This window comes from Sturnus vulgaris, chromosome 15 (genome assembly GCF_052056855.1).
Source record: "Sturnus vulgaris isolate bStuVul1 chromosome 15, bStuVul1.hap1, whole genome shotgun sequence".
Lineage (NCBI taxonomy): Eukaryota > Metazoa > Chordata > Aves > Passeriformes > Sturnidae > Sturnus > Sturnus vulgaris.
The window spans coordinates 12,958,609-13,080,504 of record NC_142257.1 but is presented as its reverse complement, the minus strand read 5'-3'; the positions used below and the strand labels follow the sequence as shown (position 1 = coordinate 13,080,504).

The window sequence follows — 121,896 nt, the reverse complement described above, 5'->3', positions numbered from 1 at the left end:
TTGTGCTTTCTGCTTAGCTCTAATTGCAGTTTGCTGTCTCTGAGGCCTGCTTTTTTGCAGCTTTCCCAAAACCCTCTGATTTTAAGGATTCCCACAAACTTATCACTGATAGACGTAGAAATTCAAATGTATGTTTCTTCTGTGGCAGTTTTATTGAGGAAAACATTTAACTTCTGATAGAATTTTTTTGAATGCTTGGCTTTAAGGACTATCTAATCAAACAGCATATCTGAAAGGCATTTTTGTGCATCTTACACATTTTAAATGTCTCCTATTCTCTTAGCTAGCTCACTTAAAGAAGTGACTAATGTGTACCCTAACATGTTCTGCAGTTTTGCTCTCCAGATGAACAAGGTGAAAAGTATAACATTTTAGATTTAAAAGTTTTAAAGAAGAAAATGTCCCGTGGGAGTTATTTTCCAGCCTGCAGATTTTAGTAACAGGCAAACCAAAGGAAACGTCAAGTTCTTTTAGAGAATATTGTTTCCTTGCATATCAAAATATTGAATATGACAGAGACCAGCATAATACAATGAAACAATCAGCTGGAGGCACAAGGTGATGCGGCCACCTGCTCCACAACCTGGCCCTCCGGCCCACCCAGCTAGCTCATGCAGGTGGGAACCGTGGCCAAGAGTGGGCTGCTTCCCGGATACAAATGTCCCAGTGTCCTAGGGTGATGTTATGGTGTTTGCATCTCCAATCGTGTGTTCTGATTATGTTTGGTATTATGTCCTGTGCTTTCAGGACTGACTCTGAAAGTGAAGCTTTGTTTTGTCTTGTTATCAGCGGGCTCACCTCCCCCACGGTCTGTGTTTAGGAGAGGTTTTAGCTCTGCTTGCTTGCTTGCTTGCTTGCCTGCTTGCTCGCTTGCTTGCTTGCCTGCTTGCTTGCTTCTGCCTCTTTTTCTTTCCTTTGCTTTGCCCTTGCTTTTGCTTATTAGTTAGTTCAGCTAGGCAGTCCAGCTTTTTCCCTGGACTGTTTTTTTTTCCACCCCCTCCCCTCCCTCTCCTGGATACCATCCGAACTTGTTCTGGATGGGGACCTGGGAAACACCAAGAAACACCGGGAGTCTACATTCTGTCACCCACACAGTCATTCCCAGCACCGGAGACAGATAACTCGGCGACCACTCGCCAGAGAGACTCTCTGAGTTTGTCATCCCTTCAGAACGGTGAAAGAGTTTTTTTGTCAGCTGGTGTTGTTTTTTTTCCTGTGCTGGTGAGTGTTTTGCTTGTTAAATAAACACTTTTTTTTCCCCACTCTTCTCTGAGGAAATTCTTCCGGAACCTCCTTCCGGAGGTTTTCCCTCAAATTTGCCCTAAACCAGGACACCCAGGAATGCAGCTAGGGCTGTGAGGCCCTTCTGGTAATGTCCACATCTGGGAGAGGCAAAGGACGAGAGGGAGTCCTTATATTGGTCCAAGGAAAAGGTTTATTGCAGGGTCCAAGAGGAGGATGCAACCACAGGGGAGGATCCAACAAAAGGCGAAAATCACTGCTGTGCAGCAACTTAAGTATGGGGGAGGTCCCAAGGGAGGTTACAATGCATGGACCAATGAGGGTATTTTGGGGGAGGTGCATAAGGCAAGGAAGAATACTTAATTAACCAATAAGGGAAAACCTGGGCGGGGAACAACTTGTATCAACAAATTAGGTTCCGACAAAGGGGTAACTGACATAGAAGTCTCTGAAAGGTTGGGAGGAGATAAGGAGGATTGATGTGGTTACTGTGCTAAAAAGAGAGAGAAAGGACAACAACACACACGGACGCCTTTAGGGATAAAAGGCCAACTTTATTGTACGGACAGGCTGTATTTAAAGTATGTTACATGCTGCTAGGACAGGACAGTAGCTTATTGGACAATTGGGAATAACATCCTTGGGACAGTACCTCAGGATGTATCCCACGGGAAAGACACCAGGTGTTAATCTTTATTATGAATTCCACTCTGTTTTTCACCATATTATCACCTTGGGAGACTTCCTCCCTAACCGAAGCTGTAGTCAGCTTGTCAGCCTGGGAATGGAGCTGAGAGTCAGGAGAAATCCAGGCCTGGAAAAGAATTTCCAAGCTTTAATTCCCTAGCTCTCTAAATGTGTGTGTCCACAGATTGACAATGACATGGGAGGATTTTGGGGAGACTGATGGGGAACAATCTGGAAAAATGGCATGGGACAAGGGTAGATTGACAGGGGGAAGGCAGGAACTTGGACAGCTAATATTACAAGAAACAGGGGGGAACAACATTGGAACAAACCATTATACAGGGGAAAACAGCAATAAAATAATACACCACAACAAAAAGGAGAACTGATCTTTGGGTAAAAAGATGAAAAATTAAGGTTGAATTCATTATTCTGTAATTCCTGATTGCTTAACACCACTTTGGATGGACTAGAACTCCCGTTGTCCATTAGCTACATGAAATGCCTTGCTATACTCTTGAAAGTTCTGAAATGTTAACAGTGGAGCATGAGCAAAAGTCATATTCCCTAAGAAAAATCCTAAGCTACTAAACATTCATGTTTTTCCCTTTTCATTTTATAACTTAATAAAATTTATGGGAGATTTTTTTTCAGAATTTTTTTGAAGTTATTTACCTCTGCTTATACTGTTCTAATTACCTTTTGTGATTATATATCTGATTACATATTTGAGCTGGCTGCCTGACTTAAAACTCATCCTATAAGCACACACTCTTTAAAGTATATAGGTTATTTCAATTGATTCTGCTTGTTCGAATTAATAAGTTTACCAAACACACATGTATGAATGTATTTATGCATTGAGAGACAGAGGATTGATAAGCACTGATTCATCTCTAAGAATGGTATTTTGGTTTTCTCAAAATATATCAAAAGCTGCCATGCTCAATATGAAATAATTTCCTCAGTATTTACCTATTATATAAGTAGTTCTTAAACATGCAGTACATTACTGCCTGCCTTATTTGTATTTATCATGTTCCAGGGCTAGTCCCTTATCAACATAAACCCTTTGCAGTTGTACTGCTTGCAGTAAATTACTTCTCGTTTTTCTTTTGTTCTCAAGGTTGTCCTAATCTCTCAAGAACACTTAAGGACAGAAAGGCTATGAAGAAGCAGAGAATGATAACTGAAGTTCCATTACAACCTAGTAAGTTTGAGATTTTAACATTGAAGAGTGTAGAAAAGATACAGAGATATTGCACTATCATTTGAGAAACTTGCTGTCATTGCACTCTCAGCTGTGAGCAAAACACTGCATAATGATGACGCAGAAAATGTTAGTAATTTTAAGGCAATCACATGTCTCCTTTTCAAGAATAATTCCTTTATTTGAACACTGTTGGTCTGGGGGAGAGAGAAAGATAGATATGCAATTTCTCTGATCAAATGACAAACATTTAAAGATGCCTATTCGTCACTTAGGGAAGGGATTGGTTGTGACTGGTTCAGATTTATTAATCTGACATTTAGATGTCTGAGTTAAACCAGATCAGTCCCTCACTGTGTGCCTAACTAATAATTTCTGAGTTCAAAACTTAATCTCCTAGCCAAGTGTAAGGGTCGGTCCGAAGTTTTTCTCGTTTTTTTGTCTCCCGACCGTCGCAAGAAGACCTCGAGGACCCCCACCCAGGCTGACTCCGGACAATGGTTTCCTGGCCTGGCCAAGATGGATGCTTGTCAAGTGACTGTGTGCAGGTGTGTTGTGTTCACTGGACTGTGCTGCTGTGGCACCAACCAGAGATTGTGCTGCACCAACCAGAAATTATGTTGTACCAACTGGAGACTGCATGTACTGTACAACCACACCTGTCTCCCGCAGCAACACACAATGGTCCATAAATCTTCCCACTTTTTGGCCAGAAGCCACTCGCTTTGGAGAAGGACTATAAAAGAGCGACCCTCTGGAGAAGATCCTTGAGTACTCCCCACGGATGAAGACTCTTCTGTCGGCTGGCCTGTGAGGACGTCCATCTCGTCTGTTGGTAGCTATTTTCCCATCTCCTTCTTTCTCTCTCTATATTTTGTTTCCTATATCTCTCCCCTCTATTGCAACTGAGTTGTTGGCATTTAATGAAAATACATTGCTGTTGTTGAATAAACTGATTTTGTCCCCTGCATTTTGCTTGTTTGCACCTCTGAGATTAAATGAACCATCACAACCCCCACTCTGTATTAATAGCGGGTCATGATACCCAGTAAACAGAGAAATGTAGCTCAAGCAGGCTACAGAGAATTCAGTCTTTTCTCATAGTCTATGCAGAGGCAATATATTCAATACTACTCGAAAATGTCTTCTTTGAATAGGTATAAATAATTTTAAGCCCACAAAATATTTATAATTGATTCAGTATAGAACAGAACTAAGCTAAGAAGACTTTGGATATGATGGCAACAGATCAGACTAAATATATTTATCCTTAAAAATACAGGAAATCACATAAGGAAGTCACAACAGACAATTATGTAATATTTTATATTATCAGTATTTAAATTTTTCTAAATAATTTCCGACTTTTGACCTATTCCTGCATAAACTGGAGTTTACAATGTCACAGATAAATTTCAGATCAGTCATGACATTTCTGTGAGAATTTTCTGAATGTTACTGATTTTAAAATGTCATTATTTCAGAGGTTTTGCCAAGTATATTCATCAGCAATTTAATCCCATTGTTTCATTTCTTTGGCTCTCAGAATGCTAAGCATTCATTTCAAACAGATTCATAAAACTTTTGACACTTTATTGAATTACATTGCTGGCACAACTTATTTATTCCTTCTCATCTCAAAACTGAAATAATATCAAGGGCTGCTTTAGATGTTGTCACTGATATAAGCAGTGTTTTTTAGGTGCTTTTTAACCAAAAAGAGTATTTTTTTGTAAGCACGGTATTGCAAAATAAATATTCTCCACTTGCCTGAGAAACACCTCAAAGTATGGTTTGTTCAGCGTCACACTTTAATAGAGTATTGCTTAACAATCTTTGTGAGGAAGTCAATCTGCATCTTGAAGGAAATATTACTACTTCCTCTGTTTTAAGTCCAACTAAACATTTAGACAATTTTTAATTGAGACAAGGATGAACAATGTAGCATGAATTGGGAATTCGGAGTAAAAGCGAAATTAGTTGCTCTGGCACAAGCTCTTGGCTTGTAATATTAAGTAAGATGATTACTATAATTAGTGGCAGAGAAGATGTACAATTGTCTTTATGAAATGGCTGTGGATGATCTCCAAAAAATTATTATGCTGTCTGTCTAGCCAAAAAAATATCACAAGAGGACACCTGTGTTCCAGATAGGAACAGTTGTAGATCTGTTGTCACAAAAGTAGTCACTGCACTGTCACATATTGTATTTGTTGCTGGAATCAGCATAAGATAAGGATTGGGTTCCATTTGAACAAAAAGTAAAGGAAGAGAGATGGATAACATTTAAACAAGGATCTCTTTTCCTTCAATTATCTTCCTTCACGTTTTGAATTACATTTGCCTTTTTATTCTGTAGGTCAGCCTAGAAATCCATCTCCCCAGTAGCCCGCTGTTATTCCTAGGTCAGGGAATACTACTCGACCTTTCTCCTTCCTCTAAATACCCAACAAGTAGTGCCTGATTCTTATATGGAAAATGCCACAGCCTCCATAGGAAGCCTGAAAGCACCTCTGTCTTTACCTCTGTGCATTTTCTTATCTGGTTATTACATAGGTTTGAACACCATTTTAAAGGCAGAAAGAATGAACCTTGGGTCACTGTTCCAAAGAGTGAACTTTAGTCTAAAAGCAAGGGAAAGGAAAATCTCACTCTTTTTCTGGTCATTTTGAAAAAGAAAACAATTTTTGGGTTGTTTTGTTTGTTTTTGGTTTTTTTTTAAGAGGAAATGAGTCTGCAGTGTGCTTTAAAATGTTCTGACACAAGCTGTTTAGAAGGGGAGGGAGAGAAATGCAGGTTGGTCATCTGCAGTGACATACGTGACACTTAACTCTTCTAGGAATTAGTTATTTGTCATCATTTAGAGAAGTTAGAGATTTTATCTAACGAACTTTTATATTGAACTCTGTCTTCAGTTTATGCTATCTAGAGTCTGTGTAATCCAAAGGCATAGTTTCAAGGTTGTGTCTTTGCATCTGGGAGTATAAACTCCATGAAATTTATCTATTATACATTTAAATCCTTTTTCTAGCTGGAATATCTGGTTTGGGATGATTAAAACATTTTATATATACTGTATTTATTTGCTCAGTCAATAAGACAACTGTGAAGAGACCTGATCTGGTATTTAAGTGCAATTTTAATCAAAATATCTGTTATCTTGCTACTCTGACATACATTAATAGTCCTATATATGATGTATCTTCTATCTGTAACTTCCAGCTATTACTCATCCCATATAGATTGTTTTTCTCACTCTTACAGTTCTGATACCTATAGTGTGGAAATAATGAGGAAAAGCTTCTAACAGTAATGCTACACAAATAATACTTTGAGACTAGGGAGAGAAATACAGTGGATCCAAATGAATATTAAAGAGAGTTTGTAGAGAAAGAACTACCTGATTTGGAATTCAGGAACTCCATGGCTAATGAGCTCATCCTTGGGAAAAAAAAACACCATAAGGTAAATGATGAACTCAGCCCCAAAAGTACAGGCCATCAAAAGTAGAAAATTAATTAAATTTATTTAATTAAATACATATATATATATAAATATTATTCAACAGGATCTGACATGGTGACTTCAATGATGATAGCATAACTTTTAAATCTAAAATAAATTTTGATGAGAAATTGTCCTGTCCTTCTGATAATAAATTCTGTTTCAATAGATGACAGCAGGGTCCTTTTGCTTTTTTTCTTTAATCAATTTCAAAGGCTAACAGATATTTCATAAGGGTGTCTTTCTCTTGGAGTGTGTAAAACAGAAGCCTCTCTGAGTCCCTCAGAGAGAGATCAGAATGCAGGGATTGAATTAAAAGCTTTAGAGAAATTAAAGTATATTAAGCCAAACAGGCCTGAAGTAGAAGCGTAAGCTTTAGTTTTAAGTGAGTAGAAATATTATTAAGTTACATAGATATGTATAAGTTTTAAGTAAGTAAGAATATGCTTTAAGTGTCTTAAGAGAGTAAAAAACCCTAGAAAGTAATGTAAAGTTTAGACCTCTGTAAGAGTTCAAATATTTAGCCTCAGACATCATGAAAACATAGTAAGAATATTGCCTTAGATAAAACAGATAAAACCATTTGTGTGACTAGATAGAGCTATATGCATAAGAATTAACTATATTTTCATACTTTAGAATTAAGCTCTGATAGGTTTAGAAGGAATGTTTTAGGTTCGTGATTTTAGCTCATTGGGTAATTAACAAATAAAAATCCATGCATTGGAGTGAGAACTCTCTCCTTCACCACCATCAGCAGCACCTGGAAGAAGAAGGGAGCTGCTGCAGCTGCTGCTCAGGACTTTATACCAGGGAACTGCTTCTACTTGGGACTTTATACAGGAGAGCTGCTGCTGCTGCTTCTACTTGGGACTGCATGCCAAATAGCCCTCACATGGATTTGATAATCTGGACTCTTTGCCTATGAGACTGATGTGCTCCTACAATAAACAACTTTACAGCAACCAACAACTGCTCTTGTCTCTTTGAAGACCTAAACTCACGAAAATCTTGACACCTTTCTTTCCTAAAGCAGGTATCTGCTAAGACCTTATATTTCCCAAGCTAAAATCCCCCGACTCAACATTGTTCAAGGGGAGCTTAAATAGGGCAAGACACACGCTGTTCTTACAGCTGAATTTGTTCAGGTGAACAGTTACCCACTCCAGGTACTGAATGCCAAAAGACAGAAAAAAGGGAAATGGGTAAGGAAGAGGATTTTATTTAAAGGTCCTGCTATTGTTAGAACAGTTACAGTATCCAAAAGCATTATAATTAATAGCACCAAACATACAATTTTCTCTTCCTTGGTGTAAAAAACTGCAAATTATATCATTGGCTGCTCATGATTTGGTTGGATGCACTATTCAGTGAGTAAAAAACAAGCTGGATGACCAGACCCAGAGAGTGGTGGTGAAATTCAGTAGGTGACAGATGACAAATTATGTCCCCCATTGGGGCCAGTCCTATTTAACATCTTTATCAGTGATCCAGAAGAGGAGTTGGAGTGCAGCCTCAGGCAGTTTGCAGAGGACAGCAAGCTGGGTGTGACTGTTGATGTCCTGAAGGGCAGGAGGGCTCTGCAGAAGGCCAGATTTATGGGCTCAGACCAGTGGTATGAGGTTCAACAAGCCCAAGTGACAGGTCCTGCTCTTGGGTTATAACAATCCCCTGCAGTGCTCCAGGCTGGGCTCCACCCTTGTGATGCCTTAGGTTTTAAGTTTTTCTGTTCTGCTTGGATGTGCTTTTCTGTTGTGCTTGGGTGGTGAAGACAAAACAGTCCTATTCCAGCTAAGGACTCAAGGACAATTTCTTCAAGCTTCAGGCCCTAAATATAAACAATGTTAAAAGAGGAGGGCGAGCAAGCAAGCAAGCAAGGAAGATGAAACTTCATGATATGAGACTATTGATTGAACAGTTGACTCCTGCATGCAAATGGACTAATGTTGCGGCGAGTCCTAGGGCAATGGTGGAGTGCCACAACCTTCCAGAGAAGTGCCCTTAGAGGATGAGCCCGAGGCACAGACTCGTCCTCCAGTTCACTCCTGGGCAGGGAGTGATTTCATCTCTTTTGATGAATCCCGCTTAGGCCAGGGCGAGGAAGGAAGAGACAGAAGCCGCGTGTGGGGTTCCAAGGCAATGGGTTAATTCTTCTCCCTTGAAGGCTCCAGGGACAAGCTGGCACCCAGGGTATGAGTGAGCAGGGTAGATATAGGATAGCCAGAGGGGTGGGGTAGAGCAACAGCAAATGGTCTGAGGGCTCAGGGGCAGTACAAGGGGAAAGGGCCAATGGGGTACTGCAAATTAACATGTAACAGAAAGGCATGCTGAGAGCAAAGTAACGCTTCACATAACAAGGAGGGAGGGCCTTAAGGGCTTTCCCTCCAGGGGAGAGAGATGGGCTCTTTTGTTGTGGGCCTCTATGCCTCCACAACTCCCCTTTCTTTATTTATTAAAAAGGCCTCACAGACAGCTTTTTTACAATAACTTAAATGAGAGGAAAACATAAGTAACACAACACAAACTATAACAAAAATCCAAAGAACCCTTCTAACCAAAGAAAATCCCTATCCCTTCAGTCCTAAGCTTGATAGGAAGTTGTTAAAACCATCCGTGATCCTTTTCTTGATCTGGATGTCTTGGACTTGTTGTTTTAGCACTTGGATGCTTTTTGAGATGGAGTCCGTGTATGATGATAGGTTGAAGCAGCAAAGCCCTTCAAAGTCTTGGCAGTTGTGTCCATGGGCTAAAAGAAGAAAGTCTATAGCTGCCCGATTTTGGAGGGTAGTGTGCCCAGTAGTCTCCTCATCTCTGAGGAGGTCACTGAGCATCTTAGATGTTGTGTTGGCCTGCTTACTAAGCCAGCATTCCAGGTGAGTAAGGTAATCAAGAGATTTTGCAGCTGCCACCCACGGGAGAAACAACGAGACTGCAAATCTCTTGCCTCTAGACCAATTCACAACATTTGAGTCAATTTTCATTGAATTGTGTGGGCGCTCTTTTTTGGCGGGTCGATTTCTGCTTGGTTTTCCAATCATGTAGGAGTGTGGTATTTGGAGTGAGGGTAGTAAGCCAGCCAAGGGTTCACGGGCCACCCCAAAGGCAGGAGGGGATCCCTGCCTAAGCCCGATCTCTGCATATAAAGAAGACTCCCTGGGCAAGTTTTCTGGGAAAGGAGGCCAAAGTATCCAATGGTTTTTCAATTGTTGCACCAATTAGCCGAATTATAAATCTTTTGGTTGGGGTTGACATCCTGAGGCCAGGAAGATGGATTCCAGAAACAGAAAGTTACACAAAAACTGGCCTGGACAGACCCCAGTAAGTCCAATTCTTGTGGGTCTCTCTGAGTGGGCGGGAGAGCCTCTGGTCACTTTTGTCCCTTGTCGGTGGGATGAATCCACTGCCTGATATTTTAGGCGACTTCTCCAAGGAGAGGCCATTGCTGGGCATAAAAGGAATCCCTACCAGGCACGTGGATAATGGGTTATCCACTGAGCCCATAGACAGGCAAATATTTTCTTGCTGGAGGGACTTTGCCAACGTGACCTACACATTTTGCTTTGGCTGCTGGACAATCCATCCAGTCACACGCAGTGTCATGAAGAGCATCCAAACAGCAATGGTGATGAGGTAGGTGTTCTTCACTTTCATTATTGGATTAGGATGGAGCTTCTGTTAGGGTGTAGAAGTACAATTATTAGTTTATGGGAAGGGGTTATACTTTCTTTCATTCTTTGTTTTCCTTATCCGCCTTTTATTTATTTATTAAAAAAACGGAAAAGAGGTAAGTAGGGCTGGGGGGAGGGTATTAGGGGACTTGAACAGGGAGAAGAAACAGAAGGGTAAGTATTAAGGTAAGTGGGGGTGGGTAGGTTAACTGGGGTTTATTGGGGGTTTACGGAGATGATGTAGATGTGGCTAGGTTGCGCCTAGCCTTTGGCTGTGTGGACGAGTTTGATTCTGGATCCTTCATTTGAGATCTTGTGACTGGCTGATTTAGTGGCTGTTGGTCTATGGTCTTGTAGCATCTTCGCCTCCAAGCTATCTGTCTCTGATTCTGCTGTCCTGCTTTGTGTGACTTAGAAGAGGTCTTGTTATTATTTGTGGTGGCAGTGTCTGCTGGCCCTAAGTATGGTTTTATACATTTCCCTGGGAGCCATTTTGGGCCTGATGGTATGGACACATAGGCATATCCCCTCCCCCAGGTAATCAATGGGAAAGGCCCTGATATTTGTTGTGTCTCTGGATCCTTGATCAACACCAGTGGCTTCCCATCAAGCTTAGCTTGAGCCGAATTCAAGAAGTGCCGGAGTACGGGGGGTCGGCTCACAAATGGAACAATTTAGAAAATTTATTACGTACAGAGCTTTACAGAGTCTCTCAACCAGAGACATGGTCTCCGTCCCTCCTCGCTGTTGATCGAGGACCCACTTGATGGTACCACGGGTCCTTTCTACAGCTGATTGTCCTGTAGGATTATGGGGAATGCCTGTGGTATGCTTAACTCCCCATTTGTTAAAAAAGTCCTTCAACTTTCGGGAGGTATAAGCAGGGCCATTATCGGTCTTAATTTCTTCAGGGACTCCCAGGGTGGCAAACGTGAGGAGAAGATGCTTGATGGTATGAGCAGCATCTTCTCCTGCGTGGGCCGAAGCAAACACTGCACCTGAAAATGTGTCGACTGACACGTGAACATATTTGAACCTTCCAAAAGCTGGAACATGTGTCACATCCGTCTGCCATATTTGGCAGCTGTTTAAACCTCTGGGGTTAACCCCAGATCCTAGAGATGGTAACTGATATGACTGACAATTCGAGTAGGTAGCCACAATGGCTCAAGTCTGTTCTCTTGTTAATTTAAACATCTTTATTAAGGCTGGGACATTTTGAGGGTAAAATGAATGGGACATTTTTGCCTGCACAAAAATGTTTGATATGTTGGGAACCTCAATGGACATGGGCAAAGTGTCCACTCTCCTGTTTCCTTCTGCGATTGTTCCTGGGAGATCAGTGTGTGATCTCACATGCATAATATGATAAGGTTGCTTTCTGTGGGAGAAAATATGGATTAGTTTAGAAAGCAACTTGTACAAATTTGGATTAGAGACCTCTCTTAAAAGCGAATGTTCTGCCCTCATAGGTACTCTGGTGACGTAGGCCCAATCAGTGACCACATTAATAGGCTCTTGGAATCTCTCAGAAGCTCTGATGATGGCCACTAATTCTGCAATTTATGGTGATCCTTCGACCACTTGGACACCAGCCTCCCACTTCTGTGTACGGGGATCCTTCCATGTCACCACTGACTTGTGGGAGGATCCTGAGCTTTCAGTAAAAATTGTCAGCACTTTGAGAGGAAATTTGTTTTGGATAAATTTAGGAACCAAATTAAACCCCAATTTGAACAATTTGTGGCCTGGTAAGTGAATTGAAATTTGGCCTGGGTAGCTATCCAAGGCAAACTGGAGGGTCTCGTTGGATTGGAGCAAATGCTCCAAATCTCCCATGGTTGCCAATGGAAGTATGCTACACGTGAACTCATACCCCGCAAGAGAGTGGAAGTGAGCCCTAGCCCTTTTTATTTAGTCTGCCATTAATTCCTGAGGCATTGTGATGGTCTTAGTGGGCTGGTGGTGTAAAAACATCCACTCTAAGATAATTAATGGGTCCCTTAATTGGTAGTCCCATTGAAAGATCAGCCCATAAAATCGAGGGACCTTACCCGAAATCACCAGCTGGAAAGGTAGGGTCAGCTGAAGCTCCCAGTTGGATAGCCACTTGAAGCTGGTGATGATGGTAATGTCCGCTCCAGTGTCCATCATGCCTGGGCGGAGAATCTTCTCCCCTTTACAAAAAAGGTTGCACTCTATAATAGGTTTGCTCGATCCCACAATTTGCACCCACATTATAGTTGGGTTGATGGGAACCTGTTCTGAGTAACTTGGTGGTAAAAGAAAAGCTTGGGCAATGGGGTTCCCTTGATAAAGTTTGAATGGTGGTTCAAGACAAGTTATAGAAATGAGGATTTCATCCTCGGGACCCACAGTCTGGACTTCTGGGAGGCCATGGATGTTACTAAATCATTTAAAAAAAATGGTATAATTACGGACAAAGACCCTCTAATTAATTAAAGTTAGAAAATGGTATGTTTATTCACCGGCGGGCGGCATGGGAGTTAACTCAGAAAGGCGTGACTGCCCTGAACAAGGTTCTTTGACATCTATTTATTCCCCAAGATCTTACATACAATACATATGCATAACCCCAGCACCTCCCATCCCCATCCCATATTAAAATGAACCCATTAGTCCTTCACACATGCGCAGTTCTTCTCTTGAATTGGGTCAGTGGTCTCGAAATGGGTCAGTGGTCTCAAAGGATGAAGTCAGGAGAGTCTTCATCAGGTCTCAGTGACCCTCTGGCATGATCCAAGGCTTCATGCTTCGTGATTAATGGTTTACTTATTCTGCGTTCTTCTGTATGTAAATATATAATAGCAGATAATTATACCAATCTAGCTCTAGCCTAAGCATCTAGTAATTATTAACCTACCATTTACCTACCTAACTTATATCTTGGTCATGGAAACTACTTCTACCCTTAGCAAAAATCTTAACTTTTTAAAACCACGATTCATTATTTGGTCCATTTATGGAGTTTGCGATAACTAAAATGTCTCCGGGGCCATCTGGTGGCCCATATTTCCCTGTAGGGATTCTAAAAACACATTAATCTAAATGTATAGTCAGCACATTCACCACTAATGCTGGGTTCCCACCTGAATCTCTCCATATGGACAGTCGTCTGGATGTGTGCTGGAATCTTCTGACCAGATGACTGATCCTCCCAGTGTTTGGGGGCAGTGGGGAGAGCAGGGCGGAACGGCTTCTGATTTGATGTCATCACGCAGGGCCATTCCTTGCTTCTCTGGGAGTTTCCCTGACGCTGTTGGTGAGGCGACTGTCTATTTGGCCATGGACACCTGTCTGTTATCATTGCCCTTTCGGGGCAGTCCATTAAAAAGTGTCCCTTTTCTCCACAATAAAAGCATTTTTTATCGTCTCTTGCAGCAACTACTGCAAAGGCTCCCACCACCCTGTTTGCAATTCCCTTTGCCATGGCCTGTGCTGTGGTGTTGTCAGTTGGAACATGTTTGGCACAGGTTTCAACCATCTGTTCGATGGTGGGGTCAGAATCAAAAGATAGGGATCTCAAGATTGCTTTACAGTCTGGGTTTGCATTAGCCATAGTAATTTTGTTTAGGACTTCTTTTCGTCCTTCAGAACTTTCAATTTGTTTTTCAAGCGCAATCTTTAGTCTATCCATGAATTCTATGAAAGATTCCTTGGACCCTTGTTAAATAGTGGCAAAGTTTTGAGTGGAAATGGAATTGTCTGGGGTGAGGAGCAAGGCTGTTTTGGCTGCTGTAGTGATATCTTGCAGTACTGTTTCTGGTAGTAGTTGTGCTTGGTCATTGGGCTTCTGGAAGTTACTTTCTCCAGCTAACTGTTCTACAGTAAAATTTTGTTTGTTTGGATCTTTGGTGTATGTGTCTGACAGTGAGATAAGATGTTTTTTCCATCATCTGTCTCACAACATGCATTCAACAGGGGTTAACAGACAATGCGCAATATATTTAATATCATGAGGAACCAGTGTATGTGCTGAAAAGGTTGCTTCCAGAAGGTTTTTGAAATAGTAGGAACTCCGTTCATGCTCCTTTGCTGCCTTACATAGGTCTTCTAACTCTCCGTAAGGGAGAGGCTCCCACAGGGCGTATGGTGTTGCCCTTCTCCCCTTCTAATGAATGACTGGGAAGGCAGTGATTTTGTCTGTCAATTCCCAGTCTCCCTCCCATGTGGATTCCCTCTGGGTCCTCGCCCAGTGATCCTCAGCTTCAGATGGTGAATCCGAGTCAGAGGAATTGCTGCTCTCATCATCTGAAGAGGATGGAGGACATTTGATGGTGTGGTGAGACCCTTTCATCTGGACCGGAGATGCCAGATCATGGGTGGCAGTGGAAGGCAAGATGGCCTCCTTCTGGTCTCTGTCAGAGCCACTTCCAGTCCCGGTGTCACGGGTCTGGAAGTGGGCTGGGCCGTGGAAGAGGGGTCAACCAAGGGAGTGTGGATGGGGCCTGCGTCAGGGAGGGGTTTCCCAGTGGAGGGGGAGGGTCCCGACACAGTTACACTCAGCGACAATGCAGGGAAGGGGGAGGAGTAGGGCATGATGGAGGGCGTGGGAGGTGGCAGGGCATTGGTGGGAAAGCAGCCATTTTGGGGTTGAGGATCAGAAAAACTTGGATATGAAGGGGGCAAAGTGGCAGGGCTGGCCACGTTGCCGGCGCCATCTTGTGGGGCATGAACAGAGGGAGGAACTGGGTATGTGGGCATAAGTAAAAGGTTTAGGGGTCGGTCCAGACTGGCATGGCCAGTGCCACTCAGACAGGGGAAGAGAGGGGATCGGGAGGTGTCAGGGAGATGGACGCAGCCCTGCATATCAAAGTGACCAATTCCCCCCCGATTGCCCCTTGGACAGAGAAGAGGGTTTAGGAGCACGGGGAGAGGAGAGAGGGGAAGGGATTTGCAACTGGGGGCCCAAAACTCTCCTCGAACTTTTCCCTATCAACTCAAAGGCCTTAACAATAATATGAAATAAAGGCAAAAACTTTGCAACAGAAAGATCCCTGTTTGCCTGAACTTGATATAACTTTCTCCCAACATCATCCCAAAAGGAACTCAAATGGACAGAATCCTGGTTAGTATTAGGAACTGTTTGAAAACCCAATGAATAAACCTCTTTAAATTTCCCTTAGAAAACTTAAATTCTCCCACTAACAGGGTACCAACAACATGGTGATAAACATCTCTCTGAGGAGGGCTGAGCTTAGGACGACTCAATGGGTTGCCTAGCCTCAAAAAACTCCAATCCCCTGCCCAGCAGTAAAAGGAGAAATAGAAAAGAAAAGGTTCCAAAGTTTAAAACTCACAGTCTTTTTTCGGGCTAAGCGATGCCCGCTGGACTAGCAGAAGCACTGCTGGGGGGTTGTCCAACCATCGACCGATCTTCTGTGGTGTCTGATGAAGGTCTTGGTCTTTGCCCCACGGATGGCACTCACATAAAATGTGAGATGCCCTCCCTGGGGAGCCAGCCTCAGCTGCAGGAGACACTTCGCCAGGAACCACTCTGAAGAGGGTCTCTATTTGGGTGCCAGCTGTCACAGCAGGCCTTAGGGCGATGGTGGAGTGCCACGATCTTCCAGAGAAGCACCCTTAGAGGATGTTCCCTAGGCACAGGCTGTCACGATCCACTATTAATACAGAGTGGGGGTCGTGATGGTTCGTTTGATGTCAAAGGTGCAAACAGGCAAAATGCAGGGGACAAAATCAGTTTATTCAACAACAGCAATGCATTTTCATTAAATGCCAACAACTCAGTTGCAATAGAGGGGAGAGATATAGGAAAAAAAGTATAGAGAGAGAAAAAGAAAAAGAAGGGGATGGGAAAATAGCTACCAACAGACGAGATGGATGTCCTCACGGGCCAGCCGACAGAAGAGTTTTCATCCGTGGGGAGTACTCAAGGGTCTTCTCCAGAGGGTCGCTCTTTTATAGTCCTTCTCCAAAGCGAGTGGCTTCTGGCCAAAAAGTGGGAAGATTTATGGACCATTGTGTGTTGCTGCGGGAGATGTAGTACATGCAGTCTCCAGTTGGTACAACATAATTTCTGGTTGGTGCAGCACAATCTCTGGTTGGTGCCACAGCAGCACAGTCCAGTGAACACAACACACCTGCACACAGTCACCTGACAGGCATCCATCTTGGCCAGGCCAGGAAACCATTGTCCAGAGTCAGCCTGGGTGGGGGTCCTCAGGGTCTCCTTGTGACAGTTGGGAGGCAAAAACGAGGGAAACTTCGGACAGACCCTTACATAGGCTCATCCTCCAGTTCGCTCCTGGGCGGGGAGTGATTTCAGCTCTTTTGTTGAATCCCGCTTCAGCCGGCACAAGGAGGGAAGAGATGGGAGCGGCAAGCGGGGTTCCAAGGCAAAGGAAGGTTCTCTCTTGAAGGCTCCAGGGATGAACTGGCTCCCAGGGTATGAGTGAGCAGGGTAGATATAGGATAGCCAGAGGGGTGGGATAGAGCAACAGCAAATGGTCTGAGGGCTCAGGGGTGGTACAAGGGGGGAAGGGCAAATGGGGTACAGTAAATTAACATGTAACAGAAAGGCATGCCGGGAGTAAAGTAATGCTTCACATAACAAGGAGGGAGGGCCTTAAGGGCTTTCCCTCCAGGGGAGAGATGGGCTCTTTTGTTGTGGGGTTCTATGCCTCCACAGACTAAAACCTATAAAAATGTGAGTTCTCATGACCAAACCCTCTTTTGCTTCCATCTTGGAGCCATCGGGGCAGGGGCCACAACTGGTACTGTCAGGGTGTGGTCTTGTGGCTCTCAATAAATATCCATTTATTCCCCTTAACTCTATCTAGCCTCTGTTCCAGCTCCTCTAGGTATCACTTGCACAAGTAATAGTGTGGCAGCAGGACCAAGGCAGGTTTTGTCCCTCTGTACTGGGTACTGGTGAGGGACCTTGAGTGCTATGTCCAGTTCTGGGCCACTCAATTTAGGAATGAGATTAACCTGCTGGAGCAAGTCCAGAGAAGGGCAGCAGATCTGGGGAAGGGAAGGCCTAGAGAGTAAATCCAACAAGGAACGGCTGAGGGGGCTGAGGGTATTTAGCATGGGGAAAAAGGAATATCAGAGGAGGTTTTATTGTTCTCTACAGTTCCCTGAAAGATGGTGGGAAAAAGATGGTGGGAAAAAGATGATTGTTGGTCTCTTCTCCCAAGTAACAAGTGAAAGTACAAGAGGTAAAGAGGAAATGGTTTTAAGTGGTGCCAGAGGGAATTTTCTGATTAGATATTATAGGTTCTTCACTGGAAACTGGAACAGGCTCCCGAGGGCAGTGGTCACAGCACCAGTCTGCAAGAGGTCACAGAGCCTTTGGAGAACCCTCTTAAACACATGGTGGGATTCTTGGGATGTCCCATGCGGGATCAGGAGATGGACTTGATGATCCATGTGCATCCCTTTCAACTCAGGATGTTCTCTGATTCTGTGCTACTAGGAATTTTTTTTCACTCACAAGGCTGTCCAGCACTGGAACAAGATGCCCAGAGAAGTCATTGAGTCTCCATCCCTGGAGGTGTTTAAAAGACATGTAAATGTGAAGCTTAGGGACATGGTTTAGTGCTGGACTTGGCAGTGCTGCATTAAATGTTGGGCTTGATGACCTTTAAGGTCTTTTCCAACTTAAAACACTCTATGGCTCTTTCATAGTGAGAGTGTTCAGATTTATCTGTGTTTAAGAAACAGAGAAGTGCCCTCTTCTTTCTTTTTAAGGAGCTCTACCTTTTCCTCTTTTATTTTTCTAAAATTCTCCCAGAGTCTTTATTAAAGAAAATAAATGTAAATGCAGGGCCTCTAGCAGGATAATTAAAACTTTAAAGCTTGATTAAAATATGCAGACTGTCAACTGCTACACCATAAGAGATTCTGCTGCTCACATTTTATAATATGCAATGCATTCACAGGAAAATATTCCAAAGGGAGGTTTCTTTCTCCTAAATAAGCATAATTCATGGCAAAATTTAAAAATGAAAACAATGAAGATGAATAAAATAAACAAAATGCTTCTAAGTATGAGTGAATCTTAGTAATGTTCAACCAAATATTGATGCTGTGTTCTCAGGATAAGGCATACATTATATATAAATAATGAGATATTTGAGCACATTTGTATGTGCTACAGACAGCACTGGTATCTGGACATCTGTCTTGCTTACTAATGAGTCTAGGACACTTGAATGAGTCATGTTGCCAGGGAATATGTTCTTGCATACATTTCTGAGAGAGATTTTAAGATCTGGGTGTTTAATTCAAAAGAAGAGGTTTGTGAGGAAGTACCAGTATGAGTAAGTGTGTGAAACATGAGGTAAGAGGTGGGGAGCCTTAGTGCTGTGCAAAATGATTGTATGCTTTAATACAAATTATCCTTTCAACAGAGAGTAACATCAATTCCCTAGACAGGACAAGGGAGAGTAAAAATGGTTCATTTATAAAAACTTGCAAAGGCTGAAAGTTGTTCACTTAAAACTACAAGAGAATATGATATCCTTTCACTTAATTCTCAGTAACAGTCCTACTCTTTTTTTTCCTATTCTTCTTTTTGCTTTTTTTAAGTGACCATGGAATTTGTCCATTTTTTTTAGAAACAAAATACACCTTGATTTACTTCAGTTAGTTGTTTTCACTGTACACAGATTGAAGCTTGAAATATGCTGGTTTGTATTTCATAAGAAATTAGAAGTTACCCTGTAACATTTCACCTTTTTCTTTCTGGATTTCATTTATGCAGCTCAGGTCTGCAGCTTGCTTAGAACTATAATCCACAGAGCATGAGATGGCTCTAACAGAGGTGAAGGTGTGATACCATCCTAAGTGAATATTCTCACTGTCAACCAATTCTTTTGTTATAGCTTTGCACATACCAGTCTGCTACTGGATCTTCTGAATGCTGGCTTTTGCATTTTTTCTGTATTATGCAACACTTGCCCCTGGATCTCTACACAAGTTTTAAAGACTTGTCAGGCAAATCAAAAAACCAAAAAAAATTTTCACTAAGACACTTTGCAATAATATGAAAAATCCTTCCTGCTAACAGATCCTTCATACATAGGGCTCAATTTCCTTTTTTGTTGGCATAGTAACAGAAATATACAGGTGCACCAGGGTCAGCCACTCAGAGACTTCCTTCAGCAGGATGGTGGCCTAATTAATCTGGCTTTGTGCTAGGCCTTATAAATTTAAAAATGAGCTGTTTTCCAGCATGAATCATACAAAGCAGAAATAGCCCTTTGGAATACTTAATCTTTCTTTCACTAATTTTATTTAAAGATCTCTCTGGTGATTCAAATTCAACTGTGGTTCAACTTTGAAACTTTTGCTGTATGGATTTCCCTGAGTTGTTATGTAATTTCTTGTAGGCCAAAGAACCTAAGTTATTTGCATTTTTCACGTGAAGCATTTTTTTTTTTAATGAAGTGGGAAAGATAAAAAACTGAAGGAGATTTAGTGCTGTTTATTTTATATTCTTTGAGAGACACAGGATTATGTGCTGCCTTGTAAATGGGCTGTGAGTTTATTTTCCTCAAGAACAAAAATGTCGCTGGAACATTACAAGGAAAATTGATTTAAAGTCCCCGATCTAAATTTAGAACCGTCATTAATTGTCAGCTTCTGTGAGAATCAGTGTTTTATAATGATAGCTCGTCATGAACTGCTTTCTAACCTATATTTCCATTTTGATGATGTGTTTCTCTTTTAAGCTTTTGGAGACATCATGATCTTGGAAAATCTGGAACGTTGTCTTTGCCATGTTCTTGGACAAGGATGATATCAAAAAGTGTTGCTAATATAATCTGTAACTAAACAAAGCACTGTAAAAGAAAGAAAGAACAAGTTTCAAATTTTAATAGACATCACAAATGTGTTCAAGCTTAAACACCTTTGTGTGCTTAATGGAATTTGTGACAGATGGAATTTTAAATGTAAACTACCCCTGTGTAGATGAAGGATAAAAGAAAGTTGTCAGTACTTGAGCTTGAAATAAATTTGCAGATAGTATCTGTTATAAATTTCTGATTATCCATGCCAGTTTATTTCATTCACCATGATCTAACAAGGGAGAAAAGTAGAAGTACAAGAAATAGATTCAAAAATACAAATATTTTTTAAAATAGTAAATTTTATAGAAAAAACCTGAAACCACTTCTTCCTTTTTAGTCACAGAGGTGATCAAATTAATGAAAATATTTTGAGTCCTTTAAAGTAGCTCAGAGATTGAAAGCAATTGTATATAAAAACTTCCAGTATTTCAACTAGCTGAATTAATACATTTTAATTAACTTAAGATAATGCCTGAATAATTTCCTTGTATTGTACAGAAAGGATTGCTAGATAATTTTAAACTGGTACACATCCATTCTGAAGAAAGAAGTAAGAATTTGTTGCCTCTAGTTCATGATCTTTGCAAAATGTTACATAGGAGATAAGTTATGAAATTTTTGTATTGTCATCTTTATATTTCTCCTCAGTTGCTTTTTTTTTTCCAAGTTCAAACACTATGGTCTTTTTACTCTTATGTTTGGTAAATATTTAAAGTCCTCATTGTCTCTGAAAAGTGTAATCACAGTATCCTTCCATTCATTTAATCTATGTCCCCATGCTGCTTTTTCACTTGTTCTGTCACAAGTGCTTGTATGACCATATGGTGCATCTGATGGTGGAACTGATCTAATGAATTGCCATTGTTTTTAACCGGATTTGGTCCAAACCACAGCAGTTTCCAATTAATTTACTGTTCAGGTGTATAATCTGTAGAGTTACTTGTTACACTGGTCCTCACACTTCTGGTTTTTCTGTATAATTTTTTTCATTTGAGTGACTAGAAGTTATAAACTTATCTTGGAATTACTAAACATGCATATTGTTTTGCCATCAGCTCTTTTATTTATTTTTCTAATGTTCAAAAATTTTCTTTTTTTTTAATGAAAAAATGGACTTTTTATTGACTGAAACCCTGCTCTGTACTACATACCTTTGCTGAGTTGACAGAAGGGATAAGTCTTTTAAAGAATATCAGTCTTTATTCTGACTTGTAGTGATACTAGGTATGCAGAGAGGTGTCTTTCATTGTTCTAAAATATAAATCCCTCCAGTATTTCTTCACAAAGAAATAGAGAGCAGAGCTACTACTGTGGGTTAGTGCAGTAAATGGAATCCCAAAAGAAGGTGCTATAAAGAATGCTGGTAACAGTCGTTCAGGTTCTCAAAACAAACTATAGCTTTGAGATTCAGGCAAGAAATCAGGAAATAAGGTCTAGTAGGGACCATATACATTTAGAAAGATAGTGTGAGTCATATTGTCTCCAGTATCTTCTCCAGTGTTTAAATACTACTTCTTTATTTTTATCTGGCATGTTAGGGGGATGAGTGGGTGGGAGTGTATGTGCACTCTTTAACATATCCAAGTTAAGCTTGGTAGATTCAAAGATTCCCTGTGACAAAAAGAGAAGCATGTTGAAAGAAGAAATGGAGGGGAACATCCTTTTAGACAGTGAAGAAACAGAAATAGTTTCCTTCTATGTTCTTACACCACACTGTAAGAATGGGCTTGATTAATAGAGTAAGAAAAAGTGTTTCCAGGTGTTTAAAATTTTCTTCATTCAATTTTAGATGATGGTAGTTTACCTGAGAGTTCAGGCTGGTTTTTAGTCACTCTATGAACCCTTTTTTTCTTCCAAAACAAACGAAGAACATTTGAAGAAGGAGAGAAAGAGTGGGTAAAGAGAAATTAAACACAGATTAATCAAGAGGAAAGACTAAGAGGCAAGAGAACCTCACTGAAAGTGACTTAAGTTTGAGTGGCTGTAGATGATTTTTGTTTAAATGCAGTATTTTAAGACACAAGGAACAGAGATTAAAAAAAAAAGTAAATGCAGAAAGGAAATTGAGTTGAAGATACGGATTTTAAAAAAAGGGTACATCAAGAACGAGGGTTAATCAACCACTACAATTTAGAGATTAGCTAAATTTTCTGATATCCTTTGACTACCCAGTCCTGGAGAACTTTACTATGAAAACCTTATATTATGTTTTTATTTATAGCTTTAACATAGACTCAATGTCATTCTTAATACTATTATGCAAGACTTATATCACAGCATTTTTGTTTGTTTATTGAAACGGTAATATTAAGACGTAATTATTTGGGATTAAATATCAAATGCATGTGCTGGAGGCTAGGATTTTTCCTTTCTTTTCTTTCAGGGAATTTTCTCCAATTTGTTGCCTAAGCCCCGATAACAACTGATACTTTTGAGAATAAAAGATGTGGATGGCAGGTGGAGGGGAAGGGTGGAGCTGGCTACTCTCTTAGCTGAGGGGTTGTGTCTTGGGAGGGGCTGAGATACTGCCAGGGTGTCTGTCTCTCTTTGTCTCTCTCTCTGCCCACAGATTTTGCTGCCCGTGCAGAGCCTTTGTCTCTACTGTGGGTAAGCCTTTGCTCGTAAGAGCAGCTGTTGAACTGGGGCCTTATCAACAGCTGACTTCACTGGAAAAGGTCCCTCACCACCTACTGGTGTGCCCTAGGAGAAAACCCAGGGCTCTGAGCCCCTCCCTCCGAGGGAGCTTCTCCCGGCTGCTTTGGGACCTACCCAGCCCCTCTGTTTTCTGCCACTACTTGAGGTTTTTGCTACACTTTAATATGGCACCCTGTGTCTGCCAGAGCCCCAGCAGTTCCTCCTACCGCTGCGGAGTTTCTGCTACACTTTGTTTGCCCCTGCCGTTCCAGCCGCCGCTCGGAGGTTCCTGCTGCTGCCCCTGGGGGGTTGCACAGGAAACCCCTTTTCCCTCTCTCCCGCCCGCCATTATCCCCGTGCAGAGAGGCGGCCGAGCTCGCTCCACAGCGCCCCCTGTAGCCGCCGGGGAATCCTCGCACCTGCCCTGCCTGGCTGGGAGCCACCAGCGCCCCTGCCGGCTGTGACCAGAACTACACCAAAGGGGAAAGGCTTGACAGCTGAGACAAGGCTGTTGTTGGGTTTCTGCTTTGTTTGTTGTTACTGCCATTGTTGTAGTTTGTTTGCCTTGTTATACACATACATACTAGTAAAGCATTGTTATTCCTTTTCCCATATCTTTGCCTGAAAGCCCCTTAATGTCAAAGTTATACTAATTCAGAAGGAAGGAGTCATATTTTCCATTCCAAGAGAGGTTCCCACCTTCCTTGGCAGACACCTGTCTTCCAAACCAAGACAGCCTGCTCTGTCTTAGAGAATTTACTCTCATAGGATTGCTTATGTGAAAGCCCACAGTTGAAATAAGCCTCCCTATTTACCGTGATCCAAATATAGACAACATGGTTTATTTTCTCTTTAGAAAAGAGGATCTAGTTTCTTTTTCAGTTTGCTTGGATAGCTGTTCTCAGGACCTTAGCTTTTAACTGCTGAGATATGTACAGATTAGATCCAGTAGCTACAGCAGAGAGAGATTATAAACTATCATGATTACTGACACACTCAGTGATTTAGAATCTCTTGACCTTCAAGTGTATTGGGGAGCTTGGACAGGCTTTTGCCTGATAGGGGGCTTTCTCTGCCTAACTTCAGTGTCATCCCCTGTCTTGGGGTGACTGTATGATGCCTATATCCCCAAATCGTCTGTTCTGTTGGTGTTGAATATTAAATTCTGCAACTTTTAGACTGGTTCCAGGAGTGAAAGGGCAGAGGGGGGGAAGAAGAAGTGCAGAGTTTGTTATCAGAGACTGCACTGGCTCCCCCGCATTCCTGCTCTCAGACTGTGTAGTCTGCGGTGGACAGGGAGAGAGAGAGCTCTCCTTTGCTCTTGGTTAATTTTTTGGCTAGCTGAGGCAGAGAAGCCCCCTGGATTTTTTTTTTTTTTTTTTTGTTGTTGTTGTTTTTTGGGGTTTTTTTTTTCTTTTTTTTTTTCCCTCCTATTTTCCTGGAACTGTCTGAACCTGCTTTGGACTGAAAACCCAGAAGAGCACCGGGAGCTCACACCTGTGGCCCACTGGGCCCGACCTGGGCCGCGGCATCCCCAGCACAGGAGGGACTGAAAGCAGACTGAGTGAGCCGGGCAACCACGGAAAAAACTCGTCTAAATCTGCCGTCTCTTCGGAACAGCGAGAAGTTTTGCTGTTTGATATTATTCATTGTTGTGTTGGGAGGTGTGTTGCTTGTTGAATAAACAGTTCTTTTTCTTTCCACTTCTCTCCAATTTTTTTTCCCTCCTTTTTTCCCGAGAGACCTCATTCAGAAGTTTCCTCCCAAATTTGCCCTAAACCAGGACAAATACATTTTGGCGCCCAAACGCGGGGCTCGAGAAAGTGGAAAAAAACCCCTGTTCTGATTGCATTTTGATTATATTTACTCTGTATTGGGGTCAGTAACCATGTTGTTTGAAGTCACGATGTCTGCTGTGTCTGTCGGGGTAAAGGCCTTTATGAGTCTCAGGTCCCTAGGCTTTTTTGAGGTTTTAATACCTTTCTGGTCTCTAGGCTTATTTTCTTATCCAGAGATAGCTCCAGTAGTGTCCCTAACGTGCAGTTTTTTCAGTAGAGGAGCACGAATTAGAATAGCTATTGTGCTGGGCTCAGTGATAATGATTTATAGAAAGTTCATAAAGCTACTGGAGTTTGTTCTAGGTATCTATGGTTTATGGTTTCTTTGTCCTACCCTGCATCCCAGTTCTAATAGCATGTTTTGGGGGTTCATTAGTAATTGCACCCAGTTTGTTAGAAGAGGAGCAGGGGATGAGGCTTTTCAGCCTTTGCTTTCTTTTTTCTCCCTCGAATCAGTTAAGTCAATTTTTGAGGATGTTCAGTCTCCCCTGAATGTCAAGGAAACTGCATTCCTGGTATTTAATCTAGTAAGCTTCCTCTACATAGCCTGCAGCCTCTCTAGAGTGAGGGCTGAGGTGTCCAGAGGAGCTGATGGGACCCCTGACCCAGGAGTAGGCCCAGGTGTGGAAAATTCTGAGTGGTGTGGGGAATGGGAGAGAATGGGCAGAGCCCTGAAGAAATTTTCTGATCCCCCAGCCTGGGAATTTTCACATGAACAAATTCAAAACCCAGACGAGGTGGGGAAATACCTGGAAGAGAAGTGTCATGATGATTCTAATGAGAAAAGGATCATTGCAATAAGCTGGGCCCTAGCATATGCTTATCGCACACTGCTAGATACTGTAGGGCAGCAGAGAGAGGCAGGGCGGCAGGGAGATAAACCAGCCAATACCCCAGTCACTCCGGTTGTAACTAAACCAGGTAGTGAACCTAAGCCACTGGCAGTTGCTGCAGGAAGAAAACACACCAGCAAAACTGATCGGCCAGTGGACGATGATGATGAGGGGGAAGGACCCTCAAGGCAGGCTTCCGATACAAAATCAAAAGTCAGGGCAACTGGCACAGGATCAGAAGCCAATATTGAGTCCCTATCTCTGAAAGACCTTCGTGGCCTAAGAAAGGATTACACCCGACGACCTGATAAATCTATAATTAATTGGCTGGTCCGTCTCTGGGATGCTGCAGGCGAGGCTACAATTCTGGATGGCACTGAAGCCAGGCATTTGGGATCCCTGTCACATGATCCAGCTATTGACCAAGGAATGATGAGGGGGGCTAATCCTCAGAGTCTCTGGGCACGGGTCCTGGAAAGTGTGGCACAAAGATACCTGTGTGCAGACGATCTCTATATGCAGCAAACCCAATGGAAGACCATAGAACAAGGGATTCAATGCTTAAGAGAAATGGCAGTGGCAGAGATTGTCTTTTCAGATAACCTAACAACTAGGAATCCAGACTTGGTACCATGTACACCTGTGATGTGGCGAAAACTTGTACAACTTGGGCCACAAGAATACTCTTCTACTTTAGCAATAATGAAGGGGGATGACAGGGAGGAGACCGTGCTTGATATGGCGAAGAAGCTCCAAGCATATGCAGATGCAGTGCATGGCCCAACACATGCCAGAATTGCAGCTGTGGAAACACGTCTGCAGAAATTAGAAGATAAGATGGAAGAGAATCATAAAAGACTCAGAGAGAAGATTAAAGAGGACATTCTCCAAATCTCGGCTATACGAATCAAAGGTTCTGGCCCCAAATGTAAACGCTCCCCAGATGGGGAGAGAAGACTCTTCCCACGAGCTGAATTGTGGTCTTTCCTGCGTGATTCTGGAGAAAACATGAAGAAGTGGGATGGAAAATCTACTACTGCTCTGGTAAAACGGGTACTTGAATTACAGGACAGCGAGATGCAGAGAAGGAGTTCCACTAAAAGGGAAGCAGCTCCAGTTGCCCGTAGCCAAACTGCCAAATACGATGATGATGATGATGATATGTCTGATCCCCTTGAAGGAACCTCCAAGACATATGCTCAAGGAAAGAAGAATAACCAGGCTTAGAGGGGCCCTGCCTCTAGCCAGGTAGAGGCTAAGGAAAACCATGTTTTTTGGACTGTGTGGATTCGTTGGCCTGGCACATCTGAACCACAAAAATATAAGGCCTTGGTTGACACTGGTTCGCAGTGCACACTAATCCCATCGAGACATGTGGGGACAGAATCTGTTTGTATTGCTGGTATAACAGGGGAATCACAGGATTTTACTTTGGTGAAAGCAGAGGTGAGCCTGACTAGAAATGAATGGAAGAAACACCCTATTGTGACTGGCCCAGGGGCCCCACGCATTTTGGGCATAGACTTCCTCCAAAATGGGTATTTCAAAGATCCAAAGAGACTCAGGTGGGCTTTTGGAATAGCTGCTGTAGAGGCAGAGGGCATTAAACGATTGAACACCTTGCCAGGACTATCCAAAAACCCATCTGCAGTAGGACTCCTGAAGGTGAAGGAGCAACAAGTGCCAATTGCCACCTCAACAGTACACCGCCGGCAGTACCGGACGAATCAAGATGCCATAGTCCCCGTCCACAAAATAATCCGTGAGCTGGAGAGCCAAGGGGTGGTCAGCAAAACCCACTCACCCTTCAACAGCCCCATCTGGCCTGTGCGTAAATCTAAAGGAGAATGGAGATTGACCGTAGACTATCGTGCATTGAATGAGGTGACTCCACCGCTGAGCGCTGCTGTGCCAGACATGCTGGAACTGCAGTACAAGCTGGAGTCCAAGGCAGCAAAGTGGTACGCCACTATCGATATCGCCAATGCATTTTTCTCCATTCCTCTGGCAGTAAAGTGCAGGCCTCAGTTCGCTTTCACCTGGAAGAGTGTGCAATACACGTGGAACCGGCTGCCCCAGGGGTGGAAACACAGCCCCACCATTTGCCATGGGCTAATCCAGGCTGCATTAGAAAAAGGTAATGCTCCAGAACATCTGCAGTACATCGATGATATCATCGTGTAGAGGAACACAGCAGCAAAAGTATTTGAGAAAGGAAAGAAAATCATCCAGATTCTCCTGAAAGCTGGTTTTGCCATCAAGAAAAGCAAAGTCAAAGGACCTGCCCGAAAGATCCAGTTCCTGGGAGTGAAGTGGCAAGATGGACGGCGCCAGATTCCCACTGAGATCATCAATAAGATCACTGCAATGTCTCCACCAACCAGCAAGAAGGAAACACAAGCTTTCCTAGGTGCCATAGGTTTTTGAAGAATGCACATTCCTGAGTACAGCCAGATTGTGAGCCCTCTTTACCTGGTCACCCGCAAGAAGAACGATTTCCACTGGGGCCCTGAGCAGCAACAAGCCTTTGCCCAGATCAAGCAGGAAATCGCTCATGCGGTAGCCCTTGGCCCAGTCAGGACGGGGCCAGATGTGAAGAACATGCTCTACTCTGCAGCCAGGAACCATGGTCTGTCCTGGAGCCTGTGGCAGAAGGTGCCTGGTGAGACGCGAGGCCAACCACTGGGATTCTGGAGCAAAAGCTACAGAGGGTCCAAGGCCAACTACACTCCAACAGAAAAGGAAATCTTGGCCTCCTATGAAGGGGTCCAAGCTGCCTCAGAGGTAGTTGGCACAGAAACACAACTCTTCCTGTCACCCCGACTACCAGTGCTGGGGTGGATGTTCAAAGCAAAGGTTCCTCCTACCCACCATGCCACTGACGCCACATAGAGTAAATGGATTGCCCTCATCACACAACGCGCCCATATTGGAAACCTGAATCGCCCTGGGATTTTGGAGATAATTACCAACTAGCCGGAAGGTGAAAACTTCGGTTTTACCAACGAAAAAGAACAGGAACAAGTGACCCGGGCTGAAAAAGCCCCACCGTATAACCAACTGCCAGCAAATGAAACACACTATGCTCTTTTCACTGATGGTTCCTGCTGCATCGTAGGAATGAACCGGAAGTGAAAAGCAGCCGTATGGAGCCCCACAAGACAGGTCACACAAGCTACCGAAGGAGAAGGTGGATCGAGTCAACTTGCTGAACTCAAAGCTGTTCAGCTGGCCCTGGACATTGCTGAAAGAGAGAAGTGGCCAAAGCTCTACCTTTACACTGATTCATGAATGGTAGCCAATACTTTGTGAGGTTGGCTGGAAAGGTGGAAAAAGGCTAACTGGCAACGTAGGGGAAAACCAATTTGAGCTGCTGACGAGTGGAAAGACATTGCCACTCGGGTAGAAAGGCTACCTGTGAAAGTCCGTCATGTAGATGCCCATGTCCCCAGAAGTAAAACTAATAAAAAGCAGCAAAACAACAAACAAGTAAATCAGGCGGCACAGATAGAAGTGTCGAAAATAGATTTAGACTGGCAGCACAAGGAAAAGTTGTTCCTGGCTCAATAGGCCCATGATGCCTCAGGCCACCAGGGTAGAAATACCACCTATAAGTGGGCACGAGACCGAGGGGTGAATCTAACCATGGACAGTATTTCTCAAGTTATCCATAACTGTGAGACGTGTACTGCCATCAAGCAAGCCAAGCGAGTAAAGCCCCTCTGGTATGGGGGGCGATGGTCCAAATATAAGTATGGAAAAGCCTGGCAGATTGACTACATCACACTGCCCCAGACACGCCAAAGTAAACTCTATGTACTGACCATGGTGGAAGCCACCACTGGATGGTTGAAGACCTACCCTGTGCCTCATGCCACTGCTCGGAACACCATCTTAAGCCTTGAAAAACAAGTTTTGTGGAGACATGGTACCCCTGAGCGAATTAAGTCAGACAATGGGACTCATTTCAAGAATAACCTTATCAACACCTGGGCCAAAGAACACGGCATTAAGTAGGTGTACCATATCCCCTACCATGCACCAGCTGCAGGAAAGGTAGAGAAGTACAATGGACTGTTAAAAACCACTTTGAAAACATTGGGTAGGGGATCTTTTAAGAATTGGGAGCAGCATTTAGCAAAAGCCACTTGGTTAGTTAACACCCAAGGTTCCACGAATCGAGCAGGCCCTGCCCAGTCTGAGTCCTTGCATACAGTAAATGAAGATAAAGTCCCAGTGGTGCATGCCAGGGGTTTGTTAGGGAAGAAAGTTTGGATCAATTCTGCCTCAAATACAGACAAACCCATTCATGGGATTGTTTTTGCTCAAGGACCAAGTTGCACATGGTAAATAATGCAGAAGGATGGGACAACACGATGTGTACCTCAGGAAAATCTAATTGTTAAGTAAGAACCATATGTGAATATTACTATTGAATATCACTGTCATTGTTTGTCTATAGCTGTATCTTGTATATGTATGTGTGTATGATAATGATGTATGCATTTATAGAATTAGTGTGTGTATCAGATATGGTAGTAAGCTGACGATTTGGGGATAAGGGGTGGAATGTCTTGGGGTGACTGTATGATGCCTATATCCCCAAATCGTCTGTTCTGTTGGTGTTGAATATTAAATTCTGCAACTTTAAGACTGGTTCCAGGAGTGAAAGGGCAGAGGGGGGAAGAAGAAGAAGAAGTGCAGAGTTTGTTATCAGAGACTGCACTGGCTCCCCCGCATTCCTGCTCTCAGACTGTGTAGTCTGCGGTGGACAGGGAGAGAGAGAGCTCTCCTTTGCTCTTGGTTAGTTTTTTGGCTAGCTGAGGCAGAGAAGCCCCCTGGATTTTTTTTTTTTTTTTTTTTGTTGTTGTTGTTTTTTTGTTTTTGTTTTTTTTTTTCTTTTTTTTTTTTTTTTCCCCTCCTATTTTCCTGGAACTGTCTGAACCTGCTTTGGACTGAAAACCCAGAAGAGCACCGGGAGCTCACACCTGTGGCCCACTGGGCCCGACCTGGGCCGCGGCATCCCCAGCACAGGAGGGACTGAAAGCAGACTGAGTGAGCCGGGCAACCACGGAAAAAACTCGTCTAAATCTGCCGTCTCTTCGGAACAGCGAGAAATTTTGCTGTTTGATATTATTCATTGTTGTGTTGGGAGGTGTGTTGCTTGTTGAATAAACAGTTCTTTTTTTTCCACTTCTCTCCAATTTTTTTTTTTCCTCCTTTTTTCCCGAGGGACCTCATTCAGAAGTTTCCTCCCAAATTTGCCCTAAACCAGGACATCCCCTTTATCATGTTAACTAAAATAAATTTCATATATATGCATATAGTGCTGTTCAGTGGGTAACACTGTTTTTTCTCAAATCCTGTCCCCTAAAATCTCATGTGACTTTGAATGTAACATATGCCTCTCTGCTATTGCCTGGAGACTCATGTAGCTAAAACGAACTTCCTAAATGCAGGCTAAGGGAGAAATTTTTACAATTACACTGTGATTTCACTCTTGGCTGTCCCAATGCATTAATTTAGAATGGAGCTAAACTGAATTAGTCATATCTATAAAGGCTCTTCAGGGTATCACTTGTTGTACTAAACTGAAGGATTTCCAGCTAGTATGGCACTTTTGAGGCCTTTTTGGCAGAAATATAATGTAATTTACCGATGGGTACAAAATAACACTTATTTCTAATTTGTTTTACAGGTTTTTCTGCATCAGTGGTAAGTGCAGTTGCTCAAGGAGGTTGGAAAAGATGCTGCTAATACAGTTCATACAAAAACACCATGTTCAGTACCTTGCTGTACGCATTTGACATGGAAAATTGAATGCTCTTCAAACAGCCTTTTATGTAATGTTTTTTCCTCATAAATTTTGGTAAACATTTAAAGATAATAAACCTCTAGTGATGTGAGTGATTCCTTAAAAAAAAGTTTTAATTCTTGGAGTTGCATATATAAAACAGTGACTCCAAGAATCCACGTCTGTAATCTTGGAAGGGGAATGAGTTACTAGTCTGAGCCATCACCCTTTAAACTCAATGCATAGACTGTGAGTCTTTTCATTCAGCCTGGCCAATGAATGAATTCTGCAGTGATGAAGGCAATAAAGAGTGATCTTGGAAGTTGTATGATCTCAGGCCAGGCTTTACTCTTAAAATTAAAATCCTTGAATTCTTTTTGTTCAAATACACTGTGTGGCCCAATGTTGTGTTAAGCACATCAAAAGTCACTGTCCTTTGATAAAATATTCTTTGATAAAGGACAAAGCTTTGCACAGACTCAGACTAGAAGCTTTTCATTGCTCACATTATATGAAGAAGATTTAAAATTCAGTGATTATTTTCCTCAGCTAAATTTTTCCCTTATTCAAAACTGGAAAAAATAAGTTGTTGCCTCCAAAATGTTTCTGACAGTCAACTAAAATATAGCAGAATTGACTACTTTAAAAGAAATCTCCTTTAAAATTTGCTCAAAAACTTTAATTATTTTGCCAGTCTACTAAAAACCTGAATTTAGCTATCTTCACTTAATAAAAAAAAATAGTTAAAGACAATAGAGCCTAGGGTCTGAGATGTAACATGACTTAACGGGAAGCACAATAAGAAATTTGGTGTAAGTTTGCTCTAGAGATCTAGTGAACTATCTTCACTACAAAATATAATCTCTCTGCCTTTGGATTCTTAGCAAGAATTTTTCCCCCTCTCTTTCCTTTATGTATGGTAAAACCTTGGTTATTTTACTGACTGGATTAGATGTTTTATAGTATCAAATTATCAAATAGAAGTTGAAATATATCAAAGAGATGTATTGTTTTATAGTCTAGTAAAAAGTCTTTAAGTAGTTGCAAAGAAGTCTGGATTTCCTAGATTTCCAGGTATTTAAATAATTATTCATATTTTGCTATAAATATTTTATACACCATATATTTATCTTTAATTTATTATCTTTAATAATTGTAGCACAGAAAGTAGCCCACAGATTGTAAATTTGTTCAGTTCTTGGCCTTGGCTTTAGATTTTTCTAAGGAATTTTGGCATTGTATAGGGTAATTTATAAAAAACCTCCCCTTTTCTCTTTTCCAGAGTTTTGAATATTTTAAACATTCAATGAGAGATGAGAACATGAGATGCTACTTGCATTTCTGGCTTACATGAAATGAAAATTTTGCAATTGAAATAGAGCTCATAAGAGAACTGCCAAGATTATTCCTATTCTTCCTTAGAATCTGATGAAATTGTCCATTTCAGATCTTTTTTCCCTGAATTTACTTCAAGGAAGCCGTCAAGTGTTAGAGTTCCATTATCACTTCCTACACACCATCTCCACTGTTTTCTCTTTTATTTCCGTAAGTTTTATCCTTTTACCTTGCTATATGTTGTTAAATCTAAGAATATTATTTCCTTTTCTACCTTCCTACCAGCAAATGCTTTTTTTCTTCTAAAATGTATTCATAGCCTAAATTTAACATAGCTGCATTTTACAAGGCACTGAGGAGATATTAATGAACTTTGATTCAGCATTTCAACAGGCCTAAATATTTTAAATATTTTTAGGAGGTTAATTTTGAAAATGTAAAGACAGAGATCAAATTCCGGCCTCATTAAATTACATGGAAGCATGATTTAATTCTGCAGTTTCAACTCATATGGAAACCCTTTTCTTTCCCATTCGTATACAAATCAAGTTGCCCTCATGAAATCAGACCTACATGAAGAAAGTGCATTATGACCAGACAGTATTATTACATAATAGTTATAATATAGTTTCACCTCTTTCTTAGTTTCACCAAAAGCTCATTTTCTGCCAGTTGATCTGAGGTCAAAATGGGTCAGTTGGCATATTAAAGGTATGATAAGGCACTGTTAAAAATATCTGAAAATTTCAGTTCTGAACAGAACTTTCACAATATAAATAATTTATGTTATCTCGGTCTGATGAATATTAAATTATCTATGAAGGAAATCATATCAATAGACTTCACTGAAAGGTATGTAGGGTAAAATAATAAAATATGGAGATTGGATAATATTTCAATCAGGTTTGAAAGTAACAAACATACAGGAGCTAAAAAGCTAGCACTTTGACTGCTGGAGCCTTGAGTTTCCCACTCCTTATTTCTTGTTATTTCTTGCTTCTGCTGGACACATTAAATTGCAAACATAATGTCATTCTATGGAAACATATCTATACATTGAGAAAGATATCTACTTTATTTTTTACCTTTAACATTCCCCTTGAATTGTAAAAGGATGCCAGAATATCCTCAGATTAATGTGACAAAAATCTTATCCAAGCCAGTTATGTCCTTAAATATAACTCAGTCAGTGTTGTTTTGACTTGACTGCTACTAAGAAGATTTACTTTCCAAGGAAAGATAGTCTGATGTCTAGTACATAGAAGGTAACATTTATGTGTTTTTTCTCCTTGTCGTGACAAATTCCTAGAGCAGAATGAAATACAGTTTTCGGAGCATGCTTAATCCTCTGACTCAATTATTTTGATGTGTATTATATAAATATTGTATAATATGTCACTGAAATGAAAGTGTGATTTGGTACTGTAGGGGCAAACTTAAAATCTGCTCTGATCCTTGTCTCTGAAAATACTGGCCATGTAAAAGTGGTTAGCAAGAACTTAAATCTGCTTTGCAACTACTTAAAAATCTATCCCACAAAAAGTTTACTAGGCTTAATTACTGCTATCAAAGACTAGATGTACTTAAAATATACCTAATTTCATATTTTTGCTTGATTGCAACCTCTGTTTTGTGCTCTTTTGTTTAATAGTTTCTCTATCCTCCTTTGCACAAATAATTTTATTTTCTTTTAAAAATTTTTTTTCACAACCTGAAGAAAACTCAAAGTAAAATGGGAAATATTATTAGACTTTGTTGTAACTCACTAGATGTATTGAAAATGGTAGGTTCCGTGACCCCTGTAGTGTCCTGTGGTCTGGTCCCTCTCCCCTCTGGCCGTGCCTAGTTGGCCAAGATCTAATTTCCCCCTGCCCCTTTACAGACCCTAGAAAAGACCTATGCCCCCTGACCTCGCCCTCTTTTCGCTCCTGGAAGCCCACAAGAAATAAACCTCTGATTGTCCCCAGGGGGCAAAGAGATTCTTTTGTTATTTTTTACTCTCATCCATGTAGTGGATCCCAGAGGCTTCTTCCTAACATCTGAGCAAATCGGGAACGAGTGATGTCTCAGGGAACGCTACAAGACTTAACACTTTGAATTAAGGTTTCCATTTCCTGAAAGCATTTTTAATGTGAAATTAATTTTTGTTTCTTTTACTGAGCTCATTTTATCCAGATAACAGAGGAAAAAAGTTTGGTGTCTTCTCCTTCAGTTCAGAGTAGCAATACCACAGATGAAGCCAAAGTGAAGTTCCAAAGTATTTTGTCCTAACTGGACCTGTGCTGGTGGCAGATCAAGAATGACAAAGCCCATCACATCAGTGACATTGAACAAATAAGTCTTTACCCATCATTAGAAAGTGCTTAAGGATGTCATATGTTAGAAGAAAATGTTAATTGCCTAAAAATCATCAGCGAGCTGGAAAAAAAAAATTCAAGGGTGGGGGGAGGTGTGTTTGGTTTCTTTTCTGAGAAATAACAACACTGACTAGAAGCATGTTCTTTATGTGTTTTCTTTAAAAGTTGACTTGCCCTCTCTCCAGTTAGGAGGTCTAATCTTCTGTGCTGAGCAAATGTCTGGGAATGGAGGGGGCTGTATTTTCTACTCTTACTCCAACCTGCATTACAGGTCTACAAAGAACATCTCTGTTTAATTTTTTTCCTGTCTGAGAAGCAGATTATTAGAGGCTGTTCAACATTTCATCTGATGCTGGCAAACAAGTTTCCTACTGGTGTAAGTATGTGAAATAGAAAACATTATATCCTTACCCTTTTTGTGTCCTATCCCTTTGTAGATTGGACCTGAGAATAGCCCACTTTTTTTCCTCTGCCTTCATTTCTATGTCTGTGGCTTTATTTCCTACCTTATATTAGGGCAGCAGTTGGACTTATAAAGCAGAAATAAAGTATCTATTGAATGGAAAGGGCCTAAAATGTCTGGCAAACAAGGCCTAGGAGAATGTATGAGCCTATTCTGAGGATGTCCATCAACACCCTTGTATTACCTAAGGCCTCTAACAGTTGCGCCTTTGGCATGAAAATAGAGACTATCCTTCCTGAATAATTAGGGTGAGAGTTGCACAAGGAAATTCACTCTTGCAGAAAGGTGTTTGACTTCTCCAGTCATGTAGATCATGAATGCATCATTAAGGTATCATTGCAGAATTAATCTTTAAAAACTGAAGTTGTTCAGGTATTTGTTTTGAAGTGCTAAAAAAACATGGGTTAAGTGCTATCTGGGTTTTTTTTGTTTTTCAGTTAGGGTTTTATTTTATGTTCCCTAGCTGTATCATAACACAGAAACTATTAATAATAATAAAAAAGGAGGAATTACATCAAATTGTCTTGAATAACACCACACAGGATTAAAGCAATAAAAAAGATAGCAAATAGAAAACCACATAAGTATAATAATATAGTCATTGCAGTCCAGCTTCCCTCTTCTGTTAATATTTATCCATTTACAATACATGACAAAAAAAATCATCTGTATTTTGCTTTCTGGTCACAAATTTATGTGATCTTTTCAGAGTTACCAGGATGGAGATTACATTGCTCCAGAGTCACAATGGAAAACTTGTGCAGTTGCTTTCCTCTATTTCTGAGTGTTACAACACCTTCACACACACTGCCATCATGTCCTACTGTCAGAACATACTAAAACAGTGTCATTTTTAGGGTTATTTTTGTTTCTCTTAATACCAAAAGCTGTCCTTTTGTTCATAAGTTTTATTTTAAAAACCCAAACAGGCTACTGGGGGATAATTTCATAGCCCATGTGGGCCATCTGTTTCAGTGCTTAGCAATCCCTGCTGTCTTTCCTATCCAGCTAAACGTCTTTGGGGGTTTTTCAAGCTTATCTCTCTTGACAGGAAGAACAAAATATTTTCTTCTTCTTTTAAGGCACTTGCTGTGTATATGAAGTTTTATACTTCACCTCTTCTCCCTACATTAAAAAAATTCCATTTCTTCAAACCATACTTATATCTTATGTTTCCAGGTTGCTTATTATTCTTGCATTCCCTGGACTTTTCTCCGATTGTTCTACCTATTGCTTAAATTAGACATAGTCTGCAGCTGAGATACTACAAGTACCACATGCAGTGAATGGATTACTTTGGTTTTCCTATGTCCCACAATGTTTGCTTTGCTTCCAGAAGTGCAATATTCTTGATTTTTCTCTAGTTAAGATCAAACACCTGTTTTGAAGAAATTGCCTATTGGCAAACAGAGAACCTGCATTTATAAAGAACAGATTGCTTCAATAATCCTGTCTTCTGATGTTTTTCATACTTCAAAGAGTGGTGTTGTTTTGGAACTTAATAAATATATGCATTCATCACTCAGGTTTGCATCGTATTTTAAGATGGCATGAGGAAAACATCTCTGGCTCAAAGTAAGTATTTGCAAGTAAGTAGTCCAATTTTGAAAATGCCTAAGTGCAACAAACATTAAAATCATTAATGGAATTCAATAACAATGCTTCATCTGTAGGATAAGATTCATAAGGGGTAATGATAGAATAGCAATCATAACTTTTTTAATAATGATACAGTCTTTGCATACTTAAAAACTTTACCACTTGCGCATGTTTGCAAGAGTCATATGAAACACACCCAAAAGAGAAGTTAATAGTTCAGCAATAACAACACTGACTTAGGCTTGTGCATCATCACAGGCAATATTCAGGTTCTGTTCACAGTGGGAGAACAGTCAGTACTGCAGCAAGTCATTGATCTGTAACAATCTCATACTTAGGAGCATAATATCAAAGATGTCTTAAAACTATCTCCTTAATTCATAAACAGAAATGTTTTAAATGAATAGATGATAAATTGCTTACTGGTTTTACTAGTATCCCTTAAGTACAAGTAATATAAGTTGAACAAGGTGTCACTTAATGTCTGATCTCCCTAGATAGAGACTCCATTTGTTCTTCTGGATAGCCCATTTTGCCTTAAGATAATACACTATTAATTCACGTGATGGTAGGCACACGTCTTCAGTCAAAACCAGCACTGGGAGTAGAAATACAGAGTGGTTGGCTGTAGGTCACTCTTCAAGTAAGCAGCTGGTAAGAGGGGCTGAAGCCAGCAAAATGAAAAGAAAATGTTAGAATGGAGGAAACAGGGAACACAGAATATGATAAATTATACAAATCAGCTGAAGTAATAAAGCAAAGGAGGTTGTAGTAAAAGCTAAGATTATAGCTAGCAGTACTGAATAATGCCGCAACTAAAGAGATAAAAAATTCTCAGCTCTAGAATGCAGGAGGTATCATGCAGGGAAACAAAATAAGAGAAAACCTTGGATAGCTCACCTCAATCAACTCAACTCTTCACAAATAATGGCAAAAGATATCCCAAAGGAAAATCTTATCCAGTGGGACCAGCATGGTCTCCCTATTTTTTAATTAGCATTGAATTCAATACCCAGAAGCATTTCTAGAGTACCAGAAGATAAAAGGAAAAATATGCTTTAAAGTTCATGTGTGATTTTCACTAGTAGGAATTGCTATTTCATAAATTGTTAATGTCAATTTCAGGGGGCAGACTCCAACAGTTTACAGCTCACAACTAAAACATTCACAGGAAAATCCTAAAACATGTGTTTGTGCTTCCTGACTTTCTGCAGTTGGCTAAAGCCAGACAATCTCTGTCCACCTGTCTGTCTCTCTCCATTCTCTTCCTCTCTCACACACCATCATACAGAGATACTATTTTCAGGCTGAGTTCTTCCTTCACTTTAAGGAACATGATTAATTATGATCCTGTGAATTCTGAATCACAGACACTCATAACTTGTCTTTTTTTGCCTTAAAACTCAAGTACAGGTACTGTTAGCTATTTTAAAGTATCAACTTTCCAAAATTAAATAAAAATGAAAAATAAGTAAGGTTATAGACATCTCAGTGCTACTGAACCTTTGAAAATGTGACCTGTAGATCTGTGATTCAGGGTTTAAAAGAAAATTTAAGACTAAGGAACTGTAGTCTTAGTAAATACTCAGAAATCTTTCATTTACACCTCATGTTTATTCAGTGGGACTATTGGTGATACGAATATATCAATTCATTAGCATTTATTTTATTTTAGTTCCCAGAAACTAATCATGTCCCAGGGCACCTCAAGCTGGGCACTCGAATGTCCATGGTGAAACAAATGCAGTGTAATGAGGAAGTCAGCGGTCCTCTGGACTGGCCTAGCAGCCACTCTTAACATGAACCATATAAATTATAGTTCTTTTCATTATATTGGCCCACGCTGAAATGCTCAGACTATGATTCTCATTCATCCTCTGATACTGAAAAGTAGAACACATCCCTTTAAATTGCTCCAAGTAAAGGCAATGCAGAAATAAATCTGAAATCCTTTTGTTCCTGTCCTGAATTTGTTTATAATCACAGTTGGCCAAAATTGCCTATCAGCAAGATAGGACTTCATGCCTGGTGCTGGCAGTTTGATCTACACATACCTCAGATCTGGGCAGACTTGAGACGGATGGTTCAAGCCATGGGAGGATCACCAACATCGAATGGCAGATTGCGCTGATGACCCATGAGTCAGTGAAGGATAAACTCAAGGTCAGATTTCATTAGTAATGTAGACAGTATAACTGTTGGTTGTGTCGGCTGCTTCCTGACAGGCAATTTTTTCCCCGTGTGCTGGTTTTGCATTGATTGGCACCTGGAGGAGGGCATACATGGGGGTTTTCTCCTTGAGAACTTCCTCTGTGAGTTGATGGGACCAATTGGAGGCTGGTTTGGTTGTTGACAGCCTGAGAAACCAATTGGAAAATTTGGGCCACCTCTGTGAATTCAAATTTTGAAATGAGCAAACCTGGGAAGGGTTGCTTTTCTCTTCTAGCAAGAGTGCAGGTAACAGGGCCTGCAGGCCTGCAGGCCTGGCAGGGGGCAGGGCCGGGCACCCCTGTCTGGGAAGCTGGCATGTCCCAGCAAGGAGGGGGATGGCCATAGGCAGTGGGTGCTGCAGCTGAGCCCCAGGGAGGCTGATTGGGATCCTAGCATTCCCCTCCCATCCTTTCCAGAGCAGCCATTGCCATTTCTGGCTTGGGCCACCCCCTCACCCCCCCTCTCCCAGTGCAGCCTGAGTGTCCTGAGGTCCTGGCACAGCTCCAGCATGGCCTGGCCACAGCTTCTGCATCCTCCATGTGAGATTTTAACCCTGCCAATGCTCAGATAAGACTTGCAGATCTTCAATCCTCCCTTGAGTGAGAAGAAGAACAGAGAGGATACACCAAAGTCAGAGAAGCAAGAGTCAGGTTCCAGATGGAAGGAGAATGAAGAGATGCTGTGAATTTGGGCTGAAAATCCTTTTGTAAGCTATAGGCATGGACTGTACCACACTAAAAATGCCTATAAACCGTGGGAAAAGACATGAGGGGGTTGTTCAACTTGATAGATCATTGAGCAAAAGCACATGTGTTGAAGATCCTTTGCCCTGAGGGAAGAAGGGGTTCCTAGGGATGAAGTATGAGCGGAGAAAAAGAGAGATGAAGAGAACTTTTGTTTTTTGAACAGTTCATTCTTGAAAATAAATACCCCATGTGTTAAACGTGGCCCATAAGCCACAGCTTTGTGAAAGCTGTGAAGATGGGAGGAGTTTGTGGAAAGTGAAGCCATGAGAGAACTGTTTTTTTTTCTTCTTGTGGAAAAGTTCCTATAGCCAGACAAGGGGAGACTCTTCTCCCTAGAGCAAACTGAAAAAGATTATTTAAGTTGCTAACTGAATGAAGTGTTTCTGTGTGTTGTTGTTAAGAAGGAGAAGAAGGTGTGGGAGAGGGGAGGAGGAGTGGTCTGAAAGTTTTATTCTGAATTTATTATGTCTTTGTATTATTAATAAAGTGTTTCTTTACACCCTTTACATTTTAGAACTGCCTTTCTTCTACTCCTAATGCTATCTCGCAGCAGAAAATGAATATATTGAAATTGGCAAATCTAAACGGCTACACCCTGGGGAAGAGAGCATGGAACTGCATAAAGTACTTATTCTTATATAGTTAGTTAACATATTCTTGCCTTTTTAACAAACAGACAAACTGTTCTGATAGTTTTGTAAATATTGCATTGCAGGCACAAAAACAGATTTTAAGGTTTGGGTATGCATCTCTAATCTCTGTCCCTGCAGAGTAATGATGATTTGCTGTTTGAAGTTTAATTAAGAACAAGTTAAGCTCCACTTATTTGTGCTCTTACAATTAAATGCAAATAGGTTTAAAAGAACCTGCTTGGCTATGCAAAGCTGAGTAACACTGACAATCCAATTTAAAAAATATTAAAAAGCAGCTTAACTCCTAAATAAATCAGAGGCAACAAGCCGTGCAACAGGCTGTTTTGTATTGATTTGCAGAGGCTGAAATGGTGGATAATCAACTTTAAACCTCATTCAAAATAATAGATACTAAAAAGTTTTCTTTCCTAATCAACTATCCTCCTGGTCAAATGAATGGATATTGACACAGGTCTCTTTCTTAGTGCTTTCTCTGACTCTGTTTGTACATTGCCTTTAGTTCATTTTCTCTTAAGCAATTCTTGGTTTGTTTTCCACTCTTTGTTGAACCTGCTCATACATTTAGACCACCACATTTGACCTGACCCCAAACGAGTACAGCATGAATACACATTCTACCATTTTATCTGTTCTTAAGTCATGATGTGTAGCACATTATGCTACACACAAATGCATATGCATGCAAATATCTTATTATGAACGTAATGAGAACTAGATGAAAATAAACCACGGTTTTAATAACCATTAAGTTAATAATGTGAAAGCCGTGCATTAGCAATTCCATCACATGGAGAATTATTATCTTGTTTCTCTAAGGGAATGTCAAGGTTTGCAGTACAATTTTATATCCCTTTTCAGCTTGGTGCCCTTAGCATGTGGGTATTCTCATCAAGATACATCAGACTGACTAGGGCTGGGGACCTAGTAAATCAGGGTTTTTTAAATGGAATTTTCAAAAGTATCAAAGGAATTTTGAAAATCCATTAAAAGGCACTATTTCCATCACATCTGTTTCCTGGCTGAATGTGCATGACAAAAAAGGCCTATAAGCCTGATGAGGGGCTTTTATGAATATTAGGAGACCATTTTGGTGCAGTGAGTCTGTTTGAATGTCACAGGAAAAATATCCACTACAAGAGTAATTTTCTAGATGAATTATAGTCAAATTAGTTCAGAGACATGTAGTTTTCTCTATTTCCCTGCTGCATGCTCATAAATTTCTGATAAATTTAGGGGACCAGTGACTTTAAATGATGGTGAAAAGATATCATTGGTGTAAATGGGAAATTCCATGGTTTTGCTTCAGTGACAGTCTATTACTAATTACTGCTGAATATTCTGCCTCTAGTTTATGACTCAGAAGCTTTAAATGGTACACACAAGACCACAACATCAGAATGTGTTCTATCTATTTAACCATAAATGAGCTAGAGAAACAATAATAAGAAAAGAAATCCTGCAGGTACGTTTTGCTTGGTGTTTTTTGTGATGAGGAATATTCATACCATTTGACTTATTTAGACACTAAATACACTCAGTTTTAGATTGAGCCTGAAAGACTGAAACCTCAATCTTAGATTTACTGTAAAATACAATTCTGAAATATGCCACAGGCATATCTCTGATACGTTATTACAAAACTTCAGGACCAGTTTAATATTAGTACAAACAAATGACTATTCTGAATGCAACTGCTTCACTGTGGGACACTTAATTTTCGTCTGTATAGCTTGGGGACAAAATACTGGCAATATTGGGTTGTCCCATGAGTTTATGACTATGCCAGATGACAGACTTGTTACTAGCCATTGAATCAAGAACAGGCTGTATAATTTTGCAGCCTAAATGGCAGGAGATAACTTACTGAAAAGAGCTGCTCCCAGGAAATTACTCCAGATTGAGTGACCCTGAGTTAAGTCCATTTCAAATTAATAGAAAAATAAACCATTTGTATTACTAATTACAGGGTTTTGATTATTTCAAAAGGGCAAGCTTTGAGAAATTAAGGGAGCTCACCAGAGAATTCAGCTATGCTGAAAAGCTCAAACTCTTCAGTGTAAACGAGGCTTGATGTTTTTGAGGTTGTTCTTGTTAATCAATATTGCACAGTTTCCCAGAATTGTCTTTACAAACTTTTGAATTTCTTGCAGGAAATAGTTTCAAACCTACTGGGTGAATGACTGCTCAACAGAAGAATGTTACGGTTGTGAGAGATTAGATAATATTTTGCTGCAGCCAAGAGGCTATTCAGTAAAAGAATGAAAGTTGCTGGTTTTATGTGTTATTATTTTATAGTTTGGATTTGTTCTAGTTAATTTCTTGGGTGAGCTGGGAGAGGGGCAGGGTTGAAGACCTGACCAAAATGAAGTAGGATGAGAGGGGAGGGGACACAAAAGTAGGTGGTCAGGAGAGAATGTTAAGTTCCTGAGTACCCAGCTGATGTGAAAGGGGACAGGGACTGCCCCAGCTTCGAAAGGGTATAAAAAGCTGCTATTTTGTTGGAGGGTGTGTATGTTCTTCTCTCAGGGGCAAGAGGCACACAGCCGGCTCATCTGAATCAGTACAAATAAACAGCTTTCTTTTGCTTTGAAGACTTTGTCACCACATCATTTTATCTAAAAGTAAGTTTATTTTTGTGGCTGGGGGGAGGAACGACAGCACACACACACACACACACACACACACAGAGATAGTTGATACACATGGAAGACAGAACTCAGAGTAAAAAGCCCAGCAAGGGGTCATCTCTGGTGCGAAAAGGACTCAAGCCACAGCTAAAAATCAACAACTAGTCTGGAGACCAGATGTGGGCAGAGATAAAAGAATATTCTTGACTGAGAGACACCGTTTTACAAACTATAGAAGACACATTAGTTATCAAAGAGGCAGAATCCTCTTTCACACACACCCTGAAGGTGTGGGAGACTTCTCCCCAGGGTATGGACGCAAATTCTGGGGCTTCTCTCCTGGGAACTGAGGGAAAGGATCTCGATATGTGCCCCACCAACAACTGGATGGTAAGATACATTGAATACTAAGTTATATTAATTCTTCACTAGCTATAAAATTAATGGTACCTTTAATCTTGCACTGTATCTACCTACTAGTAGTTTCTTTTTGTCTTTATTCCTGTGTAGTATTAGTTTCTTTTAAGTCTTAGGTCTGTGAGTTTTGTGTCTATTAAATAAAGAATTCATTCTATAATAGACTGAATCAGCCATTATTAAAGAATTTGCAAACAAAGGTGGGTTTTGGGGTGCTAGCCACCCCCATAAAGCTACTGCCTGCTGCTGGAGGGCCTGAGCAAAAGGCAAAGATTAAACCCCCACAACTATTCATTGCAATTTCTAACACAATTATGCAGACAGCCTGTAGGGAATGGAGGGACAGATTGATCAGTGAACAAATGTGATTCAGAAGTCAGAAAGCTTATTTAAAAGGTAAGAACTGGCAAAAAAAATAAGTATTCTGGTAAAATTATAACAATTAAATCTTATAAAATAAAAATAAATAATGAAAGATCCATGCAGTAAAAAATAATTTCTACCTTCAATGGGAAATATGTTGCTTGTTTTTCAATGAAGGCAATGTTGAACTGGAAAAGGAAACAGGTCATTCCATGATAAAAATAATCAGAAGAGCCCTGAAAAATTGCTACACTGGGGCAAAAATTAGAGGGGCTTTTTTAAAGACTAAAAGACTTACTGCATGATGTGGCATATGCTTGGTAGAAATTTGGAACAGATGTTCTGCTTTAGAAGTGAATGTTGAGTTTCCTTTCATATTGTGATCTGTGCAATGGATTTGTACAATGGCCATCTTAATTGAAAAATCAGTGTAATTTATTCCTCATACTGTCTTGAACTACTTAATTTCTTAGTAATCTAATGATCACAGGTTTTTCATAGCCTGCTATTCCCAGTGTTCTTTCATCTTTTCTCATCACTTCTGGGAAACCGGTTTCAAGGGCACTGTAGCATTGCAGCTGTTTTAGTCAGGGAAAGACCAGCAAGGCTCTGAGGTTTTTTGTTTGTGTGCTCCAGTCAAGGGTTCCAATCGACTGGTTTATTACTTTGATTCTTGTTGTTCATAGATGACATTTAACCTTCTATCATACATAACTCACTGTGTGGATGGGTACAGAATGATCTAAATTTAATATAATTTTACAATATTCTTAAATTCTTGAATTTTTATATCTTGTATATAGAAAACCTTGCCATTGTTTTTTTTCTGCCATAAAAATGGGCTGGTAATTGGTTGTGAAACAAAAATCCTATGCCCCTGTCAAAACAGAATATAAGTTTAACAAATACTCTTGGTTGGTATCCTTTCTAAGTGTGGATTTATCTGTGAGTTTTAATGGAAGTTTTATGCTGGAAACATCTTTGAAGACAAGTGGAAATAGTCTATCAGTTGCCATGGACACATCTGTGTGAAAATTATATATTCCTCTTTTACCATGTGACTGCATATGTGCTATATAGAACACATTGAGTGTCTTCAGCTTGGTTCCTACCATGCACTTTTATGCAACTCCCTACACAGCTAATTTACACAGCTTGATTTTGATGCAGTCTGTATCAATTTTGGCAATTTCTTGTGAGAGTCGTGGCACCAAAACCTTGGTGATAGCTCATAATAAGCCAGTATCCGTGCTGTAAAGATAACTGTGAACATCATTAAATGAATGCTATGCCAGCAGGAATGGATATCCTTCCAAAAATATTTTCATTTATCCTGTGGTGTCAAGCAAAACAAACAAACTATAATCAGCCTGAGCTTCTTGGGATTTGTGTGATTGGAAATTTCTTCGACAGTGAAAATTCAGTACATGAGGACAGCAGTGCACCCTTCAACTTCTGGTAGCACCTTAGAAATCCTAAGCTACACCAAGTTTGCTATTTGCTTCAAAAAATCCAGCCAGATGCTCCTTTACTCTTTTATCATTATAATATTTTTAACAATTGAGATGAAGGGAATTGACAGTAAAAATGATAAATGGGAATGATGTAGAGAATGCACTTTATCTCCTTAAATTTTTCTTATAAACAGTATAAAAAGGATGCACATTACATATGGGTTACATATATTATAAATCTAATGTAAATAAGAAATGAAATGGAAATACATTCAGCAATATTTTCTCAGTTTATCTCTAATAAGTTCATTTACTATAAATATGATTTTATGAGGACATAAAAACAATGCTGTACTGAAATGTCCAGCTGACAGATCTGCTACCCCATTAACCAGATAAAGCCTATTTGGCTCAATACGGGAAAAGTCTATGTTTAATTCATAAATATTCTATTTATTCTGGGCTAAAGGCACGTTTCAAGTTTGTAAAAGTGCTCAGAGCTCTTCTGAGGCCCTTGAAGGGACTGGGGGTTTACATTGGGATAGCAGTGGTTCCTTGAGATTGTCTACAAGCCAGGACTAAAAGAGGAGGAAGTAACAAACTTGTGAGCCACATACATGTACAGCAATGTCCCATAATTTAAGTCACTGACTACCCACATACAGCTAATAATCTCTCACTGAAGCACACAAAAGAACAATATTGTTGATTAATTCCACTCTGTGAAAACAGTTTTGGCAATATTCTCTAAAAATCTCTCACTTAATTGTGTTTCAATTCCCAGTAGTGAAATTATTTAGTTAAGAGTAGAAAGGAATAAAGAAACTCTCATCTGAAAAATTGGACACAATATGCCATGCACTAGTTCATCCTACATGAGAACAAGAAGTCTTTATGGCGACAAAGGACAGTCTGCAGAACAAGAGGAATGTTTCTGCACTTTCCTAATCATAGATGACAAGATACTGCAGCGAGCTGGGCTGTTCTATACTGACGTTGCAATGGCCTCATTAGGAAAATGGAATTGCCATAATGTGAGTATACTTATCTCCATCTGCCAGGAAATTCCCTGAACCTTTAGTGAAAGCATGGGGGTGCTTCTCCAGAGTCCATGTGCTGTTTTACTTTGATCTACTTGCTAAAGCACTTTGCTCTGATATGTGTGTCACTGACATAACTGAGACTGACACTAAACAGCTGGGTGTGCAGAAGGTACAGTTGAAAGGTTTGTGCCACAGCTGTGAAAAGCTCACATTCCAGTGATAGCAGCAACATTAGTGACCTTGGAGGTAAAAAGTAGCAGTATCATGAAGGCAGTAAGTCAATATTTATGCAGTACTATGGCAATTTATGGAAAAGTTTCACGACTAGAGGCAGTTCAGTGTTAAAATACCTGCTCCTGGCTGGGCACACTTCTCTGCTTATGACTTTGTACATTTGCAGCTAGAGGCACTTTCCTCCTTTTAGCCATTTGGAGCCATATAAGATAATAAGATGTCTGCTGTAATATATTAAAAAAGGGAATGATCTATAATACTACCAAGACTGTGCTATGTAAGAAGTGTTTTGGATTTGTTGGTGATTTTCTTAACTGCAGTTCAAAAGCAGAAGAGATTTGTGTAGGCATTTGGAGAGTTGTTCAGTCCTGTGGCACAGCTGATGTATGGAGCTTTCCAGTCCATACAGAAACCCTGAAGGACCCCTATGTGATGTTGCCCGTGGGAAGGCTTCGTGAGAACATGGAGCCTTCCCAGGGGCTGGCCTGGGAGCAGAGGTTTTCCCAGGAATAAACAAAGGCACCTGCTACTGTTTACAGAGTGTGTATTTTGAGAACTCTCTTGTCTGTAATGAAAATATCTGTACAAGAGGTGTTGCCCTCTCTAACCAATGAGCTGTATTCTGTTCTTGGAGTAATGAGTGAGTGTACTTAAGCAAGGTAGTGTTACAATAAACTCTCAGTCTCTCTCTTTCCTATCTTGAGAGGTGACCATCTTGCTGTGTGTTCTTACGGCCATTCAAAGGGTTAATCCTTAACAAGCAGAGACACCATTAAAATGGTAATTCCAGTTAATCAAGTTGAGTTTGGAACACAGAATGCCAGGAAGAGCAAAGGTTTTTGTTTTGTCCTGTGTATCAGGAGAAGTAGGAACAGGAAAATGCAGTAGTATGTATGTATCTCTGCTCTGAAGTCAATAAACTGTTAAATAATATAAACAAAAGTAGGAGACAGATCTTCGAGGAACTTCTTTCTCCCTCTGTGTGATCCTGAAAGTTTCCAGCAACTCAGTGGGATTCATGATATCCTTCTTCTGCCAAAGGAAAAGATTCACAAATATTTATGTAATAATATGATAATATTATGACTAAATCTATTACAAATAGATTGCTACCAAAAACAGTGCTTAGAAAGCAGTCTGTAAATGCCAAGCTCTTTACATTACATTATTTAAGAATTTTTGCAAACTGAGATTATATTTTTTAAGCAAATGGTATTTTTTCACATGAAAATTAAACTATGAGTAAAAAAGTCACCCTAGAATTAGCATTTTTTAGTGTAAAACTTTTTTGGAAAAATATATTTTATTTGAGCTTTTTTTGATATACAGATGAAATTTCTTGGTCAATTAATCATCACTGATGGATAGAGAAGGAATTCTTTGAGCAAATTCATGCATAACATGTTGGTGTTTAATTCAGTGCAACCTGAAGGTATATCATAGAGGGGATGGAGACATCTGGAAAAGGGGCAAGGCAGGAGTTCTCTCCTAAGGGAATTCCATGCTCACCAAGTGTCTAGTAAGTAAGAAACTTGTCAGCATCATGTAATTCCACCATTTCAATACATTTTGACTCTGCACTACTTAGAAATAATCATTGGAAGGAAGAGTTAATTACCTACCTATCCTGTGATTAATAGAGACACAGGACCAGCTTTCAAGTCCTTTTGGAATTATAATGCAAAACTGTTGGACGTCTCTGAATCCAGATCATTACTCTTCCTTTCCTTACCCTACTTTAACCATCACTTTGCTCACAGGAGAAAGGATCCAGGCTGTCTAGGCAACAAAACTCCTGTCTCCCTGCCTGGACTGACTCAACTAAAAGTGAGTTCACAATTGAAATTGAGTATCCAGATAAAAAACCACTTCTGAATTAAGTGAGAATGGAAGAATGTAGTAGTTATGAGAAAATTGGTCTGATCAGGCCAAGGTCAAAATGTATGTTTGAAAATAAATTGTGCCTAATTTCTGTATTTCAGGGAAATTAAAAGAAAATTAAGGTTTAGAGAAATTGAAATTCAGTAGCAGAAATGGGATAAATGGAGTCCTCTTAAATTCAAAATGAGATAGCAGCAATCTCAGAAGACAGTGATTAAGGCATTAAAGGGAAGTGTTCTGCCATTAATATTCTGAATTGTCTAAATGCAGCACCTGTCTTCAAAATGAGTAATGGTGCATAAGAAAGGGGAAGAAGCAGAAAAAAAAAAGCTTTTTATAAATAGTGACGTTTATTGAAAGAGTAATCCTTGAGAAAATTGGGAAGTTAAATCAAATATTAATCCCTAAAAGCAAGCAAGAAGTCCTGAGATGAGCTAAGTAGTAAGAATAATGGTTGTCTTTATTTTATAACTGCAAGGAGGGTGAAGGATGGATAAAGATTTCTTTCATAATGGTGATCAGAAACCAACTGCCATCTTGCTTTGCAATGATGCTATTGTTTGGTGACTTCAGCTAGTTATTACTGAACTGGTGTCAATATTAAGTAAGTTCTACACTTGTATTCAGCAGAAGAATATATCCTCAGTGCTTTCACAGGATCCACATATTGAATTTCAGTATGTATATAATGTTGCAAGTGTACAATTTCCATTATTTTACATTCTATTTTCATTGTTTTTTCTGTTCTTAAAAGATGTCTCAATATATTTTTATATTCACTGCTTCTATCACATCAAGTTGCCATGGTAATGCTGCAAAAATATTCAGAATCACAAGACATTAATGAATCATTCCAGCCAGGTTTCTGAAATTAAAGTTGAAACAAGTAACTTAAAATTGACCCTGGAATCTGTGTTTCACATCCCAAGATCAGTTTTCAGGACTAATAATGTTGTCTGTTTGCAGATGTATGGATATACTGTGCACATTAATATAGTAGAGAAACTCATATACTCATTATATATTTATGGGTTTTCTTCCCTTCTCCCACACCAGCCCCTCCTATTAAAAAAAACAAGGTTTAATCACGTTTCTTCAGTCACAACTCCGTTTCAGTACAAAAGACAAGCACTAGAAGGTCATCTTGTCTCCTCTGTTTGCCTGTCTTCGGGCAGGGTCAGCAGTGCTGTACTGTCCTCACAGATTGTTTAAGTCATTGTGGTCTCCATAAGTCGATGGAGATTCAGCTTTACAGAAAGGGTCATGGAGACATTGTCCTTACTGCTTTTTTCCTAATGTCTCACCTGAGTCCTTCCTGAGATTTGTTGCTATTATTTCTTATTCTGTTTTTTACCAAGTCACAAGAGGAGATTGGTCCTTACCACTCCCTAGGACTCTTTATGAAGCGTCTTACAATATTTTCCTCATATCTGTTCAACTCCTGGGACAAGAAATTTAGCGCATATAGGACCTGCTTCTAAATCTTTTGTCATTATCTCTGTTCTCTTCTTGATATTTCAACTGACAGTACCTAAAATCAGACCTAAAGCATTAGCTGGGGTGTTTCCAATGTCAGTACAAGAACAGAAAACCAACTTCATGCCTCAGATCTGTTTCCATATCATAATACAGTGGCAGATTTTATTCATTATCATGACATATACTTAACTAAGGCTGCGTAATAGTCCCTAGAATATCTTTTGCAGAACTGTTGCTTACACTGATGTTAATATGCCCTAAAATTCTTGCTAGGCATTTATTTTATTCTTTCAAATAGATTTTTTTTCCCAGTCCAAATCTCCCTTTTATCCAGATCAATATGAGTTCTCAATATATCTTCCCAAATGCTGGCAATGTCTCTTAATCTGCAAAATTTAATAAACCTAATCTTTATTTTGGCTGCCAGGACAATATGAAATTAGGTACTAAGAAAATGCACTTGTGGAATCTCTTGCCCATGCTTCCTTCTGCTGTGACAATGCTTCTTTCTTCTTTTTTAAAATTAATTGGAGGAAGTGTCAAAATCATGGAGAACTGCCTCCAGTGCTCCACACAGCACTGACTCCTTCTCTCCTCTCTGCAGGTTTCCATCTTCCTTCTGCATAACTGGCTAACCCCAAGCTGTCCCTTACCCGGCTGCCTAACCCTGTCTGTCCCTCAAACAGCACCTGACCTTATCTGTCCCTTGCACTGTGAGGTTTAATCAAACCTCTGGGTGCCTCTTGGGCACCCACACTGTTGGGCTTATTCTCCTTTTGTGTAAAAAGCAAAGCAGCTAATAGTTGCCATAAAGTTATTTCTTGTAGAAGCACATCGGTCTCAAAAACAAAAAAAAAAGCAAAGCAATGGCATAAAGCAATGGCAAAACTGCAGTGGCAAAATGCACATGGCATAAAGCCATGGCATAGAGCACCAGCTCTCCCTGATGCATGTTCTTTTATAGAAACTTTCCAACTAGCTAAGACACAAACTTGGACCACTACTCCTTAATCTATTAGAATTCTAGTTTCTTAGCACGCCAGACTACATATAAACTACGTTCATGACCTATCTTGTTCTAACTGAAAAATGTAAGCAATATTCTTAACTCTATTCTGTCTGAAGCTACATTCTTGGAGCCTCTAAGGAAACACTAGTATGTTTTTCAACCTTCACTAGAACATGTACTACTTCTCAGGCATCTAAGACCTTTTACTCACTAAAAGCACTTAAAACTTATTCCATTTATTTACTTACTTACTTATTCACTCCATCTATTCACTTACTCATTCCATTCAAAGACTTTAATTCAATTCCTGACTTACTGACTCCAACATTGCACGACTGCATGTCCCTTACCGCCTCACAGCACAGACAACAGACTCCATCTGAAACTGCAGCAAACTCTGATTCTCAAGCTCTAGCTACAACTTGTGGCCACCTAGCCCACTCTTTTATAACACCCAACCTCATTGAGCAGGCAAGGCTGTCTCCACTTATCAGTAATCAGTACAGCCGTAATTCATTGGGAAAGATTGCCTTCTGCACTATGCCTAGAACCTATCTTCCCGTACCTGCACTGCTCTGAAATATGTAAGGTAACTGAGGCAAATATCAAGTATCAGAACTGCTTCAGATGTGGTAGTGTGCAGCTCTGAGGGGGAGAGTGTGGATAACCAGACACTTTACATGGTACCTGAATTGCCTTGATTAGGCTGCTCTGGCAATCTGAGCTGTACAGTAAAGTGCAGTGATTCAGGCTGCTAAGAAAATAAGGAGGTTTTGAAATCTTTGCTTCATGACTATATGTTCTACAATGTTCATGATTCAATAAATTTCAACACAGACATTGCCAAACAGTGTCCAGGAGAAAATGTAACACTTCCACTATCTGTCTCGGGTGTCATCTGCAGTACTTGATTGGTTTTGTGACTGAGTCAACTTTTCTTTCCTCTTTTCCTGAGCTGTACAAAAATCATTTACTCCCACGATGGAATGTGCATTCCCTTTCAGTGCAGTATCACATGGCAACATTAATTTTGTCTTAAAATAAGGAGAAACATGAGTTATTCCCACTGAAATTAGGAGTTCCCAAAGTTATTTCTGACAGGCCTATGGGATATGTGTGACAATAGAACGTAGAGAATACAGCCCAACATGCTGCAGGTACCTATGGGGAGTTGGAAAAGTACATTTTCCATTTTATTTTATCATTATAAAATGTAAATGTTTCAAGTGAGCTGCTTAGCTTTATGTTTTCACCAAAAGCCTATGCAAAGCCTCTTACTCAGTTACAATTAAATTGCATTTAGTAATGTATAATTAAGAAAAGTCTTCTTGTTTTTAAGTAGCTCTTACTAATTCTTTCATTTAAAAAATCACTTTTTCAGTCTAAGTTTCACCTAATTTTCCGAGTAAAGTTATCTAGCAGACTGTGCGCATACTTTTCAATATTGAGAAGAAAGATGCTAAAAATGATAGGCAATCAAACTTGCCTGCCTGACTTGGAATCTTTTCAGTGTGGGAGGATCTAACTTTATTCAGAATGTGCTGAGTACCAACCACAGAAATTTGACTTGAAACAAAGGTTGCTTTAAAAAGAAAACCTATCATAAATATAAGTCCTTCTATTTGAATTTACAAGATTTAACAATATAGAAAGTGATCTGCTATTGTTTCAGCCAATAAAAAGGAATCAAAGTCAAAATAATAATATTGCTCAAAAGTTTTGCTAACTCCATTGCAAAACATTAATTATCTGATGAGGTTTTAAGGGTCTGATTCAAGTATATTGAAATTTAAAAAAAGGATACTTTGATGTTCTTATGCAATTCAAAAATCACAGGATCAATTCACAATAAAGATCAAAGATTCTTTGGGCTGTTTCAAGGTGTTCCTCCCTGTCCCCATCCCCCTATTTCTCTCTAAGCTTTGAACTCTCTGCTTTATTTTGCCTTTTTTTCCCTATTTTTTTTAATGCAAGCTGATGATTCATAGTGAGGAACAAGGATATCCTTTATTAATTTTTAAAAGTATAGCACTGGATTCCAAAACATGGCATAGCTGAGAATGGTGTACTCAAATAGAATTTAAAAGCTACTGCAGATCTCTTTACTGTGCAGTGGTAGGGCTTTTTTGGTGTTTTTTTTTAATGAGTTCCACTGCCTGAAATGGTCTAACGTTTTTATTACTACATATGATTAAATTAATTTTCTTATTGTTGTAGAAAATGAGGTTATAGCAGAAATGCATCTGGAGAGCTGTCTATCTTTAATTCTGAATTCAAATGAGATGTGTTTCCAAAAACCGCCTTAGCTTCTGTTAGTTGGTTTTTACCTTTCTAATACTAATGAGGAGCTTTTTTATAGTTACTTTCACTTTCACCACATCATTAGAATGCACACTTTGTGGAATCATTTTAAAATCATTTTTTAAAATGAAAGCCATGGGATTTCCAGGACATTGAAGCATTAATTCATTATACTCTATGACCATGCTTGGAAAATTATCTCATAAGGAGTTCTACAAAGTAAAAAGTCTTTGGTCCAAACATCTGTTATGCTGGTTCACTCAGTCACCTGACTGTCTATTCCTGTTGAGACTGTCTATTTACTTTTATTTTAAAAACATGTGATATAGTGGCACAACCTTTAGGTTCCTGAAAAATACTGTGGCCTGCTGGACTGTGTATCTTGTTTTTCCTCCCTGTTCTGTCATAACAGCTCTGGTATATGGTACCTAGAATTAAAACACCAATGATTGATAGAATTGTTGGGATAAACTAAGTGCTTGGTAGGAAGTAGAGTTCAAGAGGAGACAATCAGATTTTCATAAACAATTCTTTTCCCCTCAGATTAGGGTTATTTTTATTCCCTGCATCTACTGAAGGGTAAATAACAAAATGGCCAGATTGTGCAGTTCCAGAGAGAGATTCTGTAAGTTGCCTTTGTGTATCTTTAGTTCTCTTTCAAATGCCAGTGTGTCTGAATGTCACAGGCAGAATCCTCTTATGAAATGCCACTTAAGCAATTACAGTTTGCAAAGAAGTGCAGAGAAGGCAATGAAAATTGCAAATCAGTTTGGTTTTATGTTGTAATTAAGATTTTGATCAAACATCTAGCTTTCTCTCCTGATCCCTGCTGCTAGAGAGGGGGGAAAAGTCTTGATGTGAATATGGGAAAAGGATCTTCTCCTGTAGGTTATAGAAAGGAACAGGTTTCCTGCTCCTAAAGGACAATATCCCCTGAAATTCCAGGCTGCGGCATCCCAGGTTGTCCCTCTTGCACACCCCCAGCCCCTGGCCTGGAGCCTCTGCTTAGGGTGTCTGTCCCTGGACACAACAGCACGAACCCATCCTGCTGTGCTTTAAGTCCTCCGGCTTTCATTATCCCTCCAGTTCTCTTCTACTGGTACACTGCATTTCTGAGATAAGGGTTAATGAGAGGTTGGTACTAAACCACCTATTCTGTCTCTCATACCTGGAAATCCTGATATGATTAGAGATGTGCAATTTGCACCGTATTTTTAGTTTCTCCACATACCTTGTATATGGTCTTAGAAGATCCAAGATTTACATTTGAATGGTCTTCAGCTGTCTTCAATTCCTTTATGTTCTTCAATCCAGATATTCAGACATACCAACTTTCATATCTCTCCTCGCAACATCCGTTTAGATTCAATAATTATGTTATTTTCAGCTTCTAAAACAAATGTATAAGGAGGTTAAACCCAAAAATTACTTAATTATATGCTTTTAAAACTCCCAGCAGCAGACAGTAATAGGTGCAAGGACTTTTACAGAATTCCAAAGGGCAGAATCTCAGCCTACATATTCAGTCCAAGGTCAGGTGGTAAGTCTGTGATTTACATGCACACTCTGATTTCTGGATGGGCCTTTCCAATTAAGTAATTCCAGCAGGAAACTGTAATTAAGCCACAAACATACTTGGCGAGTAAGGCTAGTTACTTTGGCTGGAATTGTTGCAAAGAACCTCATATATTGAAAGGCAAATGTTCATAGTTAGCAAAAATGAGCAAATTTTCATGTTCTGTTGCTTAAAATTTGTGCAAAAATGTGCAAATGAATGTATAGTTTTATGATCGTTTTTCCTGATATGCGATGTTTATAACATCTTCTGAAAAATGTATTATTACACTGCATCTGTAGTTCCCCACTGATTTGTTTCAGCTATGGTAACATTTATGAGACTAAAATGAAAACACATCTGAATAAGTGTCAGTTTACAAATCATAATGTAGTACATGCTAAAGAAAATCCAGTAGAAGAGATCATCATTGTGGGAAAATTCATTGCACCAAAATGCTATATACTTTTGTTTTTATTACTTAAATTTCTTTTATGTTTTTTGTCCTAAAATAGAAATTCGTATTTTGAAAAGGACATAATTAGAGAGGAAAGTTTCAGGTGAAGAAGAGTCTTTTCCAAAGAAAAATTGAGATGTTGCAAATGCTTGTCTTCGTGGAAGAAAGAAAATAAAATTAGAGAATATTAAACTCAATATAGCAGTTACAGAGTGTGTACTCAGTCAACTTAGATGTGAGAGAAGAAGGTCATGGCCTTTACATCAATTAAAAAGAATTGGAACTATAATTAAGCCGTTGACAACATTCTTTGCAATATAAAAGGTAACCAAACATTTTGTTGTACAACCACATGTTAGCCATTTGTAGGCTCTGAACTAATATTGCCCAATGCTTGTACAGAGTAAAAAATCTGCTGTCTTCTAGTAGGACACACTAACAGGTGATGTAAACGTGAGGGCTCATTTTGTTGTTCTGTGTCACTAAAAAGTTACATCTGTGGCCAGAATATTCTGTCCTGTTAGAGATATATTATGTAGGGCTGAGGTCATCAAATCCCCAAAATCTCTAAACTGAAGTTCTGAGACTTCTTTCTGGTATCAGAGGCAACAGCAACCTCAGGGTGGTGTGCTGTAAATCAAGACCTGAATATGTGCTCAGGTCTGCACATCTGCAGGGATGGAGGAGGAAGGAAGTTCCCTGTCTCTGTAATGAGACCAAAACAAAGATCCCAAGTCTAGTACTCAAGACTCAGCTTCAGAGTCCTGTCTTCAGGCTGTAAGAGGTCAAGGATGCTTGACTGTCATTTTAAAACACAACCATTTTTGCAGATCAGGGCAGGCTCATATTAATGTTGTGTTTTAAGTCCATTTTACAGCAATTCAGAAAAAAAAGTATACAACTTTTGCTCCTGTGTACCCAGAAATGAAAGCAGGAGCTCTATTGATGTTGACAGTTCCATAAATTGATTTAAAAAGGACCACTTCATTTGTCATTTCTTAGAAGACGACAGGACAGATTTGTCTTAGTCACAGACTGGTTGGGTAATGTGATTAAAAGCACAGCACATTAGAATATTCACCCCCTTATAGATTTTATGTTTATCTGGCCATTTTTACTGTTGAGCTATATTTAGGATGTATTTTACTGTGTATTTGTGAGTATCTGTTGATGTATATGAGAGTTTTGCCCATGTACTACATTTGAACTTTTTGGGAAATTATTTTCTGTAATTTTGAAAACTGTGGACAAACAAAATTATAAAAGCTACTTAAAACTTTTTCATATGTCAAATCCAAAGAATTCTAGAGGTAAAACAACAGTAAAAGTGTTGTTTACATGATTTATGTGGTAAGCTATTATTTTGCAAATAAGTGTTTCTCCGTGAGGATTTATTATCTATTAGTGTGGTGTGCAATAAATAGGAGTGATATTAATATAAAAAGATTTTAAGTTAATACAGGCTTGTTGCTTCTTGTAGAGTGCTTGTAGGAAATAACATATCCTTTATTAAAAACTTCAAATAATACTTTTGTACAGTGAAAATTCAAATTATATCTAGTGTTTAAATCACATTGCTGTCAATTAATATAAATTATTAACATTTCAAAACCCATGGGAACAAAGTCACAACACGATAAAAGCAATCACCATATATATAAGTATTTTATTCCATCTTATGCAGGCTGCAAGACATAAATTTGAAGATCTGTTTTCTGTCTTCTAAAGAGGAGATGTTCTTTCAATAATAGATAATTTAAGCAATTCCTTGAAGTAGTCATTCTGCAGCATGAGTCTGACAGCTGAACTTGGCTGAGCTTTTCTAAGCAAGATAATGGTTTAAATTTAATGATATGACAAAGACACTTTGGAATTACATATCTAATTTATAATGGAGTACTAGCATCATGAATGACTGAGCTTTTAGATTCTCTATGTGCAACAAGTTACTCCTGTATATAACAAAGCCAGTTCTTTTTGAACTCTGACTTTCATTTGTCCTATATGTGATTTCGTAAGTGATTAATTGGAAAGCAAAAAAAAGATATAAAAAGAACTGCTGTTTTAAAACATTGGTCTTGAAAAAAACATGAAATATCAGATTTGTTTCTTGCATTCTAGTAAATAATATTCTTACCTAGAAAAGGAATTGCACTGTATTAGACTACAGACACAGGAATTTTATTCTTCCGACTAGTTTCTATCCACATATGGCAGAACTTCATGAATAATAAGCCAGATTTGCTTGAAATTTCAGGCTACTGGGTACACAAAGCAATTATTTCACTCCTTCATTGCATTATAAGCTGCAGTGATAGCAAACCCACCTTAACACAATATGAATATGAAATATGTTTTGGTCAAGAGTTGAAAAGTATTTTACAGGAACTCGGATACCTTATGTAGTTGTTTGGGGTTTTTTGTATATTAAGTGAATATTTTCTCTGGAACTGAAAATTAATGAACTGACAAAAGTATCCAATAACATTTCAGGCATAATATGAAATGCATTCTGTCCTGACTCACTGTAAAGCTTGGTTGTAGTCCCTTTGTCATGCTTGTTTAGATTCTTGGCTTATCTATCAAAAAGTTCGATATGTGTTGCAGTTAATCTCATTAGTGGTGTGGCTATGGAGATGTGAAATTAGAGTGGGATTCTGCCGGCAGCACCTACACTGTCAGTCTGACTCTTTGTTTTGCCCCTAAAATCTACTCACCTACTGTTACAGAGCCAAATTTGCCCCCAGGGCTTCCTTCAGGACAGCTCAATCTGTCTGGGGGTCTGTGCACTGCTGCTCACAGAGGCCCCAGAGTTCTTCCAGCAGAGCCGGACTCACAGAGTGCAGTACTTTGGCGCCCACTGATTTGTTTTTCCTCAGATGCTGTTGCAGCTTCTCACACACCCTCCTGCCTCAAAGCTGGGGTGCTAAACACCCACTCAAAGAGCCACCCTAAACAAATACTTCTACAGGCTAAAATGTGGAACCCTCGCAATTTCAGGCAATTGAACTAAATAAAATTATTTTAAAAGAATTATCTTTTGCTGGGCCACAGGAATGATGTGGGATATATCTGGTCACAGCCAAGTCTTCTCTGGAAACTATTAACTATAGGCAAGAGAGTAGAACACCATCCAAAACAAATAGTCGTGGCACAGTGGACTAAATAAACCAGAGCCCGTTAAAATCTTCCACCTTCTCTCAAATTTTCCTTCTTGGAAGAGAGAAGCAAACTCTCTGACACAGTCACACAGTTGGATGACAGCATAAGCAAACTCCCTGGCAACTGAAGCTGCCACTTGACTCAGTTTCACAGAGAAGCTAAGAGAAAATTAGTAATGTTATTTGGTCAGGTTAGAAGATGTTTGAGATAGGGTTTTAAAGTAGTTAGGAATTAAGAGTTTTGATATCTGATGGAGAAAAGAGTCCAAAGAAGGGCAAATACAGTATCAGAAAAGGATAGAGAATGCCACTAAGAGGGTGCTAAAGTAAGTGAAGAACAGAAGCGAGAAATGGAGCTATTAGGAGGCTAAAGACAGATGACAGTTGCTGAATTTTAAACAGCCCATGAAGATGAAAAGCCTGAAGACTTGTACAAGGGTTAATGATATGGATATAAAACCTGAAATTATGTTGTAGAAATCCTATTGCCAGAGTCTCTAAAACTGACCATGATGTTTCCATGAGAATACTGTTCGAAATGCACAAGAAGACTGAAAGAAAAAATTTGATTTCTTGCTAGATGTAGAGTAATATATGAGAAGTAGCAGCTGACAATTACACTGTGTGACAACTATAAACAACGCCATAGCAGTGATATGAAATCAGTGAAAGTCAGTGGGACAGTGTTGGGTCAGATTCAGGCCCCAAAAATACAGTGTAATTCCAAACCCCATTTCGAAATATTTTAGAAATATAAGAAATTCCAGCTTCATTGGACTGCGACTTACATAAAAAAATTTAATATGGAACATTTCTAAATTATTCCAAAAGTAAATGAAATGCTTTTTAAGTTAAAAACTAATTCAAGATATGATTCTAGTCACATGAGTCTGCAGAGTATGAGACTGGAATAAATTAGGTTGAATTAAAGAGAAATTTTTAAACGATCCAGATTCCTTGACATCCCAGAGATTTGTCTTGTTCCCAGCAGCCATTCCCACAGGCTGAGACTGCAAACCTGCTCTAAGATGTGCCTGGTAACTGCTTCTGAACTAATGAGAGATATACAACCCACTCTGCTTGTCTGCTTGCCAGTTACTGTTATCTAGGTTTGTCTAGCACAGGACAGTATTGCACAGTTAGACACTCTCTTTTCTCTAATAAATTTGGGGTAAAATCCAACTAACATAAAAACTGCTTCGGAATCTAAGCTTTATAGACCAAAAAAAAAAAAAAAAAAAAAAAATGCTGGTAGCATGAGCAATACTGCAGCAGGATGGATTGCTACTTTATATTATACTCACTAGCCAATACATCCTGTTGCACTTGCCAAGTTTTAGAATTAGGACATGTGTAAGAATACTACTTTTAAATTCTTGATCAAAAATCCAGATAGTTATGTGGTTATTCCAGAGTTATAAGCTCATCCAGAGTAAGGTCTGGTTTTTTTCCCCTTTCCTCTCTTTCTGTCTGTGTCTCTCTCTGTCTATCTCTCTCCCCCACTGATTTCTTGTACTGTTTCCTGGGAACCCAGAATTTTCATTCCCAAATTTCTGTATCCCACTTTAATGCTAAGCTCAGAGGCTCAGCAAGTCTTGATTGTTTCTATAGTCATTGGAGTTGGAAAAATGGCTGACTACTAATATCTGTTACCTGAACTGTCCTGTTGCTTCATCACCTCAGTTATTTCCCTGAAATCAGTATTGTGAATGCTGTCCACTGGTCCCTCTTTCAAATCTGCTGTGTTCTGCTTCCATTGTCATTAGCAGAAGTAGCAAGGCTTCCATCAGTTAAACCTGAGGTAGTCTGGAGCAGAACACTTCAGAACACCAGAATGGTGTTCCTTTTGACATATATTGTAGGGCCCATCCTACTCCGGCCCTGGGATGGTGTCAGCGAAGTGGCTAAGTAATAAAGGAATGACTAAAGGGCTAGAAAGTGAAAGCTTTAATATAAGGAGAAGTAAAAGGAGGCACACAACGGCACAACAAAACATAAACCAAAATGCCTGCTAACAGCTACCTCTAAGGAATAAAATCCTTGCTCTCTAGAAGTCCAATGTTCACAGGTCTACATAGCTCCTTTAGAAGACCCCAAAATGGGGTTGAGCGCACACTTATATAGACTATGAGGGAATGTTCTAGAAAGCTTGCAGCCAATCACAGACCTTTGTATAGTCTCTAGTTGCATGGTGACTCCCAGTCGTTCCCATAATCCTTTTCTTCTCCTTTACTTCTCTCTGTAGCTTAACTGGATGTTATCTGTCTAGGTTTCTCAATGTCCGGGGTCCAATGTTGTTACCTGCTGTGTGGCCAATTCACAGCCTGTCCCTTCCAGGTGGACTGGTACATCTCCCCCATTTTGTTTTTTTTTTTCTTTTTTAATGAAAAGATCTCAAGGTCTTCTATACAACAAGGTATTTGGCAAACAACTTAAAATTAGCAAGACTAGCATTGATAACAAAAGCAAAGGTGTGTATAATTATTATTGAGCAAATAAAACCTCTAACAGGGAACTTAACAGACACAACCATTATCATGACCTATATTACCAATTCTATTCTAATCAATAAAAACAGATACTTTAGCAAACTTTTAACCTTTAAACTATTTATCTAACAATGTACAGTATTTGTAAAAATAATAATGAAAATCAAAAACAAGCAAACCAACATCATGATGATGAAGCAATGGTTAGCAACAGAAGAGATTTTTTTCCTTAATTATTTGGAAAATATTAGTGTTATATTCTTTATTCATGGAAACACAGTAAGTGGAAGTAGAAACCAAAATTTTGAATTTTTCGAATTTTACTAAATCTTTTGCAATGGATAGCTTAATTCTCCTCAATTTTCCTTTATTCTCCTTTATTTCGCCTTCCTGTTTTTCTTAAAAAATGTTTGTGGGATTTATGTATTTATAGAATGAAAATGAATAGTGTAATTATTTTAAGCAAAATTATCAATTATAATAATTATGACAATTATGCGGACTCAGGTACGAAACATAGTAGTGTATAAAATAAATTGCTTATTTAATTTTGCTTATATCTTTATGTTAAAGACATGGAAAGCTGCACAGATTTCTATGTTCTCCTTGCACAGGGGCTATGCTAATCTTCTCTGCATCACTCGAATTTCAGCATACTTGCTGTTAAGTGACAATTGCTACATTTAAGTTTTAACTTAAGGTATAAGCAATATTATTTCTAATGCTTAAGATTTAGGACAAAGCAATAATATAATCTCTGTATTTAGTAACACTGAAATTAAAAACAAGGAAATTATGCCAGGATAATAAATATGAAAACACAAAAGACAAACTATTTGTACTTTAAATTTAAAACATGGTAATTATGTTAAATACTATTTTGCATTAAAATAACTTAAGGTCTTGAGCAGAAGATAACAATTTTAACAATTCTTGTTGGATTACTAAAAAAGCAAGTTACTTTATTAAAATAAATTAAGAAGACAAAATTTTTTGTAACTACTGCTGATTTGTAAACCGTTGGTGTTTTGGAGTTAGAATGAAGTGTGGCAATTAGTAAATAGGCTTAAATAATAATAATATGGTTTTGGAAAGTGATTAAAAAAAAAATTTAAGTAGTGTGTATAATTAATTAAAATTGTCTGTCACGGTGGGCAAGGGTGGTATAGTTCCACAACGTTCCTAGGGAAGTGTCTTTGAAGGACACCCCTAGGTGCACAGGCATGTCTGCCTTCACCTGAGTGATTTCAGCTCTCTTGTGAGTGCCACTGTGGGCAATGTGGAAGGAAGGGACAGGAGTCTTCGTATGGGGTTCCACGGAGATCTTTATTCTTCTCTCATGAAGGCGTCCAGGGATGAAGGACTGCCAACTGAGTCTGAGGGAGCTGGGGTTATATAGGAAAGGCAGAGGACAGGGCAGAGCAACAGGGCCAATCATCCGACCATTCAGGGGTGGAACAAAGGGAAAGGGCCAATGGGGTACAAGGCATCTGCATACAACTGAGACACATTGTGAGAGAGATCTTTCTCTCATCATTAAGGAAAGTGGAGATTGCTTAAGGGTTCTATCTCCTGGGGAGAGTTATGAGCTTTTAAAAAGGCTTAAGGTCTTTCCTTCCAGGAGAGTGCCACAGTTTGACTGGGCCTTCTGCCTCCACAACTCCCCTTTCTTTGTTTATTAAAAAGTGTCTTCCTAAAGACTTTTGCAAACAGTGAACTAAACAGGGAAACATAAGTAAAACAATAAAAATTATAAATAAAATTAATAAAATGTCCTTGATGAAAGAAGAAGCCTATCCCTTTAGTCTCCATCCTTCAAAGAGTCCTAACCAATCCTTGGTCTTTTGTACTTTCATGTCCTTTCCTTGATCTTTGAGAAGCTGGATGCTCTTGTGGATGCATTCACTGTTGGAGGTTAAGACAGCACAGTCCCTTAAATTCCTGGCAGCCATGACCGTGGACAAGGAGTAGGAAGTCAATTGCTGCTTCATTCTGGTGTTGCATGCCTGGTGATTTCTTCGTGTTCCAGCAGGACACTGAGGGCTTCAGATGTTGCATTGGCCTGCTTACCAAGCCAGCACCCCAGATGAGTAAGCTCACTGAGGGTCTTTGCAGCAGCTACCTAAAGTAAAAATAGGGAAACCTATACCCTCTTTCCTTTATTCCAGTTTCTAATTTCAGAGTCACCATTTTCATCAAATGCAACGTAAGATCTCTTTTGGTGGGCCAGGGCCAGTTGGGTTTTTCTCTTCCAATCTTGAATTAGTGTAAAGTTTGGGGTGAGGGTGGTAAGCTGGCCAAGGGTGCAAGGATCTCATTAGAGATAGGAAGGGATCCCAGCCCACGCCCTATCTCCACAGGTAACAAACACTCTCCAGGGGAGTACTCTCGGAATTGAAAATGGACAAAGATAGTGTAGAACTGGTGTAATTGCACCAAGTAGTGGAATAGATTTTTTGGGTTGGGCTCATTTTTTTCTGGTGGAGAGACAGAATGTATTCAGATTTTGGAAGAGGATGATGTGGTCGCCTGTAATAGAAATGAATGCAAAAGGTGGCCTCGGAGGACCCCAATAGATCCAATCCTTGGGGTTCCTCTGGTGCATGTGGCAGAATCCTTGTCCACTCATCCCAGGTATCCACCAGGTTGGGTTCCTTACTTGTGAAAAGAATAGTCTTTTGCCCTTAATGGAATCCCCACCAGGCACAGGTCGCCCATGGCCAGGCATAAACTGTCCTGTTGAAGTGTTTTTGCCAGGGTTACCCAAACGTTCTGTCTGGGTTTAGGGACAATCCATCCAAGTGTCATCGGTAGGACAAAGAGCATCTAGGCTACTGCGAGGACAGCATTGGAGTAAATTCTTTTCATTTTGGATGGGAATGGGTATTCTGTTGGGGATATAGACAGAAAATATTAGTTCTTCAGGGTAAGGGGAGGGATTTTTTTTTTCTTTTTCCCATGCCTTTTTGATTCCCTTTCTCACCTCCTTCTTTCTTAAAATAAAAATACAAAAGACAGAGGTGGTGAGTGGTAGGGTGTATAGGAAATCAGGAAAAAAGGAGGAAAAGGAGTGGCACGGGAAGGTAAGTATAACAAGGGTAAGTATAAGGGTAAATGGGGCATAACTGGGGGGGAAAAGCAGAGGCTAGGATGTGTCTAGCCTGAGGCATGTTTTCCTTGTTCCGAGGAGGAGTTTGTTTCTGAGTTGAGTGTTCACTGAGATCTGGTGACGCGACGTTCTGATCTTGTTAGGAGCTGTGTTCAGTGGCGTCTTCATCTCCAGGCAGCTGTTCTTTGGTCTTGCAGTTCTGTATTATTTACCTCAGAAGAACTTTTGTTAGCTTTGTTGAGGGCAGTGTTTGTTGGCTCTAAATGGTTTAATGTATTTCCTTGGGAGCCATCTTGGGCCAGATGGAGATGACACACAAATAATAAATGGGAAATGCCCTGCTGTTTGTTGGGTCTCAGGGTCCTTGATCAGTACTGGCAGCTTCTCATCGGGCTTAGCTCAGACCAAATTTGAGAAGTGCTGGAGTACAGGGGTGGTCGGCTCGGAGAAAGAACAATTTAGGAAGTTTATTACATACAGAGCCTTACAGAGTCTCTCAATGAGAGACATGGTCTCTGTCCCTCCCCGCTGCTGATTAAGGATCTGTTTGATGGTACCGTGGGTTTTCTCCACAACTGACTGCCCTATGGGATTGTGAGGAATGCCTGTAGTGTGTTTGACTGCCCACTGGTTGAAGAAGTCCTTTAATTTGTGGGAGGTATAAGTGGGCCCGTTTTTATTTCCTCAGGGGCTCCCAGGGTGGCAAACGTGAGGAGAAGATGCTTGATGGTATGAGCAGCATCTTCTCCTGCGTGGGTCGAGGCAAACACTGCACCTGAAAATATATCCACTGATATGTGTATGTATTTTATTACTTCAAAAGATGGGAAGTGAGTGACATCAGTCTGCCAGATTTGGCAGCTGTTTAAACCTTATGGATGGCCTCTGATACGATTGACAATTTTGGCAGGTGGCCACAATGGCTCTGGCTTGATCTCTCTCAATAGGTGGAACATGAGCATGAGGGCTGGGACGTTTTGATGGAAGAAAGCATGGGACATCTTCACCCAGGCAATGATGTCCAGCATGTTTGCTGACTCAGACATCATGACAAGTGCATCCACTCTCCTGTTCCCTTCTGCAATGGCACCTGGGAGGTCAGTGTATGACCTCAAATGCATTATGTGAAATGGATGCTTCCTGTGGGAGATAAGGTGAATTAATTTAGAAAGCATCTTATACAAATTTGGATTAAAGACCTCTTTTAAAAGTGAATGTTCTGCCCTCATAGCTACCCCTGAAACGTCTACTGAATCAGTGACCACATTTATAGGTTCTTGAAATCTCTCAAAAGTCCTGACAACGGCCGCTAGTTCTGTAAGTTGTGGTGATCTTTCCACTGCTTGGACATCAGCCTCCCACTTCTGTGTCCTGGGATATTTCCAAGGCATTACTGACTTGTGGGATGACCTTGAGCTGTCGGGATTGTTCTGTTTAAAAAAGCTGAGCAGTTGTTAGTTGCTATAAAGTTGTTTATTCTAAAGGTGTATCAGTCTCAAAAGGCAAAAAGTCCCAAGCATTAAAGTCCATGCTAAAAGCTTTCAGCAGAGTCCCAAATAGAAGTAAAGTCCCAATTAGAAGTAGATGCAGCTCTCTGGTGCAAGGCCCTGAGAAGGGCAAAGTTGAAGCCTAGTACAGAGTCTTGAGCAGAGACAGAGGCTGTGGGCAGGTACAGAGTCTTGAGAAGCAGATGCTCCCTGGTCTTTTCTTCTTTTGTTCTTTAATGCCAGCCAGGGGTTTTGTACACAGAAGCACAAATGGGACAGGACTGCTGTGAAACGCGTCTCGAGCTACTTTATTTTTATTTTTTCCTCCCAGGCATCAGTCTCATTGCAAGGTTGGCACGGCGGGAAGATGCCAGCAGCTCACATCCTCAGCACCAGCCAGAGAACGTGATGCTACAATGCATTTTGAAAGTTTTTTGACCAATCACAAAAGCAAAAACATATTGACAGTAGTTCCATCCAACCACTCTAAGTACACGTACCTTTGGTTAAAGCAATGCTTGCTTATTTTGAATACAATACCTACTTGTAAGCCTTAAAATACAATGCACAGAGCTCCATTATTAAGCTTAGACCTTCCTAATATCTTGCTAGATATACTTTTCTGCAGCTTAGAGAGTTATTCTAGTCAAGCGTTAATACACACACCATTGTTCTATTTGTCCTTCCTTTCTACATTTCATATAACTTTTTTGCTGACATGCCTTATGCTTTCTGCTTAGCTCTAATTGCAGTTTGCTGTCTCTGAGGCCTGCTTTTTTGCAGCTTTCCCAAAACCCTCTGATTTTAAGGATTCCCACAATTCTTTTCTTCTTTTTCTTCTTCTTCATGTGGTGGTAGTGATGATGACAATGGTGGAAGAAGAGAGAGTGAGAGAGAGCTCTCACTCCAATACACGGATCTTATTTAGAAATTACCCAATGAGCTTAAAACATGAATCTGAAGCATTTTTTCTAAAACTGTTGTATTGCGTTATTTTATTGTTATTAGATGGTTTGTTCTATTGTTTGTACCCCCCCCCCAATTATAATTCAGTTGCCCTAATTCCTGCCTTCCCTTGATCAATGAACCCAAGTCCCAACCCACCTTTCTGAACCTTCCCTGTCCCTCACTCTAGTCCCTGCCCCGGAGATTGTCAATCCCTCCTAGCCCCTCCTATCCTTCTAGTATCTTCTGTATCAGTCATCCCCTTCTTACCATATGATTTGATGTTACATGTATTTCCCTGCCTATGTTTCCCCCTATTTGTTGTATGTATAATCAGCCCTGCCTTATGTTACACCCCCAAACTGTAGCGATTGGTTGCTGTATTGTACCCTCCCTTGGGGGAGGGCCCCTATTTAAGTTGCTGCACGCCTGTGTTCCCTGCCTTCTGTGGTTCCCTTCCCCCGATCCCAATTGTCTTCCCTCCCTCAATAAATCCTGCTTCCCCGGAACCTCAGAAGGACTCTCTCAATCCTTTGCTCCTCCCCGGACGCGTGTACGGCCGTTAGGGTTCAGAGCCCTACCCACATTCCGGGTTCCCCTGAATCCTGGAAGTGGGCCACTCTCGGCGCTGGTCTTGCCCTTCAGGAGCTAGCTGGGCGAGTTGGTGCAGGGTGGAGAAGGCGGGCCGGGTCATAAAACTATTAGAATTCTAATTTTTTAATACAAAAGTTTACATATAATCTGCGCATATAGCCTATCTGTTCTATTTGAAAAATGTAAGCAATATTCTTACTATATTTTTATTATGTCTAAAACTATGTTTTTGAGCTCTCTCTGAGACTTGTTTTTGAAGCTTGCTTTTGAGCTGTCACTAAAACTTGTTTTTCACATTAAATTCTAACACTTTTACTTCTTATGGCAATTGAAACATACTCTTACTTGCTTAAACTTACTTACTCACTTACTTACTTAGTTACTTAAAACTTAAGCTAATACCTCTATTTCATGTATGAGTGGCTTAATATACATTCATCCATCCAAAGGTTTTAATTCAAACCCTGCATTTTGATCTCTCTCTCAGAAACTCAGAGGCTTCTGTTTTTCAGACTCCTATACTGAGCCATCAGTAAAGATGGTCAGAGCTTTAAGAGGTGTTTTGCTTTGAATAATTTTGGGGACCAGATTGAAATTTGAAGTAAATGATTTATGGCTTGAGTAGTGGATTGAAATTTGGCCTGAATAGCTATGAGGACAAACTGAAGAATCTCATTGGGTTGGAGAAATACTCCAAATCTCCAATTGTTGTCAGTGGTAAGTAAATACATGTGAGCTCACACTCCACAAGAGAGCGGAGGCAAACTCTGGCTTTTCTTATTAGTTCCAATATTAATTCTTGAGAGGTGGTGATAGTCTTATTTGGTTGGTGGTCGGGGAACACTCATTCAAGGATGATGAGGGAGTCCTTCAAGTGGATGTCCCATTGAAAGATAAAGCTATGCAACTGAGGGGCCTTACCTAAAATGGCCATGTTGAAGGGCAGGCTGGGTTCATAGTGGTGGGCTTGCCGCAAGGACAGGGCTTCCTGGACCTTGGCAATGGCTTCCCAGGCTTCAGGTGTGAGGATGTGCAGTGAGTCCAGGTCCCCGCTGCCATGGAGGAGGTTGAAGAGTGGCATGAGGTCCTCCATCATTATCCCCAGCAGGAGACATACCCAATTAACAGTTCTACAGTTTTGGTGGAGATCTTGCAGGGTCCTTGGGTCATCCGGGATGCTCAGTTGCTGGGGCACAACTGTCCGCTTACAGATCCGAAATCTGAGGTAGGTCCAAAGGCTGGTGTGCTGGATTTTGTCCTCTTGGATTTCGAAACCTGCCTCTTCAATGGCTTTAACTGTTTTATTCAATGTCATGTCCAGGTAAGTGTCATTTGGAGCACAGACTAAGATATCATCCATATAATGGAGGATGATTGCCTCAGGGAACAGGCTCCTGATTAGTGATAAAATCTGGGCAACGTACCACTGGCATATGGTTGGGAAGTTTTTCATGCCCTGTGGAAGGACCAGCCAGTGGTATCATTTTAGAAGGGCCTGTCTGTTAGGAATCTGGGGGCGTCCTGTGGATGGAGAATGGATGACCCCAGTCTCAGGTTAGCATGGATGGTGGAGGCAGGCCAGGCTACAGGGAACCCATGTCCTCAATGACTTTATTAATTTTTCTAAGGTCGTGGAGGAGTCTCCACCTGTCCTTGCCTGCTTTTTTTTCAAAACAAAGACAGGGGAGTTTCAAGGGCTGTTAGTCTCAACAATGTGGCCCTTGGAAAGTTGCTCCCCTACGAGGGCTTCTAAAGTGCGTGATTTTTGGTTGGAAAGGGGACAATGTTTTACTCACACCGGATCGTCTTGTTGAGGGATGGTGGGTGGTGCATGCTCTACAGTGGACCTAATTAAAAATCCCTGCTGGGAATACTACTAGAAGCCCCACACTGGGACAAAAGGTCCCTGCTCCACAAGGTGATAGAGGCCCTCACCACTTATGGCTGGATGGTTGCCATTTTGCCCTTGGGACCTTCCACAGCTATGTTCCGTTTACTTCTCAAGGAGACTGTAACTCCTCCAATCCCAGAAATCATGCCCACAACAGGCTGCAGTTCCCAATTTGAAGGACACTCAGAGCGGGCAATGATGGTGACATCTGCTCCATCATACTTGGGAGATGGATCTTTTCCCCTTACAGAATGGGCCACATTCTACAATAGGTTTATTTCAGCCTGCAGTTTTTACCCACATGATTGTGGGGTTGAGGGGAGCCTGTTCTGGATAGTCTCAAGGCAGTGAAATGGCCTGTGCAATTGGTGTCTGCTGGGATAAATAAAAGGGTGGATCCATACAGCTGAGGGAGATGAAGATTTCATCCCCAGAATATACAGTTTGGACTTCAGGAATCACTTGAATTTGGTCTGGTCCATTAATTTTGTCCCCAGTAATTAAAATATCTCAGGGATCGTTATGTGGTCCATACTTTCCAGTTGGTATATGATGGTCGCACCCATCCATGAAGTGAAAAGATAATTTGCTTACCAGCAGGTGCCAGAGTCCCACCTGAACCAGCTCCATATGCTGGATCTGGCTGATTTGTGCTGGAATCTGTAGAGCTGTTGAAGCTGGCATCTGGTCCTCCTTCTACTCTGCAATGGTGGGCAGAGTGGGGCAAAATGGCTTCTGATTTTGTGTTGAAGTGTGGAGCCATTCTGCACTACACTGGGAGATTCCCAGGCACTGCTGGTAAGGAAATCTTTGTTGGAGCCATGGATGGTTCTTGCAATGGTCATTGGGCAGTGTTAACCACGGAAAGTCTTTAAAGAAATGTCCATTCTCCCCATGATTGAAACATTTTTGATAATCTCTTACAGCTACCTCCGCAAAGGCTCCTGAAACCCCATTGGTGATTCCCTTAGCTACTGCCTGCACTATGGTGTTTTCAGTAATTGAACGTTTTGGGCAGGCCTCCACCATCAGTTTTGAGTCAAGGGGTAGGGACCTCAAGATTGCCTTGCATTGATTATTTGCATTTGATGTGGAGATTTTTGTTAACACTTCTCACCTAGCTTCAGAGCTTTCTATTTGTCTTTCCAGGGCAATCTTTAATTGATCTACACATTTAATACATGACTCATCCACCCCTTGCTTGATGTTAATGAAGCTTTGAGTAGGGATGGAATTGTCAGGGGTGAGGAGCAGGGTGGTTTTGGCTGTGGTGGCTCTGTCATTTAAGGTCTCAGGGAGATGTTGCATTTGATCAGTGGGTTTTTGGAAGTCACCTTTCCCCGCCATTTGTTATACTGTTAGGTTTTACTTGTTTGAGTCCCTTGAACAAGTATCAGCCAATGTATTAAGATGTTTTTTCCATCGCCTTTCCCACAGCATATATTCAGCTGGGGATAGGAGGCAACTAATTAGGTTTTTGATGTCATATACCACCTGAGTGCGATGGAGGACATGGGAAAAGGAGGAGGAGAGGCAGGGAAGTGGCCATTTTATGGTGAAAGGGAGGGAAAACTTGGACAAGGAGGAGACAAATGATGGAGCTGGACACATTGCCAGCACCATTTTGTAGGGCAAAACCAGAGGGACAAGGAACTGGGTACGAGGGCATGGAAAGGAGGTTCAGGGGAAAGTCCAGAGCAGCATGGCCAGTGCCATCCTGGTGAGGGGAGAGAGGAGATTGGGAGGCATCAGGGAGTCAGTAGCAGTCCTATGCATGTTGGCAACAGCCGCCTGTCGACTGCTCCTCAGGTGGGGAAGAGGGTTTGCGAGCATGGGGAGAGGGAGAAGGGGAAGGGAATTTCAAGTGGGGGACCAAAACTTCTCCCAAATTTTTCCCTGATAACCAACTTAATAATACTATGAAATAAAGGAAAAAGCTTCTCAATGGAAAGATCTCCACTCGCTTGAACTATATATATAACTTCTTCCTCACAAAATCCCACAAAAAAAGAATTCGAATGAAAAGAATCTGGACTGGTATTCATAAAAGAATTAAAAAACAATGAATAAAACGTTTTAATTCGCCTTTAGGAAACTTAAAATTTCCTGCAAGAAAGGTACACACAACTTGGTAATATAAGTCCCTTCGAGGAGGCCTAAGCCTTGGGCAGCTTAATTTGTTGCCCATCCTTGATATTTTTCCCACACATAGCAGTAAAACATGAAATGAAAAGGCCCTAATTCAACACAACTTGCAATTTTTTTTTGGGCAAGGGAAGCTCAGTGGGCCAACAAAATTCTGCTGGGCAGTTGGTCAGCCCATCAAACAGACCTCAGCAAGTCTTTCTCCTCTCAGGTGGTCTTTGGAGGGTCCCAGTCACCCCTTGGATAGCCCTTGCTAAAATGCAAGGGGTTCTCCTTGGGGAAGTGGCTGCGCCAAAAGCAACTTAGGTCCTGTAGCTAGAAAGCTGCAGGAGATCCTTTCCCAGGGATCTACTGGCAGCGGTCCCTGTTTGGGCACCACTTATTGAAGCGGGCAAGGGTGGTAGTGTGCCACGACCTTCCTAGGGAAGCGTCTTTGAAGGACACCCCTAGGTGCACAGGCATGTCTGCCTTCACCTGAGTGATTTCAGCTCTCTTGTGAGTGCCACTGTGGGCAATGTGGAAGGAAGGGACAGGAGTCTTCGTATGGGGTTCCACGGAGATCTTTATTCTTCTCTCATGAAGGCGTCCAGGGATGAAGGACTGCCAACTGAGTCTGAGGGAGCTGGGGTTATATAGGAAAGGCAGAGGACAGGGCAGAGCAACAGGGCCAATCATCCGACCATTCAGGGGTGGAACAAAGGGAAAGGGCCAATGGGGTACAAGGCATCTGCATACAACTGAGACACATTGTGAGAGAGATCTTTCTCTCATCATTAAGGAAAGTGGAGATTGCTTAAGGGTTCTATCTCCTGGGGAGAGTTATGAGCTTTTAAAAAGGCTTAAGGTCTTTCCTTCCAGGGGAGGGCCACAGCCTCAATCTAGCCTTCTGCCTTCACAATCGGCTTATTCAATTAAATTGAAAAGATAAATAAAATCATTAAATTGAATTAAGAAGACAAGCAAGAATTTCATCACTAAAACAGAAATGTCAAATAAAATATAATATTTAGAGGGAATTAAATACATAATCTTTGTATAAGGAAATTGTATAAAAATGTGTTGAAGTAATTGCTTTACAAACATTTGAAATAATTGATTAAATAATTGTAAGGTTTGATGATTCTATGGGATAAACTTAACTAGTTTAGAGTATATTAAGTAAATTTATGAACTTAAATTGTAAAAAGATAAATAAGAACCAGGACCACTTTGCCAAATTGTTACCAAAGGTATACTAAGTGATAATTAAGAAAAAATGGAAGGTATAATTGTTGCACTTAGTGTAATCAAATAGAAATAAAGAAATTATATTAAAATATATCATTGTAATGCATGAAATAAACTATTATACTTCCTAGATTAAAAGCTAGATATATACTTAAATTAAAAATTAAACACTACAAATAAAATACTAGTAGTGAATTTATACAGCTTAATTAAACCATTTAAAGATTAAAAAATGAAGACATTTCCTCTACCTGATACCTATAATAAAATTTTCTGGTTATTAAGTTAATCTAAAAATCAAATAACTTTATTGAGACAATGAAGCTGAGGTTGCTGATGCCAGAGTGTTATTTGCCACTGTCAGTAAATGGTAAGGGCTGTAAAGATATAGTTGCCAGTAAGTGTTGTCTGGTGATAGCTGAATAACCTCAGGTGGTAAATATTTTGAAGCTGTTAGACAGAATGATGATGTTGTTTTATTAATTTTCTTGTTTGGGTGGTGTTGTCGGCACCTGGATCTCGGCCTTGGCTTTTTAACAGTCCATGTGGGTGCTGCCATTTTGTAGGATGGTGTTCCTGTCACTGAAGTTCCAGTTCCTCTGGAAAAGGTGTGGCCTGAGATGAAAGGCTGAGAGGAAAGGATGGAATTGTGGGAGGGAACTCGAGGAAACAACTCAACAAAATGGCGGTCAACTGATGATGCAGTCACAAGATGGCATTTGGAGCAACAAGAGGGACGATGGAGCATGGGTTAGGGATGAGTCCAGGATTGTATGGCCAGTACCTTCCTCACAAGGGGATAGAAGAGGAGGGGAGATAGCAGACAGCAGGTGGCTCACCTGTGTCCCTTGGCAGGATCCATCTCCCATGCTGTCCTCAGTGTCAGTGGGTTCAGGGACGTGGGGAGGAGATAGAGAAGTAGTCCTAGGTCAAGGAGCGGTAGCAGGATTAGCGTTTCAGCAGTCTTCTCCGATTTTCAGGGTTTCCCAGATGACATAAAAGTGGGGAGCATTCAGGGTATTGTGCAATCTCCTTTTATTACTAAGTCTCAGAGCTTCACTCTCACTAGGTCCTGAAAATCCATTGTAAAGATGTTAGTTGTGGTGTCAGGAAAGTTCTTAAAGACCCACTTTAAGATGACTTTAAGTTCCTTTCTCCCAACCTCCTTCCTGTGGGCTGCCAGGGCCAACTTAAGATGTCTATAAGCGTCTACAGTGGACATCTGGGAGCCCATCTTAGAGGACAGGATGGGATGGGATATGCCCTCCCGCTAGCAAATAATAAAAGAAGGGTGAAACTTAAAGTCCAAAACTCACTGGTTAGTGGGGAGCGATGGGGCAGATGTCATCCTTTCCCTGTCTGCTCCTGCAGGACTTCCTGTCCACAAGGACCTTGGATCATGGGGCTACTATGGGGTGCCTCCTCAGTTGCTTCAGGCCACCTTCCTCTGGACACCTGAGCCACCAAAAGTTAAAAATTCCACACTCTTCTCCAAGGGAAAGGAATGGCCTTGTCAGCTAGAGGAATTGGCCTACAGATCCCCTGAATATCAAGAGTCCCTGTTCGGGCACCACTTGTCGGGGCCTGGCCTGCCCTGACACCGGGATGGTGTCCGCCAAGTGGCTAAATAGGTAATAAAGGGACAGGAACAACTAAAGGGCTAGAAACTGAAAGCTTTAATATAAGGAGAAATGAAAGGAGGCACACAAGGGCACAACATAAAACATAAACCAAAATGCCTGCTCACAGCTACCTCTAACAAAGTCCTTGCTCCTTCGAAGTTCGATGTTTGCAGGTCTGTGCAGCTCCTTTAGAAGACCCCAAAATGGGGTTGAGCACACACTTATATACACTATGAGGGAATGTTCTAGAAAGCTTCCAGACAATCGCAGGCTGTTGTATAGTCTCTAGTTGAGTGGTCACTCCCAGTCCTTCCCATAATCCTTTTGTTCTCCTTTACTTCTCATCATAGCTTAGCTGGATGTTATCTATCTAGGTTTCTCAATGTCCAGGGTCCAATTTTGTTACTTTGTGTGTGGCTAGTTCACAGCATGTCCCTTCCAGGATGGACTGCTACAGTTTATGGCTGGAAGATTATGTCAGCTCCTTTGTCACTTTAGAGCCTTTCATTTATGTATAATTTAATATTGCATATAGCTGTAAAAGTAAGTCATTATGAGCAAAATATTGGCACTCTGTGGCCCAAAATTCCTTATGCAGTAATATTTTCAACATTTTAAATTGTTTCTGAGTGATTAATAAGGATAATTACTGTAATGAACATGCTTAGTCTGTGAATTCACAAAATCACAGAATAAGCTGAGTTGCCTCAGTAGATGCTATTAATAATGCACTCCTTCACCATATTTATACCTTTGAATAATTCTTAGTATTCTTTTTTTCTTCTGCTCCTAATAGTCCTTTCTGTATTATAGACTAGCAAAAAATATACAAATAAACAAAGAAACAAAAACCCACAACTTCAGGACAACAAAGTTCAGCTGCTGACATGCTACAACACCTGAAGCTTTAAACCAGTTGTTGCACAGATAAGACCAGGTGTCTTAGGTTGCAATACAGGATGTGACCAGAAGTATGTATTCTATTACCATCTGTTGAAAACAGGTGGGGCAGTCATCCTTATCTTTTCCACAGTCCATCCTTCTTCCAGGAAGATATTGTCTGTTAATGGGCCATTGAGTCCCACTGTATGACTGATAAAATTACATAATCCCATTGGGTCCACTGTATGACTGATAAAATGACATCATCCCACTGGGAGATGCTCCAGCCAGGGGGTGGAGCCAAGCTTTTCCTACCTAGATAAAAACTGAGATCTGGAACACTAAGACAGCCTTTTCCCACTGGATTCCAGAGGAAAAAAACGGACCTTTCCACGTCATCACTGGCCCTTCAGAGGAAAACTACACCCTTCTACAGGACCACCACTTCAACTGAACTAAATCTGTCACTCCAGGAGGACTGCAGCCACCATTTAATGGGACTGCTACCAACACCTTGACTGACAGGGTGTCAGGCTGTAGTCTGACTCTGTCAGTGGTTTTGGGTTAGTTCTCTGTAATACTGTATTTCTATTTTAATTTTCCTAGAAAAGAACTGTTATTCCTATTCACACACCTTTGCCTGAGACTCCCCTTAATTTCAAAATTATAATAATTTGGAGGGAGGGGGTTTACATTCTCCATTTTAAAAAGAGGCTCCTGCCTTTCTTGGCAGACACCTGTCTTTCAAACCAAGACACCAGGCAGGCTGGAAATGTCATTGAAATGTGTCCATTGTCAGTGTGATATAAAAAGATACAATGTGCACATTTTGCCAACGAAGTCCCAGTTTATTCCACAAAGAGCCCATTTCTATCAGTAATATTTTCCTCCATATAATACTTTAGCTTAGAGAAGAAATAAAGCTATTTTAATGAAAGAGATGGGGAAAAAGAGTGAGATAGACAAAAAGTGAAACACATTTTAAACACAAAATCCTTTCTTTGTCTTCCCAACATTCCTGTGTACTGTAATTGTCCTAAACTGTACTAGAGCAAGTATTTCCAGCAGTTCTCCTATGGAATCAGAAGTGTTAGGTAGGTAAGATGGGGTAGCTTCAGGAGAATAGAAAAACTTCCATTTCAAAGAAATGCAGAAGCTTTAGTACAGAACTTTTCAGGCTTTATCTCTGCTGGCAGCTGTGATACAGAAACACAGTGGGAATCTGACACATTGGCCAGAGCTGCACTGGCTCTGCCACTACTGCCTGCGCCAAGAGTGAGTCACACCCCGAGAGCAGGATGACCTGACGTCTGGCTAGAGCAATTACTCTACTGCCTTTTTGGCTGTCAGTCTGCGCTCTGAGGAGGCAAGGAGGAAGGAGTGGTCTTTTCCATAGGATAAAAGAGGATTTTATTACTCTGGGGAATTTGGGGGCAAAAGACAGAAAATGCAAGTGTGCAACAGCTGAAATATGGAGGAGTTTCAAGGGGAGGGTTCAAATCATCAGTAAATAAGAGAAATTCTGGGAGGGGGTAAAAGACAGGGCTCACAAAAGCGTCATCCAATGAAGGAGATATGGGGGGAAATTAGGTCACATGGACTAAGTGGACATCGAATTTTAGGGGATTACCAAAGGGGAATTCCAAGCAGGGGGTTGGCACAAGGTAGGATTGACAGGGAATTCAGGGTAGATTGATAAGGTGGGTGGGAGGGTGTAATTTGGACCAAACTATTAACTTGGGCAATAGCAGAACATACCATTAAGAAGAAAGACACTGAAACAGGAACCCATTATGAAATACCTTTACAAGTGGAACGCAAACTTCTGTGAACATAGGTTCAGTCCAGCATTTCTAATTCATTACGTGTTTACACACGGGACTTTCTACAAATAAGGAAGGTAACCTCCTTGTGTCATACCTGAGGGGAGCAAGGTGACCAGACTTGTTCACTTGGGGGTTTAGTGTCCAGACCTTCACTTGCATTCTTAAGTGTGATGCAGCTGACCATTCCATAGAGAGAAAGTCCTTGGACTGAGTCTTGTAACACCTTTCAGTATCTGGAGGCAAAACAAAGTCAGTAAGCAGTGAGTAAGATTTTAGAAGGGATAGTGCTTCTGTCACTGCTTCACTGAATGCAGAAGCATAATGGTGACTGATATTTTTTCTGCTATTCTGTAGTTCTGATAGCACTCCAGTCCCCACGGTGCAACGCTACTGACTTCAAGATGTAAAATTTTGCTCCATTTTTGAGTATTTATCTCCAAACTGGCAATGCAAAACTTACAGGATAATTTTCTTAGCTCATTAGATCCTCCATCCATCTGTAGCAATCCTTCCAAAAGAGATATATCTGCTTGTTCAGGATGTGTCTGTAGTTATTCCTTTCTTTCAAAATTTTGCATGAAAGCAGACACATATACAGGCACTTTTTCTTGTATATTAAGGCAATAATTCATTTCCTCTCGGCTAGATTTGATCAAGTAGGCTCAGAAAAAATATTTTTTCAATGTACTTCTGTTTAGAGAACTGTCTTATAATGACTTTTTTTACATTTCTTATGGAGTTATCTGAAGAAATGTTACATGATGTCTGAAAATCAGCTGTCAGGTCCTTGCTATTCAGGAACTTTTACTTTCTAGCAAATTCTTTGTTTCAGGGTCTCATTATTTTCAAGTTTAAGGAGTAGAGAAAATGAATTCTGAAAAAGCTGATATTCCATAACCTCCAAGGTTGTATTTGTAACTAATTCTGCTTTAGTGTTTTCTGCCTTCATCAACTGAACTAGTTAGTATTCTGTTCCCAAATAATTTTTTAATAGAAATTTGCATTTTACACATGTCTTTTCTAGACATGCACAGATGAAGCATTCAATCTAGGCTCCCACTATAATCAGTGGGGAGAAGAATATATCTTCATCAGTGACTTGTCTTATGTCTGTTGGATACTGGCTTAGAAGGCAATGGGTCACTCCCAAAAAGCTCTTCTCTCTTTCCAGTTGAGGACAATTGAAGTGGCAGCTGTGCTAGCTGTAGCTACCATGAAGTTTATTACAGGAAATTTTAAAAATGTTATGCATATAAAAATGCAATCTATACACATTCATAATGCATACAGTGGGAAAAATCTGCCAAATCCTTCTGTATTTGACTTTTAAATTTTCACCTTGGACATTCTCAGACATTACTCTAACAAAAATTGCATGTCCAAAGACATTTCTCCTCATATGGCGTTAAATCTAACTCTCTGCAAAATATTCTCCTTTGTTTGTATAACGTTACATCTGATGAGAGAATAACTTCACCTTTTTGATTCAGCCATAATTTTGCTGAATCTTAGTAGCCTATCCTGGATAAGGAATATATCCATTGTCTGTAGATTATGTGATTCTTTACTGAGCCTTAAGGATTTCTTATTTCCCTCTTAATGTGACTTGAAATAAACCAGATCATTTTAGATATAAGCATAACTGAGGATTTTGCTCTTTTATGGTTAATAGATAAATTTCAAGATCTGATTGAATACTGGATTTCAATTCCAGCAATTATGACAATAGACTAGTTTCCTTTATGCTTAAATTACAAAAATATTTCCTGCAAAATAAGCTTATTGATGTACTTAATTATCAGTTGAGTGAAAATATTTAAGTTGTAGGAAATCTCTACCATAATGCTTTATTAAAAGTTGATTAATTTAATGTGTTATTGTGAAATATTTGGGGTCTGTGTAAACAATAGTGTACAGCAGATTGCTTACAGAAAGTGCAGCTTTCCCCTCTCTTCAGGAATGAATTCCCCACTTGTGGAACGAGTTCCCCATATATAAGGGATGTAAGAACGTATATAAGGGATGCAGAACATATAAAAGGGGTGTGAAGAACCCTTTGTATTTTTTCTAGTGTTCCAATGAAATCTTTTGGCATTCTTAGACAAGAGTTTAAAATATTTCCGTTTCATTTAAAGCTGTTAGGATATTTGCATAAATTTATTAATTGCATTCTCTTCTTTTGAGACTCTACTAAAAAACTGGCCATACCACAGGATGGAAAGAGCTGACTCACTGCTCTAATTATAAATCTAAAGACTAATTAACCTTCCATGACTAAATTAAATTTCAAAATAAAGAAGAACAGACAGAAGCCTTTAAACAAAATTTTAAAGCCCACTAGAATACAAAGTACAAAATATGTTCTGGAGGTTGTTTTTGAATATGATATTCATGAAGTCGTACTGTATTTGAAAATGGTACATGCAACACTAGCTTGGGAGACAAGCATTCACACAGCTGGGGCAAACACTGTCACGACTGAAATGTACTGCAAGGAGCTCTCTGAATTTGCAACAAAGCACTTTGCTGCAACATTGTTTCAGATCAAGATCTGTTTGTTTATTATTTAAAATCAAAATGGATTGATTCTATTTTTACTTTTTGGATGGGAAAACCCACAGAACATCAGATTCCTGGCAACATCTTTCCCTCAGTTAAACAAAACTGCCTTGTATAAGTGGCAACATATTTGTGGACTGGGCAATAAAATTCCATTTCCCTCACTAGAGCTGAATCATCTTCACAAGTCCAAAGAGCAATAAAATTTTCCATCTGTCAAAAAAAGCAAATAGACCTGATTCTGAGTGGATAAATACCCTCAACCTCTCCACGAACTCTACTATAGGCTCCACCAGGCCTTGCCTAATGGTCGTGTAATTCAGCCTGGGTTCTTTGCCAGGCATCATCATGAACACCTTCTGGGCAGCAGCTTGTAGCTTTAAAATGACAGGCTTTGGTATTTTTTCCACCTGCACCTCTGCCTGCGACCATTCTCCTTCACCACACAAATGTTGTAAACTTATAGTATTGCTATCAGCGTCAATGGCACACTTGAGAATCTGCAAGAGCTCAGGAAGGAGCTCCCTAGGCAACCTCTTCCATGTCTCCTCCCACAATTCATATTCAGCTGGAAGGAGAAGGCATGTGAACAAATCCTTGAGGTCACTAGGGACTAACACGTTCAAGGAAAAGGTAGCGTGTAGAAGGCCTTTAAAATACTCACTACCTCTCCCGAACTCTTTCTGTGCCTTGCAGATTTCCATTTTATTGGAATATTCGAAAGGCTGCCAATGAGGAATACCCCTTTGTCTTGTATATTGAACTGGTGCGGCTGTAAGGGTGGCCCCCGGTTCCGGGTTCCAGCTCCCTGGCCTGTCACATCCGGCTTCCAACCCGTGGGAACCGGAAGGAGGGGCGTGAGAATCAGAAGTCGGAAGCAGGTAGGCGGGACCGCTAACTGAGGAGATATGGTCAATGAAATGACTTTGTTCATGATGGGCGGAGCCATCAGTAGGTGGAGACAATACTTTTGAGGGTGGAGCTTGGCAACTGACATTCTGGGAAAAGGAGGGGCAAGGGGCAGGACAACACGAGGAGGAGGGGAACAGGAAGGGGTTGGGAAAAGGGGTACAGGGCGGAGCTATAGGGGAAGGAAGGGTCAACACAAAAGGGATTATGGGGAGAAGAAATGGGAGGAGCACAAGGGTTCAGCCACGCCATGTGGCCGACGCCATCTTGTGCTCCAGGGACACAGGCGCCATTTTGTGGTTCTTGGGATGAGGACTGAAACCTTACAGATTTCGGGGTGGCTGGGGTGGATTCCGGGGTTACAGCTGGGGAAATCTTAGGGGTAGACTTTCGGGATTTATAACTTTTTAATGTGGATCTGGGGGTCAAAACTGGGGTTGAAACCGGGGAAGACAAACAATGGGAAGAGGGAACAGGGGAAGGGTCCCTGACGGTAGGCGCCTGACTGCCCTGACTGCCACGGCTAGGGTATCAAGGAGACCTGGCAGGGCCAGGCGAGCAGTGGCTGGTTTCCTCAGCCAGGCTTGCCTGTGAATGTTGCCAGGCTGCCCCACACAGGTCTCCCAATTTAGGGGAAGAGGGATAGGATTGAGGGGCAGGAGAGGTAGGGGAAACTGGGGAGGCTCTGCGCTACTTGCCTCTTCCTCCCTCCCTTTCTTTAAGGACCGTTCTTATGTCCAGAAAAAGGCTGAAAAACTTATCAACAGAAGTGTTGCCCTGGGCCCGCACAGCTGTTAGCTTTTGCCCAACTGCATCCCAAAACCTGACCGACTCCATCTGCTGGGGCGACACTCCTGGGAAGTGGAAGCCAAGCCAGCGCACTAATCTTTTTAAGACTCCCTTAAAAAACGTTTTTTCCCCACCCACCAGGCTACCTGCAACTTGGAAAAACATTTCCCGCTGTTGGGTGAACAATTTAATGCCCATGGCTCATCTAAGATGTTATAAAGTCCACGTCCACCCAATACAACTCACCCCCTGCTTGCGGCAAAGGATAAGGCAAAGAACTAAAAGAAAAAGGGTCCCAGGGTTGGTGAATAAAGGCAGGGGAGCTAATCCACAGCTGACGGAGTGGCCTTTTGGCTCAGGGTTCCTACCCCAGTGACCGTGCTCCCCACCCTGCCCTTTGGTGGGCTCCCCCCTCATCCCTCTTTGGGGGATACTCACCAGCCCATTGACCAACTGGGACAAGGTGCCGCAGACGAAGATCCCACTTCTGGAAGCCGGTCCTCGTGGGTTCCAAGGATTATCGGCTCCTCCCCCGGGAGTGCTGCCTCTCAGGCCTGCTTCCACCAGGGGTAGCTGAAGCCCAATGCCTCCGATTTGCAAATCACTGAGGCACTCCTCGAGGTCACTGTCCAAATGGCCCCACGTTGGGTCCAAACTGATGCGGCTCACTGTCCACCCACTCCCACAGGGCACCCAGTTAGCTCTTGGGTGAGCCTGTGCTGAGAGTGGCTCCTCTCCAGAATCCTGAGGAACCTGGAGCAGGAGTGTAACTCTACATGAGCTATGGCTCCAGCTGCACGTCTTGAGGCGGGCAAAGAGTAGCAGGAGAGACCTTTTCCAGTTCAGGGAAAGGGTTTATTGGGAAGGCAACTGAGGCCAAGGAGGGAGAACCACAAAAGGCAGGGAAAATTGCCTTGCACAAACTTTAATAGGGGACCTCCCCCGTGGGAGGGTACAATCCATAATCCAAGCAGAACGAACAAGGGATGTTACCATGGGTAGGGCTTCATACCGGGATAACCAATAGGGGGAAACATAGGCGGGGATACATACATCTTGACAAATCATATCGCAAGGGAGGGATGATTAACATAGAACTCACTAGAACAAGGGGAGGAGCAAAGGGGAACTGACAGCTCCGTGGGACGGGTTTAGGGTTACAGACAGGGTAGGTTCTGGAATTTGGGAGGGGTTTAGGGTGATGGACAAAGGTTAGAGGTGGGAAGGGAGCAAACTATTTTTTCGTATAACTTGGGGGTACAACCTGGGAAAGAACCATGTAACATAAAGGGAAAATCTAACCAAAACAGCGCAACGCAACACATAAGTATTCCAATAGAAACGTAATTTATGATTTTAGTATGTCTCTGAAATAAGATAATGAATAAATTAATAATGGGTAAAATGATTCCTTCATTGGTCCTCTTTTCAAGTTTTTATTTCCAGAGATTAAGACTGAGCAAACACCAAAGATGTAATGCCTTGCCTCTGAGCCACTACTTTCTGTCCTGAGTATTTGGTTACTTTGAGTGGAGGTTCTGCCTGATTCCTTTTGATAATTTCTTATAGGATTGCCAGGCACTGTAGATTTTGCCAGTAAGGAACTCATGACAGGAAAACTCAGATAAATCCGAGTAGACTCACATTCACTTTGCTAATCTATGACTTTTTGTGAGTTCTTTAAGAGTTAGACATTGAGAGGGAAGGATCAAATATTAATTTGCTGTTCAGAATCAATACAAAGTTTTGGTGGTGGAGTGCTTCTGTTTTAAATACATTAATGGCTACAAAGGATCAACTTCTGCTTCGATGACTTGCCTCAAATATGTGATTTTGCTTTCCCTGGATAATGAATTTAAATGAATTGTTGCCATGTGCCTGTCTGTAGAGCTGATGATCGAGGAAAAATTAGTGTAAGGCTGCCTGAAGCCCATTTCTTTGGTACCCTGTACTTTCCTTCTCCCAGATGCCACTGCCCAGTCCAGTTGATCAGTGTACCAGAGATGCAATAAATGGAGCCAGGACTCAAGTCATTGAGAGGTTGACAAGAACTTGAAAAGTCTCAATTTCTTGAAACTTCTCATAAATATCATGTTTTCAGCACAGTGTGCCTGGAAAACACACAGTCAAAGTTCCTCAAACCCAAAAAAAGTTAGACCAGATTCTCAAGACAACTCTGCATTTTGTTTTCAGCTTCTCAGCATCCAAATAAGTTTCCATGTAGATACCAAATATGGAACATTGATTGAGACCCAACATCTCCCAGCTAGACAGCCTAGAGTAACAGTGTTACAATTCTACTCCACAGCATGTTTACTTCTATTAAAAATTTATTTCCAATATTATATGCCAAGCATTTTGGGGAATGTGAGCTACAGAACTTCCAAAAGCTGATACTCAGTTTTGAGCTGAACACAGAGTAGCTGCCTGGCTCAAGAGGAAAATGCAGTGGAGAGATGAAGAGTATACCACAAGCAAATAGTAGTATATAAGTAGCCAAATTAATACAATCAATATCAATCAGTTACAATGGACACTGCAGGTCCAATTCAAAGTATTGCTTACCTGGCTCTAAATAAGGACAGAATTTTTCAGTTATCTCAGGTTGATTTTTGCCAGACTATGCAAGTCTTTTCTCTATAAAGAAAAAACTAAAACAGAATTTTCTGATTAGGCAAAATGTATGTAAAAATGATTGTGGGCTCTTTTTTTGCTTTGTTATTCTTGATGGTTGTTGGAGATTAGGATATTTTCTTTCTTTCAGGGAATTTTCTTCCATTTGTTGCCTAAGAGATGGTAATGAAGATACTTAAGAGAGACAAAAGAAATTACCACGACTGGGGGGAAGAGTGCAGCTGGCTGCAGTCTCTTAGCTGGGGGGTTTTCCCTTGGGAAAGGCAGAGATACCATGGTATTTTGGCTGGGGCGTGAGTGGTTGGGCTCGTCTCTTGCTCACTATCTCACTCTCAGGACTGGAGGGGAACGGATGGGTGCTGCTGCTGCTGCTTCTGCTGCTGGAAGACTTTACTGCCACTGGAGAATCCAGCCCCTGTACTGCTCCTCCCTTACCATGGGTGAGCCTTTGCTTGTAAGAGTTGCCATTGAACTGGGACCTTTTCAACACCCGGCCTCACTGAGAAGGACCCTAACCCTCACTCTATTCAGGTGCACCAGGGAAAAAACCCAGAACCTCAAACCCTCTTCCCTCTCTGAAGGGGGCATCTTCTGGCTGCTTGTGGCAGCTGCCTGCAGCAGCCTGCCTACCAGCCCCACTGTTTTCTGCCACTGCTTCAGGGCTGTTTGCTACACTTTGTGAGGAACAAGGCTCACTCTTTAAAATTTTTAAAAGTTTAATAAAGGATGAAAGGGACAGTACCCAGTGCTGGGGTGCTTGGCAAAACTGTCAGAATGAGCCTGTTACCTTAGAACAATTATCTTATACACTTTTTCATTACATTGGTTAAACACATATTCATGAGGATTATACATATTTAAACATTCCTGTGAGCGTACATGCACCAGGAATACTTTTGCTTGGCTCTACCTTTTACTTGTCTTCATGCCATCCTGTAGATGAAATTCATACATTTAATTTCTTCTCGAAGCTATGCTTGGTTGTTTGACACTTCCGGATAACCTGGAGGGTCAGTCCTTGCATTTTTCTACTGGTGTTTATTCTCCTGGTTCTTGTCACTGTTATCTTAGCATTCAGATAAGATAGTCGATAAGTACATTGAATAAACATAGCTATTTCATACCATTATCTGAGTTAGTCACAAAAATAAAAGCATTTAACATTACATAGTTTGTATTTTAATATTTTGTGAAGGCCTAAGCTATAATATATATTTATCACACTACTATTTATATAAGCTACACAGTGCATACAGATTATACTATATTAAAGCAGTTAAAAGGGGTAACAAATACTACTATATCAAAATCATTGTGATCAATAATTTGCAAAAGCCAATAACTACATTGTAATTTATAACAACCCAACACCCCATACCACCCAGATATCCTGTGGCTTCTGGCATGGCTCTGGAGTCTTTGCTACACTTTGTTTGCCACCATGGGGTATGCTGGCCTCTGCTGTTCCAGCCACTGCTCTGACGTTCCTGCTGCTGCCCATTTTGCCATCTGGAGAGGCATCGAGACCAGTGGCCCCTGGGGGGGTGCACAGGAAACCCCTTTTCCCTCTCTCCTGCCCGCCATTATCCCCGTGCAGAGAAGCAGCCGGGGAATCCTCACACCTGCCCTGCCTGGCTGGGAGCCACCAGCGCCCCTGCCGGCTGTGACCAGAACTACACTAAAGGGGAAAGGCTTGACAGCTGAGACAAGGCTGTTGTTGGGTTCCTGCTTTGTTTGTTGTTGCTGCCGTTGTTGTAGTTTATTTGCCTTGTTATACACATACGTACTAGTAAAGCACTGTTATTCCTTTTCCCATATCTTTGCCTGAAAGCCCCTTAATTTCATAGTCATACAAATTCAGAGGGAAGGGGGTCATATTTTCCATTCCAAGAGAGGCTCCCACCTTCCCTGGCAGACACTTGTCTTTCAAATCAAGACAATGATTTAAATGGTTGGGGCCAAATAATATTCACCGTTCAAAGGAGTTTTTTAACCTGACATATATTATGCATATTTACAGTCTGACTTGTTTCTAATAATGACAAAATTAAAACACATATTCTTATGCCTCATTACTTCATTTATCATGAAGGACAAATGTGCTTGGCTTTAACCTTTCACTATCATATTTAAAGGTTTCTTCCAGGAAAGTCATTGGGCCTTTGAAGGACAGTATGAAAGTGTAAGTCTTCCCTGGATCTTTTTGGTTCATACAGAAAATGGAAAAAAACATTATTTTGTTTCCTACCTCATGAGTCTCTTATTTTATTACAAAAATATTGGATATTTGCTGTGGATTAACAGGAGTTACTCTACTGTGAAAATCTTTTGCATTGGGTTTCACACACCTGAATTCTATCAGAGGAAAGCAGAAAGGGAGAATTCAAGCAGGTAGCTCCAATGAAGCATTAATCCCACCCGACTAAGACAGAGGAGGGTAATGGGCCCTTTAAAAGGCATACAAAGCAACTGACAACCCTCCACCGATTTTTGAATGTTCAGGAGGAACAGGAGAGAGGAAAACAGGAAAAAATCTGAAAGTGAATTTTTATTAAAAAGAAAAGCCTATATCAGTTAATAACTCCAAAAAGGATTAATGTTATGAAGGAAAAAGTATTGCTTAACAAGAGCTATATATAATCTAATATTTATCTTGGAAGATACTTTGCCTGCTAGAGTGGTAAGACAACTTAAGCAATGTTTCTTGAGAAATTTTGGTACAGACTGTTAGGAACCCCTTTTTTCCCTGGCTTTTGTTTAAAAGCAGTGTTCAGAGTGTCTTTGTTGCTCTGAGTTGTAGGCTGGTACCAGATGCTTGTAAATGTAGAGTTAAAATTTTTGAAATAGTTGGGTTTTAGGGAAGATCTCTTCTTTCATTTTGGATAGGAAAATAATTTATAGATTTTTTTAAGTGTTTCATCAAAGCTGTAAGTGTTAGAGGCTAAATGATAGTGAGTAGAGCTTTAACTCATCAAACTAGTTTATTTTACACTATTTTCTTGCTTCTTTTCCATTGTGTGGTGTCTGTTCTTGACAATGCTCTTCATTCCTTGCTAGCAGATAGTGAGTTAACAGTTATCAGAAAGTACAAGTTATCTCCTAAGTGGAATAGCACTTTATTTCTCTTGAAGAAAAGCATTGTTTGAAAAATTTAGCACAATAGCAAGAGATCCTGCAGGGAGAATTCTTAGTTAACTAATCTATTAGCTCTGTACCTTGGGCCTTCAAGTGTCTTGTACAGCTACCATCATTTTTTAATTTCTGTATTTTATGTATCTTGTCTACATATAGAAACTGATTCTTTTTTAATACTAAGCAGATGATCCAACTATTGGAAAAACACCCAACCTAACAAAAATCCAAATTTCTTCTAAATACAAGCTGTCAAAGTTTTGTTGCCCTTGCTAGAGCTTAAGCTGGGTCAGTCTGCACTGAATTTGAGAAATAACACCTTAGCACTGAAAAGTTCTCTGGGTTTACTTATGTTAATATGTTCATATATTGTCAAGGTTGTACAGCAGTTTTATTCCCCTTTGGATATTGTAAGCTGTGACTGAGGGTGGCCAGAGCATGCTGTATTTCAATAAGCTTTGCTTGCAACCTACTAAGTGATGGCTTCCCATTCATCTTCAGGATTACAAGATTACGAAGCTGATTTCTCTGAAACAGCCTTCACTCAGCAGAGTTAAATAGTACTTTGACTGAAAGGCTGCTTCCTAAAAAGGATAGAATTTTGGTTGACATATATCAGGCTTTTTTGCATCAAGTTGTAATTGATGGGAGACTGTTGTAGCCTGGATAGTTGTTAAGATGGTTGCAGGAAGGGCTTTTGTATGGGTTCCACACAGATGTTTATTTCAGCCATGCACGTGGACAATCCCGGGTCAGAGGCAAAGGCAAACCTCGTGGTGACGGTCCAGGTTCAAGTACATGGGTGTTCTGGGCAGGGGGAGCATCAGAGACCAATTACCAGGGGACATGGGGGTGGCACAAAGGTGGCATTAGAGCATGGAAGCCAACGGGGAAACAGGATGGGAGTGACCAAATAACTGAGGGACAGGGAGGGGGCACGGGGCAGACCAAGGGAACAGAACAGGGTGCATTGGCATGACAGAACAGGGTTTGCTATGAGAGAAGCTTCTTGTGTCTCCCTAACTAGGGAATGCCTTTTAGGGTCTCCACAACTCTCCCTTTCTTTATTAGTTAAGAAGGTTTTTCTCAAGGATTCTAAAATTGAATGTTTGAGGCAACTGAATGAACACAAAATTACAAAAACAATCCAAAGCATCCATAAGATAATTTTCAAAATGCAAGCCACCTCCTGAGTCCTCAGTGTCTGAACAGATTTTTTGAAGCATCTTAGAGCTGGTAGAAGGGAGGTGAGGGTTTTTGGCATGGCTTATCAGGAAACCGAGTCAGGAAAGGGATTCTTTAGCAAGGACTGGTATTCTGCCAGTGGTTAGCAATGTGGTTGGCTGTGATTGAGTCTGTATGAAGTAGAGTGGGAGTGGTGTGTCTGTTGAAACTCCAAATAGAGATCGTTAATTTTGAAGAAAAAGGTTGTTACTTTAGGAGACTTTCTTTTCTCCCTCCCATCCCCCTCCTACCCCATTACATCCCCCCTCTTGTATTAAGAAGGAACTGTGGAAAAAGGGATTGGTAGCTGTGCAGCAAAGGTACGGAGACCATGGAGGAGAAAGGGAGGTAAGAATTTGAGGGAACATAAAGAAGGGGTAATACGATTGGGGAAATCCCAAAAGGATTTTGTGAGTGGGAAAGGAGGAAATTGGGAGGGAGACAGGGAGGCAACAGGGATTGGGGAAAGGCACCCAAAGGAGTGTGACTTATCCATTTGAGAGGTCCTGCAAATACAGGAATGGGCTTTTGTTGTAGGATGGCGGGCTGGTGTTTTGTGTTGTCCTTGCTTTTTGGCTGCTGCTGAGGCTTGATGATTCCTGGCTTTGGGCTCCATCCCTTTGGTAGTTGTGTGAACAATCTCTAGGACATGGGTAGTAGTTGAGGTTTGGTGCATGTTTGCTACCTTGCACTGGAACACCACCAGGTCCTCTGACGTTGGCTGCTTGGGGGCCTTTTTTTCCCTGTACTATATCAAATTGCACAGTCTCTCCATCTCATACCTTGCAAAGATATTTCCTGGGGTTATTTTTCTTTATAGCAGTTTGATGGACAAACATCTTCCTTGGTATCATTTCAGGTGATGAAACCATATCTATTTTTCACGTTGAACCATTTCACCGTTCCCAAAACTTTCATGGCAATGACCTTTTTACTTCTGCCAGTGAGTTTGTGGCTGTGGTGTTTTTGTGGGAGGTGTTGGTGGTGGCAAGGTGGCAGGCAGGAAGCAGCAGGAGCGGAGGGTCTGTGCCCACAGCTCCCCCTGCCCTCCCCTCCAGTGGCACAGGTGAGGGGGCAGCGTGGCTGGTGTGCAGGTGATGTGGTGCTCTGGCAGTGGCGGTGTGGTTCGCGGGGTGGGGTGGTGCGCTGGCAGTGCAGCTGGCGCTGGTGCTGAGGCTGACAGGGTGCGCCAGCTCGCTGCAGGTGCTGCTGAGGGCTACGCAGAGCTTCTGAGGCCAGACGACTGCTCCTGGCTCCAGTTTCGCCGTTTGGCTTGGAGTTGCCCTGGCCCAGGTGGCAGCAGGTTTTTGGCAGCGACAGCTGTTCAGCATGGCTGCAGCTGCAAAGGGTGGTGGCACTCGCTGCCCACTCTGGGTGCCGTGGCAACCAAGGTGAACATGTCCACTCCCTTGGATACAGTTCTCTCCGGTTTCGCACAGCTCCCTAAGCTGTGTGATTAGAGCAGGCTCCCAGGCGGAGTCTCTTTCCATTTGGTTGTAGGTGACTGGTGCAGCTGTAATTTGCTGGTTGGGGGCCATGCCTCCAACCCCCTCACCCTTACTTCTGGGACCAGTACCATGGGTACTGGGAGCATGGCATTGGAACCAGAGGGCGGGGCATACGTGCGGGCAGGGTCCCAAACAGGAGGGGAGGGACCGTGAGGGGGAAGGGATGGAAGGGGAGACCCCGTGCCTGCAGCCACATGGTCTCCGCTATCTTGGATATACGTGGCAGCGACCATGCAGTGGGAGCCATCTTGTGCAGCAAGGGTAAGGACAGGAAAACTTGGAGAAGATTTTTCCTGCGGCAGGAAAAGGGCACGAAGAGGGGAACACAGAGGAGAGGTTTTTAACTGGGGTGTAGAATTTCCCAAACATGCATCAGGACTCCGAACATGAAGCAATCTTATGAAACAAAAGATAAAATTTCCCCAATCTGTAGCTCTCTCCAAACCTCTTCCAAAAAAAATCAACACTTAGAAATGAGTTCCATGAAGCATAAGGGAAATGTTCAAATAACCAGTCTAAAAAATATTTCAATTTTCGCTTTGAAAAAGAAGAATTTTCATGATGAAGGGTGTCGTTAAGTTGGAGGTAAACTTCCCACTGCGAGTGGATGAGTCCTGCTTCCATCTCAACCTAAGTCTCTTCCCAACACCCAAGAGTAAAAGGAGAAAAAAGCAAAGAGTGACCCAAAATCACAAACTCACCACACTGGGGTCAAAAAACACTCTTGGGGTGGTCCATTGGGTATGAAATTCAGAGGTCTCTTCGAGGGGCAGCTGGATGCATCTACTCTTCAAGGAGCAGATGTCCCTGTTCAACACGCCATTTGTTGTATCCTGGACAGTTGTTAAGATGGTTGCAGTTAAAGAAGCAGGAAGGGCCTTTATATGGGCTCCACACAGATGCTTATATGGACAGTCCAGGGTCAGAGGCAAAGGCAAACCTCGTGGTGACGGTCCAGGTTCAAGTACATGGGTGTTCTGGGCAGGGGGAGCATCAGAGACCAATTACCAGGGGACATGGGGGCAAAGGTGGGCTTAGGTCATTGGAACCAATGGGGAAACAGGGTGGGAGTGATCAAAAGACTTGAGGGACAGGGAGGGGGCACGGGGCAGACCAAGGGAACAGAATGGGGTACATTGGCATGACAGAACAGGGTTTGCTATGAGAGAAGCTTCTTGTGTCCTCCTAACTAGGGAATGTCTTTTAGGGTCTCCACAGGAGACAATACAATTTGACGGATTTTCAAATATTTAATTACAAAAAAATATGTTACATGTGAGATCCATTACTTTTCTTTCTCATTTTTAAATACCATTTTGAAGTTAAATGTTTGGGGTTGGGGGAGTCAGAATTTCACCCTGAAAGATACAGAGCTCTTCTACTTTACACCCAGAAATAAATATTAATTTATTTTGGAAATTAGCACAACTGAGGGGAAAAAAAATCACTATAAATTGCAAAAGGATTAAATTCCAACAGAGCCCAAGGGTCCTACCATCTTCAACTTGACACAGAGTCTTCCAGTTCTTTTGCACCTTAAAGGTTTTCATTTTCTGTCATTGCTTCATATTGTTTAAAATAGTTCTGAAATTTGCAACATGTAAACATACATATACATATTTGAAATAGGATCCAGCAATATTGCTGCACTGAGGAAAAAAAAGTGTAATAATAGTTTTGTCTTTTCAGCAACATTTTTGCAAAGATCTCGGAATGATGTTAAGGTCAGGAGTCACCATGAAAGCATTGCTTTGTCTTTTGATTGTTCCACCCTTTTGTATATGTCATGTCTCCTGTAGTTACAAAGATTTTTACTTTTTTTCCTGTAGTCTTGGTGGTTCAAAAGCCAGTGGAATGATACAAAACTGTGAGCTGAAATCTGAAATGTACTGCTTCAAACAAATAATCCAAACCATCAGAGAAATCAAATGTTTGCTTCAAGTGCCTATGTTAAGAGATCATAGCTTAGAATTTTTAGCTCTTAGCCTGCTTGAAAGTTCTAGCAATTAAAAAAAATTGGTCTGAGAAAAATTAATACAGTATTTAAATTTATCATGCCCTCTTTTTACTCAGAATGTACCATATAATTAGAAAATGTTTCCCAGGCAGTTTCATGGGTGTTGTTTTTTTAAAAGGATGATGAGGTTGGAGGGGAGAGATAAGGGTTTTAAGTATACACATAATTATTTGAAAATAGATGTTATAATCTAATACCACAGGGTTGAATCTCCAAAACTTGGCAGGAGAAACTTCTTGTTCATACAAAAATTACTTTAATGACCCCTTCTGCGCAAAAAATTATTTGCTGCAGTGCTTGTTATTATTTTTTTGCTTTCACGCTGATCACCTGACTACTGTTCTTATGCATCTCATATGATTCAGAACATTGTTCTCTTTCCTTGTAAAGATTTTTCATTTAAGTCACTGATTTGTAATATTTATTACATAAATAATTATTTTTATATTGTATTTATATATTAAACACAAATATTTAATACCAAATAATATTATTTATTAATTTATGTAATTATGCTGCACAAATTTACATGAAACACAGCCTTAATAAAAGTAATGTTTATTCAATTACTTGCAAGGCATTGCTCTTCACTAGGACCTGGAGCATTCTCTGTAGTTACAGTAACTACCCAAATGTGAATTCAAGTGAATTAAGATTCTTGCAAAGCCCTGGCTACTGTATGAAACAACAGTGACAAGATTATGGCTCTCAGTGGGAACTGATTACTTCATACAGCATACACTCCTTAAGTAAATCTTTGGCAGCATTCTGTGTTTTCCCAAATGTGCTTGGCATTTCACTGCCTCTGACACACTCATGTTTTGACAGTGGCAGCTGGAAGAAAATGAAAAGACCAAATCTTATGCTATAGGTACTATTGAAAGGCATGAAGTTGAACTACCAAACAGTGAAAAACACAGGATATTCTAACTTCAGTAATTGATTTGGCATTTAGAACTGACTGAGAGAAATATTTATATTGTTGGATATTCTCAGCTAAAAGGCAGAGAGAAGACTAATGGCAAGAACCATTGTAGCACAGGGCTCAAGACTGCAAAAGCACTTGAGCTCTCCCATGGGCATATCAAAGGCAGTTAGGTGATGTATCCTTTACCTTGTCTAGTATCACTCCCACTGAATTATCATCTATAAACTGATGTATAGATCAGATTATTGAAAAAGAATACAGTATTTGCTTCTAAATAGCATTCGTTCAAAAGGTTTGTTTATCAGAAAAATTATCACTTGATGCTATCTACTGAGGACTTGAAAGGCAAGGTGCAGTGGCTACAGGCTTAATATCTGTTACCTAGGATATTGGGGACACGGTATGCTGTATTTAGCTTTAGCTAACTTACTGATCTATCAAGTTTTCTGGTGGAATTCTACATGCAATTGTTTTAATATTAAAATAGTAAATACTTTGACTTAAGTTAAAAGTTTTTTACATTATATTCCATGTACTTATGTCAATGAAATCCATTTTTGTAGGCCTCTGGTATTTTTCTTCCAAACAGAAAAATACTTTCATGGGTATCTGAATAGCAGTTTAAATAAAATGAAACATGTTTGGCTTACTCTTTACTGTTTTATTCACCGTGACAACCAGTCCATTTCTATATTATCACACCAGACCTTTTCTAACCTCTGTTCATCACAGTATTGTTCAAAAATGAGTTTGTATATATATAGTATATACACATACGCAGTGTTTGGGATTTTAAAAATAGCATTTAGTAACAAAGCACATTCTTGTGGGCATCAAGATATGTGAACCAAACTAGTACACATTTACGGAAAGCTTTATGGGATGCTTGTCTGATGAAATACAGGGTTTTTGAGATTCAGGAGAGGTTAGAGAAACTTACCTGTTAATCAATAGAGATCTGGAAATTCAATTGTCAAAATCAAAATCTGTTGTGAGGCTTAACATTTAAATAACTTCAGTGGCTCCTATCAATCATTAGAAAAAAGCTATTTCTTGAAAGGTGAATGCAAATGCACTGAGACTTGAAGCACAGCGTGGCATGACAATGTGATTTGCTTGGTAACAGAAAAAACTCAGGACAGGAATGAGAACTAGTCATTCCACTCAATGAATTTTCTGTCTTTTTCTTGACTGAAGCCTACTGGTAAAGATTAATCATTTAATACTGAAAACCTACATCAAGACTGAATATCTGTCTATGGAGGCTATCCATCAAAAACAGTTAAGCTATATTTCATCAAGTTTCTGCAATGGTGATGTAATATCAAAAGTAATGTTGATAGTTGTTTTTAATATATGCTTTGAAGACATTAGTGTGATGTTTTTCTGAGACCTGGATGATATTTTTCTTTTCTTAAGTGAATTGCCTGCAAATTAAATTATTTTAATGGCTAGCTGACACTCATTTTTCTTGCTAGTTAAAAAGATAAAAAACTTGTTTCAAATAACAGAGAGAACAATTGCTTTAAAAAAACCCAAAAAAAACAACAATAATTCTAAACTTCTCTTTAGAGGCTAATCTTGAGCAATATTTTGCCTGTATGAAAACACAATAGTGCATAGGGACATCAGTCCATCTTTACTAACTGGCTGGAACATTAGGAGAGAGGATTATTTACTTATGATCCCAAGGCTATATAATAGATGTGAGTGTTAGGAAAATATTCATGACTGTAAAGTGGTCCTAAATCCTTCTTCAGAGTGCCGATTTCCCAAGTACCTTAACAAGTCAACCAATTGTAAATAAGATACCTTCTGCTGGAAGGTTGCACTTTAGTCAAAATTAGTATGATTTTAGTAAGTACTTATCCTCAGGTAAATCTCTTCTATTATGTAATTTTTAGTGCACTGGAGTTGAACAGTCTTATGATTTCTTGATATTTAGTTCCTATTGCTTCTCCAGGGAAGCAACGTATTTTCCTGTCAGTGAGTTTTTCTCTATATATATAGCCTGCATTTTCTTTGACATAATCTAATGCTGCAGTTTCTAGTTATGCATTGAGTACCATGCTAAGTAATCTGTTCCCACTTGGAAGCTAATAACGTAAAGATGTTATGCCTGGTATATATTCTTAATCATCACCCAAACAAGTACCTTGTGGTGGTTTTTTCTGTGTTAATTTTATAACCTCCTTTAATTATCGCAAGAAAAAAGTTGATTCTTATTTTCCAATTTACTTAATTTTCTTTTTTCTCATGACTTCCTCTAGTTTTTCTGTGTCTTTTTTGTCATATACTGCCAAAAATAAATGAAATGTCTTCCAGAGTTATTTAGGAGGATGTTCTTTAATTTGTGACAAGCAGTTTGAAATAACATCTTTGCCTTGTTTTGGAGGCATATTACATGGCACACAGGTGCTAAATCTGCTGTCTGTCATTACTTGTTGTCATGGTTTGATAGTGGCAAAACACCAGGCACTCACAGAAGTTGATTGCTCACTCTCTATTGCTGTAGTTGATCAGAGAAAAGGGAAAAAATTAACAAAGGGCTCATCAGTTGAGATCAGGACTGGGAGAAAAAAACACTCTAAGGGCAAAATAGGTTCAAATTTATTATTAACAGAGTCAGAGGTGGATAATGAGAAGTAAAATAAGACTTTTTTTCACCCAGCCCCTTCCTCCTTCCCACCAACAGTGCAGGGAGACAGGACATGGTAGTTTTGGTCAGTTTGTCACCCAAGGTTTTCTTCTGTTCATTCAGGGAGTCTTTTTTTCTGTTATACCATGGAGTCCCTTTCATGGGCAAATAGTTTTCCCAAAACTCTTGTGGCCTGGGTCACTTGTCACTTGTGGCCTGGGGTGCAGTCTTTTAAGGGCAGGCTACTCCAGTTTGCAAGCAAGGTCTCTCTCTATCTCTGGAAGCAGCGGCTCTCTCTCTATTTGGGTCTCCCACTAGTTCATAGCTTTTCTCTGGCATCCACCTGCTCTGGTGTGAGCACTTTTCCCACAGGCTGTGAGTGGATCTCTGCATTCCCCGTGGACTTTCTGCATTACAGGGGGACAGTTTGTTTCACCATAGTCCTCACTACAGCTTGCAAAGGAATCTCAGCTCTGATGCTTGGAGCACCTCTTGCCCCTTTTACTTTTCCAATAACTTTGCTGCCGCCATGTTATTTTTTCTCACATGTCCTCACTTCTTCCTCTTCTCTGACTAGAAAAAAACCTGCTTTTTGTAAGTACCATTGTCAACAAGTTCTTCTAATTCAAAGACCCTTGCAAGATCCCACAGTACCAAGAAGTAGATCTCGTCTATATGTCATGTCAGGGAATTGCTCACCATGTTTCTGGTGTCAGCCACACAGTCCCGCTGCCATCAAGCCAGCCCCAGCAGCAATTGCGGCACCTCCCCACACCTGTGGAAAAACTGTATGAGCACTGTTTTGATTTTCTTCTTAAATGTCATCACAGAGGCATTACCAACCTCTCTAACTGGGCTAGCACCATGTCCATTTTCAGAGCCATCAGAGATTGGACATGGTGGAAGCTTCTAGCAGCTTCTCATAGAAGCTACCTCTGTGCCCCTCCCCCCCCCCACCACCAAAGAAACAGGCTGTGCCCCTTCCACCCTACTACCAAAAAGACAGGCTGTGCCAAATCAACACACTTGCAGACTTTCATCTTGCAATATGTCTACTTTTACTGAAAAGTAAAAATTATTATTAATTATGCAGTGAAAATTATTTCCCTTTCAATATTTCCTTTACATACTGTTTTTCTATAGTGAATCTCATTTATACATTTATTTTTTGAGGCCTCATTGTTGTTCCATACAAAGGCGTAAATCCAGATACATTTGTGAATGGTCAATATGTTTATTCTTCTTTTAGAATACTTAAGTTTAAGGTGGGAGCTGAGTTGTCATATTGACTTTACCTCCAGAAAACTGAAGATGCCAGTGAATGATATGGAATTTAACACTGTTTTGGTTTGGGTTTTTTTAACATGTATTTTAAAATGTGTGGTTTTTTCAAAAATATAAAACATTCAGATAATTTAGATTTCCCTTCAAAAACATGTCAGAAGTTGCCCACATATGTCTGTTTTGATCAGTAAATTTTATTTAACAAATAGCAAATACCAAGGGTGATTACTTACTCTGTATTATGGGGTTCTTTACATGACAGCTGCAAAGACAAAACAAAAGATATAAAGAGCTGAGGTATAATTGTCTTTAAAGCAATGAGATTCCTTTTCACTGTAAATGAAAGGAGTAATAATTCTAAAAATCAAGATTTTTGGATCTTAACACTGAATGGCAGTGGCTCTGGTTGGCAAAACACTGATGTCAGGTATTTGGTATTTTATACCCTACACCTATTCTCCTCTTCCCTGTATCTCAGCAACGTTCTCATTACTAATGTTTGGAAAAATTAAATGCATGCGGGAATTCAGAAACTGTTTTGTGTTAGCAATTCACATGAAACCATCCAACACTACTGAAAGGGTAGTTTTGTATCAGATATGATCAGTTAAATATATTACCACAACCAGTAGAAAATAATCATTAAATTTACATTTTTATAAACTGGATGCTTTGAGTTAAGGAGTTGCCTTGGTTCTTTTATGTGTTTTTTTCCCCAGGACTTTATCTGCTAATGGTTTATTATTATGTGCACTAAGTAACTGAGAATTTGTGTGATCCTCGTCAATAAACATTACTATTTTAAGTTCATGAAAAGTCACAGATCTTTAGCAAATGAAGTGCAAATCTGAAAGTGTCAAAAGTTTCTAATTGTCAAGCGAAATTATTCTGGAACTGGATCTGTGAAGGAAATGACCACTGGGAGTGGTTGCTTATGTTTATATATGAAAATCAAACAAATTATCACATTTCTTCTGCCTGATAATAACAATTCTATCAGAGCCTATCAGGTTGTCTTGAGTGCCAAGCCTGATAACAGTAATTACTCGTGATCCAAAAGATATTGGAGGGCCACAATGCATAATAACGGGGTTTTTCCTAGTCTTTCCCTCTAAACATTTAAATAGGTGGTTTGTGCATTTTAGAATATGAGGAAGTTTCCAGCATTACAGAAAATCCAGCACGGGTTTTTTTGATCTCTCATATTTGGCATGTAAGTAAAACTTTCTTTTTTCATACATTCTCACTGCAAAGAGCCTTATGTTCATTGAACTTAGTCAAAACCTTTAAAGCATTGAAAATAACATTTTTCAGTAGGAAAGAAAATTAATCATGTCCAAAAATCTCTGTGTTCTATTCCTCAGAGCTAATGAATTCTATTCATGGATTTGAAAAAAATTACTGTAATACTAAAATTGATGGGCAAAATAAAGTGAGTTCTTTAGTATATTAAGAAGGAAAGACTTGCTGCTTAGATCAGCATGACCTTACAAGCTTCAGTTATGCCTTTACAGGTTAACATTATTTTGAAAGGATTATCTTATATAGTACTTCCTTTTTCATAGTGAAATTCCTTGTGCAAATAAGTCACATCAATGCAAACAAGTCTAAATTGCTTTCATGCTTATTCACATGCTTATTCATATTTCATGCTTATATCCACAAAAGGAGGGGTGAAAGGCAATGGAAAACAAGGCTTTCATATGTGCATTTTCCATATCAATATTACTATTATTCAGTATTGCTCCCATTGCGTTCATTAACTGTTGTTTAGCAGATGGAATCTTAAAACAATATGTTTATTTCCTGATGTTCTTTAATGCAATTCATATTTCTTCTGTAGAACCCATTGCAAACTTAATTCTGTCAGGAAAAAAGAAATTTGAGTCCTTCAGAAAATAAGTTCACCTGTGGCTATAAAACCATGATCTGAATGCATTCTCTATCTCAGGAATTGCTACACACTCAATGAACACAGAGAAAATATATCAGAGATGAATCCCTCCTTTATTGCCTTGTTATTTATACTCTTTACCATTTATTATTACTTTGGGTGAAAAATCGGTATCATTTTTTTCTGTCAATTTTTATGTTCCTTACAATATAAATACAAAGTCATTTAGGTACGTTGTGTTGATGCAATGGTATTAATCCATAAATTTGACAAGAAATTAAGAATGGGAGAGCTGAGCTATTGAGTAGAATGTTACCTTTGGTTGAAAAAGAATGGAAGAAGATGACTAATAGTGGCTAGTGTGTCACACAATCTATGTGAGATTTTAAAGGTGTCTAAGGAGCTAGAATTTAAGTCTGGTGTCTGTATTGGCTAAATAAGTAGAATTAATGGACATGGTGAGGAGTACAAAAGAAGGGGAGAATTGACAAAACCTGAAAAGTGAAGTCATGACTCAGAGAAAACCCATTTACATTCTGTAAGCTGATAGTAAGAAAGTTGGCATGAAAGATTCAGCTAAGGTAGTCTGTTTTGAGTACTAAAATATATTCTACAAAGTCCCCCTCAACAGAACCTGTGGCTAAGCTGTCAAAAGACCAGAAGAGTCAAGTGGTCAAAGGACTGGATAAAGAAGCAGCAGCACATTGAAAAACTAATGACCAGTTTTGATGGGATGACAGGTTCTCAGCAGAGAGCCATTGTCACCTGTGTTAAAGGTGCTACAAAGCATGTAGCAAAGAAAAAAATCTTTTGTGGTGAAGCAGAAAAGAATAAATACTTCCTTTCCCTTTAAGAGTAAGAATCCTCAAATAAATTAATGGCTGGTAGATTCAGAAGAAAGTTGAATTCTACTTCATGAAATGGGTTGTTGAACTGTAGAAATTTCTATTACACTGTGCCACTGCTTGGGAGCAGAGTACCAGTGGACCTCTGGCCCACTGGCAAAGACTTTAGGCAGAATGAAGAGTAACTGCATAGTGAGGGAAAAATCACTAATTATACATTTACCTAATTTTAAAAGAAGGAGCATCCCTTAAAAATCCTTGCATTCAGAGATTTAAATCTGCCATCATAAACTTTTAAAGCCAAACCTATGGATCAGATTTATCTTTTTTCTTTGGCACTGTAACAATATCTGAGTAGTTTATCTTTAGAAACTATCTTAATTACTTGTCATGGCCAAATACTGCTTGATTCTTGAAAATTTGCACTTTGTTTCTATCCACGTGGACTCTATTATATTCTTTTAAGTCAATGCTTATTCTCTTTTAGGCTCTCTGAGACTTTTTATCTGAGACTTGGATTTCTTTGCCAAAGTTTAATTTCTTTTGTTATGGATGCAGCGATTGTTTCTACATTGTCTCCTAAACATTCTAGTCCCCTCTTGTTGGGAATGATAAGGATTTGACAGGAAGGTCTCACACATATGTATATATAACAGAAAGATCTTTGAATGTAGAGTCTGAAGAAGGCATAGAAATGATAGCAAGTTTTGATATAGAAGAAAAGAATTGCTGAGCCAGTCTTACTGGGTAACTAGAAGGCAAAGAGCAAGTGAGTTGGAAAGGGATTTTATGACTTAGAGCAAAGGATAAATCCACCTCAAACAAAAGATGTTTTTACCAAGCAAAAAGATTTTCACATACAAACAAGAAAGCCAATGTTGCAAGCAGAGAAAAGATCTCAGAATTTTCCACTGCAAGAAAACTGAAAAACAACTTCTAGCTTAAACTGTAACATACTAACCCTTTGTGATTGGAAATAGTAACATGAATATGGTAATGTTAGTAGTTATGATAGGCTATAGGTAAAAGTATTGATTGGTTGTCATGTACTAAGATGGTCTGTAATGAAAAGTATAGAATGCATTGTAACCAGAACTGGAGGGGGCTTCAGACGAACCTACAGCTGTGGCTGAAAAGGCTGTGGGCTGGGCTCTTGTCACCCACGAGCTGTGAATTGCTGTATCATTTGGATATAATAAACAGCATTTTAAAGAACTGCCTGGAGCCCAACATCCCTCGTTTTTGGCTCTTACACTCTCTTCATTAAGACGGCCCCTTTTTAGGATAGGTTTGCTTCTTTGTGAGGATGTTTTCCATATCATCTCAAGTTTAGCAATAATGTACCAAGTATTTCTAGTTGTACCTAATTTGAATTTAACAATGAGGAAACCTAAAGACAGATGTGATGCATGTATAAATGTCATACATAGCATAAACAGATTGGTTTCTATGCTAAGATACACCTTTCTCTGATTTCAGGACCATATAATACTGCAGCTTCTTTACATTGAGTTCACTGTGATATATCAGCCTTCTTATTTGCTTTTTCATATACCACTTATCTCAAGGAATACAAAGGAAACAGCAGAATATTAATTAAAAATTGTCATTCTTTGTTAAATAATGAGCAACTTCTGTGTGCTTACATTTTTAATAATTAACACCTGCTCAAAGAGAGGTTAATTTTCAGGATATGTATTAAATACAATTATTTATTGTGTAGAACCCTATTCTTGGACAGCTTCTTACTTAAGATTCAATTGAAGATATGTTTCAGCTAATTAGTGACCATATTTGCCTGGTTATTTCCATTGTAAAATATATTCTTTCTGTATTGAACTCCACAAATCCAATTTTAGCTAAGGAATCTGAGGCTATTCAAAGCAAAGCTGTTGACCTTGTCACAGATAGTTAGGCTAACTCAAATTACTCAAATGTGTTGCAATTAATTATTTCCTGAGGTTATAAAGGAACCAGAGAAGCATAAGTAAAATTTATTTTCCAGCAATTGATACTGATCTAAACTCATGCATTTTCATACATTGCACTTATGGCCTTGCATACATTGTATTGCAGGCCTTGGAAGAATGTGAGTTGTAAACATTTTGAATGTTTTTTAAAGATTTCTTAATTCATTGGATATATTGAGTAGAAAAAATTAATTTCTTGACACAATTTATTTTTCTACTTATGTTCGCCCTTTCAACCTCCTAAATTGTTATTACCTAAGTCCTAATTTTAAGTAATCAATTCCACCATCAATTCCATCTTAGAAAGATTTTGGTTAAATCTGACTAAATGCTTGCAACTAACACTAAAATTCTGACAAAGTATTTGAGTTTTGTTTGGTGTTTTTTTTAAAACCTCACCTGAGGAGAAAAGAGACGTTTCTCTCCTAGCATCATTTGTAAGTGTATATCTAAAAGGCATCATGGCCTTAAGTATACATATCTAAACAATTTAGAGAAGCTGTTTCCAGCTGTAAAGTATTCAAGTGATTTAGGCAAGCTCTAGTATACTGTAGCAGTTGACAGTGTTTTAATGTGATGGACAAGAACAAAATGATGTAATACCGCTGTAACTGCACACATTATATCTGACCAATATAACCATACTAAAACTAATCCAGTTCTGCATTTTACAATCTGCTTTATTCCATTCTTTGCTGCAGGTACAAAATGAAAAGACTTTGCAGATGGCATTGATCTGTTTTTTATTATTGTCTTGGTTTGAAAGAGGCATTTGCTAAGGAAAGGCAAGAGCTCCTTTCCTGAGATGCAGAATGCAACCCCCTCCCTTTTAATTATTTTAGTTTCAAATCAGAGGCCTTCAGGCAGGAGATGTGGGGATAAGAATAACAGTTCTTTACTGATATCTAACAAGGCAGAAAACAACAACAGCTATAAAAATTGACAACAGAACAGAATACTATAACTCAGTTCCAGTCCCTTTTGGCCACAGGTCTTCTCCCTGCGCTCAGTTACCTGTGCTGTGGGGGCAGGGCAGGTCCCGCGCAGTTGAAGAGGGCTGGCTGATGGCGGCGGCCCAGGGGTGAGAGGGATGAGGAAGTGACTGCCCCTCACGGTGTCGGGCGTGGTGCTTGGCAGAGTGTCCGGAGATAGTAGGGTGAGGTGGGAGAGCAGCAGAGCTATGTCCCACGGCAGGGAGTGTGGATCTCAGTGCTGGGATGGCAGGGGAGATGCCAGATCGGAGCACAGGGCATCCTCCCACTTCACGAGCCAAGCGAGAGAGAGTCCCAGCCCACTGTAGACCCCCTTCCCACCTTTCCTTTTCCGGTCTCTCCCCTCCTCCCTCCACCCACCTCCCTGCAAGAGAACATTACCGTTCTTAAGGTGTAGCCACTCAGCATAACAATGGGAGAAATTCCACAGAAAGAAAAGGGAAACATTCAACCCCCAACATTATCCACCCCTGAATTTCTCCCATATTAATATGCTATATCAAAATCAACCATTACATATATGTATATACATGCAGTTAGAGATATAGGCACAGTACCATAGGTATTTCACCCTAAAACAAGGTCTCCTTGAGGTATGCATTGGGTCTCTCCACTCTTTTGCATCACTCACCAGGTGCAGCCTGGTCCTTGAGTGAATACAACTCCATGGATGGGATTGTCTTTGCTGGAGGCAGGATTCACTCAAACAGTTTTTCCTAGCATACCTCTCGTGTGTACCACTGGAACCTTATCTCCATCTGATATTCCCAAGGGCTCAGATTGGGCAGGGCCTGCTCGGTTAGTGAAACCTCGGGTGTCCACTAACCATGTGGCCTTTGGTAGATTAATGTCTCAGTTCTTGAAAGTTCCCCCACCCAGTGCCTTCAAGGTAGTTTTAAGCAGGCTGTTGCAGCATTCAACTTTCCCTGCAGCTGGTGCATGGTAGCGGATATGGTACACCCACTTAATGCCGTGTTTTCTAGCCCAGGTGTTTATAAGGCTGTTCTTGAAATGAGTCCCATGGTCTGACTCAATTCTCTCAGGGGTACCATGCCTCCAAAGAACTTGTTTTTTCCGGCCCAGGATGGTGTTCCGAGCAGTGGCATGAGGCACAGGGTAGGTCTCTAACCATCCAGTGGTGGCTTCCACCATGGTCAGTACATAGTGCTTGCCCTGGCGGGTTTGAGGCAGTGTGATGTAGTCAATCTGCCAGGCCTCTCCATACTTATATTTGGACCATTGCCCCCCATACCAGAGGGGCTTCACCCACTTGGCCTGTTTGATGGCAGTGCACGTCTCACAGTCATGGATAACCTGAGAAATACTGTCCATGGTTAGATCCACCCCTCGGTCTCGTGCCCACTTATAGGTAGTGTCTCTGCCCTGATGACCTGAGGCATTATGGGCCCATTGAGCCAGGAACAACTCTCCCTTGTGCTGCCAATCTAAATCTATCTTCGACACCTCTATCTGTGCCGCCTGATCTACCTGCTCATTGTGTCAGTGTTCCTCATTAGCCTGACTCTTGGGGACATGGGCATCTATGTGACGGACTTTCACAGGCAGCTTCTCTACCTGGGTGGCAATGTCTTTCCATTCATTGGCAGCCCAGATTGGTTTTCCCCTACGTTGCCAGTCAGCCTTTTTCCACCTTTCTAGCCAACCCCACAGAGCATTGGCTACCATCCATGAATCAGTGTAAAGGTAGAGGTTTGGCCACTTCTCTATTTCAGCAATGTCCAGGGCCAGCTGAACAGCTTTGAGTTCAGCAAGTTGACTCGATCCACCTTCTCCTTCGGTAGCTTGTGCAACCTGTCTTGTGGGGCTCCATACGGCTGCTTTGCACTTCCGGTTCATCCCCACAATGCGGCAGGAACCATCAGTGAAAAGAGCATAGCATGTTGCATCTGCTGGCAGTTGGTTATACGGGGGGGCTTCTTCGGCCCGGGTCACTTGTTCCTGTTCCTCTTCGTCAGCAAGACCAAAGTTTTCCCCTTCTGGCCAGTTGGTAATTATCTCCAAAATCCCAGGGCGATTTGGGTTTCCAATACGGGCGCGTTGTGTGATGAGGGAAATCGATTTGCTCCATGTGGTGTCAGTGGCATGGTGGGTTGAGGGAACCTTTCCTTTAAACATCCACCCCAGCACTGGCAGTCAGGGTGCCAGGAAGAGTTGTGTTTTCATGCCAACCACCTCTGAGGCAGCTTGAACCCCTTCATAGGCGGACAAGATCTCCCTCTCCATCAGAGTATAGTTGGCTTTGGACCCTCTGTAGCTTCGACTCCAGAATCACAGTGGTTGGCCTCGCATGCCACCAGGCACCTTCTGCCACAGGCTCCAGGACAGACCATGGTTCCCGGCTGCAGAGTAAAGCACGTTCTTCACATCTGGTCCCGTCCTGACTGGGCCAAGGGCTACCGCATGAGCGATCTCCTGCTTAATCTGGGCAAAGGCTTGCTGCTGCTCAGGGCCCCAGGGGAAATCATTCTTCTTGCGGGTGACCAGGTAAAGAGGGCTCACAATCTGGCTGTACTCAGGAATATGCATTCTCCAAAAGCCTATGGCACCTAGGAAAGCTTGTGTTTCCTTCTTGCTGGTTGGTGGAGACACTGCAGTGATCTTATTGATGACCTCACTGGGAATCTGGCGCCGTCCATCTTGCCACTTTACTCCCAGGAACTGGATCTCTTGGGCAGGCCCTTTGACTTTGCTCTTTTTAATGGCGAAGCCGGCTCCCAGCAGAATCTCAATGACCTTTTCTCCTTTCTGAAATACCTCCATTTCCATGTGCCCCCACACAATGATGTCATCAATGTACTGCAGATGTTCTGAAACTCCATCCTCCAGTGTAGCCTGGATCAGTCCATGACAGATGGTGGGACTGTGTTTCCACCCCTGGGGCAGTTGGTTCCACGTGTATTGCACACCCCTCCATGTGAAAGCAAACTGAGGCCTGCATTCTACTGCCAGAGGAATGGAGAAAAATGCATTGGTGATGTCAATGGTGGCGTACCACTTGGCTGCCTTGGACTCCAGCTCGTACTGCAGTTCCAGCATGTCTGGCACAGCAGCACTCAGTGGTGGAGTCATTTCATTCAATGCACGATAGTCCACGGTTAATCTCCATTCTCCTTCAGATTTCCGCACAGGCCAGATGGGGCTGTTGAAGGGTGAGTGGGTTTTTCTGACCACCCCTTGGCTCTCCAGCTCACGGATCATCTTGTGGATGGGGATCACGGCATCTTGATTCGTCCGGTACTGCCAGCAGTGCACTGTTGAAGTAGCAATTGGCACCTGTTCCTCTTTCACTCTGAGGAGTCCCACTGCAGATGGGTTTTCTGATAGCCCAGGCAGGGTGTTCAACTGCTTAATGCCCTCTGCTGCCACAGCAGCTATTCCAAAAGCCCACCTGAGTCCCTTTGGGTCTTTGTAATAGCTGTTCCTGAGGAAGTCTATGCCTAGGATACATGGTGCCTCTGGGCCAGTCACAATTGGATGTTTCTGCCACTCTTTCCCAGTCAGGCTCACCTCAGCCTCCAGCAAAGTCAATTCCTGAGATCCCCCCGTAATCCCGGCAATTGAAACAGTTTCCTCCCCGACATGTCCCGATGGTATTAATGTACATTGTGAACCAGTGTCAACCAATGCACTGTGTTCCTGTGGCTCTGATGTGCCAGGCCATCGGATCCACACCGTCCAAAAGATCCGGTTTTCCTGTGCCTCTCCCTGGCTAGAGGCAGGGCCCCTCTAGCCCTGGTTATTATTATTTCTCTCCTGGGCATACATACTGGAGGTTCCTTCAAGGGGATCTGACAGATCATCTTCCCTTCTGTAATACCCTGCACCTTGGTCATGGGAGGCTGAGGCTACCTTCACTTTAGTGGAGTTCCCTCTGTTAGTGTTCCCCTCCCTGAGTTGGCGCACCCGTGCTGCCAGGACAGACAGTTTCCCATCCCACCTTCTCATGTCTTCCCCGTGGTCACATAGAAAAAAACACAGGTCAGCACGTGGGGTGTACCCTCTCTCCCTAGATGGGGGGCGTTGGGCTCTACTTTTGGGGTCCATGACTCGCACTGGTGCTGCACTGATCTTCCTCACCTCTTCCCTTATCTCCTTCATCTCCTCCTTAAACTCCTCTCTGAGGTCCTTAACCACAGCAGAGACATGAGCCTGCATTGGGCCAGCCATCATACTCTGAAAATTCCTGAGCCTGTTGGCAACAGAACCCACTGTCACTTGGTTGGTATCAGCATTAATCATTGCAATAAAGGTGGTATATTGAGATAGGCCCAGGTTTGCCAGATTCCACAACATCTGCCCTGTGCACCTGACCTTGTCAGGGTCATTGTCATGCTGTCCATCCCTCCCAAAGAGCACCTCCAGTACTGCCACTTCTCTCAGCTTTTGGATCCCTTCCTCAAGGGTATTCCAATGCGTTCTCTGGTGGTGCTTCTGCATTCTCTCCCTGTGGACAAATCTCTCTCTCACACTCATTAAAAGTCGCTCCCAGAGAGAAAGGAGACCTGTCTCCCTTACAAATACCTGGTCCACACCTGAGTCCTGGGTCAAGGCTCCCAAATTCCTTGCCTCAGTACCATCCAGTTGCACACCTGTACCCATAAGGTCCCAGACCCGCAGTAACCAGGTTGTAAAAGGCTCACGGCCCTGTCGTACAATGTCTTTTTGCAGGTTACGGAGACTCTCGTATGACAGGGACTCGGTGATGATCTCAACTTCTGGCTCCCCTGCTGGTTGTGAGGGGCCCCCTTCCTGACCCTTATTATCTAGGTGCCTTGTTTTCATCTTAGACTTCCTAGTTTCCACAGGGGCAACTGCTGCTGCTGAGTGCCCTTGCAGTTCAGCTGGAACCTGGACAGATGCAACATCTGTGGGTCCCACTGCTGCACCATCAGAGTCTCCCTCTTTAAGGCAGGGGGAGGGTTTCTCACCAGCTGGGGAGAGGTACTCCTTCAGCATCTGTCTCATCTCACGTATCTCCTTCACTAGCACCCCCACCCATTCTGGGTGGTTCCATTCTGAGGTGGGCTGTGGGGCCGGGTCAAACTCTGGGGTAATATCCCTAGTCTCTGGAACAGGGTCAGGCTCTGGGGTAACATCCGTAGTCTCTGGTACAGGATCAGGCTCTCGAGTAACATCACTAATCCCTGGGTAGGTATCAGGGTTGTTATCCAAGTCAATCTCCCCTTATCTCTGAATGTTAGATAGAACAGGTTTAACAGGGATATAAGCAATACTAGCCACAGTATAATGTCATTAGCATTTAAAGCGGATTTGAACCCCTTGAAGACTGGTGGGGTGAACTTCAAAAACCGTGTGATGGGTTGGGAGAAGATTTCACCTGCTGCCACTTCCTCACAGTAAGTACCATTATTGAAGTAGCCCCAGAAACACACACTTAGAGTGCGATAGCTCTGAATCCATGTGGCCATCTTCCAGAGAAAATTAAAAATCCATGAATTCCTCAACTGACCAACCCACAAAATGAACCGGATAATAGCCACAGTAACCTTGGTTCTGAGAGTCATGTTTAAAAAAGGGCTTGCAAATGGGAGAGATATAGCAGTGACCACATGGAGGCCAATCCAGGGTAAGCTGGTCAGCATGGTGTCACCTACCACAAGCTTGGGTAATTCAAGAACTGTTATTCCCTTTTCCACCCCTCTCTCAATGCCCTCAGGCAATGCCCCACGTTGGGCGCCAAAATCTGTCTTGGTTTGAAAGACAGGTATTTGCTAAGGAAAGGCAAGAGCTCCTTTCCTGTGATGCAGAATGCAACCCCCTCCCTTTTAATTATTTTAGTTTCAAATCAGAGGCCTTCAGGCAGGAGATGTGGGGATAGGAATAACAGTTCTTTACTGATATCTAACAAGGCAGAAAACAACAACAGCTATAAAAATTGACAACAGAACAGAATACTATAACTCAGTTCCAGTCCCTTTTGGCCACAGGCCGTCTCCCTTTGCTCAGTTACCAGTGCTGGGGGCAGGGCAGGGCCCACACAGTTGAAGAGGGCTGGAGTGATGGCAGCAGCAGCCCAGGGATGAGAGGGATGGGGAAGTGACTGCCCCCTCATGGTGTCGGTCGTGGTGCTCGGCAGAATGTCCGGAGGTGGTAGGGTGAGGTGGGAGAGCAGCAGAGCTATGTCCCACGGCAGGGAGCGTGGATCTCAGTGCTGGGATGGCAGGGGAGATGCCAGATCGGAGCACAGGGCATCCTCCCACTTCACGAGCCAAGCGAGAGAGAGTCCCAGCCCACTGTAGACCCCCTTCCCACCTTTCCTTTTCCGGTCTTTCCCCTCCTCCCTCCACCCACCTCCCTGCGAGAGAACATTACCGTTCTTAAGGTGTAGCCACTCAGCATAACAATGGGAGAAATTCCACAGAAAGAAAAGGGAAACATTCAACCCCCAACAATTATATAATGCTTTAAAGGAAAACAGCCACTGAAAATTGGCGGTGGCTATTACTTTAGACTGTGTGACCGCTCTGTAAAACACTAACTCATTGATTCCAGAAGAGCCATATAATGAAAATTTGAGGTTCAAGGATAGTAAACTACATCTGGAAAGTGCTATTATGTCAGATGAACTGTAATTCAAATTTTAAACTCTGAGCTAATTTTGTATAAGAAAGTAATTTTTTCTCTAGTAAAACTTTTTTCCTTAACACCTTAATGCAATTGTTATAAACATGAAGGGTACAAATGAGGAATGTAGAAATATTTGTACTTTGTTGATAAAATATGCTCCTGTGTATAAAAACAGTGGAAGCTGTGACTTGGCAAATGCTGCCATTTGTCTCCTTAGCACCTGGCTAATGATCCATGACAGAAATATCTGAGCTGAGTGATAACAGTACAGTGATATAATCAGGTGTTACGACACAGATTTTACAAGAGCTTCAGTCATGTTTTTTAGCCAGTTTGCTGTTGAAGACTAACATTGGAAAGGCTTTCCTGTTTAAATAAATTTGTCTGGGTGACAGAAACAATTTACAAAGCTCTAAATATGTTGTTTGGCCTGTTATTTGTAAGATCTAACTGTGGAATATTCAACATAAATAAAATTCTGGAAGGTATCATTAGGAATACGTCTGATTTAAACCTGCCTATAAAACTCCATGATCCATAGAGAGGGGTTTTCTCTGCACTATTCTGTCTAGCAATAAAAGATAACCAGATATGAGTCATCATGATCCCAAGATGCCTCTGATACCATGTTTGCTTTAGCTTTCTACTTAAATTATTGTTTCCTGTCAGAAGCGAACAAAGTTTGTAATTAAATAGTTAATTTCAGAAGAGCAGACTCTGCCAGAGGAAATTATTCTTGTGGAATAGCCTTCAGTGCATGAGCATTCTTATTGATCAAATGATTTTTTGAAAGGGAAAAAACACCCCAAAAAGCCACATCTAGGAAAAAAAAAAAGCTCCCTCAAGTCCAACTCAGACTTGTCTGTGTTTTTCTAGGATTTAACAGTATGAACAGTATTTGCCAGCAGATTGTGAAATAGGCCCTTTTAAATGATAATCCTGTGATAATCCAGCATCTCAACAGAGACAGCACTGCCAAGTTGCTTGTTCTTGAAGACCGCACTTACAAAGGGCATGTTTAAATATGCCAAGCAGACAAGCTTGACCCTTTCAGCCACAAAGATTAGGCATTCTCCTGAGATAATGCTGACAAGTGATTGAGTAACAGAGGCCAGAAGAGGCAATCAAATGAATTTTTAACGAGCATGCAAGGCTATCTGGGAAACAAAGTAGCACACAATTGTTTAGGTTAAAGACAATATTAATTTACTCACAGTGAAAGGAAAGAGTGATACTGACCCTCTGAAATGAATTGCGCAAGTTAATTTTTTGTGTAAGTGTTCTTGTTTTCTATAGCTTAACCAATTTTGCCTTCGAAAGTTATGGTGTCCCTGAGTTATTAATTAATAACATTTGTCTTCCACACATATCTTGTTGGAGCTCCTTCAGTCCCACAACATAATATTTTATTGTGTGGACCAGTATTGATGGACAAGGAATGTTACTGTCAAGTTAGTTCATAAGTTAATAGCTCAGTTGAGAAACATCCCCTTCCAACAATGAGGATAGATGAAGCCCCTTTGACCAGCTTCATTTGAACTACAGCTATCTTGGACATTCACTCTTTCCCCAGACAGTATTAAGAAGATATTGTAGACTGACATTCAGAAGTTGTGGGATAATTTAGCTTTCTGCTTGCTCTATTGAAAAATACCTCAGAGTGTATTAATTGTGTTTATGATCCCAGTTCATATACTTGTAGTATTCTCAGTAGTTATATTATTCCACCATGACCACCTAGAAATATAAATAGTGTAGGGCCCCTCTGGGTGACGAGCAGGCTGTAGATCAGGCACATTGAGGAAGTACAGAATGGGGCTCTCTGCACAGGATTGTGTTTCTTGGTGTTTTCTGCTGGTGTTTGCATGTCTCTAGCAGAAAACAAGAGACTACAAAGAGATTCAGTGCATAAATAACACTTCTTTTTTCATTTGCTGTGCCAATCCCCATGCCAAACCTGGCCTGTGTATTTTTCTTTGGCAGTGTTCTGTTTCTCTAAATAATCATAGCACCTGTCCCTGCACTTTTGGCAGTGCACTTTCGCAGTTCACCTGCTTGAGTGACTCATAGCTTCCTTGTAAGGTGAGAAATAACCCTGTTCTCACTAATCATTAATTAGATCATCTTTTATCTGTGATGAACTTTTATCATCTTCACTGAAGGGACATTGACTTGATTTAAGATCCAGAAACTGCTTTACAGATTTGTGTGTAGTCTGGTGCTGCGCACAAAACTTAAAAGTACAGTCTATGAATGCCAAGCAACCATCATTGTCTCTCATAAACTGACATAATTTGTTTTGCAAGCATATCCCATTGTCTTTTAAATATACATTCACGCAAACAAAAGTCACAACTATCACTGATTGTTTCCCTGGCTTGTAGCCTCAAACATTACTTTAGGACATGGTCTTGTACAAAGAGGTCAGGGATCATGTTTCAGAGAGTGCAAAGGTAGCTTGACCATAATTCAGCTTTCTCCATGTGTTCTTTTTCCCTTGCTATCAGTCCAGTTATTTTCAGCTGTTAAGCAAAATTATGCATTTAAAAGTTGCTCTGTGTGCTTGATTTCTTTGTTTTGTTTTTCCAAAACTTCCAGACATATGGAACTATAGGGGAGACAACTTGTGAGCTGCTAACATCATTACAGAAGTTTAGAGAATTTTAGAAGAATTAATTTACTTGGAATTGTTTAGCTCAGTATTCCAATCACAGATGGGACACATGACTGAATGTTACCACTCTACCACTACTTTGCAGTGAAGTGGTCAGGAATCTCCCCTGGTGTGTATGAAGAGCAGAAGTAGTTCTGTTTTTCAGTCACCTGTGCTTATATAATATGCTATTTTAAAAGAGTTATAAAGATAAAGAAACAAAGGACAAAAATTCCGTTTAAATAAAGAACATAAATGGAACAAAGGGAAATCTTAGATGCTCTTTATCTGAAGTTTGAGGTCAGCTAGAGCGAAATAAATTCTTATCCCTACTGCTTTCATTTCTGTGCCTTCACTTAGGTCAACCAGCAGTTGAGACACTACATATTCTCACAATCTTCAGGCAAATATCACCTGGACCTCTCCAAAATTATGCACTTCATCATAAATTTTACCCTGGAACCTAATGTAATCCTTTACAATTGGGCAAACCAAGACCCTGTGGACCAGATATAATAAATTCAGTGTTACAGCTTTCTCTCTACTGAGACAGAAACTTTTCCTCTATGCTACTGATGTAGTTTTTTTCTAAATTTAACTTGGGCAGTTTGAATAACTGAGGAAATCCATCTAAAAATATCTCCTGGTCCTAGTTTCTAATCTACTACTTAGTAGATCTGTATATAAATTAATTTGATTATTTTGAGACAGAAAAAAGAATTAGGGAAATGGAGCAGCTGGAAAACAGGACATGGAACAATAAGTAATGGAGAGAAATGAGCTCTATAAACTATAATAATTTAAAATAACTTTTAAATTATTATGCTGTAATTATTGATTAGTACATTACCCTCAGCCTTTGCTCTTTAAAGAAATAGGAAAAACCTGTATAATGTTTGCATGGATGTAGCATCTTAGTGCAATCTCTACTGTTGACTGTTGTACTCTGTGAATTGGTTTTGAAGCAGATGATGGTGCTTTGAGATCTCTAGTATATGGATAGATCATTTGCTGTAATATAAGAGTATTTATCAGACTTCACATTTCATCATTTTGGCTGAAATAGAAGAAAATAGTTACTTCATGCTTTGGAAATCTGTATTTTAAATTTAAAGTTAATGAATTGTAATAATTTATATCTCATAGCAAAAAATAGGATGGGTTAATGAGGCAAGTGACATTATGATGTCTATGTTCTCAACACATCTTCACATCAACAAAATAATGTTGTGGCTAGTTACAATCGAAAGAGTTGACATTCAGGTAAAACATGCAGTTGGTTTAACAGTTTGAAAATTGCCTTCTAGGAGTGAAAATGTAGAAATATAAATAACACAAGCCCTACTGAGAAAATTGCTTTCTGTTAGCTGTTAAGTGCCAGCTCAGGTACATCCCCCCATTTCTTCTTTCTTTTGTATGTAGGTTTCAGAGATTTCATCCCATGACAGTTGCACTTATCCCAGCCTTAAAATCTAGATTCCATGATTAATGCATCTTGAGCTAGCAGTAAAAGGGATCTCTCTCTAGATGAGAAGGTTCACTACCTCTGCATAATCACTGACAGGTAGTAAGCTTTGTATTTCTGTCATGGGCAAAGCTGGTGGGTGAAGGTCAGATATACTTTCATTCATGTTTTCATCATGTTTTTGGCTACATAAATCAAAGATGATTGAATTTAACTCGAAATAAAGAAAGTCTATATATTAGGCACCATAACATTATTTCTTTAAAAGCTTCAATGCAGAAACAAGTAGTTACATGTGTCTAAACATCCTAAATTACATGTCTTGTATTACAGGGCTTTTTTCAAACAGAAAAATTTAAAAACTTTCGTTAAATTACTGATGAAAGATAATTTTTTATGGCTAAACTTATAGCTAATAGTTTTTTTCTTCATTATAAATAATTTTAAACAAAGTGTATTTTCAACATTAAATTTTTCAAAACTCCTATTAAACTAAGTTCCATTTTAATCTTTCCCTCACTTTGGCTTATACTGTAGTTATGCTTTTAAGTGCCTGACAATAATCCTGATATTCACATTCTTACTCTTTCAATTTGTCTCTCCAGTTAATCCAATGAGTAGAAAAACCCATTATTCCTCATTTCAAGTATTACCACTTCAGGACACAACCTAAACCAGAGAACTTCAAATACTTCTATAGCCTTAATCTGTGAAAGAATTATATTCGCTGGCTATCCAAATCTTTATTCACATTTCCCATATTGTGTGGCAAAAGCATGCTGTGCCTCTGCCTTAATTCTTATGCTCACAGCTAAGTTAATGAAGGTGTATTTTGGGTACTAATGTGCCATAATTAGGAGGGGTTGAGGGTGTCTGTTTCAAAACTATTAGACAGGAAATGTAAAGTTGCAAAAAGTTCATGAATTAAGAATAGAGTTGACTGAATGTAGTCAAAACACTTTTTTTGTGGATTCAATTTTCATTTGAAACATATAAAGAAAAAAACCCAAAACCTTTCATTGAACATTCTCTTTAGTAAAAGACTTTGGTAATTTCCAAGTAAAATGTGCTGCCTGGCAGATGGTGGCTAGAACTGGAGAGCCTTCAGCCAATTTTATTAAGGCCTACAATATGTAGCTATGTTGAAACTAACTAGCCTTTGATATCTATTTGTTGTATGTAGTCAAAGCCATTCATTTTGCACCTCTATTTTCAACTATTGCCTTGTTCCATGGAAATATTAGCTGTTAAAGGTACTCCCATGGTGCATTTTAGATTAATCACTGTTCTCAGATGTTTTGTAACTCTCTTAACAAAACAATGTTTCATGCAGAACATTGTATTTTTATTGGAGTGCATCTGTAAGAGATGTATGTAGAAAACAGGTGAGATAATTATTCAGCTCTAATTGGCAGCAGTTAATTCCTAGCTGAAATACTGAGGTTTTACTTTTCATCCAAAGTTTTAAAAAGCATTTGGATTTACAATAAAACAACATAAATTAAAGATGGAAGACAGACTCTATGAAGAAATTTGAGTTCACATATGTAGCTATCTAAATCTCTGATGCCAAATTCTAGGATTGTTTTTCATGTTTTTCGAGGCAATGTGGTTGTGTATTACCTATTTTAACTGGGGAACCTTGTCAGCAGGTACTTGGATGAAAAGTTATGCAGCATAAGGACATTATTTCAACAGTATTAAAACATAAATACCTCTTTTACTCTGTCTTGGATTTATCCAGCTCCTCCAAAAATAAAAAGTTTTTGCAGAAAGGATCAGTGACATGATTACTTGGGCTACACTGGGTGGAAGGGTCCATTTTCCTTGCTCTTTGTGGTTCAAGAAAAGGATGAAACAGCAAAGAAAAGGAAGACAAAAATATACAACAAAAAAAATCAGTATATTGACCTGGCTTTGTGTCCAGGTTTGAAGAAAGATAGGTGTGTACTAGGGAAGAGCAAGGCCTTCCCTCGAAATGGAGCTAATAAATCCGTCCCTCTGAATTAGTATAATTTTGGAATTAAGGGGCTCTCAGGCAAAGATATAGGAATAGGAATAACCGTTCTTCACGAGTATGTATACATATATATAAAACAAGGCAAACGAAACAACAACTATGAAATTAACAGCAAACAGAACAGGAACCCAGTAACAGTTCTTTTGGTTGTGGACACCTTTCCCCTCTGGTGCAGTTACCGTCACAGTTGGCAGTGAGTGCCAGCCGGCTCCCGGTGGACAGGGGCAGATGCAGCGATCCCGCACAGCTGCAGGGGTGCTGGGAGTGATGGCAGCTGTGTCCCGAATGGGAAGGGTGGAGGAGAGACTTGGCTCAGGGATGCTCGGAGTATCGGTCCCGGTGCTCCAACAGGATGCTTGGAGATGGCAGGCTGAAGCAGGGGAGCGTTCAAGCTGGGCAGCAGCCCAGGGTCCAACAACAGAAGAGGCAGCTCATGGCGTTGGGGGTGACGGAGCAAGGTTTTCCAGCCATCTTCCTCCTCCCAGAGCCAACAATGAGCGAGTGCCAGCATCTGCCCTCCCTTACCCTCCTTTACCTACCCCTGATTTTGCCATGTTTTCCCCCCTTTCCCCCCTCCCCCTGTCAGTAGTCATCAGTGCTAGGGCCTAGCCATCAAAAATTAGCATGTTAATGGGAAAAAATTCCACAGAGGGGAAAGGAAAAAAACCAACACCCAACAGTTTGTTTTTATTTGTTAGGAATTTTTAGCTTGGAAAACTTTTATTTAATTACGATTTCTAGATTGGTTTGTAGTCTTGACTTCTGTTAAGGGATTTTCCTATTCTAACAATTTTTTTGGCTGCTCTTTTTTTCTGTCATTCTCATTGATTCTTCCTTTCCAGCCCTTTCTAGAGTGCCTAATTTAGGTTCAGGATGTAGACAGATGCTGTATAGATGAGCAGAAGTATGAAATGCTCAACATACAGCAGAATTGCTCTAGTGTTTCAGTGAATTGTAGCAAAACCAACACCTCTGTAAGGCAGGAAGAACTCACATCAGCAAAAAGGAGAGATGTTATTTTGGTTGTGGAGGACTTGCTTCCTTCCACATTTTGAGGGTAATGTCTGACATTTCATCATCTCAACTTGGTTGCATCTCACAATTCTGTACAACCCTGCATAGGCACAGAGATGTCATCAGCACATTCTCAGTTTTGTTTGTTTCTATGTGAGTGTGTCTCACCAAGATCTGGAAGAGGAATACAGGATGCTTCTGTTGGGGGTTGAATTGTTCCCTTTTCTTTCTGTGGAATTTCTCCCATTGTTATGCTAAGTAGTTGTGGCTACACCTTAAAACGATAGATAATGTTCTCTCATAGGGTGGTGGGTGGAGGCGGGGGGGGAACGGGAAAAGGAAAGGTGGGACAGGGGGTCTGGAGCGGGCTGGGACTCCCTCGCTTGGCTCGTGGAGGGAAAGGACGCCCTGTGCTCCGATCTGGCATCTCCCCTGCCATCCCAGCGCTGAGATCCACGCTCCCTGCCATTGGACATCGCTCTGCTGCTCTCCCATCTCACCCTACCACCTCCGGACATTCTGCTGAGCACCACGACCGACACTGTGAGGGGGGAGTCGCTCCCCCATCCCTCTCACCCCTGGGCTGCAGCCGCCATCACTCCAGCCCTCTTCAACTGTGTGGGCCCTGCCCTGCCCCCAGCACCAGTGACTGAGCACAGGGAGATGGCCTGTGGCCAAAAGGGACTGGAACTGAGTTATAGTATTCTGTTCTGTTGTCAATTTTTATAGCTGTTGTTGTTTTCTGCCTTGTTAGATATCAGTAAAGAACTGTTATTCCTATCCCCACATCTCCTGCCTGAAGGCCTCTGATTTGAAACTAAAATAATTAAAAGGGAGGGGGTTGCATTCTGCATCACAGGAAAGGAGCTCTTGCCTTTCCTTAGCAAATACCTGTCTTTCAAACCAAGACAGCTTCACATGTGGTTTTATGGAGCTTTGTTTCAATTATGGCACCTAAAAGCTCTGTAATGTTACAGAGATTCATTTCAAAAGGATGTGGTGATAGATAAAAGGGTGCACTATTTTCTGTTGATTGAAATATTTTTTCAGTATAGAAAAGAGATACATGAATTAGGCGAAATTGTGCTTACTATTACAATAGCATTTATTTTTTTCAGTTTTTAACCTTATTGCTGACATGTTACACATCTCTCAGTAGTAGCTCTACAGATGGAAAGATTAATGTAAGGGAATCATGAAAGGGCAGGACATGTCCTTCATAGATGTCATAAGTATACTTCTAATGAAGCTTCCATTCTTTCTGGGCACAAAAAATTGTTTGAGAAGGGGGGAGAAAGGAGAAATTGGTAACCTTTAAGCATATGCTCAGCCCTCTGTAAGCAGTTCATTCAGCTGGAGAATCAGTCATTTCACAGTGATTGATTGCTTTTGCAAGTCTTGAGCCAAATCAAACCCGGCAGTTATGCACTGACGACACATTAGTCAGGGAAAGTCTGAATTTTTTTGCATAAATTTCAAACAAAGCAAATAAATCTGTTCCTGGTTTTATGCTAATGAAAAACAATCTGTGCTGTGGAATGTCGCATTTTGAATTTTTGTGATTTGGTTTTCTTTTTAAGGTGTCTAGCTAATGCTTTTGGTAATTCATGCCAATAAAAGTATCTCTTTTTTCTAAAGTTTTGAAATCATGAAGCAGTAGCTATTATGTGGTATCTGCTTTGAAATTTTAGTATATCATTCTATGCTACTGTGCACTCTAATTTTTTTTATAGCATTTGATTATCATGTCAATTTACATCCAGGTTAGAAGAAATTGGCTGGGTAGAAAGCAATAAATTTTAATAAGTTCACCATTTGCATCATTTGGTATAGCATTCAGTGATTTTTGTCCTGATGTGGCAAAAATGTTATCATTCTTTAGGCGCTGCTGATCTTAAGTTCTGCATGACTAACCAAACTGCATGTTGTTCAATCCCCGATGATCCCTCCACACATTATAACAACCCCTCAGAAGCAGACACGACATGAAATATCAAAATGGCAAAGGTATTTTGTGTAAGTGCTGCGATTTCCAAAATCTTTGCTGTGTTCAGAAGTGGTAGAAAAGAATGTATATCAAGAACCACATCACCATTTAGTAGTGATGGTAGCCATTTAGTAGTGGTGTTTAGGGCTTTGCATAGAATAAAAAATGTGGAGAGATTATACAAATTTTATAACATGATCAACAAACCTAAGAAAATGGATTGGATTTTAGTGCCTGTGTCAGATTTTCGCACACTTGAAGGGTAGGAACAAGCACAGTTTTTGAGAGTTCAGCAAAAGGCATTCCTTGGCAGTGAAGTGTGGTCTGAAATCCCTGTTTCCCTGCAAGGTGCCGGACCCCAAAGCTAGGGCTTGAAGGCAGCCATGGCAGACAATATCAGCCCTGTCTGATATCAAGGATCTCAAGAATCTCCCTGTGCAGGATGTTTTTGTCTGCTCTGTGCCACTCCTGATTGCTTGGTCCTGCCTGTAGGCCCTCTGGGGTCGTTGAGGCCAACAAACTGAAATAAAGGAAGAGTCAGCATCTCTTGGCAATATACATTCAAATTGTACCTCTCTACTGCCCATGGCCAGGTGTCATCTTGCAGCTTTCCTTTATTTGCTATCAGAGGGGGAGCTCATAGGACCTGGAGAAAAAAAAAACAAATTCAACAGCCTGAACTGTATATCTGTTTATACAGATTTAAGTAACTCATTTCTTTTCAATAATAACCCAGCACTGCAAAGACAAAAGCTGTATGTTTGCAAGTTACAGAGTTATCTACAGTGATTTTCTTTGTTCTTAAATAGATATTGTAAATTCCAACGGAGATGCAGTGAAAGGACTAGGTTTTGATCTTGTAGCACTGGAAGGAGTGAAGTGCAAAGAATTTCACATGATTAATGCCATTGAATAATTTCTTCATGTTAATGGAGAATAATAATAACATAACTTATTCTCCTAAAAAAGGTTTTTGGGTGGCATAGACATATACAATATCAAATAGATGTGCCACAGGTTGATATTCACTATGATCAGTGTTATTTGTTTCAAGCAGGCACATAAAGAGGTGAGATCCAATTTTTTTTTCAGCTAGATCAGAAATAAACCTTTATTAAGCTTTGATTTATACACAACCTGATATCATTTTATAAAGAGACGAATTCTGCCAGTAGCTTACACCTATGAGTTTTCATAAAGTCTAGAGCCCTTGTAGATTCTTCATGGTATAAATACATTCTACGGTCATCACAGCACCTTGATTGCAAGTTCTTGATAATTAAAAAGTTGAGTGAGCCTGGTTCTATTAATGTCAAAAAATCTATATTGAGTATTTTGCTAGATTTTAAGCTCCTAGTCTTTCCTTTTCTCCCCTACTTTTTCATACACTGTCCAAAAGCAGTTTTAGGCCATAATTACTGTCATTTGCTGTGAGAGGCAGGAAAGGGTAGCAGATAGAATCAGGCATGATATGGCACCAATTTATTCTCATTATGATGATGACTGCAATTCAGTTTCTGTTGTATGCTCCCCTTGCTTTTACCTTAACTCCTTTAGTTCAGTTTTGAAATAATACAGGGGATAGATATTTTTTAAATTATGGGGTTTTTCTTCCACACTAAAGATTTGGAGAATCTTATGCAAGCTGCTAAATTGTATTTTTTTTTCTTTTAAACACTATTTATACTGTGGAAACGTAGAAGAACCAGCTATTCCCTTTCTGCCCACTGTGCTAGGTAAAGAAAACAAAAAACCTGTCTGAGCTTACAAATGCTTAATAAAAATTCTTCATGAGTAGGATGCAAACTTGTTTCGTATATAAACTGAAATTATTTAATTGTAATAATGAGGACAAAATAATGATATTTTCTTAGTTAAGAGGGCATGAGAGAGACCTTGGATAAGTGCTGCTTCTGAAATGCTATATATCCATTATGCTTTTAGAAACAGGAAAATTATAGTTAGCACTCTAAAAATGGCTCTGTTTTGTCAGGCTGGGAAACTTATTTCCACAATTGTTACTTACATTAACCGACAAATGGTGCTAATGAGTTTTGGCTTCTCGATTCTGCATAAAATATTCCATCTTAAACACCTCATCAGTGCTGACTTTACCTTTTTTTGACTTTGGAAAAGTAATTGCTGCTTCTGGCACTGTTTCCCTGGGGCTAGGTTCCTGCATTTAAATTACTTTCTAACTCTTGATGGCAGATACTTACAGGCAGGCAATATTAGCAGTTCAGTTGCTGAGTACCTTTCTAATACCATTATATTTTTATAGAAATTGGAAAATTCATCATGGAAATCATGTTAATTTCATGTAAAGATCTAGTTGCTATGTTATCCAAAATTAATGTTTTCCCATTATCAGAATGGAATTATTGCTTAGATCATTAAAATCTATCCCATACAATCATATGGAAGATGGTTAGAGAATGGCAATCTTGGTGAATTTATGTGCTTCATGTAATTTGAGAACTTTTCTCATGAATATTTCACATATCCATGTTTCACCCTATCTGAGGTGTATTTTAGATAAATATATATCTATATCTATATCTATATCTATATCTATATCTATATCTATATCTATATCTACATCTACCTCTACATCTACATCTACCTCTACATCTACATCTACATCTACATCTACATCTACATCTACATATACATATACATATACATATACATATACATATACATATACATATACATATACATATACATATACATATACATATACATATACATATACATATACATATACATATATTTGTGGAATTTTTAGTTTCTTGCATCAAGTGAGCTGACACAAAATTCCAGAAGATGATACTCTTTTATTTCTGTACAGGATATTCTCATTCTTTATAAGTATTCACAAACTTTAACTTTCAAGAATCCCATGGAATTAGCAAAAAAATATAAAATTTGACAGAATGACCATTGCAAGAGTGTTGTAACCTGCACCTCAGTGTTCTTCTCTTCTGTGCTCGTGTTCTGTGTGATAAACGTGTCTCTCCTTAGACCAAGAGACTCCATAAAAATAAAACTGCTCAGAGGTATCTCTTTGGCAGAATAAGCAATGACATCTGTTTGACAGTCAGCTGCTACACACTGTGATTAAGAGAAAATGCTCATTTCTCATGAGGATGTTGATTATTCCCTAACTTTAGCTCAAATGCCTAGTTGCTGATTATATACTAATGTGCTAAAATGCTTTTTCTCAGGATTTCTACATTTAGAGATAGTGTCTAGGATAGGGGAAAAATGTTTTTTATAAAACAGCAGTTAGTTGTGATTCTTTACAAAGACACCAGTAAGAGTTCTTTGGCATTGAATAGCAGTTCTTATCAACATGACCTGGTCCTGTCATATTTTGCTGCTTGCTCTTAGTTTGCACTGATAATTAATTGTGAGGTATCTACATGCCAAAAAAAAAATGTAAATGTGCAATGTAAGAGAGTGCCACTGGTGTGAAATACTGATGAGAGGGACATGTAAACATGCACTTATAGATGGCAAAAGACCAGTGAAACGGTACCAACCACGTGAAAATACTTTCAGAAGGGTTCTAATGGTTCTTGCTTAAAGTAAACAAGGGTGAAACACAAGTTTATAGTCCTGTGGTCAAAGTGAACTTGCTGACTTTCTCTTAATTTCCCTGCTCAGTTCAACAGTATTCAATTCTTGAAGACTTAAAGAAGGAAGATTCTGATTTACAGAGAGCCCCACTCAAAACTGAGTAGCAGTGTTAAGTGCTACACTGAATTAAACACTTCTTTCCTGTAACAAGCATGTGTAGAACTCCTCATTCTTGTGGAGCTGGATCTTTCACAGATCTCCAGCAAAACTGACTCACATCAAAACCAGTGATTAACACAGGTACTTTTTGTTGTGTTTAGTTGAATGAAATGTTCTTACTCTTTTCTAGATCTGCAAAGAATTTTAAGAAAAATCTTTTATATAAGTAAAAGTTAATTGCAGTGATATAGGGCAGATGTACACATGTTTTCA

General features: G+C 40.5%; 1 protein-coding gene and 1 non-coding gene across 2 annotated transcripts; one reads left to right on the top strand and one right to left on the bottom strand.

The window, feature by feature from the left end:
* Window positions 1-24,690: 24,690 nt before the first annotated feature.
* Window positions 24,691-64,971, top strand: LOC148221997 (uncharacterized). The gene is made up of 3 exons (XM_088174028.1): window positions 24,691-26,508; window positions 40,475-40,584; window positions 64,881-64,971. The coding sequence occupies exons 1-3, from the start codon at window positions 24,691-24,693 to the stop codon at window positions 64,969-64,971; spliced, it is 2,019 nt and encodes a 672-aa protein (XP_088030154.1).
* On the bottom strand, window positions 61,653-61,757 carry LOC148221998 (U6 spliceosomal RNA). The gene has a single exon (XR_015807129.1). It is a non-coding gene; the product is annotated as a U6 spliceosomal RNA (small nuclear RNA).
* Window positions 64,972-121,896: the final 56,925 nt, after the last annotated feature.

Coding starts and splice junctions, on each gene's coding strand:
- LOC148221997 (XM_088174028.1), top strand. CDS start 24,691: ATGTCTGCTGTGTCTGTCGGGGTAAAGGCCTTTATGAGTCTCAGGTCC. Junction 26,509..40,474: donor CTACTGCTCTGGTAAAACGG/GTACTTGAATTA, acceptor TTTACATTTTAG/AACTGCCTTTCTTCTACTCC. Junction 40,585..64,880: donor AGAGCATGGAACTGCATAAA/GTACTTATTCTT, acceptor TTATTTCCTCAG/GGGCTCCCAGGGTGGCAAAC.